The sequence below is a fragment of the Hirundo rustica genome, chromosome 5, assembly GCF_015227805.2.
Source record: "Hirundo rustica isolate bHirRus1 chromosome 5, bHirRus1.pri.v3, whole genome shotgun sequence".
In the NCBI taxonomy this organism is placed as follows: domain Eukaryota; kingdom Metazoa; phylum Chordata; class Aves; order Passeriformes; family Hirundinidae; genus Hirundo; species Hirundo rustica.
In genome coordinates this window covers 56,774,211-56,918,389 of record NC_053454.1, presented here as the reverse complement: position 1 = coordinate 56,918,389, position 144,179 = coordinate 56,774,211, and the positions used below count along the sequence as shown (strand labels likewise).

Sequence of the window (144,179 nt, the reverse complement as noted above, 5' to 3'; positions counted from 1 at the left end):
AATGGGATGAGTCTGTAATTTCTTTCTTTACAGTATATAGATTTGTTGGGTTTTCTTTTAAAGGGATGACATGCACATCACACGTCATTTCAGGTGCATTTTAGAGCGTTTGCTTACTTTGTGCCACATTTTGTGCGATAGAACACAATCAGGTTTGAGGTCCCCTAAAATAACTGGCTGCTTGGTATTTGGAATAATTTTTTTAAGTACCTTGAGGTAAAAAAACAAAGCAAATAGTGCTGGTTTGCCACAGTGAACAGATACGGTATGTGATCAGTTAGCTGCAGCCCTCAGATAAACACAGACAGACAAGCTAGCAAGCATCAACAGAAACCACATTATTGTCCCACTTAGACTTCTGGCCTCATGTTTGTTAAGTGATCTCTAGAGTCTGAAAAGCAAAACAAAAATTTTCAAGTACGGAGGGCTGAATTTGACATCATTTGATATCAGGCGTCTATGGTTCTTTTAATCTTCAGCATCACTCATTTTTTTAGTTGTCTTTCTCTCCACTTCGTTAATAAATACATGGGCTGTATAATGGATGGTATTTATCAGTGCAACCTCATTTAATTTTTTAAGAGCTGCGTAAAGCATAAACATAATATCTCTGGCTTGGGCAAATTACTTGACATCCTTAGTAACATAAGAATAGCTAATAGCAATTTCAGAGAGAGTTTGTTGAAGCCTCCAGATGTCAGGGGCTATGGAAGTGTAAAGTATTATTACAGATGTTTCTCATAATAATAATACATCTGATAGCAGGGCAGAAAAAGGAATTAAGGGCCAAGTACTTCAGTCATTAACTGAGCTGAACTCCCACTAAGGTCTATGTGAGTTTTGTTCAAATAAGGATTACAGAATTCAAATGTAAGTAATTATTTCCAACACGGAATGATTTATACTGCTTTTTCAGCCTTGTCTTTCTAGAATCTTGAAAACAGAGTCGGAGTATATTGACTCACTGTACACAGAAGGAAAGCTTGCCAGCACAGGGCTTGGTAGCAATGAGGAAAGTTTGACTCAGCCATAGATACACAAAATCAAGCGGGGTGACTTATGTCTGCAGAGCAACCAGAAGTGTGCCTGCGGCAGAAGGAGTCATACCCACAGCCCCACGGGGTTACAGAGAAACGCTGTGCTGGACTGCTGCCTGCTGCATTCACCGTGCTGCTCACGAGGTAGGGGCTCCAGCTCAGCAGTGCCTGGAGGCACCGCTGCCGCACCTCCGGCCGCAGCACGGGCTCGGCTGTCCTTAAAGACACCCCGAAGAACCCATGGGGAGGGAAGCTGCCGTGCCGCTCCATGGAGGGATTTTCGCTGAGAGCTCTAGGTTGTTTGTTTGGGTATTTTAAAAGCTGTTTATGAAATGAGTAGCTTTAAATAGCCTGTGTGCTTGTGGGAAACCACCGCCAATAACTGCTTTGTTGCAAGGAGCAGGTACTGTGGCAGTGGTCCTACAGTATGGACAGCTCTGACCTTGTTCAGCGATGTCCCTGAAATTCTGATAAAATGCAGATGTTTAGAATTGGTCTGAAACTCTTAAAATACGACTAGGTATATACTCACTGTAGAACTTGTAGTTGTGCCATCTTTCTTGAGCAATCAAATCCTGCAAAATCGTGGTTTTTCTTCTACTACACAAGTAGAAAGTTGCTGTGTATGTGGTACACAAGTCTTCTGAAACACTGGTGTGCGAGATGATAGGTGGAACAGTATTTTTGGCAACCCTGAACTTTTTGAAAGCCTCCATATTGCTCCACATCTGTGTCTGGGACACAAAATTGTAGTTGTTTAGCGCTGGTATATCTGTTTATACACATGGAGAACAAAAAGAGGACTGGCATAAACAAAATGTCATATACATTCAAATTTTGATTACAATAAAATAATCATTCTGACATCATCACAAAAACCGAGTGCCAAAAATAGTAATCTGCCAGCTCATGAAGGGCAAGCCTCAGATTTCTGTGGTTTGGTTCATTTAAGCACTAAGAAATTTAAGCATGTTCACAAAACTTCTCAGAGCGAGGCTCTGTTCCTACTTCTTTGCCAAGTGCTAGAGGCTTAAATCATTGTGTTCTTTTCTGTCCCCCTGTGGCTACAGCTCAGGTATCCCATGCAGGATTCACCTTGGTTAACTGGACATCAGCAGTATGAGACCACTATAAGAACTAGTCATTAAACTCCCTAAAATCAGTTAAAAAAAAAAAAAAAAAAAAAAAAAAAAGGGGCATTTCATAACCCTGAATCATCAAGCCTGTGTAGCCTTGTAATGGGATGTCTCTTGCCTTAATAGTACAGATTTTTCTCCCCAGGCTTAGGAGGGATTCTTGGGCTGTCTCCATGTGACAGTCTAGGTCCCACTCATCTGCTGTCTGTCTTTCAATACTCTCAGATTCAGCAGCCCAATAGCTGAGTTTCTCTCAGTTTTGCCTTGAAATTATTACTGTTATTGTGGTGATGATCAGCAACAGTCAAGCAATTTGAATTTTAACATTTCTGCTGGGATATTTTTTTTTCCTAATGTTCTAATAAATATGTAATGGCATTTTGAATTTTTATTCTTTTCCACTCTAACTACTCCATGCCCTATGTCATTCAGTGTAAAAAATAAATTGCCTAGCATTGTGCTATTGTGGGTTTTGACAGATATATAAATAAATATATTAGTTTGTATATTCAGATATTTATTATATCAGATATTGATATGCTTTACTAGTTAAATAGATGAAGATTTTTGCCTGATCAGCTAGAAGGCATTTTGGCCCAAATAGTAAGATTTGCACTGTTTCTTTTTGGAGGTAATGTGTTCAAAAGCAAGCCAGCAGAGACTCGAAAAATTTACTGGAATGGTGATGCAAGTTGGGGAGGTTCTTAATGATCAAAACTTCGAAGTACTTTGAAGCAAGATTCAATTCCCCAATAATGTTATGATATGAATCAGATGACAATACCAAAGAGATATACTTGGTTGTTCCATGAGCAGTGCTGAAAGAAGCTGTCATTAGTTCAGGAATGGCATAATTACCCAGAACACACAATCCGAGCAGAACTTGCCGTGTCTGAATTACTTCATGGGCTTTGTAAAATTAGCTCAAAAAGTTAAATGAGAAATGTGAAGCTAGAGTATTTATAGCTGTGATGTTTGATAATATTTGTGAAAAGAGAGTGGTGGTATTTAGGAAAGATTTGATATGGGAGAGCAGAACTTGCACTCTTCACTGAAGAAACATCTGGAAATTTCAGCTACTTTCATGAGAAATTCTGGCAACCCTAAAGAAAACACCAATCATAGGTATAATAGAAAAGTCAGTGGAAATTTTGGTTCCTCAGCTTCCAGCAGCTGAAGTATCATAAATCGTCAAAGAGCTATATGGAGTCAAGAATTAAGATTTCTAATTGTAGATCATGAGTGATCTAACATATTTGTAGCATATTTTCATTTTACTCATTTTCAGATGATTTCATGTTTCAGATGCTCGTGCTGAAAGGTAGCTTGTGTCTTATTAAAAAAAAAGTTTACTCACAGAATGGAAATAGCCAGGAAAATGAAATTTTCTTGAAGGATGATGGTAGATCACGTGTAGAAATTTGGATGACAAAGTCATTTACAATCATTAAAAGAAAGAAATTATCTTTTTTCAAAACATTTTAAAACAGGTTTGGTTAAAAACCGCTCAACACATTAATGTCATTTAGGTTTCCAAATGTAGTATCTGTAAGGTAGGTAGTTTAGCTAGGTGCTAAAGTTTCTTAAATGAGAGAAATGGCCTCAGAATGCTTATAATATTCAAGAATAAGTGAATTTTTTTAGAATTGTTATTTTCTAAAGTAAAAAATGGGTTTTCAGTGAAATATGAAGAGTCTTACAAAGAGCTTTTTGAAGGCTATGTTTCAGTTTTTAATATTTTTCCAATAATTTCAGGAGAACAGCTTATTCAGAAAATCTGAAGTCTTCTGTGAGACCTGCCCTAGAACAGTGCTGATTTTAACCTGGATAGGTATTTTTTCTGTTTGTAAATGTCTGTTGACACTTTCTCTTCCTTTTTGACTTCCAAATGCAGAACCTTGGGTAACTGTGTCATCTCTCAGATGGCCCGTATTTTCTTTCCCACTGTAAATAACCTTTGTTACAAGAACATGCCACTCTTAGAGAGATGTTTCTGCATATCAGAAAATGTTCTCAGAGCAGATTTCACTGAGTCTTTGGGAAAGTCTGTAAGCACTTTTTTTTAAACTAATCAAATGAAGTCCTTTTTCTTCTTGTGCTCCCTGGCAAAGGAAGGGACCACCCCTCAGTAAGTTGTAACTGTTTTTTATATTTGGTGCAATGAAATTAAGATTAGATTCCAGACAAAACTGTTTTACTCAACAGAAATAAAACTGTGATCATTATATACAGAAAAGTCTGTATTTGTAACTTGACTGGAAAACAGACTAAAGCTTTGAGTCTTCTTCAACTGGCACTTGAAAGACTGTGTATAGCTGAAATTAAATAAGAAAATGAAAGTATTTTTATTATATTTTCATGTTTTATTGTACCTCTATTGCTCACAGCACTCAGAATTTGGTTGCATTCCCTAATGCTATGGATGCTGGAAACCCAGGGCCTTTTATATCTGTTTAAAAACAGTGCTCCAGTTAATCTCCTTCTCCAAAACAGGCAAGACCAGGTGGGAACTTGGTGGTCCATGGCAGCCTTTTCTAACTGTTGCAGGCTGCAGCGGCACTAACTCAGCTGTCACTGTGCCCTTCCACAGCTGTCACAGCCCTGTCAGTCCAAGCAGAAGGCACTGTGAGCAGAGTTTGTGCCCTCCATTGGTCCTCTGGGGGTCTGATGCTGTAAGGAAAATAAAGAAAATGATTGCTCTTCTTTCACAGGAAATAAGATTATGAAACTGTAAAAATCCCACTGTAAATAGGTAAAGATCCTCAGTCTGGAGATAAAAATGAGAAAGAAGTGGTACTTTCATTTATCATCAAACTTAACATGTTTAAGTACGTTAAAATACTGCTTTTGCCTTGACTGGCTTCCTGAGTGTAGTTGCCCTGTATAATTGGAGTCCTGAAAAATTATATGGGTGCTCAGGGAGAGCATCTTTGATAGAATTGCTCCTGTTTATGAATTACTGTTTATTAATATATTATGGTAACCATAATATATTTCTCTTAGGCTAGACTTGGTAATTTCCTGTTTCTTCTTGTACTATTATTTCCTCTGAGATGTAAAGAAATTGAAAACCTACTTTTCATATATTACAGTGCACAGGTAAAATGTTTCATGAAAAATCACAGCTTTAGAATGTCGGTATATTTGTAATTTTGTCTCTCCAAATAAACTTCTCATGACTTTACATTTTTCTGCTCTTAAGAAAATACTTCCAATGGGGAGAATCAGCAGAATGTGAATCTCACTCTAACATTCATGTTATATGGTTTCATTTTACTTTTGGGCAAGAGACTGACACCTTCCTTGAGGACAAACTTTTTAAACTGTCATTTTCACAGAATCATGGAATCATTTAGGCTGGAAAAGACCTCCAAGATCACAGAGTCAAACCTTCAACCAAACACCACCATGGCAACTAAACCGTAGCAGTAAGTGCCATGCCCAGTCATTTCTTGAACACCTCCAGGGATGGTGACTCCTTCCTGGGCAGCCTGTTCCTGTGCTTCCTTTCAGTGAAAATATTCTTTCTGATGTCCAACCTGAATCTCCCTTGGCTCAGCTTGAGTCCATTTCCACTTGTTCTGTTCCTGGTTGCCTGAAAAAAGGGACTGACCTCCACCTTGTCACTACCTGCTTTCTGGTAGTTTTAGGGAATGATGAAGGCTCCCCTGAGCCTCCTTTTCTCCAGACTAAAGACCCCCAGCTCCCTTAGCTGCTCCTAAAAGGACTTACTCTCTAGACCCCTCACCAGCTCCACTGCCCTTCTGTACACTCTCTGAAGCACCTCAATGCTGGAGTTTTTCTTGAAGTAAGGGGCCCAGAACTTTTCTATTCCCCTATTTAAGCTTTGAGGAAAGTTTCAGAAAACCCGTGTAAAGGGGATAAGAGTTAAAAATACAAGTGATTTTTAATTCCTCATAATTGAAGATGGGACTTGAACATAATTCTAGTTGCATAAGAATCAGAGCCAGACCTTGAAATCATTCTTAAGGCAGAGCTGTAATGTGAACTCTGCATTATTTGTTCTATGTAGGAGCAGAATTTGCTAGTAAATAACTACTAAAGATTTCCTTCTAGAATGCTGTAACTGACATTTGTGATGAATGTCACTTTACAGATACAGAAATATATGCCCACACATATAACTTTCCTTGACCATGGGGAATTTATCAGGATCCCATTTCCATACTTTCACTAGATCTTTTAAAGCTAGACAAGGAAACATACAGAAACATGCCAAGGCATAGCCGGCTTCGTGTTCTTCAAGAGGAATAATATGTTAGCAATATAATACAGAGAAACTCTGCCACGTGAACCAAGAATTCAGAACACAAACCATCAGGCCCACAGGAGAGGTTTGTTTTATCTGAACTTGGAAGAAATGGGGCTATGGAAACAAACCAATCCCAATGATCAGCTGAAGGGATTCTTCAGCAAAAGACCAGAACCAGATGTTGATGCCTTTTCTCAACAACTTCAGTTTCCAGTTCTCTCCCTTTATGATAAAGCTTCAGGTTCTCATGCAGGTCAGGCAAAGGGGAGCCTTGAAGTATTTTGACACCCCTTTGGCTTTGGGTTTTGTCCTTCCTGAAGATGCCAAAGGAGTTACCAGTCACCTTTATGTGGCATGAATTTACAGTATTTCCAGTAAAATCTCTCATTAGGAAATATTTTCTTCCTCTGTAAAAAGAACCTTTCCCCACAGAGATTTGAGAATTGCATTCCATGGAGGGTAACCGTCTCTGGAACAAATGTGTCTTACAGAGTGATCTTAACCTGTATGGCATGCAATATATTACTTGGGTTTACAATGGAAGACTTTAACTTCTAGACTTCAAACCTCTCGGTCTGTATTGCTGTGTTAATGCACTGGCTTTTCACCTTTTAAAATTTTGGTTAAAACTTATTTCACTGAAAAGTGAAAATGAGTTTAGCAGGCTGGACTGACTGTTTTCTCTATTACACCATGTAGCACACTGAGCACAACTGGCAAGGCACCAGTGAAGAAAAAATTTTGGAGACTAGAGCAACGTCTTCCCTTCAGAAGAAGTGCCAAAAACCACTCTCAGTATTTAAAAGTGAGCAACAAAGGGAAGAGATACGTGATGCAATTTCAACTGCATGAAGAGCTGAAGTGTCAGTTCATTGTCTCAATCCTCAGTTCTACAAGTGTATCCTTGTTAGGGAACACAGATTTCAAACAACAAAATGGCCACGGCTCTTCAAAAATGCATCACAACTCTGGTTCTTGATGTTTTCCTTAGGAATAAGCTTTCTATTTTACAAATCTGTAGGGTAAAAAGACATTCCTTAAATCTTTTACTTGTTGTAATAACTAAGCTATAGTTTAATGTGCTTCCAGTGAGTATTTTTAAAGCATTGGTGTCCAAAATAAATTTCAAGAAAGAAACTTTTATCCCTGAGAGATACCAGAGAACACATCAAATTAATAGGAAATACTGGCATTTTATTCAGTGATCCGATACACATGTACTTCTTGTGATTCTAATCCTACAGAGAACGGCAGTGGAACAACAAAAAATGTTTGTGTTATAATAGTCAGATTTTAATATTGGCAGAGAAGGAAATGCAGATTTTTATTAGTGTACAAAAATCTACCAAATTCTAGAACTTGTTGCATAAAATGGATGTACCATGAAATACATGGAAAGAAGAATACATTTTCATGTGAAGGTCACTAAATACTCAGAAAAAGCTGGAAGGTATTTTTGCAAACTCTTCCTATAAGGCACAAAGTGGGGTAGTTTTCTAAGATCGTAGATGACCATTAGGGCATCCAGCAACAGAATCACCCCAGGTCCAGTCCAGTACTCAGCGAATTTCAGGGAATTTCATTGTAGTGAACAGGCTGTATTACATTAGCAGGATGCTGCACTGATCTTTATTTCATCAAATATGTGCAAAAGTTGCCATAGTCTAGGAAGAAATATTTTTACTTGCTCTACTTTTTAGTCTGTGGGTGGGCTACTGAGGATCCACAATTACTTTCAGGTTTTGGGCACATTTCTACAGGAGACATATCTGGTTTCCTGTCTTGATTTTGGTCAAAGAACAGTACAATATCTGTGACAACTTGTAACCTCTTTAGAATAGTCTTGAAGTGGCAAATGATGGAAATGTTTTCTGCAAGGTTTTTCAGAGATAAAAAAAAATTTCCCAAGTGGTTCTTATTTTGTCCTTAAGGCTTCAAACAACCTCCTTCAGTTTTCTGTGTTCTCTTTTTAGCAGAAACATGCTTACTATTTTGATAGACTCAGAAGGAAAATAATAGTCTTTCAACACCTTTGGTTTTATCTTCCTCTGTAGTCATTGTTCTAAGTTCAATGGCTTCACTGTCACTCTTTAAGTCTTAATTGCTGCAGATTTTGTCTGAAACAAATGCTTCATCTAGTGTATCATTGTATTTTCAGGAGTCCTTGATGCCATATGCACGGCAAATCAAATATGTATTAATGTCCAAGTATGACATTATCATATAAATGAAGGAGGAAGGCAACAATGAAAATCTAGAAACTTTAGTTTCCTGTGGAAATGAACAGAAGTCCCCTAAGGCTTTAATTCTTGGAGAAATGCTCTGGAGAAGGCAAAGGTAACCAAGCATCTCTGTGTACGGTTGGATTCCTCTGGAGTAAGTCATAAATGATAGACAGACAGCCTGTAGCTGCATCCCCTGAGCCCGAGAGGAGCACAGAGACACAGACACGGAGAGCTCTGGCGGAACTGTTTTGTCTGGTGGGCTAAAATCCAGCCTAGGAGGGAATGAAGAAACTCAACACTGAAAGGAAATTAAGGAAAAGCTGTTATTTCCCGGAACTCATCTGCAAATAGGTCTTCTCCAGGTCCCAGCTAGGGACTCCCCCAGAGGGCTTTTGCCAGATGGCACAGGGAATGCAATGACTGGTGGTTTTTTCTCTCTCTGTTCCCATGTCCTCCCCCAGATATGCCTGGATTGTTTCTCCTTTGCTATCCTCTCTGTCCTAATCACTGGGTCGTCTGAGAAAGAGCTGAAAGAAGGCCTGGGATGTTATTTAGTGTGGAGCCTGTCGTGTGAAATGTCTTCAGCAGGGAGTTGGGGTGTTTATTTAGGAAAAGTTAGAGAAGTGAAGGGATGTAGGAGAGCACAAGACTAGGATAAACAGCACTTCTCTGTCTCTACCCAAGTAAATCTCTGGTTTGTCAAGAATTTTGTGCCCAAAGACAGAAATTAAAATAGGTATAATGTGTTTCCAAAGAAATCCATCCTCCCCTGCTTATGGCCATTGTTGTTTAGTGGAGATCTAAAATAAGCTGGCTGATGGATTTGTCATCAGCTTAGATTTCCTGTGCTAATAAAAGAAAAAAAAATAGTGAAAATATTTCTCAGGTGCTGTGTTGCTCTGCTTTTATGCTTTTACTCAGCTCAAGTTTCACAAACGTGGGTCTTGCTCAGCAAATGGGGTTTGCAATTTTATACCTTAGAAATACGCTTCGTGATGAAAACTTTCAATTTTGGATGTTGATATAATACAGTAAACTACCTAACCACTTCAGACCTGACACTGGCCATCTTCAGAACTGAGAATGTCATGCTTATTTTCTGTTCCAATATATCTTATGGATCAGGATGGTACTTTCAGAGAAACTGTTGGTGCCCCATCACTGGGAGTGCTCAAGGCCAGGTTGGATGGGGCTCTGAGCAGCCTGGTCTAGTGAGAGGTGTCCCTGCCCGTGGCAGGAAGGTTGGTACTGGAGGATCTTGAAGTTTCCTTCAAACCCAAGCCTTTCCATGATTCTGTGATTGTATAACTTAAATCACCTATTTAAAGAGTTGAACCATGTGTACAATTACCTTATCAGAATTTACCAGCTGAGAAATATAAATTTCTGGATACATTCATGAAAAATATGGAATTCATGGTATCTTTGCTGTCATGACTTCTCTTCTGGAAATCCCAAGGGCTGTGTAGTGCCAGCACAGGGAGGTGGGGTTCTGGCTAGCTTTAAAGTAATGCAGTAATTTATCTAACTATAAACTAACTGTCATGTTCTGAAACTTATTTTCCAGTGCAATAGTAAATGGAGATGATAAAAAAATCTGAATTTTTCAATTTTATGAATAGAAGATTAATTATTTGGGGAAAAAAGTCAGCTTTCCATAATTCATTCAGGGGAAGAAAAAAGAAGTAATATTAAAAGTGAATCAATGGAAATCTTTTGGGTAAGTATATTTCCCATTTCGTTGTTTACAATTAGTGATCATGATCAGTTCTTACAATTTTTGTGCTCAGCTTGCTTTAATTAGGATCGAAATGGAAAAAATATTTCATATAAGAATTCTGCCTTCCTTTCTGATTAATTAATACCACACAGTTTCAGAAAATATGAATAATAGCAGCTGCAATGGTACTGGTTTTATGTTTTCTCACAGACTGTAGTAGTGAGCCAGCAAATGAAATATTGCATGTCATGTCACTTGATGGGTTATAATTCTGTTGTGGAGCTGAGTTTAAATTCAGCTTGGCAGATCCATTGCTCACGCTGTCACAAACCAATCTATTTTTATTCTGTCATTGTGTGAACTAAAAAAAAAAATGTTAAGTTTGAATCTGTGTGTGCTCTACCTCCCGATTAACTCACTGTCTCTAGAATAGTGACCTGCCTTTCGGTATTTTCTAGCAGGCTATACTCTTATTTCTGTATAAAAAGTGGGATGTTTCTAGCAAAAGAGGAGGTTTTAGTTCTTTCCCAATGTTATTGCTTACAAAAAGCCCTTGAAAGGTGCCTGCTCTGTGCCAACTGGTTTTGCCTTGGCCCTCTCAAATGAGGAGCTGACATTTTCATCCCAGTAGGAGGGAACGAGGGAGGGGGAGAGAGAAAACTTAAACACTGATGATAATTCCTAACAAGCAATTTTAATGCTGTCTGTGAGAGGGATGTCCAGGCTGGCCCTGCTGGCTCCTGCTGTGATGCTTCCTGCCATAGCCAGGGAAGTCAATAACCAGCTGCCCAGGATTATCCAGTTGTGGCTGGTCAGTCGACACAGTCTGGCATGGAAGATGTGCATGAGCTGTTGAACAGAATCTTCTACTGTACCTTTTTTGGTTTTAGCATTTTTCTCTCTATTTTTTTTTCTGAATTTATTTCTTTGCCATGCATCTCCACGTCCTCTCTCCCCACAGTTTTGTTTTGTTTTGTTTTGTTTTTCTTTTTTCTTTTTTTTTTTTTTCCGTGAGTGCTCAGCTTCTCCTTCCTGGGTGTACTGAATAGTGCACAGGGCCGGTCACATTGCTGCCTGGGTTTTATTTCCTGTGAAATCTCTGGCCTTTTCACTACAAACAAAATCCTTTGGGATAGAGATTGTCTTTTCTATCCCTTGCCTTCAGTAGTTCCTATTGCCTTGCCCTTCTGTAGTTTCTATTCTGTTGTAAGTTGCGAGACAAAACTCTGGAAAACTGCTTGCATCTTTGCAAAATTAGGATGGATGAAGGATCTGGAAGATGGCAGATGCAGCAGAACAAAGAGGAGAAAAGATGAGTAACGTGGCCGCAGTCACATGGCAAAGTGCTGACAGAGAGAGGAATAGAAACCAGGAATGCTGGTTCTCAAGCCCATGCTCAAAACAGTAAACCATGCAATTTTTCCACAGTGTTATCTAGAAATTTCAAAGACAGAATGACATGCTGTTGTAAAACTGATAATAGAAGACTACCATCAGCGAAGCACTATTTATAAATGGGAGGGTGGGAAGGAGCTCTCTATGCTGAATGCCATAAACAAAGAGCACCAAGGGACTAAGGCGAATATTTTTATTTTGGTGTGCTGTGGTTAGCTTTATTTAAACACAAACATTGTTAAGAAACATGGATTTATGTATTTTCTTTGATCAATTAAGTCTGATATGTTTTAAGCATCCTGAATATCTCATTTCTGTGCGTCCAAAAGGAGAGGAAGAAAGACTTGGAAGCACGTGCTTAAATCTGTTGCAGTCCCATTTTTGTGCAAGTTTATGCTGGTATCAAATAGACAGATTTTTCAAAGACAGTGTGGAACTGCCTTTCCAAACAAAGGGGACCTAAGTTGCTCCAATTAAAATGTGCCTAAGTAAAATGTGCCTACATTTCACATTCCAAAAAGAGATAAATAAACAGGTACAGAATGAATTTCTGGTTTTACAACTTGATTCAAAGCCCACTTATAAGGTCCCAACATAGGTGCTATATGAAAAAAAATCCATCTTGAAGCTATATTTGATAATGTGCTAAAATCAAAGTACATAACTAAAACTAAGTTTTTCCCCTACAGTATGTTCTTCTCTCAGTTTATCCACAGAAGCAAAACACAGATGTATTTTATTTTAATTAGTCCCTTAACTTTCTGTTGTATATATTTTTAATGACTCCAGAGCAGTGGATATTATATCCCAGGGATGCTGTTACTATTTATTCTCTGACTCTCGCTCACAGACCTTTTATTCTTTTGCTTAGTATGCTGCAAATTGCCTGCTCATCGGTGTCCTTCACTGCCTGGATTACTTCATGGTGTTTACATAGCAGAGCAAACTATACAACATCCCAGGGGCCCAATGCTGCTGCCCCGGAATACCGGTGAGTCTAATTGACAACAGGATGTGCCTGTGCTTTATGAGAGGGGAACCAAGCCCTCATCACAGCCAGCCAAGCTGGAGCAATAAAACCCAGACTTTATATTCTCTCACTTCTTGGTCCTTGAGAGGCAGAAATCCCTGGCTAGCGATATGTCAGATTACCTTTCGCATGATTCTTATTGTATAATAATGCAAATTAGTATCAGCATTTATACGTGTTCGTTTAAGTCACTGATCCCATTGGAACTATTTTCAATGAGTTTAAGGTTACTTATTAATTTCTAAGGTTTGATGAGAGGGTGTCACCTTATTTTGAAATCAGCCATGCTGTGAGTGATTTAAAAGTGCCTTGAATGAAATCCTTGCTTAAGTCTAGTGTTTAAAGCAATTCATAGCTGGATTATTTTCTATTGTTTTTGCAATATCTCCTCTTCTCTGTGGAAGGTGGGGGAGCCTTGTTTGCCACTCTGCTGTTAATGAGGGAACCAGAAGATAATGCAACACTAAGCAGGCAAAAGCAGTTTAGCTCTTTCCTTGAAGTTCTATTTGGAGAAGAATTTTTCTCTTCTTGGGAAGAATGATTCTCAGGAGCAGAATCCAAAGAGAATGTCTAGTTTAAGCCTGTGGCTATTACCAAGCCACAAAGAGGAGCACTAACAACTGGCTTTCTAGTTTGGGTCAGTTCTGCAGAGGAAGCAGCATTTTATCCCCCCATGAACAGAAAAGGGTAAGAGCAAGAGTGGGTGCACAGTAGATACCAGGCTGCAGGAAGCATGCAGGAAAATCTGCATTAGTTGTTTGGAGGAAATCTACACCATCCCTTATGGGCCTTTAGAAGGCAGCATCACAGCCTGACACATAATCCTGCCTGACTGCACCAGCGCTGTTTCATTCCCTCCAGTCCTTCCTATTCTAGCTTTCTGTTCCCTCCCACCCATAAATTTTCTCCTCTGCCCAAGAAAGCTGCAAAGTTCTGAGATGTGAGATCTGTCTCCCAGAGGGAGGTCAATAATAAATTATAAAAAGTGACCAAGTAAACCCAGTTGAGCATGCTGTACACCACATACAGGGAGAACAGGGCAGCATGGAAATATCACTGACTCAGCTGTGACAGATTGCTCTGCCATGAACTCTGACCTTTTGCATGGAAGAAATCTCCTTTCAGCATTCACAGCTTGTTTCTTTGAAATGAAACAGTGAATTCCGCGGACACTGGCTGTTTACTGCAACAAAATTGTCATTCACATGTAGGTGATGCAACAATTGCTTGGAAAAACCTCAAAACAGCAATATTAATACTGATCTTTCCTTTTAGTGTGTTTGATATGAAAAAAAGGCATGAGAAAATGATGATAGTGGAGCGCTGAATGTGCTCAGTATAAAATACTGCTTTTCTGCTTCCCACTAAGGACCGTCCCTGAAAGTCAAGTATTTCACTTCATCCTCTCTTTGCAGCACTCGAGGCCAAACATGTAATGATAGCATTTTTGCTGTGCAGAATGCCATGATGGGCTGTGTAAGACAAATATTCCAAACCTTTTTGAGCTCAAGAGCAGGTTTACCTTGAGAGTAACATGTGTGTGTTACTGTTTACTGGCTATAATGGCACTGTTAGGTGTAATGATAATCCAGGTGGGTGAACTGCCCATAACTTGGGGCCATTTTATCAGAGCGAGGCTAAAAACTTGCATTTTTCTATTTTGGCAGCAGCACTGACAGAACCCCCTGCTTCCTCTTTCTGCCCTCCAGCCTGGCAAATGACACCATAGCAGCATATATAAACTGTCCCGGGAAAGACTGAAGTAGGGAGGGCTGCTTCATAGCCTGAAGAACACAGCTACTGAATGTGTAACTGAATCCCATGCCTGAATATTGTAGGTCCAATTTAGGGGCCCTGACAGTTGTGATGACAACCTTGGTATGAATTGTTTCATTAGAGATGTGCTGGATATGTGTTTCATCCGCTCCTTGTGGAAGCAGAAAAGGCGCGGTGAAATTGTGTAATGCTTCCCATCCTGGTTTTTGGCCATTGCTGTTTCTTCTGCAGAGTATGAACTTCCAGTGCCTAGGAATGAGCAAGCCCATCTGTTCCACCCTGCTGCTTAATACCAGTCTAGCTTAGCGAGCCTTGTTTCCAGCAGCTGGCAATTAAACTGTACCAGTCTGCAGTGGTTTTGAGGGATGGTGTCGTGATCTCATGCCACATGCATGTTGACATGTTCCTTTTTCCCCCCAGTCATCTGTTCTCCTCTTAAGTTATGTCAGTGATGACAGAGGTGTGGGTCCACGATGGAAAGGGAGCAATAAGAGTTGGAGGGCAGCACTTTTTAAAATTTCAGTCCCTCCTGTTCACAGAAACAGACCTTGTGAATCAAGGTAATGCATCACTCGGTGGCTGGCCAGAGAAACGTCCCATTGGGCTATGACTGAATGGAGAGACTATTGCAATAGTTTTATGTCCTTACTTCAAAAAATAAAAAATACAAGTGTACTCTTCGTGCCCTCTTTATTTTGCCTGTTGAGAAAAGCATGGTCTGTCAATCAAGAATAAAGCTTCCAATTGTGTAGCCTGTTAGAATCATTGCATTAATAACATGTGTTTACTACTGGGAGAAGCAGGCTCAGTGTGCTAAGATTTTGTTTGTCAGTCAGTCATTGGAACCCCACTGTTAATCGCATACAATGGTTTGTGGTTATGCCACAATTTAACCCAGGTTTAAAAATACAAACTAGAGCCTTGGTGGTCTGCTGAGAGCAGTGAGTGGAGCAAAGGTATTGGTTGGACCTGCCTTGTGGGCTGCTGGCTTGGAGCACTGCACGAGCTAATCAAATTTATTAACTCGAGCCATGACCAGAATGCTCACACGGGTGACTGTGGGTGGGTGCACCCAGGTTAGGCTACATTTTGGCTGCATTCTGCAGGGAGGAGGCAAAGCAAGGCTTTGGCTTCCCTTCCACAAAGACAAATTGGAACCAGATATCAACTGGATTTTGGGATCTCTGGCAGTCTAATAAGGAGAAGGTATTTCTTTTTGTTGTTGTGGGTTTTATTTATTGATGTAAGGAGCGGCTTAGGAAAAAAACCGAGGGAGTTTCAAAACGGGATGCCGGTGGCATTTGATGTGTGTGTGTATCATTGCTAAATTGCCCCCTGCGTGCCGCTTTAAAGGCAATATTACAGGCACAATCTCTGACTACACAATAACGACGTCTGCTTGTGGTTGCCAGAAAAGGGAGAGGCGTTTGGCTACTGAGACAAAGAATACTGGAGAGGCAGTTGTGTATCTTTATATGAATCTTGACCTTCTGGCAGAGGTAGGAAGAGGCCAAGTGACTAAACCATCTTTCTTAATTACAGCTAGAACAGGGTAAGTGAAAATTCCTGCTTGCCACAGCGCTGTAGAAAGTATCATTCATAAACTACAGGACTTTTAATACTCTGGGAAGAATATATTCCTCTCCAGAGATAATTATATCCATTTCTCCACATTACCCTACAGCCCAAGACTTTTTGTAGGAACCTCTTCCAGATTTAGAGCAATGTAAGTGATATTTTTAAACAGCAGTGTTAGGATAAAGTCAGTTCCATATATTCTTATTCAAATAAAACAGCTTAGCCTCAATTCTTTTATTCTAAATAAAGATTTCATAGTTTCAGTTATCCTAATCACTGAAATTATAACTGGCAAAATTACTGTAATTTTGAAATGCCTGAGCACATTCATTCATGAAGGCAGTGAAAAATGTATACTTGTTTTAAATTTATATAGCTTTGTTTTTTCACATTTCTGATTAATATGCATCAACTCCCCACTGCTTAGTTTTCTTACTGTGAAATTAAATTAAATGGATTGAGATTGTCTGAAGGTACTTATACTAGTAAAAGCATTAAGCTTGAAAATGTGTGTAATATTCAGGGCAACACTGGGTTTTACTAACTAGCAGTGAGTTGAGACCATCCTTTGCTCATTGGGTCCATATTCTACAGAGAATCCTTCCCCTTTGCCCTCCTGCCTCACAATGTACTCCCTACCACTCACAAGGTACTCCACAAGATCCTATTTTTCTGGTTTTATGGGAGCTAGAGGGGAGCTTTGGAACTGCACAGCATCTGGGACTGCTTAAACTGTGGCAAGGAAGCAGAAGACAAGTGCTAATAAGAGGTGAAGAGGTGAAGACTGAAACATCCTTATGCCCAACCATAAATCTGCACCTCCTATAACTATTAAAGTCAGTGGGAATATTGTATGTAGTGGCCTTTGGGATAAGACAACCGTAAACATCTCCTCCCTCCCCATAACAGTGAATTATCATTTTAAAAATCTGGCTCTTGGAGCTTACTTTCGTTTTGTCTGCATTGCATCTATCTAAATGTCCTTTCCATGGTTATTTAACTGATTTTTCTGTGCTGTGATGATGATGTTTCCAGTTCAATGGTAATATGCAGGTTAATTTCACAGTTTTAAGTATTTCTGAAGGGAAGTTTTTAGTCAAGTGGAGAAGAAATTTCTGCAGGCTAATTTCTTTGAGAGATGTAATGCTACTTGTATGCTGCACTCTAACTTCAGTGTTTAAATGATGGCCTAGCCTGGCTTGATGACTGGAATGTGGTAGTGGCAACTCCAAGTTAGAAGTCAATCAAGCATTTGCACATCCTGAATGCACAGTGTGGTTTGCTAACAGCGTGGCTTGGGCAACATCACTAGTGCAGGGTGGTAGGGGTGATATGCTGAAAAATTCTGTCACCAGAGTTAGCAGTGGTACTTAGATATCAGGAGCCTTTATTCATCAGTTCTTGAATAAAAACCCCATAGCTGAACACAGATGTCTTGCCAGGGAGCAATGTACAGGATCTCTGGTACCCATTCCACCAGGGTCACTCATTCTTTCTGTAACATATGCTGGCCATTCCTTTCCTTTTCTTGTAAACACTATTAGACCAGAAGTGAGGCAGTGGCTTGTAAGCAACTGCAGCTAATGTCAAATATAGGAATTTTTGTATTTTAGACCCCGTGTGTCTCTGTCCAGTCATGGAATTCCCTTTTTCAGGATCTAACTTGTGGGTTAGAGCGTGTTCTAAGTGAAGAGAGGAGAGAGGTTAACAGAAAGAAAGAAAATAAGGATCATATAGCCTTTGCCAGACTTGGAAAAATATGGATGTATTAATCACCACTACCTTTGACATTTGAGCTGTATCCATGCTGCAGAAAAACACAGTCTTAACTTGGGCTGTCTGACGGAGCTGAAGAAAACTGTGAAAATAACAAAAACACAACCAACAAGGACCAAACAAAGCAGGGAAATATTTCAACCAAATGAACATCTCAAGTTCAGCCCTGGTCACTTTATGGGCTCTGAGTTTTTGGCAGTGTGTCTTATGGTCCAGACTCTGAAGTCTATGAGTTTGCATTTTTCAGCAATTTAGATTTTTCTTTTTTTATCACATTTTTTTAGAAAAATTCAAAATAATGCTTTGTGACTGTAAATGTCATTAGTTTGCACATTGTTAGCACTTTGAAAATCACACGTTGTTGACAATGTGTACCTCTGAAAGATGCAAATGAGTGGCTCCTTAGCCTCAGTTGAGTTGTAGCTGCAGACAAGGCTAAAACACATTCACTTACATAACAGAATGTGTGTTATGTTGGTACTCTGTGCATATTGTCTTACTCTGCACATGTAGAGCACAGGCTCTACTTCACATTTTTGTCCCCTTTGATAGGTTTTATTCTAGTCTGCACAGATTCATCCTTTAGAATGTTTGATAGCAAGGAATCAAGATTGTTAATTAGAAGATATTAAGTGGCTCTGTTGCAGATACACTTCTGGGGGTTTATGTTTGAGAAGCCGAACACATCTCCACTGTCTGCCATCACACAAAATTAATTCTCTTAGTTGTGTGTCATAACTTGCCTTTTGATAGTGCTAGATGAAAAAACACAAAGTATGAGCAGGGAGAGACTGTGTTGCCCAGAAATCCAAGGAGGGTGAATGTCCACTCAGACATACGTGCATCTCTTCGAGAGGTAACACAGTTCTGACAATCCTTTCTTCCCTGAGAGGTGAAAAAAAGTAAAAGTGGCATGGGGCTCTGGGTACATGGCAAGGAGAAGGTTCAAGTCATTGCTTTAGCACCCTCCTCTGCGTGAGAAGTTGCCCAAGAAATTTTGGCAAGGAAAAGTTGACACTATAGATTTACCACTTGTTCAAGTTGCCTTTTGGCCTTATATCTATCAGCTGCTGTAGCAAATGCTCCAGAAGAATTATCTGGAAGCTGACCTTGTATACTTATATATGCTGTATGTGTGCTTATATATATATATATATATATATATATTTATTTATTTTTTAAATACACACACACGTATATATGTATATAGAAATCTAAAGGGAGAACTTTTGCATAAATTCCATGTAGTTAGCAGCTGTCACACACTCTCATTCTAATGTGACTGTGAATAACATAAACTTTTCTAATCTTTCTAATATCTTTTGCCAAACACAAAACAAACAACATATTTCAGGTTGCCATGTGAAAGAAAAGAGAGCTGAAGTCCTTTGGCTGAAAGACATATCAAAGCAAATATATTTAGTTGGTTCTTAAATGAAATTTAGGTTGGGGGACGGCAAGTATAGTTCTCTGTGGTGTTACACTCAGTGTTAATGTAAACAGGAGTTTGGTTTTGGTTTCTCCACCCCCCATTTGATCTTTCGGTTTGTTTTGCACATTGTATTAATTTTGTAATTAGAGTTCCTATGAAAAGAGCAGAATGTACAGAATCTGGAATCTATCACTATAAAAGCTATGGGTCAAGGAAGCCATTCTCCCAAAACTGTGAATTTCGATTTATGTGGATAAGACAAAAAAAAAAAAAAAAAAAAAAAAAGGAAGTTTATCAGAACCAGTCTCATACAAAATATAGTTACCAATTTCAGGGCATCAGGAGCATCTAACAGGGTCTTTTTCTTTCACATTTGATGGCATTGCCCATTCTGAGTTTCAAACTTTGAATTTTGGAGGTAGAGAGGAACACTGGCTAAAAAATTCCCCCCCTTTTTTTTAAATTAATCTATATTGGGTTTGCATTATTTATCCATTCTTCATTTCCCCAGAAACATTCTTACATGAGAAGGTGCACTCAGAGGTGCACTCAGGGCAAAGGGGCTCTGAAACTCAGCCAGGTGTGGGATGACAAAAAATACAGGGTTGTTACTATTTGAGCCATTTTTGCTGTTTTGAATGTTCTGCCTTTCAAGACTCAGATCTACATCTGTCATAGGATTTAGCACTACATATATTTTTATGTCATTTTACTCATGCTAATTGGATGAACAAGGAATTTGGAATACAAAGGGAGTGAGGGAATCTGGCAGTGCGACATCTGAGTCGGGTTAGCGCAGCAGCACATGGACGTACATAAGTGCCTGCCAGCTTTCATTTTCTGATTATTTCAGTCTATTGTCAGTAACAGAACTTTCCTGACTTAAAATCCTGACGGGATTTATGGCCACGCACCCGTGAAGGGTTCTTCACCTCTGGGTGGGCATCCTGAATGTCTGGGAAGGGCAGGCTGAAGCACTACTGAAGGACTTGTGCTTTCATTAAAGAGAACCAGCACGCTCACCTAATTTTACCTCTTTAACCTTTAAATTGCTAATGTGTCCCTGCTCTGTTTAACACAGGGAGAAAACACGAGTCATTTGCCACAGAGATATGGCACATTTAAATGGAACTTGCCAAAGCCTTGGGATGTAAGAAGTTCACTTTTATTGGAGATTTGTAAATGTTCTGTGGACAACACAGCGACTAAGATATGTTAGAGTACGTGTCGGGGGTAAATTGCTTACATACCCTTCTGGTTTTGCTCTGACTACCTCTCCCTTCTGTCAAAACAACTTGCCATAATTAGAAAGGTGGTTCCATGCTGGCCCTATAGCCCAGTCTGTAGGAGTTTGCACACACAGAGTGATGTTTGACTAATAATTCTAATTTATAAACCATCAACAATCCTAAAAACAGATTAGCCAGCGAGGACTTTTTGTGACAAATACCATGGCACTTTTCCATACCGAACCACATAAAAGGACTCTGGGTCAGAAAAATGCATTCATTTAGGATCAAGTCTAGCAAAAGTCCCACGATTGCCAATGGAACAAGAATAACACCCCTGTTGCCAGACTTTTCCTAGGCAGTGGGTGGCCGTGGATCGAGTACTGTCCCTTCCCCCGCCAACGTGGGCTGCGTGTTACAAGTTGATTTCTGTTGAAGTCCGGCAGCTCCGCAGTCTCGGGGTAGCTGGCTACCAGCCTGTGCTTGCATTCCTGCCGGGACTGCAGGGGCTCTGACAGCAAAGGTAACCGTGATGGTTAACTTCACTCCTGGTATGGCACAGGCCCGGTGGGAAACCCTGACAGCTTTGGAATTGCACGCTGAGGGTCAGGAACAAAGCACCCAGGGAGTTTTAAGCCGCCTCTGCCACCTCGCTGGCACCGCCGCGCGCTCACATCTCAAGATTAAGCAATCTGTTTGTGCCAGGATGTAGCCCGAGTTACGCAGCAGGTCAGAGCTCTTGAGAAACACGAGCAGCCAGGTTCCTGTGAGCCAGCGTGGCAATGGGTGCAGCCTCTTCTCCTTGAGCACAGACCCGGACCCGGGTGAGGGGAGACACTTGCAGCTACAGCGAGACCCCCAAGTGCCCAAGTGAACTACCTTGTCCTTCAGAGTCACCCCAAAGCAGGCAGAGCAAGGCTGTAAGGACCTGAGAAACACATTGATCCTGTCAAACCAGTGAGGGTTTCAGCTGCTTAGAGAAAAGGATCAGGAAACTGATGCTCTTGGCCCATCTGTTGGGTTCACCAACCTGAATGTATATTCTGCTGATCAGAATGCTGTTTACCAGCTGAGCAGAGCTTTCTCACCAGGAAGACATTTTTAGGGAGAAGAAACAAAAGTGCAAAACAACAAAACAACTGAATAATTGAAACAGAAACATAATTTTGGAAGATGATGAAAGTCAAGAAAATGGGAAGGGACCAGAGGGATAAAGTATTTGCCAGATGCAATATTTATTTCCTCTAGTTACAGAACTCTATGATGGGTGGATGAAGGTAAATGAGACTTGTTTATAGTAGATTTATGTAAATACAGGAGAGCTTTTCCAGGACCTACATATACCCACCAAATATGAAAACTGTGGTAAATTATTACAGTAAAAATGTCAGAAGCTTCCCTGAGATCAGCAAGAAAAACTCCTTGGTTCTTCAAACCCAGCTACACAGCCAGTCTCGTGTGCTACTACCCTTACCCACATAGGCATGAGATGAGCTTAGCAGTATACCCTGAATATCAACACCTCTAGATGTTTTACATTAAAGGGGAAATTTAAGGCCCACTCTCATGCCAACTTCTGTTTTTTATGTGCATATTCATAAAATACACACTGCAGTCGGTGGTAGACTTTTCAGTCAAGCTGGTTCAGATTTTTGCCAAAAGATTTGGTCCCACCTGTCCGTTCCTGTGTTTGCTGTCTTTTGCCAGCACCGGCATTTTTGTCTGTAGAACACACACTTCCCCAAATACAGGGCACAGGCAAAAGAGAACTGAGCCAGGAGAAAGCTACAACTCTGCAAAGCTGTATCTCATAATCCGGTATCTAAATCTCTTCACTTGTACCAGCCTTTTCATGAGTGCACAAAGTAAATAAACAAACTATTGTTTAGGTAAGTCCAGTTCAGAGCTACTGGATAAATCCTATGGGCAGTAAAGACCATATCTGACACGTATTGATGCTGTGCTGCACGGATGCGTTGCCCAAAGGAAGCCAAAGCAATTCCCTGTGGTGAATTCCCCCACTCAAGCCCAGTTCTCAGCTATTGCTGGTGCTTCGTTCTTCCCGTGTGTGTTGGTCCTGGTGTAAGGGATACTTGGGCTGGGCACAGGCATGGCAGTACTGTAGGTGTGCCACGTTATGCTCTGCTGACACTCAGCTCACGTTTGCTGTGGGCTCCTGAGAGAAGGGGGAGGAGGAAAGAAGGGGGAAAAAAGCCCACGAGCAGAAGCTGCAGGAGCTCTCAAGAAAAGACCCTCCGCAAAGTTCTGTGTCCCAGATCTGATGCCTGACTCACAAAGCTTCACAAAACCCCTTGATACTCCTCCCTGCTGAGCTGAGCTGTCTTCTCTGCTTACCTTTGATCATAAGTAGTGTGTTAACTTATATACTGCAGTTTTCTGGGCTTGTGTCTTGCTCATACAAGACTCTATAAGATGTGGGCTAGATTCACATGTGCTCTCACATTCCTTCCAGAAGAATGTAGAAAAATCAGAATGTAGCCAGAAGTCTCCATCTAGTTTGATTTTTCTTTTCTTTAACACTATCTAGGACTATGTAGGGTATTGTAGGCCAGAGTTTATAACACTACGCCTTTCAGACAGCTCGCAAAGCAGATTTCCAGTAGCTGTAATTTTAAATTTCTCTCTTTGGATGCAGTGGAAAATGTGACTTTCTTGCTTTTCTGTATATTTACAGCAGCATAAATGGTACGCAGATCTAAAGTGTTTTAAGTACATCGATATGCTGTTTTAAACAAAGTAGTGAAAATATGTAGTATATAGTGTCTAGTTGTTTTTAGTTCTTTCAAGGCTAAGATTCCTCCTGCCTGCATAATTTTTAACTTTGCATGGCTCAAGACTTCTTTATGTGCTGCACCTCAAAGTAAACAGAATCTAAAGTCAAATGAAACTTGGGTGAAGAAAGCAAGCGTGCAAAAAGCCTGTGTGTTATTGCTGCTTACTGTAGATTTTAGGATTTATAGAGTTCTAATAGACTTCTCAACAAAATTTCACTCTGTGATAGGTTTAATATCCAAGTCTTACAAAATCTTTTTGACAAAACAATCCTTGAGTTGATATTTGACACAGTAATAACTTTCAATGAACCAAGAAGTCTTTCTGTTGGTAGAATTGCTTGATTATAATCAGTCTCCATAACTGCAGCAGTACCTTTATTACACATTATATGTTTATTGCACTATACCAATCCCCCAACACTTTTATAAAGTGAATCATTGCTAAAAAACCCCTGCTTCTTATTTAGGATTATATTAGTATCATTCATTATATAAATAACTTGTAGAGTATATAAATTTGGTTGTTAAATTTAACTACTGATCTGATAGAAACATTTGCAGCAAATTTTCATCTTTCAGAGTTTAAAATTTGGATGTGTTTTCTCTAAAGGAATGGCTGTGCTCAAGCACAGATTTCTAAGCATTTCTGACCCTCTTCACATGCAAGAGGACTTTGGGTTTGTTGTTTTTTGGGGTTTTTTTGTCGTGAGTGTCATTCATAGAAGTGGAAAGCCCTGAATGTATTAAAAGATGGTGTGGTCTCTTGGTCAAAAAATGCAACTGATGTTCTTGAACGTTCTGCTTCAGTGATCCCCTCACACACCACACATGGAACCAGTAAAGGAGCACTGTTTCTTCCTTGAAATGGGCCATGCTATTTCGTTTGAAACAACATGTGTTTCTGCTGGGTGTTCTGTGGTTCTATCTCAACAACATTACTCAGAGCTCAAATACAGCAGGTATCAGCCAAGGAACTCTCAAGTATCAGAGGGATGCATAAATCATATTTTCAAGAAACACCCATCCCTTTCAAATAGATACACAGCTATACATCTGAGACATAGCTTGCTTGAAAGAAATAGTTTAATCTCACTCTTCCAAAATTCGAGTTGCCAAAGAACTTCCAGTAACAACTTTAATGAAAGTCACAGGAGAGGGATTGAGGCCTCAGTACTAGTGGGGACTATAAAAACCAATCCCTTTGCTCGTGTCTGTTCCACTGGTGACCTCTAGTGCCCAAGGACAAGAACAGGTATTCAAAGTTTCTCCAAAGCATTGCTTTGATAGAACGGGCAATAAAGCAGCGACCTTTTTTTCAGTGTGAAGAATTCTGGCCCGGGCTTTCATTTCACAGTATTTTAATAATATAGAAACTTAGTGTATTAGGGGGAACAAAATATTTATTACTTATTTGTGAGACTAGAAAACTTCTTATTTGTAAACTTTAGTACTGTTCAAGATTATTCGCGTTTGGACCATCTGTATCAGGCATTTGTCTTTTCATCAGTCTGTGAAAAGGAACCAAACCTCCATTGCAAATGTTGTGCTTCAGCCAGCACATACTACTGAGCAGATGACCTTCAAGCATGAGGCCTAAATGGGTAACACTGTTGTCAACTAACTGGAATTAGTAGCTGAGAAAATGGGAGAGCTAAGTACCCACTCTAAGACCACAATGGTTCAGAGCTTGATTTTTAGTTAATATATTACTTTTAATGTTGCATGCTCTGACATGACAGCTGTTTTCTATAGGAAGGCATAAATTTAGGAAAATATATCTTAGGTATTTCCTCCACAACAATATTGTTGAATGGAGATTGAACAGAAAAGCAGCTCTGAACTTCGCTGCCATCCTGTCAGCTGTGGAAGCGATGGGCAGTCACAAAGATCCAGGCATTCCACGTTTCTTAGCCTAAGTGCTTTGGCCGTGAAATCCATCTCTGCCTTTGATTCAGATTTAGGCAATGAGAAATTTTCTTTGGCTGTTGTAAACTCAGTGATGTGCAAATAACAACTCATGTTTAACAGTGTTAACAGGAGTAGATTAAATTGTGCTCTGAGAGAAGCATGCTAGAGAGAAGTGCTAGAAAACTGTCTATGAAGGAGCTAATAACTGAATGCACGCATTAATACTTTGCAGGTATATATTTTAATAGAAACAAGATAAAGTACAGAAATCATGCTTACAGCAAGGCTGGAGTCTCAGAGCTCTCCTTCCAAGACTGTACCCTAACCAATGGCAGGAATCCCAGAACCACAGAATATGCTGAGTTGGAAGGGACCATCAAGTCCAACTCCTGGCCCTGCCCAGCAAACTCCAAGAGTCCCACCATGTGCCTGAGAGCATTGTCCAAATGCTTCTTGAGCCCTGTCAGGCTTGGTGCTGTGACCACTGCCCTGGGGAGCCTGTGCCAGAGCCCAGCCACCCTCCGGGGAAAGAACCTTTTTCTAATGTCCAATTCACCTTCCCCTGAGGAGTTTTGCTCTTGCATCCTGCCCACCACTCCTAAGCATTTTGCTGCGCTGTAATTGAGTTTTAAAAGACTCCCAGTAGTCTCCTATCAGTCAGTGATAAAGGACACTGGGAATGTGAGCTTGAGCCACTCTGGCAGTCACACTTGCACTTCCTTTAGCTTGGGCGGAGGCCCCTTCACAGCTCCTCTCCCCACGCTCACACAGACATGCTCCCTCACCAACCCCAGGTTTCCCATAGCAGAGTCTCATCTGGATCCTCAAAACAATTTAATCTTGGTGCCACCACAAAATAACAGCTCAAGCTGGCGCTTCCGAGGAGGCACCCCAAACAAAGGAATCCATCCCTGGGCTTTTATATTCCTCAACATCATACTGATGAAGGAACTGTATCCCCGAGTGCTCTGAGATGTAATCCCTTACAGGAGAGATGGGCAGTTGCCCTCTTCTCTGATTATGTTGTCGAACAGAAGGATGCTGCGACGGGTTCGGAATTGAAAGTCCGGGATGAATGAAGGCATTGTCCTGCAGCTCTGTGCCAGGAGTCTGTGTCACAGGGAGCTCGGCGTTGTCGTGCCATTGCTGCTGCAGAACAAACCTTTGCTGCCATGTGGTAGCACACAGCTCAGCCTGCAGGCTCCGTAGGTTGCCACTCTGACCTGCCTTCATCTCACTCATCACTGCACGGACATCTTCTGCAGAGTTCTGATGCTTCCTCCGGAGATGAAATGCTTGAAGCTCTTTGCTGTTTCAGTTGTTTATTGGGTCTGTCCTGAGAGGGCTAATGGCCTTGGGTTGAAGAATTCAGCCTGGTAGTTATTGTACATCTCTTCAGTAAAAGCACACGTATGGATGTGTAAGAGACAGAGGAGAGTGTGGGAATGGGAAGGAGAGGAGGTGTGTACAGAAGGTGGTCTTCCCTGTAATACAAGCCATGACAAATCCACTTACACATAGAGAGATGTGAGTGCAGTCTTAAAATCTGTGTGTTGGGTGGCAAAGCCGATTACATGACTTCATTCCTGATGTCATTTGATGGCTGTGGGCTGTGAACACAAGCCACCTAGCTACAACCTTTTAAGCTTTCTGCAGCTTATATAAGAACTTAACAGGACAGTGAATTGCAGTAGCTGGCTGCATACAAAGTACAGCAAAGTTTCAGAATGGGGAGACTTTTTGTATTTTAATAGAGGCATAGGAAACAGCTGACATCTTAATTCAAATGTGAGCAGAATACTCTTAAGGTAAACATTTTTACCTTATCACACTGGCTGTCCAGCAGCAGTCCTCTGGCCAGAATCTGTGAGGTGGTAGTGATCCAAAGTGCTGCACACACTGCCTGAGGAATGCAAGCAGCATTAGTACTCAGGTAGTAGCAAGGTACTGCTGCTTTTTAAAAGAAAGCCAAAGCACTGCTCTGCTGGAAGCATCACTGCTCAAGCACCTGGAGGCTCTGGGTACCTTTCTGACAACAGCAGTCTCTTCAGAGGATTCAGAGCAGGTATTTCCTGCTTTTAAGATAGTTTTCGTGGCTGAATCATCCATATCAGAGCCAGAAAGAGAGTAAAAATCATAAGATGACTCATTAGGAGTGTTCAGAATATAAGATCTACTAGTCCTAGAACTTTTATATGTTTTCAGCTGGAGTCCAATTTTCTTTCAAGTGCAGTTTGACAAAAGAAAAAAGCAAGTAAAAAAGAACAACTTTAGGTGGCATAGAAAATGGGTCAGTCAACATTTTCAACTAGCATAAAAACTTTTAAAGTATTTTCCAACTATATTTACTTACATTAAAATGTATAACTGTCCTTCTGCTTGACCAGAAAGTTGGAGGTATTCAGTTATATCGATTAACAAGGTAAGATGAACATTTCAGATAAAATTTCCTTCTTTAAAATTTTAATCATAATTAAAATTTGTAATTTAAATCAGGGTATAGTTCCTGCTCTCCTCCTCTATGGCACAGACCAATACAGACCTCTGAGCACTGGTGTGAGCACATATGAGCAGCATCCTTTCAGGGGGTCTCTGTCATGTTTTATTCATCTGAATAATAAGGGTACCAAATAATTTGAAACAACAACTTTCAGGTCATCGGGAACTATGTAGATTTGATAAACTTTGGTTTTATTATTCTATTCCACTGATACAATTGGGAAAAAAAAAATAAAAAGGCACAACCCTCCAATTGTGAATAGGTTAAATTTAAGAATGTTGCACCCATCAGAAAAATGAAATGCTTTACTCTCTAAACATTCCTACTAAACATCTGGGAAATCTTAGCTTAAAAACAGTGCAGCAGGCACAATGGAAAATCCTTGAGAGTGATGACAGCTCTGATTTCACATGTATTTATAATCGTGTACTGCCTTTATTTTCTTGGGATTTCTGAACTTGACAGAGACAGATATCTGAAAATAACTGACATGCTAGCTGTCAGCCTGTCCTTAAAATGTGTGGTCAGTGGATCAAGGGAACTAAACACAGGGGGCACAATGTTACTCTCCATTACAAAATGTAGAGAGGGTGAAGCATTTTATAGTTCCTGAGTGAAATGCTCATATATGAAAAAATAAATAGCTGACAGTCTCTCACTTCAGCAACTTGTATGTGGTGATAAAGGCAAACTACTACCTGCAGTCTGTGAAGGAAGGACTTTGCCACTGCATGGAAACATGGAAGCGCGAAAACGAGAGCTGTTGCTACAGGGGGGGCAAACTTTCACCTGGTTTGGGGGTAAGATTTTCACCAGGCCCATGAAAGGTCCTTCCTCAAGAAATGGGATCATTTTGTGCAGTCACTCTGAGATAATTGAATTCAACGTGCAGCTCAATCTCCTTTGTTCCTCTAGGCATTGCGGGTAATGCATAGTTTTGGCAAGTAGGAAGAGCAGGAGAGACCTAAATGAAACTAAAGCTGCTTTGACAGGAGTTTTGTGTTATACACGTCTGCAGCTCCCAGTACAAAAGAGGACAGTTTCTTCAAATTAAACGGCGTCCCATAGAGACTGCTGTGACAATGAGTTAACATAAAAGGCCGACTTTTATGTTAACTTTCCTTATGTTACATAACGTTACTTTTACTTCAAAAGGCAAAGATAGTAAGATTAATTTTGAAATTCTCCAAATATGAGCTGGAAGACAGCCGCGATTGCTTGCTGTTCACAATGCCGAAACTTCTTGTGTGGTGTCAGTAGCTCTGCCAAGGTAAGCAGGAAGAGGAATGAACTACTTACCTCCACTTCCTAGATCTGCTAGGCGCTGCATAAATTTTTGCGAGAGAACCTACCAGTGAGTGGCTGCAGATCAGACTAGACAAAATTTCTTCCACATGTTGCAACCACGTTGCTCATTAACCACAGAGATTCAAGAAATCTGCCCCTTTCAGTTATCTGGGTTGTGGGTGATGGCTCTGTGTAACGAGAGCAGTGCACAGAAGGCGGCTAGGGCTGGGAAAACCTGCCAGAGAGGGATCCTGGCGGCTCGTTCCTCAGAGGGACAAGCCCTGCTTTTCCAAGGAAAATTCAGCAGGGATATTCCTGGAGCACCTCCTTGCCTAGAGAAAGAACTGTGTACATTTATATATGTATGAGGACCAAAAAACAAATGGTAGGCTACGGTGTGTCGGACTGAATCTGCAGGAGCAATGATTTTGAGTCACTTGGAGTAAATATCTCGTTACAAAGACCTTTTGGTTTAGGAGACATGCCACTTACTCTTTCATAAGTAAATAGAATCTCTCTTGCAAGGCGATCATGAAACATAATAGAGTTTTAATGTAATTATTATTATTTTTTCAGGCACAGTTCTCTGTTCATACCACAGCTCCTGACCACATACAATAGTGTAGATATGAAAATTTGTGTGTCTGTGACTGTCACGTCCCACTCCTAAAAGGAAGGGAACACCCAACATTCCTAGATGCCAGTGGTGGAAAAGGAACAACAAATTTCAGGGGGTCTGAAAAAACTTATCAAGTGTTATTAGTAAATTATACAGTATATTTGCTGTCACTTTAGGAAACCTGAGGTGCCTCTATTTGGATCTGTGAGGACAAGAATAGGACTGCAAATGAGAATACAAAGTTGAGAGAGGTTGTAAAAGGGTTCCAGATATTTGGACAACTTCCTGAGGAAGAACCAGGCTGACAAAATCCTTCTGAAACTTACAGTTTCAGCAAGCTTATTTACAGGTGTCTTTCTAAATTTTCTCTCCTACTTCCACTTTTTATATAAATCATTTTTGTTCATCGTACAGTGCACCTATTGCTGCTGTGGCGCTTTGTAAAATTAGAAGACTGGATTCACTGTGGCATTCTTGCTAGCAATGGCAATGACAGCAGATTTCAGAAATGCAGAATATGGCAACCAGGGCAGGGAATTCCAGAGTATTCCACTGAGAATATGGGCTCTTCAAACTTGTCTCTTGCGTGAATACTCTTTTCTGTGTACACAGGAGATGCATGAAAATAATAATTTCTCACTCCAGTGAAAATGTTTGTAAGTAAGCAGAGAAAACATAATTGTTACTGGAGATAGTCTTCAAACAAAGACTTTCTGAGATAGAAATGTCTGTTACACATGCAGTATTTGGGAGAAAGCTTTTGAAAGAAAAAGGATGCATAATTAAAGTGGTTCCCTTTGCTGGTTGGCAATGGACTTGGAAGGCAGAAGACATTGTCCCAGTGTTTCTGACTGCAAAAGTCTGCTGTAGCCTGATAAATGTTCTTAATAAAAGATAAGGGTGTGCACTGAAAAAAAGCTGTTAATGGCACATTGATGCAAGCATTATGCACTCCTGTGGAATGGAGATATTTGTCCAAATGCTTGTTATTCCTGCTTGCTTGTCACTCCCAAAAGTCCAGCTGGTATATTTTTCATGGATCCAGGGGGACACAAGCATCCCCTGTTGTACTGCTGTGTACCTCAAAAGAAATCATCTCAGCAGAGAAAGAGGGTGAAATTTTGACAGCAGGGTGATAGTTTGCCTAGAAAATTCCTTCTTCTTGACAAATTTATTTCTTTTAAATTCAAATTATCAGTAGTCAACTCAACATATTCTATGGTATACCCTCTGATGAAGTTCATACTTCTGTCAACCCATCTGGAACACTGACCATCAATTTTGAGATGGACTTGGGAAGCAGCTATGGAACGTGTAATACTGTTTCTTTAAATGATCCTAAATATCTAGGTATGTGAATAGTCATTTCACTTTACAGGCTGGCACTGGTTTTGCTTTGAATACTTAATTTTATGGTGTACTAAGTATTTGTGAATATATCATGATCCGTGGCCACTGCCAAAGAAGAAAAAGCCCGGCTTTTGCAGGCATTCACTGCAATGAGTCACTTCACTTCCATGAGTCCAGGGTTTTCATCTGGATGCATTTTCCACACTTACCAGGAGCTTTGAGATCTACAGAGTCTCTTTGTAGGTGCGACATACAAGAATATCCTCATCAAAACTGGAGTGTTTTAGGAAATGAGCAGTTCAGAATTTGTCTTACAAACGAATAGGACTTGATGTTCACCTGTAGGTCTTGTCATTTCTGTGCTCGCTGCACACTTGGGGAAGTGTGAAAATTCTTTTCAGCGGATCCAAAACTGCTGGAGTCACAGCGGCCATTGGCATGCCAGCGCTTGCAGCCGCTGTTTCGGGAGGCAGTCTGATTCAGCCAATACGCAGCACAGCAGAATGATAAGAGCAGCAGGGGCAGGCTTTGGAGGTCTGTGGCTTTTGGTGGCACTTCTTTGTTGTGGGGACAGTGACCCGGGATTTTTCCCTGGTGCTTTTGCCCTGTTCCAGGCACAAAAAGGAAAAAAAATGGAGATGTTGAAGACAATACCTGTGTTCATTCTGTTGTTTATAGGTGAGTGAACATTTTTTAATATTTTTTCCTCAGCTAATACTCGCTTTTCAATACTTGGAGTTACTTATTGAAAATATTCCTAAGTACATTCTGAATGTTAATTCATATGCCTTGATGTATAAATGCAATCACTGAAAGTGTTTTGTCTGTGCATTATATTGTACCACATGAATGATTATTCCAGTTATATTTCTGTCAGTAAATTAAACTTAATCAGTAGACTAATGCTTAAAATGCACGTAATTATTTTGCCATGCAAGTATCCGTGGCACTCCAAATAATAAAACTTCAAGAATAATTTAGGTTATACTTTAAAGAATTTGTCTGCAGGTACAGAAAGACGCATGTGCCAGTATAAAAGGTAAGACTTGTTGCAACATTAGTCATCTTAGACTCATTAATGAATGACAAAAATAAATGTTAATATCAGTTATGATCAATATTCTAAAAATCAACAATAAAATTAGAGAAATGACAACACCTACAGCTCATCCCTTTTTATTTGTCTGCACTGCTGGTTACAGGCAGTATCTATCTCAGTGATGCTCCAATTACTGTAATTTTCCCACCTAGCCCCTAAAGACTGTAAATTTACTGAATAGAAGTGAGGATGACTGAGATCTTCCTCTGCAAGTTTCATGAACTTCCCAACTGCACCATTTGCACAATTAGGACTGTCAGGACCCCCGGTATCAGTTCTGTCTAATGAAAACCTTTATGTTTGATACTCAGAATTTGTGACTGAATGTTGTATTAGAGAGACCTTACATAATCTGAGTATAATGTTAAACAGTAATGAAAGGGATTTATGTTTGACCACTAGAATTTGTGACTAGTTGTATCAGTTTCATAAATCTCCACCAGAACATTGTTTCTGTGTGAAAAAGAATGAAAAAAAATAGGCTTAGTCTGGGGAGAAGACATAAAGCGTTTTCTTCTTTGCACCTCTAAAGGCAGCAATAGAGGGAGAATTTAAGAAGATGCAAAGAGGTGGAGGGGGTTGGCTAATGGACCTTCTTATCACGAAGGCACATGTGTTCTGAAACAAGCCTGGCTGAGAATTTATGTTGTTCCTCTTCTAAGGAGTCCATGGAAATACGTGTATCACCCCCTCTGCTGAGCTGTGCCCTGCTTGGCAGAGTCGTAGGAAAGCTTCAGAGTGACCAAGCATCTTCCCTTAAGTGCTGTTGGGTGTTTGCTCTCTTCCAGAGAAACTGTGGATGGATGTTATGTCTGGAGGGGATGCTGTAATTCTAGGAAGAACTTTGGAGATAGCAAATCTCAGGGAAGAGCAGAATCAAATAAGATGTTTGATTGGTTGTTTTGGTTTTTTTTAAACTTGTGTGTCCAAGAATTTCATAGGGCAGAGCTTTGTCCCCCTGTGCTACTTCAGAGTCCATGTGGAATCTCCTGGAACTTCTGCTTCAATAGAAGAGGTTTTGTTTTGGTTTGCTTTTTATGTCACAACTGTGGCTGTGAAAAGCATCTCCTTAATGCTCCAATAATGTATAAAAGGGTATCGTTTTCCTCTTTTCCTGTCATGAACAAAAAGTTCAGGAAAAGTGTCTTTCACCTCTCCCCGATTCTTTTTCATTAATTTGCAATTGAAGGGGAGAAGTAATGTGAAAGGAGGGGTGTTAATTATATTTGTAAATTAAAGCAAGCAAATGAATGCCATCATCCCCATCAAGGTGGTTGCTTCCCATTTGAGAAGCATATAAGGAAAGAGGAAAAGTGAGAATGAGGATGGATATATCAATAAACATCCCAGGTGAACTGAGCTGCCATATCCTATCGACCCTCATCAAAGCAAATGAAAATGGGTTTGCTAATTTTCACAGAGTGCCCAAATCTAGTAAAGCCTCTGCTATTCTTCCCTTATGGATTTCATTTTCTTACTCCAGAGCAAGAAAATAATAGCTGAAAAGAATACCTGTGATGTGTTTTAAAGCTGAGTAAACGGCAGCAACGGGAGTTTTTCCAATCTTTTTCTGAGAAATATCTTAACAATTTCAACTGAAATGTCCACACACACACACACACACACACACACACACACACAAAAAAAAAAAAAAAAAAAAAAAAAAAAAAAAAAAAAAAAAAGAAAGATGGAGGGAAACATTCCAAATGTTGGCAAGATTGTCCAAGTTATGAGCATTTGAATCTTATATCTGAAATTATCAAACAACCTAATAATACATGGTACGGCATACTCCAGCAATAATTTATTGAAATGTTTTTAATTTTAGGATATCTCTGTAATGCTCAGGATGGAGAGACTACTACTGAGGAAAAATATGTTTACTATGGTAAACATATCCACAATTCTTCAGTGAGTCCTGCAACGGAAACACGGGGGAGCGATCACGTTCCAGGTCGGTTGTTTAAGTTGTTGCTTCCTTCAAATCCTGAGTCAGTTCTTCCCCCAGGTGTGCATATCTGAGCCTTGTTTCACTTTTCCGCTGTTGTTTTCCACCCTATGACTGTCCTTAGAAACCACAAACCAATTTAGCAGCAGTATGACCCTGTGATGGATTTAAACAGCTTTCCACCTGTTTCTACAGGGATGGAAGCTGAAGCACAAAGAATATTTCTGACATCTTGAATAACACAGCCTAAATAATTGTCTGTCGAGGGGCAGGAAATGTATCATTTAATATAAAAAGTCAGGCATTTTCCATCCTCTGTGGCTAGCTTCATATTCTGGGCCAAGAAAAGAACACTAATGAGGAAGATAACAGCAGAGGAGGTCCCCCAGACCTGTGAAGTGTTTCTGTGGCACCTCTCTGTGCACCACCTGCCTCTGGGTGTGTCTCAAATGCCACGCTGCTCCCACTGGGCTTTCGGGAGGCTTTCTGGAGTGACTGCTTTCTCAAGCCCACCTCTGCTCTTGACACCACAGCTACAGGCTGCGTGAAACCTCCTAGGTGCGGGCTCAGAACACGAATGCTTTCTCAGATCCTTCTTTTTCGGGGCTTTGGGTGGTGGTGGTGGAGATGATGGTGGTGGTGATCTACACAGCAGCCGCCAAAGTGCCAGGGATTTCACCTGCCCTCCCTATTTCCCCCTCTTGTAGTCTCTCTGCTCCTTATACTGAGGTAGGAAAGTCAGCTTTAGCTTCATTACATGTGGCTGTGCAGTTTTGTCAAGTTGCTAATTTTTCTTATTTCCCTTTTGGCAGGAAGAAGTTTGCCAACTCTAGTGGGTAAGTTGACAACTTCAACATATTGTGCTTAAATAACTTTTTCTTTACCTAAGTTTTGAATTCTTAACTTCTTGTACTGCAATTGGTTATAGAATACAAAAGCTATGTATGGACTTGTCGTTAGCCTGAAAAACTCTGTTTTCATATAATAGTATTTAAGTCACTCCTTAATTACAAGTCGTGGTATTCCTCTGGTGATTTGAGTAATGAGGGTGTCACTCGACTAGACTAAACCATAATCATTTGCTTTTTTATCACTATTACTTTGGGCCTTTTTCTTTTAATAAAATCTGTAACACAAATATTAATTTTGTGATCAGCAGTAACTGTTGCTCGCAAAAAAAAAAAAAAAAAAAGATATTAATTATAGCACATATTTGCTGTGCCAAAAAAAAAAAGTACTCTAATGATCTGTGATGTGATTGGCTTATTTCTGTACAGACCCAGACCTGAATGAGATTTTTGTTTGTAGGAAAAATCGAGACCTATATTTTAGTGTCACATATAACTATTTTATGCTGCACAATTACCCACCACAAATGTAGGTATTAATTTTTTCCTTGTCTTAGTGACTTAGAGTCATGATTACCTTTCTTTTTGCTCTTCTAGTGGCAGGAGTCAGCATTGCCCTTGTGTTGCTTTGTATTCTTATAGTTGCTGTTTTTTGGTATGCATGGAAAAAATCACAGGTAAGTCCTTTTTTTTTTTTTTTTTTTTTTTCCCTTTGGCTATTTGTTACTGCGTGTATAATATGAGTGTATTATAGAACGTGAAATTTCGGCTTTCCACTCGTCACTCAGATTTCTGATGTTCACTGTAGCTGCTTTTCCACTGAGAGGGGTTTTTTCTGGTCACCATTGGATGGTATTCTTAAAATTATGCAGCTTACAATCACAGTTTAATTTACCTCAGCTGACCTCCCTTCCTGGGTAGGATCTGCTCACATTTTTATAGGAATAGTTTCTGGTTTGCAGGTCTTTTTCATAGAAGGTCCTGCATCAGCAATGATAATTGAAGTGTTCAGGGTGAGCTTTATCTGCCTGAATTATTTTCGATCCTATAATTACTTAACAACATTTATGCTGTAATAAGTTATCACAGACAGTCTTACCTCTGAAGAGTTAATATTGATAAAAATTAAAAGACTACGTAACTTATAACAAGAAAGTTATAAATGCAATGTTAAATGCAATAACAATATAGAAACAGATATGCAAAAAACAGCCTATTACTGAAACAATTTAATAATAAGGAAAAATACGAGGAGAACTAACATTACATTGACATTATTGGTTTTCCATTTGCGTAGCTGAGGTGCAGGGTGATACCACATCTGTGTTTCTTCCACAGGAAGGTTCAATGGAGCTCAATCCCATCCCCTACGGTGAGGCTGGAGTGTCCTTACGAAGCCTTTCGGTGCCGGAGAACCAGCAGGAGTGGCCTTTTGAGAGAGCAGCGCAGTGACAGCGGGAGAGCCGCTGCATGGCCTTGGCAGGAAAGAAGACCCTCTCCCTTGTAGATAGTAAAACAGCACTCTCAAAAGAGCTGTGTCTGCAAAAAAGTAACATTCTGGGAGCTATAAATGTCCTTGTTAGGGAAAATGCCACACTTAGACTATTTTCTACTAAATTAAACCTGCACAGGAACACCACCTGTGCTGTTGAGATTAGCTGGAATGGCCACTGTTTGCGCTATGAATTTCCTATCGGAAACGGCTCCTGGAAGGTTTTAGCTTCCAAAGTCTGGCTTGAGCCACAACTAGTTTTCCAGGATAAACAGTGCTATTCCAGTGCCTGGGAGTTTCCTGGGCATTGGTTCGTTTGCTAGCCTAGCTGTTGTTATCATTCACAGTTTATTTTAAATTACAGTTGATGCACCCACCCACTTATGGTCAGGGATCATTCAAACATGACCACTGCAAGCCTTTGCTTGCTCATTGTGCTGCTCAGGGGAAGGAGCAGTCGAAGAGTGACAGTATTATCCAGTAAAATTCCGCTTTCCAGGCTTAACTGATTCTTAAATTTAAAATCAATTCAGTAATAATCAAGAGTCACTCTTGCAGTGTTTCCTCCCCTGACTGAGTAGCACAACTGGTGCCAGGTCCCCTCAGCAGCCAGTGAGTGCTGTGGGGCTCTGGCTGAGCAGGAGCTGTAACCTGGAGCCCAGAGGACACACACCCAAAGGGCTGCCCTGCAGTAGCCCGGTACAGGAGCAAAAAAAACGAGGAGCAGAGAGGTAAGGGGATTGTTTGAGATGGTTCCATCAGAATATTCCTGTGTGAGCTTTGGCAAGTGACCCTTATTGCTGAGACTGAGCTCCTGGTCTGGAGGACGAGACCAGTAGCATGTCCTTAGCTTATATTGATCTGTGAAGATAAATACATTTAGAAGCGTGCGGTGTGCGAGCCCCACAGCAGTGAAGCTACCCTGAGAGCTGTCAGCTGGCAGGAAGGCTCAGATTCTGGTTTTATGTAAATCTTCTCAAACCAGTATTATTTTTCCCAGTAATAGTAAAGAACTCTATGTCAGCTTTCAAATTCAGGCACCAGCTGATATTTTCTACAAATAAAGGCAATTTCTTCATGAAACTAAAAATGAGATTTTTCAGATGACTTCTGTGAAATAAAATGTGAAGGAATGTTTCAAAGCTCATCCCTTTTTCCATCAGCTCCATAGATAATAATATATTTTTCATTTCTGTACATTTTACTCTGAGTTTAAGAATGAGGTAATTGTATTAATTTTATGTATAGCAGTATTATTTAGGGTGGGAGAGTTAGGCTAAATCTGCTTCCCATATGGTGTTTTTTTAATGTGCATCTTCTGTTTTTCTTTCATTTAATAGAAATTTTTTAAGTGCTTAAATGCTTTTTCAGCTATTAGATCAAGAGTGCCCTGGGGAACAAACAGCATTAGTTGAATGCGGGGGAAATCAGAACAACAAATATTTGCGAGGAATAATTCATATAAACTATGTTTACAGTGCTTTTTAATTGATGTTTGCAAGCCTCTTCGTGAATAACTTTGCTTTTGAAAATGCTTTCAGAGTGGTTGTATTTTTTTTTTTTCTGAGCTTTCACAGAACTGGTGCGCTAGAAATAATATTTTCTATTTGTTATTTGGTGTTCGTGTTGGTCATTGCACTGTTGAGGACGTTTGTGATTGCTGAAAAAGTTTTCCTCTGCCTTGGGTGGCCGCTCCCAGAGGAGTGGATGCTGAGTTCTTAGCAGATACCTGTGGGCTTGAAATCACTCGTGTCAATGAAGCCTGAGCAGCGCCTGTGCTGACACAGGCGCTCAGGGATAGGGGATTTTTGGCCCACAGCCCTGCAGCTCCCTGCCTGCCAAGCAGGGGAGCAGCTCATGGGAATGATGGAGCTGTGGGGGAGAGAGCAGTGCCAGCTTTCTGGGAAACGGGGGAGATGGTATTGCAAAACTGGAGAGACCTGCTCTGTGGCTCTGGTTTGGAAATGAGACAGGAAATAAATGGAAAGGGAGGACGCTGGAAATCAGGAAAGCCCTGATGAGCAGAAGCTGTGGATATGGAAGTCAGAGCAGCAGCACATCCTGCCTGTGATTTGATGGTCCTTACACTCAATTGAAAGCTAAGCACGTTTTTAGTTTATTCACACTTTTCCACTGTGAGAAAGATGAGTAGGAATTGCCTCAATTTGAAAGAAATGAGTTATATATCATTTAGAGATGAGTCTTTTTGGGTACAAGAAGAGAAAAGCAAACTACCTGAAGTGGTGTTGGATTGGGTGGGGATTACTTTTAATAGCAGATAACTCAAATTACCCAGTGTGAAGAAGGTTGCATTAACAGTCTCTGCAGGTCCCTTCAAGCTCTGAATTTCCAGTTTCCAACAACCAGCACAGCTATATAGTTGTGTTTGTAAAGCAGCTTGTTTCATTTGTGGGTAACTTGCAAAAAGTTGAAAAGCCCTCTTCACTGCAGCCAGCAGCACTAGGAACAGGTGCCTTAGCAAAAAAATAAGCGTAGGGCAGATGTGTGTGATCTTCCTCACTTTGCATTCGAACCTTTTCAAATTCACTGCCTTTCCAGCAGTGCGGACTTGACCAGTACCATATGCTAAAGACATGAGTTCCACAGCTCAAGATCTCTTTTCCCTCCCTTTAAAAAATCTAATAGAGTTGTTCATTGTCCTCTTTATCCTTTTACTATGAGCAAAACCTTTGTTCAGTTCTCTTTCCCTTTCCCTTGTCATTCATATTACAGAACCTCTAGCGCAACTGCTTTGTCTTCCAAACTAACGGCGTGACTTATCCTGCATTGATTTAAAGTCTAGCACTTTAAAAATGTGAGAGCACATCTGCTTTTAATAACTGGAGGCTAAAAATAGAAAGCTTACTGTACTTTCTGGGGTAATAATGGCAATTTCTACAGTTTCTACAAAATTTTTAAAAGTTGGTGCTGCACTTATGGTGTCAAACACGAGTTTGAAGCAAAAAGGGTGCGTTTGGCTAAAGAACATGGACAGTATTTTACACAGCCACTTGTATTAGTTATGTACATCCCTGGATTTATACAAGCTAGCCATCTTGGTCAAAGCAGAAGATTTGCTCTTGCTTACCATAAGGATGAACATAAATTGAAAGGTTCACCACAAATTGCATTTACCTCTGTCTCATAAACAGAAGAAGAAGAAGAAACAGGAGAAAAAGTTTTCAATATTATTAATATTGAAAACCAGGCTGTAAAAACTTAGACATCTTTAACCCTTAAAACCTTTCTTATGCAAAGTCATCCTTCAGGCCTTTAAAATTTTATTTGTATCTATCTGTTCTCCATTCCTCCTTTGTGTATACTAGAAACAAGCCCAGCAGCAGCCAGCATGTTTTCCTGTCTATAAAGGTTTAATTTAAAAATGAAACTAGATAGAATATGGTAAATATGATAGGGGGTGAGAAAGGACTGCAGGGCCCGGGTTGTTATTAACAATATGTGTTTTTATTTAGACAGAGAGGAGGTGCAGCCACTCCTGCCAGGCCATTTCACACCACCTCAAACACGAATGTGCAAGCACCTTGCAGTGAATTGTCAAAACTCTGTAGGATTGCTCTGTTCTTCAGCAAGTCCTTGCCAAGAAGCAAAGCATCCAACGGGCACACAGACAAACACATTGCAACACCTCTCTGTCTCACAAGCCTTCCTGGTTTTAATAGTATTCAAATAATTGGCCATGGCTTTCTGCTCCCTCCTGTGTGTGCCCAAGCACAGTATGGACATGTGACAGAGTAGGACATCTGTGCTGTGTGATTTGGGGACTCCAGTCTGCATGAAAGAGCGGGAATGGGGTGTATTTTAATGTGTGCCAGTGATAAGGCTTGTGTGCAATGTCCCTGCAGAGATAGGTTCTCCCGTGCCCCTCCCTGGCAACGCCCTCTTTTTCACTTCGTGCTGCATGTAACTTTGTTTCTTTGGGGTTTGGGGTTTTTTTGCATAAAAAGGATGTTTTGAACAAGAAGCAACAGAATTTCTTCTGCCATGTTTGTGCCATCAAAAGTGTCACCAGCCAAGGAGAACCTTTTCCTGCAGTTAGTGAGAGATCATTTTCTGTAGCTGTAGCGTAGCCTTAGCAAGTGGAATGCCTGGGCAGATCTTAGTGGAAATACTTTGTGCATATTTCAGGTATACCCGCCTCCATTTAAACAAAAATGAAAAAGAAATTTCTGGAGGACTATTTACTTAATTTTTTAATCAGACTAACTCATATTTTGTAGCAACCTCCAGCAAAAATTCTGAAAATTTAATAGTACAGACTGGACAGGTAAACATAAAGTTGTAAAAGTAATGTCGAAAAAACTGTGTTTCACATACTCTGGTTAACATAGTTTTTGAGTATGTAGAATCATAGACTGGTTTTAGATGGAAGGAACCTTGAAGATTATCTATTTCAAACCCCCTGCCATGGGTAGGGACAACTTCTACTAAGCTGGGCTGTTCACAGTCCAGTCCTACCTTGTGCAAACATTTTGTTTTTTCATTATTAAAGACAGCAAAATCAACTCTGTGAAACAAAGCAAAGTCCAGCTCACCATCTTCTCCACAGAATGCAGAAGAATTGCTGCTGTTAGGAGAGAGTAAAAATATTCAGAGGAATCAAACCTGTTCAGTCAGTGACTGTAACAGGCTTTCAGTTACGACTAAGGGGGATGTTTTTTCTAGGGGAACAAAAAACCATTTTTATGTTGTTTATTCCATCAGCTTTAATAGCTGGTTAAAGTCTGATCTTTGCACAAGAAGCCCTTCTTCATTTTGTAATGCTCTGTAGTACTAGTGTCCACACAGTGTTGTTAAGCAACTTTGTGACATTTTGAGAAATTGGCCATGATGCTTTTTGCTTCTTGGGGCTCAAGCCCAGACCTCTCAGGAGGTTTCAGAAGTGTTGCTGATCACTTCTAAGTCAAATTAATTTTTGTTGGAAGTGTGAGCCAAACTGTGCAAAATTTTCTCATTCCCGTCATTGACTGGAGTCATCAAAGCCACTCACAGGAGCAATTTACTGAGCTTCATTCCACTTGCTCTGTGCTACACTTATTGTGCTGCCATTCTCCTCTGTCATGCAATTTCTTTATAATTAAAACTCTATATTTATATCCCTTTTGCATTAAGAAAGGGATTCCTTTTACAATTTACATATTTTTAAGGGCTCTAACTCCACCAGTGCATGTTATTCTGAGCTTGCAAAGTGCCTTCTCATGGTAAAAAGTTGCTCTGGCATCCTAACAGAACAAATGAGCATAGACCTAGTGCCTGCAAGTCATGTCTGAAGAGAAGTGCTGTCTGAATAACAGAAGAGGGAAATAATCTGGCATTCTTCAGTCCAGATCTGCAGTTTCAGCAGCAGATGGCTCAGATGCTGCAGGGTCTGGGTATATGAATAGGGACATTGTTGTTCCTCCCTCAGCCTCATTACACCTAGGCAGCCTGTCTGTGCCCTCTCACAGGCGCCCCATTGTCACCCCAGAACGAGCCTTAATAAACACCCCAGAGCAAGTCTTAAATCCTAGCATTAAATAAGTGCATTTTTAAATGGGGTTGTGGTGAGGATGATTAACAAGTTCTGATTAACAAATCCCAAATTCTGATCTTACTGCAATTAGAAGAATTTATTTATCACCTCTGCATTTTGAATCTTAGCATCTTGAGACATTCTAGTGACTCAGGAGGCTGGAATTTCTTTCTTAAGTGTGTATTGAATTCCAAGACCAGTGATAGAACCTGATGATAGAAAAGTACTCTGTAATTATCAGGAAGATTCTCATCATTAAAATAATGACATTGCAAAAAATTATTTAAAGGCAAAAAAAAAAAAAAAAAAAAAAAAAGGGAGTATCAACTTCTTGGAAGTGCATAGATTCGGTACTAGAGGGAAGAGGTTACAGAATCATGGAATGGGCTGAGTAAGTAAAAAATTAGGAAAAAGAGAGACTGAGGGATGTGTTGCCATGCCATAAAAGAGAAGGTGGCCCCCAGCTGCAGTAAAACAGGACTCTGCAGAGTGTTTGTATCTGCTGTATTTGATAGGAGCCATCACAGAAGGCTAGTTTCCCCTAGAACGCCTAAACTGATTCTTTCTTTGCAGTAAGCTCCTGATCAGCTTGTGCTGGTGGAACTGAGATGAAGAGACTTTGTTCTACACATTTTAGGCTAGCCAAGCAAAAGAGAAATGCGACTCCTTGGCCACAGGCTACTTATTTATCAGGAAAATTACACTGATTCTAGAATTGTTGACAGGAATCGAAGCATCTTTGGAAAACTGGATGCTATTTCACACATTTTACTAACAAGCATTTTTGTTAGTGCCAATAAAGGCCATGGTTTTTCCCACTGTGCAGGTATTTGCTAGGAAGCCAACTGAGAAAATGAAGCAGGTGTGCGTGTGCTCATTACAAATATGATTGGCACCAAAACTGGGTTATGTGTTATTGGGGAAAATAGCTGAAAATTTAACTTCAGGTGAATGTTATCCAGAACACTGGTAGATGGTTTGGCACCTTTTTATGGCCCCCTGATTCAGCCCCTCAGTTTGTTTCCATACCAATGCCAGCTAAGGCCACTGGTTTCTCTCTGATGATGAATTCATGGCAAACCTGCAGCTTGTGAGCCATGCTGAGCTGTCTGCTCTTCTCTTGTGAGCAGGGCTGTGAAATGCACAAAAATCCTCTCTTGTGGTGCAGCTCTCACTTCATGGGCACAGAAAGGGCGTTCACCAAGAGTGCAGGAGGTGGGATGGAAGCATGAGTGGAGCCTAGCAGGAAGGTCTTGGAAGGAAGTCACGAGCTTAATGACAATATTGTAATCCTTGTCTCCATTCTTCTGCAAAATATTGGATTCAGGGATTCTGATAACTGAACAGATAATGTCTGATCCCAACCTTCATGGACTTCATTAATGTTACAATTAATGAGTTCTGATTATTGCTCTGTTCTGGGCAAAACCAGTCAATTAAGAAAAAATAAAACTCACATGAGGGAATTCATCCTTATTCGTCAAGGAACACGCTTTCTATCTTCCCCTACTAAGGCACTTCATTCTCTTCCCGCTGGTGCAAATGGGAGGAGAGCATCAGGAAGCAGCCCAGGCTCCTCATAAGGCACCGTCTGGTGGCAGGATCTGTCTCTCTGGGAGCATCTCTGCCATTCACAGAATCCTCAGCTTCCTGTCTGTAGGATATATTAGGTAGGTTTTAATGACAACCCCAGACTAGTGGAGGCTGGTGCTCAGCATTTTGCAGCCACGTAGGTTATGCCAAATTCAAAGAAACCACAAGTCTGGGGCTGAATGGCAGGTTAGAGGTAGATGTGGCTGGGCTGAGTATTAGCCAAAGAAAGTGGATATAGCAGCACCCCTTTGAATACTAGGGTTAGGTTGGCTTTTAGTAAAAAGAAGAAAAAAAAAAAAAGTTTGGATTGACAGCTAAAAATGTCACTGTTGTGCGCGCTCACTTCAGCTCAGAATGAGCTGTCAGTGGAAAACACGATCTAAAAAAATTCCCTTGTGCTTTTTCGCTGCACAGAATCCTGGAACCCCCAGAGGTGGTGCAGAGGCACAAGAACAATGCGATTTTTATGTAGTCACACAACGTGCATGACCAAAATGTCTTCTGCATATAAATAATGCAGATACAGATGCCCCCTTTGCGAAGATGTAAGAAATAAAGAAGCGCAGTTCTGAAATGCTATGGCAAAAAGCTGTGTTTTCAATTTGGAATGAGAGCTGGGAACATGTGAAGAATAAATGAAATGGAAAGATTAAGCAAGAGTATAAGGCTTTAGTGACAATGTCAGATGCCCAGGGGACAAGAATGAAGCAAGGACAGAGATCAGGGATAGAAATAGTTTACATAAATGGAAGTAATAGTCTAAGAAGTCCAGAAGATTATAAAAGCTAAAATAGCAAAAAGAGTATTGAAAAAGCAATGACTGGAAGAGCAGATGCAGAATTGAGATTTGGGGACTGAAAGCAGCCAAGATAATAAGCAACCAACAATGATGAACTCTCTGAAGTGAGGGAAGACAATTGGAGGTGGTGGCTTGGAAGGTTGAAGCTGTCAGATAAAAGGCAGTGGAAAGGAAATGGTGAGATTTAGAGAATGAAATCAAGACCTTGTGAAACTAAAGGTGAGTACAGACCAAAGTCACAAGTATTGATTTGAAGTGTCAAAATGTTAGAAAGGACCAGCATGTTTCAGAGTAAGAGCTTAGGTGTGACTTGAGTACTGTAACCAAGGTCTGCCCTTATAGTGGGAAAAACAAAACTGAAGCTTGAAGTAGTCCTGAACTCAGAGTGTTTTGGCCCAAGCATTGATGATGTAAGCATTCTTCTTTAAAAAAAAAAAAAAAAAAAAATATATATATATATATATATATATATATATATAGTACCTTCAGCAGCTTTGCAAACACAGCTGTTGGGCACAGGCTTTAATTATATTTAAATCAGTGTACTGGTACCAGTTTGATGGTTAGAAGATACCTACCAATTTTTTAATTATTTTTTTCTTGAAGGCCTTTTAGTTAACAGAAAAGTCCATATGAACTGGTTTTCCAGGTCAGACCGAAATCAGCTCAGTAAAGCTGTATCCTTTCAGATGTTTCTTCAAAGATAGAATAGAATATCTCGCAGTCTCTGAATGTTACATAATAATAAGGAAAGAGAAGATTTTTCTGAAGGACTGGATGGTTCTAAATATGAGGGGGTTTTTTTCCTGGTGGTAAAAGCCTTTCCTATGTTAATTCCTGCACAAGGGCCCGGTTGCTGTCTGGTTGTGTGAACACATATATGGTTTTCAATAACCAAATGCAATGCAAGTTAATGATGCACACTGTAACACTAAGGGAACACTTAGTAATTATCTTCTGTTTCGTCTCTTCAGGAGAATTCTTGCTAAAACTTTGTATTTGGGGTGTTGATGGGGGAGGTTTTGTTGCTGTTAGTTTTTTGTAGGTTTTATTCACCAGGAGCCAGCTTCTGCTTCATCGCTTATTTCTATGGTAACCTAACAAAAAACCCTCCCAATGAAAAAAGTTGAACTCTAGAATGGGTTCAAATTTTGGGAAGCAGTGTCCAAAATAATTCCAATATGCACGGGGCTTCAAAATACTGATAAATTCTCTAAAAATTGGAAAACTATCTTTTAATAGAGATTTGCATTTCACCTGCTGAGAATTCCGTAACAGAAGCACCCAAAGAAAAATGGGCTTGAATACTATCACAGTGCATTTTCATCAGCAGTGAAAGCGCCATGGTCTCTTCAGGTGACAGGCAGGAAAATGAGCATCTCACTTCAGAAAACCACAGTGAAACCAATGGACAGCTGGAAATTTCATGGAAAATCTAATTTTGTACTCCAGTGTATGAAATATAGTTATTTACAAGGTGTGTGATGGCAGTGGTGAGAATGACATCAAGGTGACAGGCTGCTGAGGAGGAATTCAGAAAAACCTGACTAGATGTTGGGGCAAAACACTCTTTCTTTGTTTTTTGTAATTCTTCCCATCAGCCTGGTGTGGACTTCTCTGAAAATTTTCAGAGGCTTTCAGTGATGAAGATTTTTTTTTTTTTTTTTTTTTCCTTGCAATGGGATTAAAAAACCTACCCTTTTAAAAAGGAAATAAATATCAAAATTATTTCTAGGGTTTTTTTCATGGGAAATAGTCTTCCTCTTGCCCTTACCCTCCTGTAATTCTAGAACATAACTCTAGAGTGTATTCTACCTCATGTGTGATATTTAATTAATGGGTGAGAATGAAAAATGGGACTCGGTTGTGGAGGAACTTCTTCCTAGACATGTCCAGTTTCTGCTTCAGTAAAATGAAAGAAGTTCTCTCAGTGTTCCAGTCAGCTATTGGAATTGTTTCTAACTGTTCCCCTCTTGGTTTTAGGAGGTGTGAGGAGTAAAGCAGTTTATTCATAATAGCCCTCCATTTCAGTGTTTGCCCACTGCCTGCAGATGAAGTCTCTTATTTCCAAAAGAACTGTAGGCCTGCTGCTAAGGACTCTGACTCCTTTTAGGGATGCTTTGACATACAAGTGGAAAACGTTAAAAACAACTAGATAATACTGGGTTTGTGTATAAGAATCTTTCCCTCAAAAATAACCCACTTTATGTGCTCTGAGACAGCATCTCCTGATCTTCTATACCACTCCATCGCCTTTGACAATGTTAGACAAGATTTCATTATTAACTGATCATTTCCACTTCCACTCTGGAAAAGGAGAGTGGATAATAAGAGTAAACTAACTACTAATAAGACTAAATTAACTAACTACTAATAAAAAGAAGTTTTAAAATCATGGAAAATAATATCTGAATAAATTTGGTTTGCTCCATCTTAACCAATTCTTAATTAAATTTTATTAATTCAGGTTATTTCACTTTCTGGTGTGAAAAATGTCTTGCTTTCTTCTGCTGCTTCCAGCATTTTAACATCACTGTGAGACTTTTTGGTTGTACATTAGGGTAATGGAAATACTTGCTGACATGCAAAACCATGCTCTATATGTGCTCTGGAGGATGTCTGCTTTAGAAGATGCAGTGAGGATGAGACAATGATACATATAATTGCAGCTCTTTTTTTTTTTTTTTTTTTTTGGTTGTCAAGTTTTAGTGTCTCCTTTTAGGCCTATTGTTAGGGTTTTGATAGATTTCATTGGAAGATTACAGACTGGTGCAACAGCTTTTTGATCAAAAATTGTCTTTACTTGGTTGGAATGGAATTCAGGGCTTAAACAGGCTAAAGAAAAACTCCAACTCAAATTCCAAGACAAGTTCACAAAATCATGCAATTCTGCAGCTATCACACTTTAAGAGTTTGAAATGATAAAGACCACACATATCGTTTCATGAAAGCTTAATTTTTTTCCCTTTGGAGAACTGGAATTTCTTCATCTTAATGAAATCCTTGTCTATGGCACTGGTCTTTTTCATTTCCTCCCATAAAACAAAAAAATCCCCTTTTTTTTTTTCTCTTTTTTGTGTTTTTCTTTTCTTTTCTTTTCTTTTCTTTTCCTTTTTCTTTTTCTTTTTCTTTTTCTTTTTCTTTTTCTTTTTCTTTTTCTTTTTTTCTTTTTTTCTTTTTCTTTTTCTTTTTCATTTTCGTTTTTTCTTTTTCTTTTTTTTTTTACCAGCTGTAACCTTTTCTGCAAATACAAACCAATGCACTTGCTTAATAAACTCCTACCAAAGTTAAAAACCCATCTTTGAGCTGTTGCAGCACTGGAATCTGAAGTGGATGCAGGAAGGGAAGACTTTGCATCCAAGGAGGCTGCTTGCAGCTGTGCTGGAATTGTCCAGCAAAACAGGGAAAAGGATCTTTGGTTAGTACAAAATATGAAGTCACTTCTTTAGTTCAATGTCTGGTTCAGTCAGAACTGCTCTAACAGTTGTACAAAATGAGGTTTCTATACATACACCAAAAATTCAGATGTGAGCTTGGAGCAACTTAGGGGTTTTTTTTCTATCTGACCTCAGTGATTAACAGGTGGACAACATCTGACTTTCGTGTACTTTTAAAAATCTAGAAATGTTTAGTCTATTTGTGTAGGGTCTTAAGAAAAAAATCCCCTCATTTTCAAAAAATGTTTCTGCATGAAATTTTGATGCTTCTGTATATGTGTTGTTTTGGGGTTAGGCAGAGCAATTTAGCTCAGGGCTGCCAATTGAAACATGAAGTGTTTAGCAAAAAATGTGCATCTCTAGTCTGACATGGTTTTCAGAGAAGCTTCTGCAGTTTGTTTTGTTGCGGTATTTAGGAACATATTCAACTTCTTTCTTCAGCAAGTCCAATTTCTCTTTCACAGTTAAAACTGGCACCTGAGTTTACAATATACCTTCTGGCCTGGACAAGAAGCACTAGGGATTCATTTGGACTGGAGCTGGCTGGATCTGAAGAGATGATCATAGAAATATGCAGGTAAAACCCCTGACCATGGGTAGGATACATATTTTCATTTGATGGAAAAAGCTGAATGTTTCTAAATGTTTTATAAATATTTGGGACTTCTGCTGTATTTTGCAAAAGTGTTTGTAGAAACTCTCCACAACAGACACACCCAGATCACCAACCCTGTCTGCTGGACCCAGAGCCAGGAATCCTATGCTTTTCCTGCCTGTGTCCTAGTTTCTGATTAGTTTTAACTCCCTTTTTATTTTACTTGTAAATCTCCCCAAACCTTTGTATCCCGTGTCTTAACTCATTGATACTTTAGGACATGCCTGCCTCACAAACAAATTCCAGCAAATGGGGTTATTTTTAAGTAGTTTCTTGGTACTCAGAACTGGTGGCTGCACAACTACCACCCAAGTGTGCCCACTTAGCTTTGCTTAGCGCGGGAGGAAATGTACCGAGCAGCGTGGCACTGCCCACGGGGATGTTGTTGGCTCCACCGCTGCTGCTGCAGCAGGAATCCTCTGTTGGCCCTTTTGGTGTAGGACTGGAGGCTGCTGGTCCTGCTGAGGGGGCAAACACGGAAAGCTCACAGCAGGGCGTGGCTGTGGAGAAGGGGTGAGGGCACCAGGGAGCCTGGAGAGCTGCCGGGAAAAGGGATGGGGCAGCTTCGGAGCGGTGTGGTGATGTCCCCTACGGCACAGAGCAGCAGGAAAGGAGCGGTGGAGCGGGGGAAGGAGAAGCCTGCAAATCTTTCATGGAAAAATACCCTGTTCCTTCCAACTAGATCAATGGCTTCCCTTCATTGACTTGGACAATTTGTTTCATCCCATGTGATTTTGAAGATGAAGTGCCATACCTGGACTCTATCTCAGTAAATCTCAAACTTATCTCAGTTAGACTCGTGGAACAAAATCACTTCTATATAAAGCAGCATTTTATGTGCTAACACAAATACGGAAAGCTGGGGAAGGAAAATATGAGTTCTGATACTTGATCTCCTTGAAATCCTACAAGTAGAAGAGCTGTGGCGTATTTCAAATAACTGCCTTACTGAGAAAAAAATGTCTTCTATTATTCAAACCCTTGCTACCTGATTTGAATTTATGACTGTCTAAATATGCTATGTGGCTGAATTACAAGGCATGTGTATATTAAACCTGGTGACTGTGAGAAGCAAGTAACAGCATAAGTAACAAGGTAAAAGAATGATCAAAACCAGGAGCTGGTGTCACCAGTGGACTGTAACAGATCTAAGTACTTTGAGTGCTTGTCATCTGTCCACATGATCCCTAATGCTGGCAGCCTGTGGAAAGTGATGCATGGAAAACTAGTGCAGTGTGCTGATTTATTTTATGCTAATGGGGAAAAGTCCATATTGTTCAAATTAAATCCTAAAGCAGAAACAAATCATCCAGCCAAAGCCCATCCTATGGAGTTTCATTGAAACAGTTAGTGGTCTTTGTCATGACCTCAAAGTAAAAATTAAACAATGTTAGGGGCTGCTGTTTTCAAGTGCTTCTGGCTGCTGAAAGCAGATGAGATTCTCCCACAGATGGCTATTTAAGTTAAAAGCCAAATGGGGGATCACAGCAATTAGTGTGCGTTGGCTTCTAACTGCACCAGAGTGAATAATGTGGGAGAAGGGAGCCAGGACTCTGCCTCGGCCTGTGCTTTTTCCCACCGGGGGCTGAGTACCAGCAGTTCTTCTCAATTAAAAAAAATAGCAGAGGGAATTTCTTGCTGCTGCTTCACTTGAACAAAATAAAAGAGATTTTGAACTAAATAAAAGAGATTATGCAGAGATGGACTAAAGTGGGAGTGGGAGGAAAGGAAAAAAAAAAAAAATTTCAAAGAGAAGAACAGCCTACTTCAGGGCTCTCCAACTGGATCTGTAGTACAATGTTTCTCCTACTTTTGCCATAAACTGCCTCCCCAGAGGCTCACTGCAGGCTTGATGCTCTCCCAGGCTTTTTTTTTTCCCTCTGTAGCCTGAGGCCTAGAAAAGTGTAATAGGACTTCAGCATTTTTATTTAAAAAGAACTGAAGGGAGAAGTGATTTATCAGCTTGGAGATTTAGAATTTTCTGAGGAAAAACAGAGGGGCAGAAGGCTTATGAATTTATTTATTTATTTTTTTTTTTCTCATTTGTGCAAGAGACACAAAACTATGTAATAGTATAACTCTCATTTTACTAAAATCCTTATAGCATTGTCCTGTGAGGGACTTTTATCCTCACTCCTGAATGTTCATTTTTCTAGTAGTTTCTAGCTGTCCACTGGCATGAATTGGGGCAGTGAGATGACGCTGGAAGATACTGAGCAGAGAACTGGTCTCAGATTTCAAGTCAGAAGATGTCTCTGGAGAATGGTCAAGAACAAAACCAGCATTTTTTCCTTCAGGTCTTTTTCTCAGGGTGAATGGAAAACAATGGCAACATGCTTGTGTGTTGTGGCCTTTGTAGACGCAGACACTCAGCTTTTGCCTCTCCCAGATGGAGTGATATAAATATGATTGCCTTATGCTCTTTCATTACCACCTTGGGACTTGTAATCTATAAATTAGAATTGATTCTGTTGGTGCTCCAGTGAAAAGGTTGATTGGTGAAAAATTAAAAATGGGGATTGCTTTCTACACTGCTATTATAGCCTCCTTAAAAATGAGGAATGAGGAGCCCACAGCTAATAAATCCAGAAGAGGAATGCTCCTATTTATTGTAATAAGCTAGCCAAGATTCCATTTTCTTCATGTGGGAAGAGCCAATTCTTTATTCCCATCACTTATTTTATACAGCTTTCACAGACCTCATGTGCAGTACCAACTGGCTGGCAGTTTTCTTACTACTTCATTTTTTGGTCAGAAGGTGATTTGTGTGTACGGGCTAAGGTTCAGGTTGTTTACATTTTTCCTCTATGGGTTCTCCTGGAACAGATTTCATTGTTTACACAGATGCACTTGTTTTTCAACCCAAGTATAGGTGGTTGTGCTAAGGAACCTTTCACACCACGATTATTCTTGCATGGGACCTTGCAAATTGCTTAACTACACTTAGAAGAGATGCCAGGCCAGTTATTAATTTAATGGAGCAGGCCTTTTATAATTCCTTTCTTTTATAATTCCTCTACCTGTCACAACATCCTCCCCCTTTTTATTAATTTAAAAAAGCTCTTATGTTCTGATGTTAAACCAATCTGCATCTTATTAAGGCCATTACCGGTTATCTATTAAATATGGGACAAGATACAAAAAAAAAACTAATTACAATCAACAAAACTTATTAAATCAAATCATGTCACTGACACAGGGTCTCACAGCATGAGAAAAACGGAATTAAAGTCCAGTGTCTCTAGAGGAAATTGAGATAAATGACCATTGCTTTAAAGTCCAAATAGTTGAGGCTCAGGAGAAAATCCATTAGCTGGAAATGTTGATCTTTGACATCACTGAATGTCTTTTTGGGAGCCTGGAACAGGGAACAGCTGAAGAAGGTTGGTAGGAACACTCTACCACGATGATGACAAAAGGCTTTTGTTGACAAGTCTCCTCTGTAAGTCTGCAGACACAGCCGTGCTCTGGCACTCCCACTTTTGCTCTGTTCTGATTACAGAGGCTGGGTGGTGGTGAACTCATTTCTCCTCTCACTGGGCCTCATTTCTCAGAGGCAACTGATGCCTGATCAAAAGATTAGATGACTACTTTTAACCTGTTGGTGATAAAAACACATGCTTATCTTCTCTTTAAGTTAATGAATCAATTAAAAAAGCAGGGAGGGGGGTGCGGGAAGGAAGAGAAGGAAACCTCGGGCGCTGCCCCTGGCAGCTGCCGCGGGCCAAGGGAACAGCAGACGCCGCCGTGCCGTGCTCACAGCCGCAGGGATGAGATCCTGCACCCGGCACTGCCCGGGCAGCGGGGGCGGTGGGGCCGGGCGGGCCCGGGGCTGCCGCATCCCCGTCCGCCCCAAAAACACCGCGGGAGAAAAACGGGGGAAAAGCAGCACAAAAACCCTCTAAAGGGCGCATATAGCGAAAGGGGGAAAACCCCTTAAACAAGTACAGACAAGGTTAAAAAGGCACAAAGCGCTTGCGGCTCCCCCCCGCCGGCCCGGAGCCCGCGGTCCCTGTGGTGTCCCCGTGTCCCGTGTCCCCCCGGAACCATTGTGCAGCGGCCCGCACACGGGTTCCGCCTCCCGGCTCTCTGCGCGGACGGCGTCTTCACGTGGCTTAGACTGAAAGCAGTTTCAAAGGGGATGTAACATTTTTAAGTAGCCTTTTCAACGTGAAAAACGGAATTAAAAGGCGACTTTTCCATCGTTCATGGGTAGAGGGAACAGAAATGGACCTGCAGACAGGAGATACTGACCCAGAGGTCTCTGGAGCCCGCGGGGGGCGGCTGCCGCAGCAGCTGCGGTCCCTTCAGCAGATTGTAATTTTTTAAAAGAATTTCTAATAAAATACCATGTAGGTAACGATTTTGTGGCTACCATATTTGCCCTATGGCCGCTGACAACAAAATCTTAACTCGTCCGACCTTTCGAAAGAAAAGGTATTTTGTACATCTACTCTCATGTAGTAATAAAGTTCGCGATTTCCTTTTATCCTGTTTTATCCCGTTTGCGCAATGTAAGTGCCCACACACGTACTACCGCTGTTTCGTCAGCTGAAATTGGTGACCTGAGGTTTCCCGTGTTTTACCCCTTTTTTTAAGCTCAGTCTGGACGCTGCCCCGCCGCCTCCTCACCCGAGCGTTCTTCCACAGCGCATTTTCCCCGACTCTTTTTGGCCGCTCTCTCCCCGGCTCAAGGCCCTGGATCTCCCACGATTCTCGATCGAGTCTCCGCGGCTCGCTTCGTCCTATTTCCACGCTTCTTCAGACCGTGCCCCGCCTCTCCTCGGACACAAACAGATTTCCCTGCTCCCGGCGTTCCCACGGCTCAGGGCCGTGCTCTCCCACCGTTCGAGATCGTGTCTCTCACACCTCCGCCCCGTGACCGTGCACCCACCGCGGTGCTTGGGACCGCGGTCTCCCCACGTCTCAGTGGCCGCGATGCCGTTTCGGTCCATGCTCCCTCCCCCCGGCGGCTCTTCCCGGGAGCTGCGTTTGTTTGTTGCTGTGTCTGTTTCTGCGTTCGTTTCTCTGTTTGTCTCTGTGCGTGGTTCCGCGGCCCCGTGCGCTCCCCGCTCGGTCCCGCTCCGCCGGCCGCTTCTCGTCTTCGTGCCTTTGGTGCCGTCCCGCGGCTGGAGCCGGAGCCGGAGCCTTTGGCTCCTCTGTGCATTCGCCGCTGGAGTTTCCCTTCGCTGCGGGCTCTGGGATCGCGGCTCTGGGTTCCGTCTCTCAGTCCCGGCTCGGCCGGGCCCGGGTCCTTTTCCGCCATCGCCTCGGGGCATCAGTTAGTGATAAATCAGCCGAGGCTCCATTCTCTTCATGCGGGAAAAGCCAATTCTTTATTCCCGTCACTTATTTTATACAGTTTTCACACACCTCCTGTGCAGCGCTCATTGGCTGGCGGTTTTCTTACTACTTCATTTTTTGGTCAGAAGGTGATTTGTGTGTACGGGCTAAGGTTCAGGTTGTTTACATTTTTCCTCTATGGGTTCTCCTGGAACAGATTTCATTGTTTACACAGATGCACTTGTTTTTCAACCCAAGTATAGGTGGTTGTGCTAAGGAACCTTTCACACCAGGGTTGTTTTTGCATGGGACCTTGCAAATTGCTTAACTACACTTAGAAGAGCTGCCAGGCCAGCTATTAATTTAATGGGGCAGGCCTGATTTTATGAGGCCTTTCTTTTATTATTCTTCTACCTGTCACAACACCTAATATTGGGTGAAGGGTGGCTAGGGGACAGTGCCCAGTGATATTTGAATAGTCAGGGTGATGGCGTAGATTCCTGAGGACGGGTAGCCAGCAAGGATTTATGACAAGCCAACCTTCCCCAGCCCATCAGCCTTTTCCAATGTAATGTCTGCCTTGGTGGAGGAGAGCAGAGAAGTGGATGTCATTTACCTTAACCGTAACAAGGCTCTTCACTCTGTCTCCCAAAACATCCTCATGGATGAGCTGATGAAATACAAAGTGGGTTGGGAACTCGCTGAGGTGCAGCAGCCTCGGGAGGTTGGGATCAGCAGGTCCCTGTTCAGCTGGAAGCCAAGAGGTCAGTTCTGGGGCTGTGTTGGTGCAGAATTGGAAATGTGAAATGTGTCCTGCCCCTTGATGGCACCTGACAACTCTGTGTCCCTACACAAGGGTGCTGCAGGGGGACAGCCACACTAGCTGAGGATTTAACAGCACAGATCATTTCACGTAAAGGTTGCTGGGGGTCACAGGGGACCTGTGCGGCAGAAAGTCTCAAGCTGATTGTAAACCGAGAGAATGGAGTAGAATAAATGGATGCCAGCCATGGTGACAAAGACAAGAGGCTGTGGAGCTGACCCTTGACACTGGCAGCTGCAGTTGCCTGGCACAAAACCTCCCCTCTTCCTGCAAGAGAAAGGCTGGGAACAACTGCTGGTGCCAGCAGGGGTTTGGGGAGAAGCTAAGCCGAGCTGCATTTCCATTAGAATTTATTTACTCACAGATCAGATGAGATGATTCAAGCCAGGGAGCTCAGCGTGGCAGTGGGCACTGGAACTGAGGGGTTTACACCACTTCATGCAGCAGAGGAGGCTGCACAAACCAGCTTCTTGCAGTGCTTGGAACCAAGGGGATCATTCATTGTCCACAGGACAATTGAAGGTGCAATCTCAGCCTCCCTGCTATTCCTCTTGATTGGGATGTTGGTGAAATTAAGGTCCAGCCACCTCCTCTAGTATGTTTTGAGAAAGAACTCCAGCACCCTGACCTAACCATTTCTCTGAATAATTCTGAGTGTCTTAATTAAGGATATTATATGCTTTTTTGTATTAAAAGAACATCCCGTATGACACAGTGTTCACACAGCAGTGTCGTGAAGTGCTCGCCCAAATTCTGCAAAACGCAGTCCCTGAGGTGGACAGTTTTGAGCAGGAATTGTACACACACAATTTGGACTAGAAATTATTCTCTACAGTGCAAAACACAGGCAGACACATAGATAAATCCTCCAGCCCCCCACCCCTTCTTTTTCCTATGGAATGCAAACTCCAGTACCTGTTCAATATGTTAATAAACATACAGAGAATATGGGGTTAAATAAACCATTCTGCAACTTGGTTGGGAGTATTGGGCATCCTAACTCTGTTAGCTTTAATGCCCTCTGTTCAGGCAATTTGGGATTGACATTCACATGAATGATACAAAAAAGATAATTCAGGGATAAATTAAAATCGGCTGTGCCTGTAACACCAGTTGTTTCTAAATGAGATTGAGGTGTTTGTGTATATATGAGCAGTGTGTTGTCTGTGAGATGAGTTGTAGGGATTAACAGTTCCTTATGCTTTGGGTGTGTTGGAGGGAATTTTTGATTTGAAATGTAGATCCTGTTTTTATATATGTATATATACCATATGGACTATCAGAAATCTGCAGGGAGAGTAGTGAAATCATATTGACTTCCTTTATGTCTGTTTTATATAGAAATATAACTGCAGAAAGCAAATCCACAGCACGTTACACATCATCTGTGAGGGTGATCCAGTGGGTCTGTAGAATTTTCAAAAAATACTAAATACAACATAAAGCAAATATAAGTGACAAATCCAGTACTAATGTATTTACACATTCCTTTGTATTTTTTCAGTAGTTCACAGAAAGGAGAGTAACAGCTGAGAAACGATAGCTTTTAAAATTCTTTTCGTAAAATAAAATAAATATCTTCCTCAAGGAGGAAGCCATTGCAGAAGGAAGTTAACACAACCCACACTGGAGGGCAGTGTCGGCTGCCAGAATTACTGTCAATTCCTGTTAACCCAGAGGGCTTTGGAAAGGCTGCGTGTCCCATTAGCGCCTTCTGTGTTTTGGAAAGTTAAATCTACAGGCATCTGCCTCACGTGCTTAGATATCATATGTGAAAATTGGGGCTTTTTTTCCCTTTCAGGAGGAACTTCGGTGTGAGTATTGTGTTTATCCATGGCAGTATCTGAAAGAGTTCTGTGAAAGGCGGCACAAGTCGCTATCTTGTAGCTTCAGTCATGGACTTCAACCTATGTTTAACACAACTGATGCATGGAATAAATAGCTTCCAGGTGCAAATTATTTGGAGGAGCATTTTGATACGTGTGAGGAACTAGACAGATTGTTGTAACACGATCCCAGGTAGAAGGGAAATCCCTTATTTGTTCCAGCTGAAACAACTTGTCCTGTTAAACCTCAAATGTCTGCAAAACAGCTGAAAAAAAAAATTATGGAAGATTAATATTAATGAGCACGTTATTAGCTCAGCGTTCCTGCTTCTCCTGTTTCCTTCTGAAACCAAATTGCAACATGTAGAATGATCACACTTAACTGCCTTAATGTCTTCTTGTATCATTGTGTGCCCAAGGCAAAGAACTTTCAGCCTAGTAACAATGTTTTAACAATTCCAGCCTTCCATGAAAGCTAGAAGGGTACAGACCGATATATAATAATTTAGTAAGGTAAATATTGTGATCCATAAGCTGTTTAAAGGGGAATGTCAGCATTTAGAAGAGGAATTTAAAATTCAAGAACATAAATGTCTTTTTAGAGAAAAATGTTCAGCTAAGAAGCAAAACAAGTTATTTAGCAAAGATTATTGTTACGAAAGTAGTAACTCATACAAAAAAAAAAAAAAAAAAAAGCCAGAAACCAAAATGGGAGTAAACATCTTGTTCTGTGGCTTTATCAGATGATGACTGATGGTCGATTTCCTCCTCCCTAGGCATGTCACACGTGATTTGTGCTTCTCAGCCTGCAAGTCAGAGGCAGGTGAAAATCTCTGCTGAAAATGTTGTACTTGGATATTTATCAGAAGCTCTCTTGCCTACCCCTACCAACAAACAAAGTGGCATTTCCAGGAAAAGGGCCGGCGTAGCTTTTGCAGTATTTTTATTACTTGTGTGAAGAGGTTGAGAAGGATATTCTCAGCAGCAATAACATTTTTTCCTTCAGACACTTTGCATCACTGTGAGCGGCTATGATACAGGAATACACACATTTACATATCAACCTGGCAGCCAGCGCTACTTACACCTTCCCAGAGCTGCGATGTTGATGGTTCATTTTCACCCTTGGTAGCATTTTGTGAAGGTGTCAGTGCCAATTTCAATTTCCCTCAGCACCAGGATTCTCTGTAAAGAGAATCAAACAGAATCTGTCATAAATCAGGGGAGTTTTTGGGTTTGTTTAGAAACAGTTTGTGAGATTGTGACTTTTCTATCCTTTCCCCAGTCAGGCTATTTCAAGACCTACCAAATGAGCAGTGGAAAACTACAGTGAAGGTTTTCTAGGTAGCACTTCACATTCTGTTAATACACAGGATTTTGGTAGCAGTTATCACCATAAGAGGCTTTTTAAATACCTTGGTTTTTTTAATAGAGCTCAAGAGATTGCCTTCCACGTTTCCATTCTCCTGTTGCTTTTGGTGGGCATTTCAGTGTAAGACCTTAAAGATCTGTGTCCATCGGGAATGGATGGAGTACACTGGCAGGTTATTCACTGGTTTAGATGGAGATTCTCTCTTCCCCAAATTCAGAAGAGGTGTTCTCTGTCCTCCATGCATAAATCTGCCTTTCAGGTGGCTGCTCAGGCTCATTTGGAAATCCTTTCTATCACCTTCACACAGGCCTTGGTTCTAGCCTTGGACTGGATCTCCAATTTCTCTCCTCTCTGATCTTAATTCTTCAAATGCTTTTGCCATTGGAAAGCTCACTTTCAATTGTGAATGAAGATGACTTTCCTTACCAAAAGAAACTTGTGCTCACAGCAGGACCCCACGTGTGAATCTCCTTACCAGGTTCCCCCTTAGCTCAGCAGGAGCTCTGCCCCCTTCCCTGGGGCAGAAGGGACAGGTTCTCTTGGTCTTGGTGTAACCTCAACTCTGCTGACATCTTGCTTATCTCTTTCCCAAGGCCACTGACTCCAGTATAACACACCCCTGATTCTGGGGACTGCTGAGGAAATATAAGCTTCTCTCACTGAATTAGACCCAAAATATATCTGAATTCCTTTAAACAGGTTAATTATCTGTCAAGTGCCTTTAACCTTGTCCTTGATTCAGTCTTGGCTTTAAGTTCATCTGAGTAGATACTCATCCATCAGAAACAGGAGTCGCCATTTCAAGTCTGCCACAGTCTCTTGTGTTCTTCCATGTGGGATCCAAATGCCCTTTTCTCAGCAGTGGACATTCTGGGCTTAGCTGCCTGTGTATCCTGCTGCTTTGTGCTGATGTGCCTTTGAAAATAACAGAATATAGTAAGGAATGTTAGACGACTCTTTAGGGGAATTCTTCTCCATTTCTATACACTAAAACACTCACCTCAGATCCCAAGAGCAGGGAAAATTCATTCCAATGGAGTTAATTCAAATAGAGAACTAAGCTGAAAATGTTTTTAATCTCTTTTACTCTGTTGTGTCTTAGTGCTCCCATCTGGGTAATTAGGGACAGCTTCCTGAAGGAAATCAGGTGCAGCCATTAATGGCACTCTGGGTGCCTGCTGATTTCCAGAACAGGTGTAAAGGAGTAAGAATAAACTGAAATTTCCAGTAAAGAGAGAACTTTGTTTTAAAGTGAATTCCAGCTTTCTGGCTTGTACATATAGGAGTTGTTTCCATATTGAAAGAGGTCTCCACTCCCTGTCCCTGTTGCATGAAACAATCTGTAGTTTGCTTTAATTACTGTGTCATTGACTCCTAAAGATAATACCTTCTTTGTGGTCCCTGCCTGTGCTACGAGTCAGAAAGAAGCCTTTACTCTAAGCTAGTCCTGCAAAAATCTTTTTGATGCTTTTCAAGTCTAGCTGGAAACAATGAAAGAATCAACTATTCTCAGACTTCAAATGGTCCAGGACAACCTTCCTTTCCTTCGTTGTCTGGAGACAGGGCTTTCATTTTGTAGCCAAATAATCATCAAAGGATCACAAACTTGGAAACAGCAAGTTACGGAGGATTATGTGGAACGATTGCAATGAAGCCTTTTATTATTATTATGATGAGAGTCACTGCTTTGGCAGTTCCCAGTTCAGCATTTGTAACAGACAGAGACACTGGTAAGTGAAACATTGTGGGATTCATTAAGTGTAATTTTATAGGTTGTAACTAAAACCATTGACACTCAATAGAAATTTTCAATACAATGCCTTTTGTTGCACATTATATTGAAAATCATATGTATATCCAAGAGAGTTTGGTTATGGTTATGTTTCTGTTAACAATGATTAAGGGCAAAATAACATTTCTTTTACCACATACTTCAACAAATTAACTGCACAGAGAGACCGAATTCTAATCCAAGAACTATTTCCACGTAAGCAAGGAACAATTGCTAAATATTGCTGAGCCAGCCAAGAGAGAACATGCATGTGCCAGAAAAGCAACAAATGAAAGCCTGCCCTGTACACTGCTGCGTGAACCAGTGGGAACATCACGACTCTGGGTGCCAGAAATCTTTCTTCTTGCCCAGTGGTCAGGGGAAGATGCAGAGTGCTGCTTTGTCAGTTTGTACAACTGAAAGAAAATGCAATTTTTCTCCTTTAGGTAAACTAGAGAACACATGTTTTGCAGGGGCAAGAAGAGGAGGAAGAAAATCAGCATGGGAGCAGACAGAATCTTGATTTGTGTAACTCCCTTTTGAAGAACAGGAACCCCTAAGGTTCATTCAGGGCCTTGAAGTAATTTCTTATGCAAACCAACCTAAGCTCAAAGCCAATAGAAAATATTTCTTTTAAAAAGCCCTCTAGCTTTTTCAGTAAGATCATGACATTTGCAGGGACAGGTGAGCTGGTGTGAGGAGAAAACAGTTTGGTATCACTGCTTGGGGCTTGTCTCTCTTGTCTCTAGGCCACTGTAATGTGGCCTAGAACCTGGAAAAAGCACCCTGGAATCTGCAGGGAGAACATTTCATTCCTCTCTAGAAATTTGTGATATTTTAGCAAAACACAATGCGAAACTGAGGAACCTGTATACTGTAGCCTGAGACCATTGGTGAGGATGATTTGGATTAAAACCTTCCTCTCCCTGTTAAGCCAAGCAGAATCTAATCAGAAGGGCAGCTGAGCCTTTGCCCTACCATACTGATTCTTATCTGCATTTGTTGGACCTGGACTGAAATGGTTTGGCTGCTAAAGAGGTAGCAGATGACAATTTCTGTAATTGCTAAGCTCTTAAAATAATGATCACAGCATCAAATTCCATTGAAATGCTCAAGACTGCATCTCAAAAAAGAAAGAGGAAAGATTAGCACTACACAGCAGAGCATTTGCAGAAATACCACAAATAAACCCCTGATGGCACCTGGAGGATGAAACAAAGTCAGCCTTCCTGGAGGAGACAGTGCATCCCCTCCTGATCATGAGCTGCTGCTGCTAATCGACATGCACTGTACCCTGGTGAGCCAGGCTCTGTTTCACACACTTGGGCACAGATGAATCAAGAGATTCCCTAAAGGAAGTGGACACCTGGCAGTACAAGGAACTGTCCACACCTGCTCCTAACCCCAGGTGAGACAACAGTGCCTCCTGATCCATGGGGTAGTATTTACTCAAATGCCAACCCTAAGGTGCAGGCTTCAGGAAAACAGACATGGCAAACACCAGCAGCTTCTCTTCCGAAGACTCTCCCCTGTTTTTTTACAGTTCTGTATATAGCCAAAGTGATTTCTGCATCATTTCACTGGACTTAACTTGATTCCTCTTCTTTCTGCCTTTCTTCTCCAAGCCCCTGTCAAACAGCTGCTCTAATAGAACATGGAAGCTGCTTGGAAAAGTTAAACCTTATGCATCCTCTCAAGCGCTTCCCTTCCTTTCAATGCTGTTGTCCCTAATGACATCAAATTGCTAAGGGCAGAATTTGATGTCTTTGCATACATTGAATTATTTTAAGAGACACCTCGATGTACAGTTACAGAAGACATTAGATTATTAAAACTGAAAATAATAATGAAAATAATAAGAAGAAATCAATAGCTTTGGCTTCACTTCTGCAATCTGGGATTTTCCATCTTTCCCTGGAGTCCCTGGCTGCCACAGCTCAGCTGTAGGAGCAGCTGATTCTGGGCTCAGGAGTTACCTCACTCAGGGTAAGCTCCCATCCCAGCAGCTCTCACCTCACACCCTCTGCAGACAAGGCTCTCCTCAGCTCAGCCTCTCCCAGCAGCTCCAGCCTTACCTGCAGTCTCCCTGGAGAGACAGCTTCTTACTCGCAACTTGCAGAGGCGGTAGTAAGAATTGGGATTTGAAGCTGTTCCTGTTGATCTACAGGGATGGAAGGGAGAGGAGACATCAGTGCCTGCCCTTTCCCTGCCTTTCAGACAAGCAGGGAACTGCCTTGCACAGACAGCCTTTCTGACAAGGAATGTCACCGAGGCCCGTTCCCTGCCCAGCAGCTGAGAAGGAGCCATTCCAGGAGCCCTCAGCTACCAGGGCCGGACTGTGCAGTTGTGCAGCTTTGTCCGAAGGCTGCAGGCTCAGGCATTCAATGAAATAAAGGTGGCAAGAAATTAAATTGCACGTTTTGAACAGTGATGGAAACTCAGGGAGGCTCTTTGCCCATCCAGACAGGAGAACTCCTGGAGCGGGGCCTCTGCAACAAGAATTTCACATGTAAATTATCAGTTAATGGGATTAATGGGATGAGAAAAACAAACTGACATTGGAGTGTTGTAGCCAGCAAAACGACACAGCAGGCCAGCTCATCTCTATGATTCACAGATTCTTTACATTTCTTTCAAAGTACAGCTGATTCCTGAAAGAATTAATGCGAGAAGACTTCTGCCCATCGGATGGTGAATGAATGTGGTATTAAATCATCTCAAAGAGACACAATCTAAAAAAAAAAAAAAAAAATCAACACATCATTGAAAAGATACAAATCATAAATTCTAAGAACTCCTGATTTGATGAATGAATCAGTGAGATTTGTTCACCTCCATGAAAAATAATTACCAGATGATTTTTGTCATGAGAGCAGATTGCTGCAGCGCTGCTGCTCTAACTACCTATCAGCTGCACAATATTCTTTCACATTTGATTGCTACACTGCAACTCTATGTCCTAAAATTTTCTGTGAAAAGAGGGAATCCCTTCCTAAATTCCTGTTTAGGAAAGTTTTCAATCACAACAGTAACAGCACATTTTGCTGCCTGCCCTCATCCAAGACAAGAGCTACTGTCCAGCCTCCTTCCACCTTACCCAGTTTCCCAAGCCTGAACTTCTACAGTCACTGTAGAAATAAATTCAGAGGTTTAATTTAATTTCACTTTTTTTTTAGTTTTATTATAGAATTTTCTACTTCCTCATCTTTAAACATACATTTGTGTTTTAAAGGATATAAGCTCTTGTGTCCCATTTTCCCATGCGTACTGCTGAATTTGTTAGAACCAATTTGCCCTTGGAGCACTTAAAAAAAAGATATAAAAAATTGTACATTTATTTCTTTACCAATGTTCATGCAAACAAGTTTGCCATTTTCCAGTTGCCACCAGTCATTGCGCAGTTGTGGTGCATGTTCTGTCCCACTCAGTGCCAAGGAATCACTGCAGAGGAACAGGGATGCACCAGGACCGAGTCTGAACTGTGCTGTGTCAGCTACCAAATTGCGGTGTGGGATCTTCTGTTTTCCAGGGAAAATCTTGCCCTTATACAGAATATCAGCAGGGGGAAGTAATGCCTCTGGAGTGATTCTTCTCCTCCACCAGCTACAGAAATACAATGAACTGTTTGCCTCTCGTTTAGTAATCATCACAGAAAACCCACTGGCTGTCAAGAGACAGGTTTAGTGTGCTAAAATAAACGCTGTGCCCATGATCTGCAGGTTTCTCTTCCCCTTTCACCTCAGACAGACTGTTTAGTCTAATCTACTACCTGCCCTCAGCTTCCTATTCCACTTAGCACTGAATATAATCAAAGTGAAAGGCTCATTTCTCCCAGCTGTGTGGGAGAAAAATCTTAGAAAAGATTTTGTGCATTGACTGCAAGATTTACTCCCCTAATGCCCCCCAAGGTCTGATCTGCCTGCACAGTATTTCATGTCCTGGGCTGGAGACCAGCTACCTTTTGCCCACAACCTCCCTGGTCCAAAAGATTCCAATGACTGCCAAGGCACAACATTGTCTAAGTAAGTACTCCTTCACAGTTGTTAAGCTGACAGCGTTTTCTGATTCTTTCAAATGAAAATTTAAACAAAGACTTGAATTTACCACAGCTGTAGCTTTCCCCAGCAGGCATCTGGGGAAAACCCCACATGGAACAAGTGAAAACCAGATGCATTTTATTACTTGGAAACTGGAGGGGTAAAAAAAAAAAAAAAAAAGAAAAAGAAAAAGAAAAAAAAAAAAAAAAGTGGAACTATTTTTTCCATTTACAGGTATTACTTCATACGCCACTGGCCAGCAGTAAAACTAAGATCTCACTAAACAATCTACAAGTTTTGCAAATACATCTGACAGCGTAAAACGTGGCCTCAATGCTGCAACTTGAAGGGCTAGACCCAAAAAACCCCTTAACCTCAGCAATACTGAGCAGGAGAGGAGGAAAACCCAGCGGGAACTCTGGGAACCCCAAACCTTGACAAAATACATCACAAAGCAGCACTGAGTGCTCACTGCTCTTTTAATGTGCACAATTTTCAGGACACAAAGGTTATGGAAACACATTCAGAAAGGTTGATGATAGCCCAGGAACAGTGTTGGTTTTCTGGGACAGGGGTTGCTGAAACTGCCATTAATGTAAGGAAAGCACAGGCTGCCAAGGGCCTATGTTAGCGTTTGGAGAGCGGCACAGGGCTGAGAAAGTGCAATCGACTTTAACTCAGCTGTTTTGCCAAAAATGACATTTGTCTTTGAAAAGGATAAGCCAAGCCAAAGACAGAATGCAAGCTCATCTATAATCAGTAACAAATCTCAAAATAAATTAAACAGGGTTGCAAAATTAAGTTTGGGTAATAAACACTCAATAATTAAAGAAACTACAACAAAGTATTATTGGAAAATATTTTTGGCTGTGTTAGCCCAGGGGGGCCACTGCCCTGGGCAGAAAGCCAAGCAGGGCAGCCAAGACTTGCCACAGCCCCACATCCTCCCTGCTGGCATGTACACCCCCATTTCCATCCCAACCCCAAAATGAACCCTCCTCCCTGCTCTGCCCCTGCCCTGCCCACAATGCAGGAGTGCACAGTGCACAGCACCTGTAACAGCAGCATTTCCAGAGGGTGTTAAACCGGGTGTCAGCATCCTCTACAATTTACACAGTGCATGAGAAAACCACATCCATCATTAGCAAACATCCCGGGGGCAACTCTTGTTGCAGAATAGACCTGAATCACGCACACAAATCATATCCCAACAGAGATGCCAAAGCCATTCTTCCAAGGAACAGCTGCGTTGCCTGACAGAAAACAAAAAGTGGGAAAAGTCTCCAACAAAAAGTGCAAGGCTGAAGCAGAGATCCCCTTGCACAACCACTGCTGCCACATGGTGTGACATCCTGAGGGAAATCCTCCTCACAGCCCTTCAGAAACCAATCCACAAACCCTACAACACCTTGGTGGCAAACACGGAGCGGGACCCTTCAGCCGCCACTTCTGGGCCTCGTCTCCTGGTTTTCTAATTTACCCTGGACTGCCTGAAACAGACCTGTGGGATGTTCCTGTCAGGGGGTGCTCAGAGCCAGGCTCTGCTGGCTTCAGCAGCTGGCCCAGAACAGCCTTCCCTGCATCGGATTTGGGAGGGTAGGAGGAGCGTGTCCCAAGTCGTGACGCTCCTGCCACTCTGAGCCTCTACATTTGCACCACTTCTGGTCATTAAGGAAAGGGGGAACAAACAGGGCAGCAAAGGGAACAAGAGACTTCTTGTACAGAAATTCATACCTAAACCTCATTCAGAAGGGAAACACTAAGGCCATTCAGAGAAAAGCTACGCCAGAATCTCTCTGCAAGAAGCTGAGAACACAAGGACTCTTGAAACACCTCATAACAAACATTCATTTATTGTTTATTTCCCCCATATGAATCAACCATCTCAGAAATTCCATCACACACAGGGCAGAAAAAGGTTATATACAAGAGGGACATACATCCCCAAAATAAGATGTACAGATTTATCGTGGAAACCAAGAGGGAGGGGAGGGGACAAAACCAAAAACAAGGGCATCGCCGTCAGACTTTGACTTTCAGTTACAGAAGAGATATCTATCTCCGTGTAAGCGGGGTTTTCAACTATTAAATAAATGGCATCTTAAAAATAGAACATTTGACAATTTCAACACATGTATTATTATTTCTTTTAAATAAATATTGCGTGGAAATGATGCTGCTTTGCCACCATAGCTGCCTCCTTTCTTTCTGGGATTAAACAATCACCCCTGGTTTTCCTTGGACTAATGGTTTGCTTCGTAATGGCAAATGCTATTTCCTCCACTGCTACATTTCAATTTCTGCTGTTATTTATTTATTTTTTGTTTGTTTGTTTTAAAGGCCTGAATAGGCCCAGGTGAAAATGATGAGCTTCCTTCCTAACCCTCTGCAGGCCTCTGACCTGGCTCAAGGTTGAAAAAATACGATGGCTTTTCTTAAAATGTCCTATTATTTGAACAGTCTTTCTCTGTGTCCTGAAACAAAACCTAGCTTCCTGCTGCAGAGCTTGGGAGCGATGCTTCCACAGATTGCTTTCCAACTGAGAGCCCCCAAAGAGCCGCCACACGCCTGTGACACAAACTGCTGGCCGTGCTCTTCCCGGCACAGGGGGACTCCCAGGGGAGTTTGTCCTGGGAATGGGAGCAGCCCTCACACAACCACTTCTGCACAGCAGCCAGCACCTCTCCTGGCAGCAGGGAGGGACATGGATGCACACAGAAGGAAAAGTACCAGCACACCCCTGTCCCTGCTGCCTGCCCCTTAGGCTTTCCCCTAGCACTCTGCCACAGGTCCTGCAGGCTGCCACAGTGGTTTCCAGGTTCAGTAAAGATTTTGTCTTTCCTCCTCCTCCTCCTCAGCTGGTGATGCTAGAAATAGCTTTGTCTGAGGACAAAGTCCAAAGGTGGCATCGATCCACCAGTCTGGGATCCAGTTCCAAAGTGCACATCAGCCTCCAGGCTGGCCGCCCATCCCCACACTTCCTGAGAACAAACCAGTTAATGCTGAGCCCTTCTCTGTCCCTGCTGCTCCAGGGGGAGGAGTGCAAGCAAAGCTTGATAGGTAAAATGGGGAGGGGGGACATGGGTCTTCCTTCAGCTCATCCCTGAAATGTTCTTAGGCTTTTAACAAAGTGAACATAAAAGGCCAATCCCTTCAAGGTACAGAAAGGCCCAGCCATGATCCTGGTGGTCCTGCACGGCCAGGGAGGGTGACAGGAGAACTCCCTTGTGCTCGGGACCAGCGCGCTCCCATCACCTCCTCCCAGAACCAAGAAAAGCCCAGGCTTCCCCGTGGCAGGGGCCATTTCTACAGAAACTACTTTTGGAAATGCAAACCTTTTGCTGATATTTATTTGCCTATTTTCATGAGCCTAAAACCCATGAGCAGGTATTTTACAAGGGGAAGTACTTCTGCACATCTGCAGACCTGTTCCTCCCTAATGGTGAAATTATGTGGAAAAGGGAGATAATTCTTTCTTGTAAACATGATTATTTTGGGATACCATCCTTCTCTTCACCAGTCCCATGGGTCTGTCAGGGAGAGGGCCAGGGATGTGAGGGGGGACTGGCAGGCTAAGGCACACTATTACGGATGGGGACGGCAGGATGCTGCTGTCACACCACAGGGAATCTTTGGGTAGAGAAGGGTGTCATCTCACTGAATTCACAAATGCCATGGGTGCTGCCTTCACTGACACTGTGACGAGGAAAATAATGCTTGGAAACAGCTCGTTTTTCCCTTTCTTGTTCCCTTGACAGGTTTCTAAGTCACTAGGTCCATCCTATAGAGCATGGCTGAGGGAGCACATGAGTTGTCTCCCACATGAAGACCCTACTTTGGTTCAAATCCTGCTCTTAGATATTCACCAAGACCCTCAATGGCTGCAGGCAAATATCCAAATGCAATTTATCTTATGTTCCCCTTTCATCCACTTAATCCCTCCTTAACCAGAAGCAATTCCATCCCATGGAAGCTCTTAGAACAATGTCCAAGCAATCACAGTGAACCAGTGCAGCCTTCCACCCCCAGCCACCAAAATGACAAAAATCAGCCCAACAAAGATTCCTCATGGTGACATCTCTCATCAGAGAGGCAGAGCTGCTCCAAACACACCACGTCACTTCACCACCCCAACTCTGTTTTGCTCACAAGGCTAAAGCTGAGCCAGCCCCTCAGAAACACAGCTGGAGTGCCTGGAGCATGGACTGCACAGCAAGGAGGACCAAAGCAGTGATGACTTGAAAAGGAAACTTGCAGCACTGAAGGCAGTGGCTTCCTCAGTTATGTCAGCTGGCTGACAAAGGCAGGGGGATGAGGTTGGAAAGCAGGCAGAGCAGATCCCTTTGCTGTTTCTTCTGTAACATAATGCTGTTTGGTGCTTGATGAGGTTGCTACTTGCTCTCTGAGGAACGAAGACACCAAAGATTGCATCTGTGCTTGCAAAAACAACTTCTCTGGCATGTTGTCTGGGCACACAGCTGCTGCAGACTGTGGGATGTTGCATAACCACCTCTGGAGGCAGATTTCCTTCTTGTCAGCATCATGTGCAATTATTGTCCTGCTGGTTATTTGTGACAGAAATGTTTATAGACCATCAATACATCGGGCTATTCAGACAATTCATTGCACTTCATCGTTTTAAAGGAAGGTGCCATCCTCTGTCTCTTCTTTTTCAAGGTAGCAAAGTGCTACTCTAGAAAAACACAGTTCAAGGGTTTTCCAGTGTAACCAGATAACTTCCAACTTTATTTAAAATACTCTCCCTTGCAGGTGCTTTGTATTGAACAATTAAAAAAAAAAAAATTAAACTGTTTCTGAGGCTTCAAAAGTGCAAAAAAACTTCAAGGTATTTAACCACCTGGAGAACCAGTTAAGGCATATTTGCTTCCAGTCTGAGCCACTGTAATCCCTGTCTGATGTAGTGTACCAGGTCTGTCAGGCTACTGGTCAGTGCCAGAGTGCTCGTCGCTCTGCTGAGTTCTGCAAAAAACTCTAGGGAAAAAGAGAGAGAGAGAGAAAATTTAATTGGTTTCATACACCAGGCACACCTGACAGGCAAGGAGTGACATCAGCAGCACACAGCTGGCCAGTCCTGATAAAACAGTGCAGACAGCTCAGCAGTGTCACAGGGCTGGGAAGGGTGACAAGCACAGCAGGCAATGCAGGGGACAAGAAAACACATTTCCACACACTGAGCCACCTCCTCATGTCCTGACTTTAAAGGGCACAAAGACTCTGCGATAGGGGGGCAAAAGTTTGGGTGTTGGTACCACAGTCCCTGCTTCAAGCTTCCACCAAATTCTAAACAGGACAAATTTGAGTGTCTTCCTGAGCAGCACCCAGAAGCACACACAGCTGTGGTCCCTTTCCTTCATGCATTCTCAAACCTTGGAGACATCAGGATTTCCCTATGTGTGTAGTTTGCCAGGCTATACAGCTCTGGTTTGGATTGCTTATAGCTGAGCGTGTCAGGCAGATTTCCCATTCCCCCCATCCCACCACCAACTACTCCAGGCATCCTGCTCCTCCTCCCACACAGGGGGTGGCTCTTGCAGCACACCCGACCCTGCTGTGAGGGGCTGGCAGGCTGCAAGCCCTGCTCTGTGCTGGCAATCATCTGTGCAGGTGACCATGTGGGAAATTCTCACACCTATTCCTTTGCAGTCACCTTTCCAAGACATTCCTTCATCACCTGCCTCACACTGACATGGGCCCAGTCCCCCCCTCCTCAGCTCGAACGTGTTGCTAAATACCTTTTCAGAAACTGGTCATTCTCAGCTCTCCTTTTTGACACCCAAAGATTGAAGCTAGAGGCAGAAAACTTCTGCTTGGCTTTGCAAGGAGCTCTTCAGAAGCAGAGTGCACAACACTTCCCTTCTAATACTCGCCAGTGCAGAAGCCAAGAACACATTCCATCTGATTTTCCTGCTTTTGTTTACAGAATCCATACCCTCCATGGGGAATAGAAGGAATTCAAAGCCCCTGTCTGAGCAAACAGAAGATAACCTGATCTGTCAGCACAGCATCATGTGAAAGGAGAAGGACTTCACATCCATGCCTACAACCTCAGCTTGTCCTTGCAGGGGGAGATCAGAGGCTGAAGACAACCTGTTACAGCCTGGAGATCCACAGTTCTGCTCTGAACTACAGTGAGGAGCTGGGACCTGTCAGTGGCCCCTCCAGAAGACACTTCAGCTCTGCACCAGTGTCTTGGACATCAGTTACAGCTCACTGCTTTCCTTTAGCTTAGGACTGCCCTGCTTATAAGATCTTGATAGCTAAAGGCTATCAAGATCTCCTTCTTCCTCTTCCTATGCCCTATAAATTGCATAAAAGGATGTGGCCTTTTTTATTCATTTTGTGTTTTCACTCTCTGTACCTCTTCGTATGTTACACTGATCATCAGTAAGTTCCAGTTCTGAAATGCCTCCAACTGTCCTGAGCAGTGACACCACCACCAAGCCTACCTGAGTATTTGCTGGTCTCCTGCACAGATCCACTCCCTAGAGAGTATTCAGTACCCCAGTCACCATCCCCCCACATCAGGACCAGCCATACAGAGCACGTCTTGACTGATGCAAGGTTGTGCTCAGGCTGCCCTGCCACACATTTTCCTCCATGACTCACTCTTCTGGCTTATTAGCAGCATCCACTGCTTCTATGTGACAGCCTTTTGAGGACAGAATCAAAAATGCCACACATGAACTGCTGCTGCGAGTGCAGTTGCTCAGAGGACAGCCAACAACCAGTTTTTTATTCAAAGGTGACTTGGAAAGCCTTTTGATTTTCAGCAACCGCCTCATTAGTGTGAGGATCTTTACAGCCTTCCAACAATCCAGCCAGGCACATTGTGCTTATTTTCTTTTGCAAGTTTGCCAACAAGTCATGACAATGCATCTCTTCACCCACACCGGCTCACAGAACTTTGTGTTGTATGGAAAACAGCACTGCTGAGGCCACGTGGGATGGCAGGTCACAGGCTGGACTGCACCCACCCTGTGGCTTTTGTGTTTTCACCACTGCTTGCACCAAAGGACAATACGACAGTTTTAACAACAAAACTGTAAAATAGAAAAAAAAAAAAAAAGTTGCAGCAATTCTAGGAATTACTGCTGCAAATACTGGGCACGTGCCCAGCAAGGACTCAAATTCAAGTGCTGCTCAGCTTCTCTGTTAGGCAGAGAAGCCAGCTTCACCATTTTCAAGACAAAATGACCTGGAGATTTGACAGAAACTAAAACACAAGGCTACAGGCCAGAATTATATATTTAAACAAAGTGAACCAACTCAGAAAAGCTCAGTATCCCAAAGGGGAATACAGAAAACCCCAAAGCCCTTACAGTTCTTGTGTTACCACGAAGCAAGTTGGCTGGTTTCCTGCACTCCACACCCTCATCCCTTAGCTCTTGGACATTTAAGGATGCCAAGAAAACCTTTTCATGGGAACACTCGTCCATATATCACCATTAAGTTTCTCTGCCAATACGGCCTGGCAGAGATATTCAACATATTTCGTGGTTTGACCTTTAGGTATGGTGCTTGCTGCACTGAGTGTCAGGATTGAAGCAAATACACACATAACCATGAGACACGAGACAGAGAAGACAAAAGGCAAAAACTTACCTTTATTTTTTCTGGCCAGTGCATCAGCCTTTTCCCAAATTTCATATGCATGGAGGATATAGGAGGTGATGTTGACATAGGAAGAGGTGACACTGGAGATATGACAAGGGACAGTGACAGTAGAGCCAGTGCTGTTGCCAATGCTGTTGTGGCCAACGCCGTTGCTATCATTTGATCCCGGCTGAGAACTCACAGATCCAGCAGGAGAGGGTATTGGAGAAAGAGGAGAAGGCAAGCCTGTGCTTCTGCAGCAGAAAAGAAACACCATCATCAACATTCAACTTCAGAGCTAAACATCTTTCCCCAAGGCTGCCTCATGCCAGGAGCTATCCGGTGTCACCCAAGCCTGCAGCATGGAGTGGAGCGCTGAAAAGTGACATGTGTTCAGCTACAGCACAAGCAATTGTACTTGGAGGGCAAGGCCAAAGTTTTGGAAGTGATTGTTAAGGACTCTCCTCAACAACAGAAAATGTGGGACCGGGCATCAAAAAGGGCCACCCATCCATCTTCCAAAATCTACACCTACTTGTGAAAGTCTTCACCAGGTCACCCAAGTGTTTTCCCTAATGCCTTCCAAATCAGGCGCACTGAAACTCCCCTCCTGTGGAGGCTGGAGCTTCTGGCAGCTCCTCAGAGCACCAGGTCAGCCTACACACACTTATTTATAGACCCAGGGCAGCTAAATGTGGCCAGCCGGCCACCTTCCAGACACAGCCTGGCCCATCACACCCCTACCACTTCAACCAACCTCATTTTAGTCACTGGTATGACAGGGCTTCCACCACTGCTCTCAAGAGTCCATTTACTTCTCAATGAACTATCCTGTGCAAGGTGGCCAAAAAATGTAACAGAATCAGCACCGCTGGCAAAATCCAAACAACCTTCGCTTGGCCGTGGATTTTGAAAGATGGCCTGGTAGCCATCTGCCACATGAAATGACCACAGAACACAGAAAAGCTCTTACTCATTGTCACTGAAACACAGACAACACCTCACAACAAATTTTTAAATCTTACCTTGCAACACCCGGAGAAGGTGCTTGTATTACTCTGAAGTTACTCTGCAGCAAGGAACAAAAGTCTCGTTAGTTCTGGACTGTTCAGCTGACATTGGTAACTACCACAGCCATCCAGCTGGCGGCTCAGTGATACCTGTGCCCTACCTTGAAGTGGTCATTCAGGAGTCTGGAATACCTCATGGCAGTGTCCTTTTTGTAACCAAACATTGCCATGTGCAGAATGGACTGGCAGCGCATGCTGTGGACAGAAACACACCCGAGTGTCAGGGTTTGTGCCCAGCCCTCATCAGCCTTGTGGGATGGAGGCTGGCACACCTCAACTCTACTGGAAAGTCAAGAAAGCTCAAAATTTCTCCTCCTCCTGATCATGATAAAAAAAGACTTTGTGGGGGAAAAACAAAACAAAACAAAACAAAACAAAACAAAACAACCTCACAAGGGAGAGCAAGAAACAAGGAAACGCCTGCTCTGGTCTTTCATTCAAACAGGTGCCCAGGTTCTCAGAGGTGCCAAAGGCTGAGTAAGCCCCCATCCAGAAGTGCCTCATCCACGTTCAGCTACAACTTCAGTTACACAGCTCAAACATGGGCAGCCAAATCACATTCTTTCACCTCAGGTGAAAGCCCTTATGTGCTCTCAAGTTACCAGTAGATCAAATTTTAAAGCCTGAGCCTTCTACATGTGGTCCCTTGTGATCTCCCAGCTCACTTTAGAGATGCTTCAACTCATTTTGGTTTTTATATTGTGGTTTTTTCTGCTCCTTTAAGTATTTTTTTTCTTGCAGAACTCTAACTCCCATTTAACTCATTCCTTCACCCCTGGAAGCAATGGATCTTTCCCTCTATCAAGTTTCAAAGCAATGCACAAAGGAACAGAAGCACAGTTACTCACCGTAACACAGCAAAGATTTTTCCGTGTGAAGAGACTGAGGAGTCTGCAAATGGTTTCAAAGTCATAATGAATCTAGGGAAACAAAATAAACAGGACCTTGTCAGCCACCAGAGCACTCTGAAGCCCCACAGTTTATTAAAAAACAGTGCATGCCTTTATCTTAAAAACACTTGGAAAAGTCAGGAAACCTGCCCTGAGTCCTTAGTCCTGGCAGAAAGAGCTTCGTAAGATCTCGAGCAGAGGACTGTGTGCCAAAATGCCCTCCCCTCCAAACATGCCAACCCATCACCCTCTGAAAGCCACTTACTTGATGAGAACTATGGTGTCACTGAGTATGCTGTAAGCTGATTTTGGTTCCAGCACATCTGATTCCAAGGCAATCCCGTATTCAATAAATAAAAGGGCAGCCTCCAGGTACTGAAAGGCCTTTCCAGTCTTGTCAGTCTATTGGGAAAAAAAAATCTCATTTTTTAACGAAGACCAAACACACTTCTCACAAGCATACTTGCATTCTCTTTTCTTCCTAGTTAGGCAGGATTTGAAGAAAGAAAAATATTTCAGTCTGGCCTCTGGGTGAAAATTAGAGGGTTCTCAGCAGAACCCTTAATGTGATCCCAGCCATCAGCTTTGTGTGCTCCATTTGGCTCCCCTTGCTCAATGGTTTCCTTGAGTAATTTATTATCTTCAATTTTTTTTTAGATACTGCTGTCTGGTGTTGGAGGCTTGCATTCTGTGAGGCACAGGGGCATTTCCCACAGCAGTATTCCCTCCCTTCATTTTCACGGTTAAACAGACAGCAGCAAATGGACATTACCTGAGCTAATTATCTGCCATAATTAGCAAAGCAATATGTCCCCTTGTGCACACTGTTAAACTGCATGGAACAGAGAAAATCAGACCTGCCAAGGCCACTTCCAAGTCTCGGTCACCAGCAACTCAGTAACTGCCAGGCTCCTGCCTTTTCTGACTTTTTAAATTGTCTTAAAGCTAACTGTTCCATCTGTTTTCCAAGGATGCTTTTATAGCTCTGCAAAGCTAACCCCCGACAACGCCAGCTCTGGATCCCATTCTCTAGATGTGTTTGCATCAAAGAGAAACATCTGAACATCTGGCAAATGAAGACAGCCTCCCAATACATGACTGAACACACTCCATGCACAGAGTATGGAAATCATAGTAGCCAGTGAACCTCATTCCCACACACAGGTAGCAGGGCTGAGTGCAGGAGCTGGCCAACATTTCCAGGTCCATTCAAGACCTACCATTGCATCAGCTTTGTGCTTCAGCCTCTGGGCCTGTTCAATGTAGTATTCCTTTGAATGCTGCCTGATTTGGGGACAGAGAAGAAAAACAGATGAAAAAGGGTAGGATAATTATCTGTTTTACTTTCTTATCTAGAGGATGCTATGGATTGATTGATTGATTTAGTAAAAAATGTATGTTGGAATAATATTGAAACTTACACTTAGAAATAAAAAACCACCGGAGGTTGGGCTTCTATGGAAGCAAGTTCATTTTCTCATTCCCATGGAAAAATAGTTACAACATCTATCACTCCTCAGTTACAGACCCATAAATACATTTTAATTGCAAGCAAATTTGGCAGCAACCACACCCCTATCTGAGACCAAAACCTGCATTCAAGTTACCTGCTTACAGGAGAGAGCTCCTTACATATTGAAGTCCCTAATTTCCAGATTAACTTCCCTCAAACCAAAACTGTTGTAAAACTCTGCTTTCTTGTAAACCTTTACTTTGTAGTGGGTAGGCATGAGAAGGCAGTACAGTGCAGATCTCCCACATCTTTCCCCCTCTCTTTCCTCCCAGAGAAGTGCTCATGAAAAAGCAAAAGCCAGGATGGCTTCATGTCTTCAGAAAGTAAGGATGAGGGGTATCAAACAAAAACTTACTTTTCAAACTTGAGCAGAGGTCTCCTTGGCTTAGAGGTACCATTTGGCAAAGAAGGCACTGGGAAAGGCTTTGTGACATCACCTGCAGATCCCTGGAAAAGGACAGAGATAAAGCTGGTTAGAGAGATATGCCTGAACAAATTCCAAAGCCTGGCTTTCCTACATTTCAAGTGAAAATATTTATCTGTCCCAAGCATAGTCTATTCTCCAGGCTCTCTTCCCCAGCAACGCCTGCTTGCTTCTCACCTGACTGCTTGTCATGCCTAACACCATTCAAACTTCTCCCAGGCTCAGAGAAATTCAGCAGCAGGTTTCCTTGCACAATGACTATGAGAGCAGTGTGGCTGCAAGCAGCAGTTTTCATGTGCTCTAGCCAAGGCAGAATGGTGAGGTCTAGTCACACTTATTTCCACCTTAGCCACACAACAATTGCTGATTCCCCATTACTAACTACAGGGAAAAGGAAAAAGCAAGCAGGTAGAGCCAGCTAATACAGTGTCCACAGTCTGTCTTAACACACAGAGCAACATCCCAGACCACACACCCGAGCCTCCAGTAAACAGCCACGCATTCGAATTTTGTAACCCAGAAATGCAAAGAACCAGCTGCAAGGATCGTGAACCATTTTGTAAACAAACTATAAAAGCTTATAGCTGGGTTGTAGTCAATGCCACAGGTTGCTTGTTTTCTTACTCTTAAGCAATCCACTCTTTCTTTTTATAAGCACACTTATTTTGACACCAATACACGAGTACTGTACTTGCAGTTGCCTACAATCTGAAATGGTGATTAGCATAAACATGATTGTCATGCCTTTGGTGTTTACAAAGTATGTTTCTGAAGAGAATCACATAGCACCCATGTTGGAAGAAACATCCCACCAGTTATCCTGGATACCTACTTTGATGCCCTTCGACAGTTCTGTGTGATTTCCCTCCACTTTCCTGTGCTTGGCAAACAAAGGATCCTTGTTGTTGCTCTTGTTCCTGACAGGGTTATCCATGGCAGGCAGCTCATCAGTCTCATTTTTGGGTCTCTTTTGGGTCATCTTGGCTGACTTTGGTGCAGGTTGTGCAGCAGACATGGCTGGCAGTGGCAGGAGCACATCTTTCTTCTGGGTTTCAGATGAAGCTTTTGATGCTCTGGAGATGGGAAGCAAATTCATGAATATGGTGTACAAAGAATGTAGGGATTTTTTACAAACTTAGTTACATCATGTGCCAATTCTGTTTAAACTCCTCTGGAAGTGTAAGATGACTTGTTAATAATACAAAGAATTCAACAAAAGCAAAACGAAACTTCAAGGGCTTCATTGTGCTTTAGACAGCAAACCTTCACCTACCATCAACATACAACCAAGCCGCTTTTCGAGGAGGAATAAGACTCAGAACTTGTCCTTAGAGCAAACACTTGTAACCAGAACATCAGGACATTGCCAAAAAAGCATGTCTCCAATACAGCCTTTTTTTCACTCAGTAAGGGAGGTGATTACAGTGACTAAAATCCCTGGGAACTATCAATTTCCCAACAAGGGAAACAGACTGCAGCACTGCCTGCCTCTTCCCCTTTCGGTAGATGGTATTTTCTGTGGTCAGAGATACTCACACTTGATCCAGTATGTGCTTTGACAGAATTAAACTGAGTTCCACTTTTAAGACTTGTCAGATCAACTAGACAACACTCACATAATTGAGAGAGACTTAAATTGTTATGCTTTTAAATGGCAGAGATTATCACATTTAATAACATTAGATTACTGATCATCTGAAGTTAGGATGAGCAAGGAACTCTGACAGCTCTAAATAGCACCAAATAGTTCTAAACTTTGTTTCACCACTGCTCGTTTACATATTTTTATTCAGTTTCTCAAAGTTTCCAAGAAAACACTGAGCAGGGAATCCCAGCTCATGGACTGCTACATCAGAAGAGGAGAAAATGAAGTTTAACCCATTGAGGAGACTGAGGTGTGAGTGTGCACATCCTGCCTCATTCTCCTGTGCATGGGACAATCCTCTCCCCTCTTCCACCATGCACTTTTCCCATGGTTTGGTCCCTACTCACATCACACACATGCTCCCAAGCTTCTCCATCTTGGCATAGCTGATGCTCCACAGAGCACAGAATCATCACCAAGTGGACCCTCTCCCCAAAAATGCATCCCATCCTTCCAGCTCCAAAAGCCAGAACATGAGTAAAACAGGTGCTCACTTTCCCTGGGAAAAACAGAGGAATAAGCCCCAGAATTAAAGCTCTTGCCTTACTAGCACAGTTCAAATATCCCTTCACCCAACTAAATGTTAGTCCCAATTCCTCAGTGCTTCCAGAGTGCATCAGTGTTTTCTCTTCAGAAAAGCAGTTTACTCCTATTGTCAGGACACAAACGTCAACACTACATACCAATCCAGGCCACACCTCAAATCCAAGCCACAAGCAAGCAGGAACAAAATGCAGTAGCCCATGACTGAGGCATGAGTCTCCCCTCCCGGGAGCACTGCCCAGTTGGAAGCACTCACTGGAGCAAAGGCCTAGCCGGAGTGCTGGCAGCGCTCTGGTATGCAAATTACAGGGGAAGCTCCAGCAGAGCTACCAGAAGCACTGCAAATGCTGTGCTGGGAAAAAGAAGGAATCCCTGGTCACAAATGCCACCTGAAATTCCAGACGGTCAGGACTCAAAAGGCACATTCGTTTTGTGTCCATTGGGCCACTTAGGAAAAAAAGACAAAGACAACAGGATGACTTTAGTGGGGAAGGGAAATGATCCCTGCCCTTACCCACCCACACTTACAGAGCTGCTTTCTGGACTGGTTGCTTCAAGGAGGTAAGGGAAAATCTGCTGTAGATTAGATTTCAGAAGGACCGTTATGTTAGAAGCAAACTCATGAGTATAAGGACAGGAGATACACTTCCTTGATCTAAGCTGTTTAGGAGAGACTTGGATTTATACATCCTTCACTGCTGTATACTCACTTCAATTTACTGGAGTCTTTGTTAGCTGAAGTTTGCAATGATTTTGTTTCCTTTTCTGATTTTATTTTCTTCCGATCAGTCTCCTCTTTCTCTCCCCTCTAATAGGAAGAAAAAAAAAAAGGAAAAATAAAATCACTTAGGTTTTCAAAGTACACATAAATACAGACCAACACAGCTAAGTTTGAATGATTCTGGTTAAAAACAAAAACAAAAACAAAAAAAACCACAAACAAAACTTTATACACATTGCAAGCTCATTTACAAGTAACGTAAAATGACATTTCATCTAATTTTGCTTGGATAGATTCATTGCTTTGTAGTGGCAGGGATGGAACTGCTATACCTGTTGCTGCTAACAGTAATCAAAAGCAAGACACTTGCATATGAGTTAGATCACACAGATACTCCACATGTGGGGGGGGGGCGTTGGTTTTTATCACAAAAATGCTGATGTAGGAGACATTTTTAAAGCACCGGTAATCCAGGGAGCCCAGAGCTGGATGCAGCACTGCAGGAGGGGTCTCATCAGAGTGGAGTAGAGTGGCAGAATCCCTTCCCTCAGCCTCCTGACAATGCATGTTTGGAGGCAGCCCAGGACACATTTGGCTTTCTGGGCTCCAAGCACACACTCTTGGGTCACGTCCAGCCCCTCATCCAGCAGAACCTCCAGGTCCTTCTCCGCCGGCATGCTCTCAGGGAGTTCTTCTCCCAGTCTGTACTCATGCCTGGGACACAGCCAGCTTTGTGTCACTCTGTGACACAGAGTCTGCCTCTGGCAAGGTGCTCAGGACAAGGCTCCAGCACTGAGATCACATCCTTGCAGTGTTTTTCAGATTCCGCTCTGCCACAAAAGATTTCTGACAGCTGTACCTGACCCAGCTGGCTGCCGTGAGGCCTGGGGCCCCAGGGGCACTGACAGAACTGACAGCCAGGCTCTGGGGGGGCTTCCCTGCAGTCAGGCACTGAGATTGCAAGGGGAGACATGTCTAACATTAAATAGCTCCTCTCCCGTGTCTCAGACAACAGGAAAAATTGTGTCAGATTGGCTGCCTGTTTCCCTTTCTCCCACTGCTCTGCAAGAGCAAGAATTTCTGGGGTCTCTCAAGTTCCTTCACCATTTCTCCGCTCTTCTCAATTCTCCTTCACAACTACAGGTAATTAATAAAATGGCAAAACTAAATTAAACCCAAACCAAGGTTATTCACCCACCCGTGCTGAGCCACCTGCTCTGTGGGGGACCAAAACGGGAGTCAGGGACTGAAATATCCAGAGGGAATACCCATTCCCCACAAGGCCTGCAGCCAGCTCTTTGTGCAGCTGACCCAGCTGGCTGGAGGTATATTCATAGTCCCCTTTGGGAGTCAGCTTTTCAAAAAGAACACTTGTGAGCAACCATCACCTCAGTTAAATAAAGAGCTGTCTTGTAACTCAAGGGAAAGCGACTTCTACAACTGGTTTTATTGTCTGAGAAAACCGGGACTTCAAGAAAACAGAGCAAAAATACATTCTGAAATACCAAAGCATGTTAGACAGCTTACAGGGCTTTTCATTTGCTCAGGAGGGGATTTGTGACCAACAAGAAACATCTGCAGACAGTTTTGATTCACATTCTCCTTGATAACAGCTTTGTAGAAGGATAATGGCTCTACTCCCAACCTATAAAGTGGGAAGTCCACACAGGCTTTTCAATCACCACCTTGGTCCTTGTGCAAACCCACCTCCCACTCCACCTCTCACCTTCTTCTTTGCAAGGGGCTCCTCAGGAGTGTCCGTGGCTTTCCTCTTCAAGTCCTGCTTCCTCGCACCAGGAAGGCCCTTGCTCTCTGCTTTCCCCGGGTGCCCATTTTTCCGGGGGGGCTGCGGGACCTTTTCCAGGTGACAGAGTTCTATTTTCACCACGAGGCGCTCACGGGCCGGGGGATCCCTCACCGGTGAGAGCAACTTCTCCCCGAGAGGCAAGGGCAATTTCTCCTTGTGCAAATCCTGAGGCCTGTGGCTGCTGGTCCTGATGGGAGTTGTGCCCTGGCCCTGAGGAAGGGGACTGAGAGCATCACGTGCCTGGGCATCCCCCATGGGCCTGGGGTCCAAGAAGGGTTTGGCGTTGGCCTGGTGGGAGCCCTTGCCCTTTTTTTTCTCAGGGGGCTCTTGAGGTCCTGGTTTCAGATCTTTGCTGTCACTGGATTTTGTCTTCACTGTTTTTTTGACTTTTGGCTTGTCCCTGAAAGATGGGTCTGTGACCTCCAAAGGACCAGGCTCACTCTCCACCTTCAGGCCTCTCCTGGGCCCCTCGTGCACCAGGGGCTTGCTGGGCCTTTTGATCCCCACGGTCTGCCTGGGCGAGGGCTCCTCGGCGTGTGCTGGAGGCTTCTGGCAGCTGCGTTTGGTCGGGACAGGAACCTCCTGAGGAGCCCTGGCCACCTGGCTCTTGTGAGGAGGCTCCCTCAGCTCGGCCTGCTGCTGGGAGGAATTGCTGCTGACGCCCCGCTCCTGCTTCTTGCCCTCCTCACGTCCATCCCCACGGACAGTGTCACTGAGGCTCTCTGTTGGCACTGCTGGTGGGTTCACCTTGGTCAGCCAGTTGTCGAGCTGCCACTTATTAGAAGTTGGTGGCTCGGGCTGCAGACAAAAAGAGAATGGGAGGATTCAAAACCGAGGCCTTTATGGGCTCTTTCCATCCTAGCACAGCTTACCAGAGCCCAGGGACTGTTGCCTAGAGGTCTCAAAGTGTTTGCTTTTGCATGTGAAGTACTGACTACAAACAAACAGGCCATGTGCACTAACTTGCTCCAGAGCATCGTGGATGAACAGTTGGCTGAATGAAAGGACAAAAAGATCAATGGCAGGTAGCTAGGGCTTCATTAGAATTTTCAGGTCAAACCAGGCAGAATAGAGGTATAACATCTTCCTTCCAAGACACCATATTGCAGTGGGAAAAATCTGTAATTGAACTGCTGGAGGGCAAAGAATATTAGAGTGGGATGGAAAGATAGGCTGCCTCAAAGCTTGTTTTTGGCTTCTCCCTGTTCATGCACTTCTAAGGTGCAAAGGAAGAGAACTAGAACTGAGGCAGGGGAAGAAAAATAAATTACAAGGGGCTTTGTAAGAATACCTTGAAACTGCCAGTGGATTGTTTTGCATTGGCTGTGGTCTGCAGACACAGCCATGTACTTCCCAGTGGCCTGAAAATGTTTTGCAAGCTGGAAGAACTGTTTGAAAGCATGGGACACGTCCATGCACTTCTGCAGATTTTTTTTAAAATGCATTGTCTCACAATTATGAAAGTTTAAGGCACCAAGTTCCGTTTGTCTGCTTTCCCCAGTAAGAGCCTCAGAAACGCCAGTGAAGCAGTATCCAAGCCAAATTCAACAGCAGCAAGACTAAGCATATTCCAGCCCTTCCTGCAGGTCTGATCCCTTCAGCTGCAACCTGGGAGAACCTGAATCTGGCACTCAGGCACAACAGCTGCAGGGAGGCAGCAGCTCCCTTTAAATGACCAGGAAACTGGTCTCACCCTGACTCTGCCCATAAAGGCACTCAGAAATCCTGCACAGGCAGAGGTGGGCCCCACACAGCCCAGCTGTGCATTCCATCTGTGCCTTCTCTCGTCTCCCCAGTGAAGGCACTGATTCCTCCAGGAGAGCCAGACAGCTATGCCAAAGGACACAGGAGAACAATTCCAGGTCGAGCATCTGAAAGTCTAATTATGTCGGTACTAAGGGTAAATAAGGCTGACAAAGTCTAGAAGGGAAGCAAAGGGCAAGAAAAATCGAGTGATGCAGCAAAGATGTCAAGGGGACACCTGAACAATGACAGTGTTTCAGGTCTCCTGCACTGAGACAGCAGAGTGTGAGGCAAGGGGCCGTGTAAGCAGCCTCTGCCTTCTATTTGCATTCACCTCAGGTGCTGGTGCTCTTGCAGGATCGTTCACTTCGCTGTCACTCGAGTGGCTCTCTGTCTCCGAGTCTGAGGAACTGTCTGACTCACTGGTGCTCCCTGACTCCGAGCTGCTGGAATGTGCTGATGCCACACACTTGGGCTGGGACTGGAAGGAACTGCAAGGCCACCATGAGATAAAATTAGAAAGCAGTGTAGCTGAAGGTTACTTACTTATTATATTGTCAGGGCAGTATTCAAAAATAAAACTGAAACCCCATGTTTTGGCACTGAGATGAGAGGGGAGAAGGCCAGAAAAATACATTGGCATACTTAAAAAATAAAACACCAGAATACAAAATTGCTGGAAATAATAAAACCTTCAACTCCAACCCAGTCAAATACGTAGGCAGGATGCCACTGCTACAATGCGGAGCTGCGTTTCGCCAACCAAAGTTTAAGAAGCACTGAAACTGCCCAGTGCTTTTCTGAAAAACCCAACTCTCAAAATGAAAAACTTACAATCAAAGTGAACAAGGCAGGAACATATATTTCAGGGTGATTTCTGCTCTATCTGTTCTTCCCCTTAAGTTTTCACTTAATCTGTGTTATTTGGTCATGCTGCTGTAAGCGCTTTATAAACAGCCACTCAGGCAGCAGCATTTCTTACAACACCCTGCTCTGACAAAAAGCTTTTTCTCCACACTGACAATGGATTGGTTGGAATTGAGGAAGAGTTGTCCCTTTTATGCGGTGTTTCTCTTTTGAAATGGGCTTACAAAATTAAAATGTAGATATTTTAATTTATTTTTTCTACTTTGGTTTCCCCACATCAGTATCAACACATTTGTAAAAGTTGGAGGCAAGCTCCTTGCTGATCTGAGACTGATATCATGAGAACACTCCTATTTTAAGAGTTTGCAGAGACACAGATCATGCCAAGTACTGGTGTGCTCCTCTGCAAGTCTGACTTTGTAGACCACTCTTGTGCTACATATCAAGCAAAAAAAAAAAAAAACAAAAAAAAAAAACAAACTGTCAGTGGTCTCCTATAGGAAAAAATGTTGAGGTTTTCCATCTTTCTTCCTCAAATGCTGGCATGTGGCTGCCCAGCCTACCTTGCATATTGCTTCTGACTAACAATACATGGCAGGAACTGCTTACAATCAGCTTCCTTATCAAGAGGTTCTGAAACAGCCTCAATGAGTCTTCCTAACTGTTTCCTGTTCTTTACCCACTTGGCTGTTTTGGGCTTCCTTCTGAGCTAAAACTGGACTCACATCTCACCCATCACCACTACACTGAAAATCCCATTAGCTGAAGTGTGGTATACAGGCACACTGGTGGAGGGGAGGAGGAGAAGAGAAAGGGGCAGTTGAGGAAATACAGTTCTGGTTCATAGGCAAAATCCAGCATGCCTGGATTATTCATTTCTAATTGGAGCTTTCCTGAAAACCCCACACAACTAAAGCTGACTTTCAAGAGCAGCCAGAAACCAAAGTCTGTAGCTACAAGAGAAATCAGGAACCCTTACCCTCCTACCCCACATATAAAAAGCAGTTATGTTTTTCTCCTTATGTGGTCTAGCTAGTCGTTTGGGAACAAACCTGTACCTTGGAGGAGCAAGTGAAGAAGGTGACTTTTCAACAACCTGTTTTGTTCACAAAAACAAAGAGGAGAGGGGGAGGAAAGGTTAGCTCAGAACTCAGAACAATGCAACAAGTGGTGATGTTTAAAGGGAAGTCTGTGTGCCTAGTGTAAAAAACAGCTAAAACCGACTTGGTCGTCACCACTCTCTTCACTATCACTGAGCTGCAGGTCGTCCTGGAGCATTCTGAAAGACAACCAGAAGATAAATATCAGCCAAGGCAGACACATTTTGAAGCAGCAGGCACTGAAAAAGATTTGGTTTGTGCTTGCCAAAACAAACCAACCTCCCCCATCCTTTCTGAACATTTGGCATGCTCAATCTACTAAACCCTGTCATTACCTGAAATGAATGGTTAAAATGTTTTGCCTTTTTTTTTTTTTTTTTTTTTTTTTTTTTTTTTTTTTTTTTTTTTTTTTTTTTTTTTTACTGGTTTAGTAAGAGACTCTCATGCTATCAGCCTGCGCTGGCTCCCCAAGAGACAGAAAGCATCAGGAGCACCAGGAGCTGTGCATGCTCACACACTCTGCTCTCAGGGACTGCGAATATTTCTTCTGTCCCAGGGGTTCTCGTTTTGCTGCTCAAGTCTCCTATCACACATGTGTAAGTCAATGCCAAGGTCAAGCTTGTCTCCCATCTCTTCTCTACTCAATGAACTTCATGCTCCTGCACATCTCAGCAGCATTGTCCAGCAGTTTAGGTACTCAGAGCAGTTTACAAGTCGGGAGGCATGAGCTCTGTTTCACTATTGCTAGAGAAGAGAGCAGGCTGCCCAAAATCATTTCCAAAGCATCATTTAGTCCTGTGCCTGCAAGTGGTAACAACTGTTTGCAATCTCAATGTATTACCAAGGTTCTTTAGAGGCTGGAAGGGAAGGAGAGGGACCCAAAGCTCCCCCAGATTGTTATCCCCCTCTCCAGCAATCGTGCAGGCATCCCAAAGGAGTTGAAAAACAGTCAGGTAAAACTTGGCTATTCAAAAAGTTACTCAAATCTTGAAACTAGCTGGCAATTGACTCCTCAAGCCAGAGGATTATTCAAGTGTCCTCCCAAAAATGGGATCAAAAGCTTGGGAGCTGAGGAAAGTATTTTAATCAATCAGGTCAAAACTATCTCAACCTCATTTCAAACCAAGGGCTTTTTCTTATGGCCAAAAAAGAAAATAGGACTCTGACCCCTCATGACAACTTGTTTTATAGCAAGAAAACAACTATCAATGGAACCAGATCACCCTGGGGAAAAAGGGAGAAAGTTGGAAAAAGTCGGTGCTTTCTTTGTTCAGGCATTTTGACTGCCATTCCCCTGTGATCTACCCTCCACTGCCTCATTTCCTCACACACCTTCTCGCTGGAAATCACCTCTTGCCTCTTCATTTAGAGTAAACACTGAAGGGAAGCACTATGAGACACCACCTTGGAAAAGGAGAGCCCCAAATTTCCTACAGAAGGCAAACAGCCTGCAGTAATCCTGTATGAGCCAGCTCTGCTCGTGGGCCAGAGCCCAAGCTCACTGCCAGAGAGATGAGGCACAGAAATGAAAAAAGAACAGTCTCAGTACAGGAATTCTCCACACTTAGCAGTTTGGCTAAGCATCTAATGGTATATCGATGCATCCTTTTTATTTTCTTTTGCACCTCCTAAGGGAAAGGAGTCCTTCAAAGCTGGTACAGAGAAAACTTTCAGGGATGCTAAAACAGGATGCTGAAAGGTTTTAAGTTTGGTTTTGGAGTGGGTTTTTTTTGTTTTGTTCTGTTTTGTTCTGCTTTAAGAATTGTGGACTAAAGACTTATTTCCTTTAGAGCTAAGAGGATAATCACAGAATCATAGAACGGTTTGGGTTGGAAGAGACCTTAGAGATATTTAGTTTCAAACCCCTGCTGTAGACAGGGACATGCAAAGACACTACCTAAAACTCTTTAAATCTGATTTAACTGTTTCTAATAAAAAGGACTACCTTTTTCACTTGAGCTGCTGGTAAATAAAATGCATCAGCATAAAAGAACACTGCAACTAATTATGCTTTATTTCAGATCAAGGAAGAACACTAAAACTCAAGTCGTGCTTCTGCAAGGGTAGACAAAGCCAGTTTCCCCAAAACAAGGTTTTGACAAATTGTCAAATAGCCTAGTTAAAGCAAATAAATCTGCCTTAATAATTTAAATGCTCCAGTTAGCTCAGGAATTAATAGATGCCAAGGTTTCATTTGCAGCTTATATACACACCATTAATCTCCCTCAAGCTATTTAAAAAGAGTTCTTTCAGTGAGAAAAGCAGCACTAAAATTATTATCACTCTCCAAACAACCTCACTGAAAGCACAGGCTGGTCCCTCTCTGCTAGCCAGGTTAAAGATGCATCACCAAGAATGAGCTGGCATGTCCCCTTTTAAAAGAAGGGCTGCTTCCATTCCAGCACTGCCAGGTGCAAACTTCGCGGCTGCATTCAAGAATGAAATCCATCTGGGAAATCCCTGCACGCTCTGAAAAGCTGAATGCTTAATTTGGGCACACAGATGCCCTGGGATTTCATCTTCTAATTAACCAGCACAATCACTGTTTGTTTTCAGCCAGCTACACTTTGCAACACAAGCTACTCCAGGCAGCTGAATTTTCAGACAGTCACGTGTGCTTTGAACAGCACAAAAAGCCAGTCCTGCTGTGCCAGAGAAAACAAACACAGAAAAGAAGGGATGCAGCGCTTCAAGGGAAAGATGTAGAGGAAGTCCTTGAGCAAACTTCACTTGGACACAAACCCAGGCCACCCTGTTCCTCCTGCTTTTGCCTACCATGGGCTCACCCATCCCTTGCAGATGAGCACTGGGTCTGAAGTTCTCAGCAAGGATGCTGAGCAGAGAGGGGATCATGGCTAAGGGCAGAGCTCCATACCATGCCAAATGTACAATTCTGGCCCTGTGAGCTAAGGAAGGAGTCTTTTCCAATCCTTGTCTGCAAGAAAAGTCTCTTCTCTCTCTGCTGCCTGGAAAACTGACTAAAGGGATTTTTACAAGCAGCTGAGAAATGAAATAATGATGATGGTCATAGGGTAGCTGGGGTGGGAGGCACAGCCTGGAGCAGTTGGAACTACTAGCTTCAGTAGTGCAATGAAAATTTCCAGACATCACTGAAGAGGAGCAAACTGCGTGGATGAAAGTGAAGCAGAATAAGGAAGAGATTAAGGGAGTAGCTGACTGCTCAGCAAGACGCTATCCCATTCTCCCAGTGAGTGAGGGCTACTCTGCATGGTGCTGGAACAGCAGGAAAAGGGATGTTTAACAGAGCTTGAGTGAAAAATTCTACAATCTCAACCAAGATGGAGATACGCTTTTGCTCGTCCTTGTGACTAGCCCAGTTTTGTTTGGTTTCTAATGAAATGATTTGTGATAAGGAAAAGGCAAACAAGTGGAGTAAGCTTTGTGGTCTGTAGTTTGCAGCCTTCCATGGAAGAACATACCATGGAGTAACGAGATCTTTATGTATCATATGAACTGACAGACATTAAGATTTAATGGTTCAGCAAGTGCCTTGCACATGGACCCCTGAGCCTTCCAGACATGGAAAGATTTCTGTTACTCAGGGCTCAGAACCTAGCAATGCTGCATGTGGCCAAGTTAATCCTGAAAGATTAATGTCAGCACCCACAAAACTGCTTTCAAGCAACTTCTGTAATTAACCTAATTAACAGATAACCACTTTCACCTCTACGGACAGCGCTAAATTATTTTATCTACCAAATTTTTTTTTTCTTTAAAATTTCAGCCCTGTTTTTTTTTTTTTTTTACAGTGCTTATAGGTGTAACTTTACCACCCCTCCCAGGCTTCAAAACAATATCCAGGATCAATCAGATTCGGTTTGGATCCTTTGTAATTTGTGTCAGTTGGATGCATTATTGTAGGCTGAAGAGCACAAAATTATGATGGTAAATAGACAGATTAAAAGAACAAAATAATTTTAATCTGGTGCATTAATAGTTGGGGTTTTTCTGCAGTTTTGTTTTGGTTTTAACACAGTCATCATAATCATGACAAGGTTTAGTGGACTTGGCATTGTCAGGTTAAGAATTGGACTGGATGATCTCAAAGGTCTTTTCCAGCCTAAACTATTCTGCGATTCCATCATGAAACAATAATGTTTCTGTTGGTGAATATTCCCTGCATCGGAAGTTTTCAAAGAAAAATCAGACTGATAAAATCTTAATCTTCAGAAACATTGAGTAACCCAAGATTTAGCTCTTTTCAGGTTCTTTTCATTAAGTGCACAGTAGAGATGTGAACAGGGTCTGGTTACTTACGATGTTCTTGGCTGAGAACTTGGCAACATTTCTGAAGGTGTTCCATACTGCTCTGGAAATCAAAAATGAATAGGTTGGGTTTATTTGCCTCCTTTGTAGCCTATTTTACCCTATGGTCTCTGAGCACCAGATTAAACACATCACTTTTTTCTAGGACATAATTGTCATTCAGATTATTCGTCGTTCCAAATGGGGTTTCTTAATTAAATACTGTTTTTCCTCTGATGAACAGCTGCCTTAATGTCTAGGTAATGAATATACACAATCTCTTAAGCCATTTCTAAATTCATCACTGTTCAACAAAGCAGAGGAAACCACACCTCTTAATCAATGTAAACATTTGACATGTCATGTATAACACACAACCTACAAAGCTATCTGTCAATACACATATTGTGTGTTCCCTTTGGGTATCTACTTACTCTGATCCTTCGCTACAGATCCTTCAGGTTGCAATTCCTAGAAAAGAAGGACAAAGTGCAAATTGAGAATAAAATAAATGAGCTCTCTCATAACAGCAGCATATTGATGATTTGTTTTTCATGTGTTATTTTACTGTAATAAACATTTCAATTAGCTTGTCAAAGTGTCCAATAGTCTAAGCTGGCCCGATGCAGTTTAGAATGGACAGAAATGATAACGTGCTACTTTCACCAAAAATATTAGGGTTGTTAGCACATCAGGGGTATGTGCATTCTTGAAAAAATATTTTAAAAATTTTATAAGAGCTACCAGACAATTCTGTTTAACACAGTCTGCAAATATTTCTGTTGACAAAACGTTAAAATGTATTTTGTGCTTCAGCAGAGATACTTAAAATGTCTCAGAAAAGTAGTTGTATTTCAAGACCACAATTACAACAAATGCCTCACTTGCTGAAGCACTTTTTATTCATCCCCATTGTGCTTTAATTTATCTGACTCCTTCTGACGGCAATACCTCCTAACAGCCCATATTTATAGAAGGGGGACAAAATCAGACAGAAACACGTGCAAGAGCCAGAAAGCTCTCTTCTAGTTTATCGAAAGCCCTGGCAGAAAGAGGGTGTTTTACCTTTGTTGGGAATGGAAATTTGGAAGGCTCTGCTTTAGTAGGCGTATTAAGAGCTGTCAGGGGAGGTGGCCAAGAGCGGGTCATTTCCTGGAAAGAGATTGAGAGGAGCAGCTATCAGGATTTTGGCTGATTGGCACAGAGGTTCATTTGGATCTACCTCTTCATGCATTTGGGCATGTTTCCCCACGACTGCTGCAAAAATAGTGATAGGCATTACTAACAGGCAAGAAGACAGGATATGCCTGGTGAAACAGAAAAGGATGCCAGACTTCCAGGAGGAGTCCTTGTGCTGCAACCCCAGACAGCACAGGACAGCCAGTGGGCACCTGTGCACAGCCCCCCTCCAGCTAAAACACTGCCCCAAAAGAAGCTTCTGGAGTGCAGTTGAGGCATCAGGATTTTGCCTCGAGCAACAGCAAGGGAAGTGAATTGCAGAAGCCAAACTGTTCCACCAGGACTTCAGTATCTCAGAATAGCATTTGACATCAAGAAACCGTCTCCTCAAGATCAGCACCACTGGCTTGGGAATCTCAGGGCATTTTCACACTGTGCACAGGGAAGGGATAACACGGACTCAGCCACAGCCACTTGGAGCCTGTGCACTGCTCACAGAGTCAGTTCTGGCACAAGGTTACAGCATCACATGTGGCTTTGCTCTGCATGAGTGGACTGGAATTACAATGAGGGAGCAGCAGCAGTGCCATGCACAGGCAGGTGGGAGGGACACAGGTGTACTCCTGCTCAGGGCCACGCTGCTGGAGCTGGTGACGCGAGGCAGCATATCCAGAGCCTTTGGAGGAAGGACACATGGGAATGGCAACCCCATGACTTGATGTAGCTCTGGCTGTCTCAGATGACTCTTCAGTCTTGAATTGCACCAGGCTGTATTACACTTATGTACTGATAGAAAGACTGATTTTACAACTCCAGCTGTATTTGAGGCTGACTCTTATCTTTACTTCTCCTCAGCACACCCCAAAACCAGTGACAGCTACATCTGCTGAGAGAGCAGAAGCAGAGGTATTTTTTCCCCAACCATTGCCTTAAGGTATGCAAAATCTAAGCAAACACAGAGATCTATTATTCAAGAGTACCTACCCTCAAAATTTCTTCAATGGACTGCACATCAATGTGGTTGGTTTGCTGTAACAAGAAAGAGGGAAGCAGCATGAGTTTGTTTGGATTTTTTACCAACTGATGTGAGAAAGGCACACACTCAGTGAACATTTGCTTACCAACAGCTCAGTAAATTTCATGGAAGTCCATTAGTAATAAAATGCTAGTAAGGATTAAAATCCTTATTAGAGGGGCAGTTAATAATGCACTTCTAAAAGGCCTCTTGTTTTCAAGTCCTTGGCAGAAGTGACTGGAGATTCTGCCAGGACGCTCTGCCTGGAATGGGGTAAAACTACTCAAACAATGCCACCAATGACAAAAGGTATTTGCAAAGCTACTGGTAGTAAATGGAAAAGGGGGTATCACAGTGCTTCTGGTGCTGAATAAAGCTGAAGCCAGTCTACTCATCAATCCCAAAGTTAAACATCCTGTAGTGAGATGAAGATGTGGTAGACCTGGTAAAGTACCTGATAAAGGAACAAACATTCTACTGGTACTGCCAATAACTTATCTAAAGCTGCTGAGCTGACACAGCTGGCCTGAAGAGATCTGACAGGCAGTCACCTGATATTATAAAAGCCCAGTCCCGAATTTTAACGGCAGGGTCTCCTAACATACCTCTTCTCAGAGTATATGTGTGTTTCTACATACTGATGGGCCCCAGCTGTGGGAAACACCCCTTCCACAGATCAGCTTCTCATCTACTAACAAGGCATGTGTTTTAAAAGTATCTTTCATTTGCATGTCCTTTCCTCAGTGATATCATTAAAGGAGGCTGAAACAGAAAACAACCAAAGAGCTGAGTAGTTGTAACCAGCAAAATGCATGCCAGATCCGTTTCTTGTCTATAAATAAGAAATTCTATGGAAACGTCCAGTCATCAGAGTGATTGCTGACAGGGAAAAGCCAGGAAGACTTTATTCACATTCAAGGAAGAAGATAGTGAGTTACATCTTCCCCAGAAAAAAGTAGAGCAATGCAAGCAAACATTTCAATAAAGTCCAGAATTGTCATCCTATCACCCTTTCACAGGAAGTCCACTCATCTGCTTCCCACATGCTGCACTATTTACATTGGAAGGAGGAGTGCATTTACCTTGTAGCATCATTTGTCTGAGTCTACATAAAGCTCTCATTGAAGCAGTGCTCGTTTGACAAAGCCTGGAATTTCTTCAGAAAATCACATATGGAGAGCTGCTTCTGACCGTACTCACCCAAACAAACGAAAGCTGAGGCACGGCCAGATTAGTCACACGAATGAAAGCAAGGCCTGCAGATGTGTCCCACAGCAGGCAGGAGGAGGGGACAGAGAGGGCAAGCAGCAAGGAAATACCACATGGCAAGAGACTGGAATGCTTCACAACTCACGGTGCCAAAAACGGCACCCTTTTTCCTCTCAGAAGGCTTAACCTTGTAGCTCAACTTAATTTACTTCTTAATACAGTAAGTGGTGAACAGCAGACACATTCACTTGCATGTTCCTGTGCAAAATGCTTCAGAAACTCCTGAGATATCCCATGATAGCTCCACAGAAAAAAACTTCCCATGAAACTGGTAAGAAATGAAGATCCTGCCTGGACAAAGCATTTCAAAACTCCCTCTATAATGGATTGATTGCAACAAAACAAAATCTGTTTACTTCACTCATTTCAGAAACTTAAGTATTATGAGGTGATAGGTGATGACAAAAGTGGAATGCAACTGACCTGAGAACAAGAGAATATCTGTAACAGCCAGTCTGGACCTCTCTTATCCTTGCCAAACAGCCTACATCCCCCTTTCTGGAGTTCTTTCTGATGAGCCTGAAAAGACTTTGACATTGATACAGGTTCACATACGCAGAGTATTTATAGTTCAGTTGTCAGGAGGATTTATTGTAACCCCCAAGGGTTCAGTGACTGGTTCTTCACAGGTCCGGGGGCTCAGCAGGAACCACTTTCTTTCTCATGACACAAAATTTAAAGGAAAACAAACACGTGACACTGAACAAGCACCAACCACACAAGTCTGCGTCGGCAGCATAAGGACCTCTGGTTTTGTTGGGTTTTTTAGGACACCATTATTATGGTGAAATGATTGCTCTAGAGATTACAATCACAGCTTGCTTGGGACATGCACTGGGTCAAAACCACACCAAAACTGGTCGGAGTCAGCTGACTTCATGGGGGTTCTGCTCTCAGGTAGGACTGTGGCTGTCCCTGTGCCTCAAACCTGTGGGGCACACCCCCTTTCCCTCCATCCCAGCTCCAGTGACTGAGGACACTGCATCTTTTACAAAGCTATGAATCCAGTCCCTGAAGGAGCTGGGCTTTTCTGCAACCTGAGTATGTTCTTCCCTTTTTGGTTTTTTGGGTTTTTTGGTTTTTTTTTTTTTTTTCCTTCAAGTCACATCTTGGCTCTGTTTCAACTTGTTAAACCACTAAATCACCATTAAACCACAATTACCACCCAGCAGCAAGGGATGTCCTTGCCAGCTTTAAGAGAAGAATTCAGGGGAAAGGAGAAATATGATGCTGCTGCAGGAAGAGTTACAAAGCCATAAAGCCAAAGAAATCCCTGAAAGGAGCTCAGCTCTACTGAGGACTGTGGGTGTGGTAGATCAAATATTCCGCATTGCTGTCTATCCCTGCTAGCACTTTTACAGCCTTTCCTGGGAATGCTGTAACATGCTCCCCATAGACAACTCCAGTTAAGCCTGGTGCATATTTGCTGTCTGACACTGACATCTGTACCATCCCCAGCTTGGATTTCCTTATGCCACATCCACAGTCTTTCAGTTTGGGAATGACACAGGCACCTCCACACATTGCTTACTAAATGTTTTGATGGTCAAGGTCAAGCAGAATCATGGAACATCCTCAATTTTTGGCTTGCTGGGTTTGGTTTGCCTTTTTAGAGCCAATGTTCGCATCCAAACTGATGCCGTGCTTCAATAACAGCTAGTTCCTGCAGCAATAACAGTAATTTAACTACTAATAATGTTAATAAGAATACTGATTTAAAAGTAAAAAAAGGAAAACAGACACTGAAGTATTCATTGCTACTTTGATCATGAACTGAAAAGGACTTCAGGCCAAAATAATTTCAGGCATCTACACAAACATAAGAAGCCCTGGAAGCTACTTGAGGAATTAGTCTGTCTTTACTACAACAGGCATGCAGAAATGCACAGGTGCACATACCCACAAAAGAAGAGAGGCAGCTCTTAATTTAGAAAACAATCTAAAATCTGCACTCAATTCACACTGCATAGCAAGTGTGTGACGAAACTCTCAGAAATACATCCATGTCCTCTCCTCATGAGCAATTCCAAAACCCACGCACTTTCATGACCATAGAGCTCTGCTCACACCGCTTATACTGCTGTGTTAGGGAATAAATGAGGAAATCAGGATAATAAACCAAAAACCAAACCAAAACTAAACTGTCTAAGAAGCCACCAGGCACAAAAAAGAGATGCCCCACTGGCCGTGATAATATGTGGGCCACAGATACTACAAAGAATAAGCAGTGGTTGTTTTGAGGGAATTTTCTCGTAATGAAGATGGGGTTAGAGAGCTTCTAAGGTTATCTAATTTTAAAAAGATATTCCATTAAAAATTAAAAATTACAGCACACGTTTTCATCCCACTCTATGACACGTGCCAAGTGGAGCTGAAGGACCGTATGGCTCTCATGTGTGGAAGCAGGGGGCTGAAGCTTTCTCCCCGGTCTTTAAATAGCTTGCCTCGTCAGGAGGCTGTGGCAGAGTAGTTACAAGCAAGATGTCAAAAAAAATCGCCTCCCAGAGAGAGTTGGCCGTGCATTATTTGAGAAGCCACCATGTGACACCGCTGAGATGCTTGGCCTCAGACAAGGCCAGCGGCAGTGAGAGCACACAGAGCGTGCAGACGAGGACACGAGGTCTGGAAGCAGACATTAACTGGAACGGATACAGGCTGCCTCTCAGGCAAGCGTTAAGGCATCGCAGACCTTTCTGTTCCTTCTCATCTCAGTAATTTCCACTCTACTGCTTATCCCTGCTATTTGCAAGCCTCTGCTGTCACAGCCCACTTGGAGCTGCCCCTGACATCCCGTGCACAAACAAGCCCCTTGTTTTTCCATCTCCATCTTAAGTGAAACTGGTGCTGCAGGTACCTAGGCAGCGTGGGAGAGGAACAGCTACAGCATGAGTGCATTGCCTGGTATCTCCTCCTAATTAAAACTGAAATGTGTGTGTGTACAGCTCAAGTATGCCAGCTATTGCTCTTTGCCTGATCTCAGACTGAGTTATTAGCACCAACAAAACCCAAGCAAATGCGGCAGCAACAATGAGAAAAGCCAATTATGAGTTCCATGCCCTTCATTCTGCTGACAGGTTTTCTTTGTTTCCTAATGAGAACTTTGCCCCTGCAACTATCAGCAGAGAAGGTCCCAGCTCTCATGCTAAAAAACCCCAAACAAACAAAACAATCACATTTTCAGCTGCTTGCCATTTAATACTATGCTTCACTATACTTGAATATCTAGTGTCAAATTTATTTTTTTCATGTCAACTGCAGTCATTGCCACTTGAATGCAATGAAGATCACAAAACTGCATACTTCACTGCATGATGGCTTAGTTTGAAAACAACAGGCAGGCCAAAAATCATACTGAAAACTACCATCCTGTCCTCACTTCACCTGTCTGTGCTCAGCCAGGCAGAGCAGGAGGAGATCTTGCATGTTAGATTCCCTCTCCTCCTTGCACACAAGTCACGCTAGCAGTAGCAACCTAACTTACTCTCCAAAGCAACTTCCCACCTGTATTTTTGTGCAGTTAAAAATCCATCCTCCCTGTGCCATAGAGAGATGCAAGATGGACACACACAGAGCATGTTTTAAAAATGACCCAGCCAAGAGGAGAAAAGGCATATTTTAACCAAGCCTCTACTAATCCTGATGATGGATGCAATAATGTTCTACCATGTATTGAAAGAGGCTGCCAAAGCTAGAAGCTCAAACCGTATTGTTGATTGACACAAATACATAACCATGAAAATTCATAAAGGCTTTCACACACTATCTTGAGGAGCACCAGACACCAAGCAGATTCTCTGCCAAGGCTATTTAAATGTTCCATATCACAGAACATAAGTTCTACAATTATTTTCATTTTACAAATCTGTAGTGCCACTTATATTGTACCAAATATTTGCACAAATTGAAAATAATAATTTAAAAGCATTTATGAAGTGAGTATTTTAGATTTTGGGAAAAACACAAAGATAACCTGCCATGCAATTAATGTATGCTTTGCTACCAGCAAATTTTCTTTTCCCTAGAAAGCACACAAAGTCCATATACAATGCTGTATTTTCCCATGTGCACTAACCTACTCCATGGCCTTGTATTCCCTGAACTATGGATCAGGTATATTTTAATTGCTTGTAGCTAAATGGATTGGAAACAATAGAAAATTACTTGGTTTTGAAGCACACACTGGTGAAACTTAGAAACCACAACAGCTCTGTGGGGCATAAACCACACTTTCGTTTCCAGCCCAAAGGTTCCATCAGCACCCAACTCTTCTAACAAAACACAAATTTCACCACTCTGGCATCGACAGCCACTTGGGTGAACCTGGGAAAACATCGTTGTTGCAGCTGCTGCAATAAAAAAGACCCCTGCAAATCACTGGAGAAGAGACTACACAGGGGAAACAGGGATGGAAAGCAAACAAAATTGTGTCAAGTGAGAAAGATGCAGGCAGGTAGTCAACATAAGATTTTCTTCTGATCTCTTTCATGTTAAGAAATTATAAGTATTTGGGGGTTTGTTTGTTTCATTTTTAAAGTTCACACAAAAAGTATTACTGTTTTTAAAAGGAAAATGGAGGAGTATGAGTTAAAGCTTACAAGTGTAAGTCTTTGCACTGTTGCCTGTGAGCTTTGGATTAAGTCAATTAACAAATCAGGCTAAAGTGTGTGCAAACACTCCAAAGCAAACAGTATTTTAAGGATGAGACCATCCCTTCCTCGACTTCACACTCCTCTCATATGCAAGTGTGGGAATACTTACTTATATTTAGGTTTTCCTTGCTGCTATTTTTCTATTAAGCTCAAAAACATTACAGAAATATACAACAAAAAGGGACTTTCATTACTATCACGAAACCTTTATAAACATCATTTGTTTAAAATCTCAAATCATACGGAGCTCAGTATGTCCTTAATGACTATAAACTATGGCTACAGTTTTTAAAGGCCATTTTATTACAGGGAATATTGTCTAAGGTTTCATTACTACTGTAAAATAGCACAGAGGTACTATTTGGCAACAGAGTCCTTCTAACAGCAGCTTGAGCTGTTTCAGGAAATTCAGGAAGCTGCTGTCACAGAACAACAAATCCATGAGAAGGGAAGGTAATTTTCTCGGTGGGTTGCCCAAGGCTAGGATTAATTTTCACAGGAGGAATTACTGCAAGACACATCATTTTTTGGCACAGAAGAAGAAAGCTCACTCCATTTCAACAGAAACACGAAGACCACAAAAAAACCCCCAAACAAAACCACAACCAAAAACCAAACCAAAACAAACAACAACAACAAACATAAGGTAGAATGCAAAAGGACAAAAACACAAAGAAAACTGGAGGAGCTGAAATTTTATAAAAACCTTATATGGGATTCTCTTTGTGGAAAGCAGTAAGAAGTTAGCAGTGCAGCAGCTGTAAGAAAGACATGTTTGGGGATGTACTTGCTTGAGTTTGGTGCCAGCATCAGGTAGCCAGATGGCTGGGTTAAGCTATGGAGCATGAACAGAAACACATCCTGGGTCTCCCCTCTCACCAACCTAGTTCTTCAGCCTAATGGAGTGAGACTGGACTAATTCCAGCAAATCAAAGCAAAACTAAAGTAGATCTGCTTTACATTGCTTCCAGTGTTAAGTTTCGCTTCTGCAGTTCATGTAAAACAAAACCTATTTATGCTTTTTGTTGTATGCACACTAAGACAGTGCAGGGGAACCACAGAAATGTACAGAAGGGTTCTGTCTTATCCAGCCAAAGTCTTCAAAATTACACTATAAATGCATTTATTTTTCTCATTTGTGTTTATGCTGCTTGCTTGAAGTCACAAGACTTTATTGTAGACTACAAATACAACCTACAATTCTCAGAGTCCACAGGAGCCTTCTAAAATAATTTCTCTGGGTGTTATTTCAGGTCCTCTGTGGGCACCAGGATTTCACCACCAGTTCACCTGTAGCCAAGTTCCCTGTGGACAGTTGCACAAGCACACTTAACTCATTTGAGTACACTCCTCTCTTTTCCAAGGCAACACCAAAGTTATTGCACTAAAAAAAATGCCACACCACCTTCTCTTCTGCTTCTGCCCACACCTCAACTCAGCAGCCCAGCTCCATGTGAAGACAGCAGCTCCAGCCTGTCACCACCATCGTCGCAGGTTTGAAAACAAATCAAACCATTCCCATGAGCTTTCTTCAGCTGACATTGAATGATCCTGGCAATTTAAGCATTTTACATCAAAATACTCAGCAAACAATGGTTGCACTGTCCTGTTCCTGCATGGGTGCCTGCAGGAAATAAAACATTCTTTAAAGATTTTACACGCTTTTCTAACCCTGAGATGGATTATTTTGCTCAATCTAAAAATAAATACACGGGCCTCCTTGTGTTCAAACGGAGTAAGAAAAACAAATTGCTGTTTTGTCTTTCTTTGCCTGAAGTAGCCAAGGGGGTTGTGTCCTGGGGGAACAGACTGTTGATATGTTTTAATGAAGGATTCATTACAAAACCTGAGCTGCTGACAAAAATTTGTGCATCTCTTGTTAAACTCCATCTAGTAATAATAAAACTGAAATCCAAACCAAGTAAGCACTAAAGTTAAGTGCACCGTCACCTGTACACTGCCATGCAGACCAGGATTCCAGCCAAGGCTGGTTATCTCTCCAGTAAATGGCTCTGCATAAAGAACCTCCACACAAGAGCACTTTTCCACTGCAATGACCAGCAGCTCTCAAAAATCTAGTTCCAAACCCTTGATTCCACAGAACTTTCTAACCTACTGTCCCCTTAAAGTCTCTTCAGTAAATAATTTTTAATACTGCTTAATGTGAATCTGTAAGTATTGTGTCCATAAAAAGCTGAGGTTGTGTCCCCTTGTTCCTTGCAGAACAAACTGTCTTTTGATGCAAGAATTTGAGTGAGAGGAGCAAGCCAGTTTCAGGTATTTTCTCATTTCCAGAACCAGTTTGTTGCAATTTATGCTCATAGATATATTTTACAGTATTTTGAGTAGCCCGACTCTAGCCTACTCCAGAAAAAAGCTGGTCACTGCAGCTGAAACAACAAAAGATAAGAAAATAATAACTGTGCTTGTTAAGACCATCAAGGAAATTGGGGCTTTTGGTGGTGAGAGGCATCCTGTGGTTCTGGGGATCCCCTCAGATAATTAACTGCTGTTATCTCTCAGAAATGCTTTCTCTTTCCAAAGACCACTTTTCCCCTTGGAAAACAAGCCGAGTTAGATTTATGATGGCAGTGGTGGCACTTGGTGCACCCCCCGTTAATGACTCAGTAAACAAGACTTGGACACGCAGGCTCTCCCAGCTGCTTGAAAGCACCCTCGGCACCTCCCTGCATTACCAACGCTGCCCATAAAAGTTTGGGAAATAAAACAAATTGAAGAGGCAGGCTGGAGCCTGGAGCAACATCACCAGTCCCACACCAGCACAGCTCTGTGCTGGTGCTGCTGTTTGGACAGACCACACACCCTGGAGGGAACCTAAAAGGCATCAGTCCCCACAGCCCCCAGGACCAGTGCATCAAAGGAGAAGGCAAGTGGGAGGGACATGAATAAAGGGATGCTTGTTAGTACATCTAAGGATAGTATTCCCAAAGGAAAAAAAGAGAAGAAAACACATGTGTTGAAAGGGTAGGAATTGTATCTCTCTCCCTAAGAAAATGAAGTTCTTAACTCAGAAAGAGCCTACATGCTATTTTTAAATCTTAATGGAAATGGAAGAAATATCTCTAAATGCTTCCAAACCAAGGAACTTAACCTATGGGGAAAAAAATAGCAGGATATCCTTTTGCTTGCAAATGCAGTATCACTATTGTTTTATGCCTGAACTAAATGCAAAAAAAAAAAAAAAAAAAAAAAAAAAAAAAAAAAAAAAAAAAAAAAAAAAAAATCTAGATTTTATGTTTTGTGGCTGGAACAGCAAGGTGCCTTATTATTATCACCATTATCATGTCTACACAGATGGAAGTTATCCTCCTCAAGACAAATATTGGACAAGTCTCTTGGAAGCTCCCTATCTTGCTAAAGACGATGGGAAACTGGAGCAAGTCCTGTCCACCAGTTACTTGGTCACTCTTCAATTTTGTACGCTAAGCAGTGACCAGGTTACTGAAAGTAGCCTAACTTATACTTTCAGCTGTAAAAGCAGTGTCCGAGGTTGACACGGTCTGCTCCCTGGAGATGTTTGTTATTACTCAGCTGAGCACACACAGACACTTTCATCCTCTCCTCAGCAAACAGCTTCGTGCACTCAGCAAAGAGCTCACAGCACCCTGAGCTTGTTTGTCAGGGGGGAACAGAGGCCAGGGCTGGACAGAGCCTTCTAGAACCTTCTTTGCTTATGCTGTGCCTAGAACCAGTCCACAACATTTGAAATATGTATATAGAAGACATTTGTCTTTGTCATGACTCAAAATGTAAGGTTCTTAAAAGACATTTTTATCATTCCCTAAACTCTGCATTAAAGACTCCAGACAATATTCCCTAGAATTTCTTTATGGCCACGCTTACACACTGCAGAGCTGTCACATGCAATTTTTATCCGCAGCCAAGCAAAGCAGGAGGTGCTGAGCTAACATACCTGGCTGGCATTTGAGGAGTGATCCTTGTCAGTCAGGTGTAATTGGCAGGCTACAGGCCATGAGCCTCCCAGGCTCAAAAAGCTATCAGAAAACAAAGCAATGCCGAGAGGATAGGAGAGGGTCAGTTCACTGTTTCTTTCCTCGTCTGTATAATTTGGAAGGAAGAAATGGCTTTTTTGATCATTTAACATACTGTCTGAACAGCTTGTAATTGAAATCCACACAAGGAGAGATGACCACAAGAAGCACCAAGGCACCAACCAACCTCTGCTTAAGTAAAAGCTTTCTCCATCTTTTCCTGATGCACCCTAGGGGCAGCAAACTAGGCAAGACTACAGACAATTCCAGATTTTCTGTATCACTGTTTCCCTGCCTATAATTCCCTTCATACATAATTGCTCAAATGATGCCGATGTTTGTGCAAAAAGTTCCCAAGAACCAATGGCAAAATACTCAAATCATTTAAAATGCTTCAGGGATTTGAGCAGGCAGGTTCATAATTTGTAGCCATGATGGATCGGGCTCAACACCTTTGTGTACTGTGACTTTTATGTCCTCTCAAGCAACTGTGTCTACACATTGTGATAGTTTCACACGCAATCCTTAGACTCCTGAAAGCTGGACAAGCATTTCCCTACATGTGCCCTACAGAAGGCTCCGAGGAAATGTCTAAGGAAATGTCTAAGGGAAGGGTAGGATATACACAAGGGGCTATAGCTACCACAGCAAACAGAAAAATAAATACCACGCTGCTTCTCCTCTTGCTTTCATTATGGATAAATGTGCAATGTTATTGTGGTAACATCAGTACTGCATTGGCAAAGAGGGGCAGGAATGGAGCTGACCTGCACCAAGGAGGCAAGGGATGTCCTCTGCACCGGTAAAGCACAGATGGCATTCCTTCAGCACACCCAGGCAAGGATTAATACAGCAAAACTGCAAAGAGACAAGCAGTGTGACAGCCCAGGAGCACCTGCAGTAAAATGCCTGCTTCAAGTGAAAACATTCAGGCTGAATATACCACACCTTTCACCTTTAGAGAACAGATGGTGTCCAGCCAAGTCTGAACCACAACTTGGTCTGAACAGCAGTGAGCTGACAGCCTGATAAAAGAAACCAAAGTATTCCTTGTATGAGGAGGAATAGATTGGTAGGATCTGAATCTTACACAGCTTTGTCTCCTGTTACATGAATTCACCCTACATCTTCCCAAACCTTTTAGCATTCTCCATAAGCCACTGCTATTCAAAACACAACACGCATAAGTCATGTTTAAAAAAACTAATGTTCTTAAACCAACTTAAAAAAATATAAGCTTTAGAAGAAATAGATACTACAATGTTAATAAGAAATCATTCCACACACTGTTTATTTTACAACAAACTTGTAAAATATTCAGTCACTCTGCCCGTGTGCTCATTCTACAGACACAGAAACATACTTGTAAACACACACAGCAGTTAACCTTAAAAATCATGGGGAAGTGCTCACTCACTTCTCCCCTTGGGGGTGCTTTCAATTCAATAGTGTATTAAAACAAATACTTGAATTCAAGACAAATTCTCTTAAAATTATCCTACTACAGAAACTGAATCCTGTCATCTCGCAAGAAAAGGGAAAAAAAAAATATTGCTATGTTGTTGCTATTCTTTCTAACTTCAAGCAGTGAAAAAGATCTGAAAACTTTAAGAAGGTTTTTTGGAGTTTTTTTTTTAATGCTCAATTTTTTCTTTTGACTTAGTGAAGCTGAGTAAGCAAGCCAAGATAACATTTCTGACTGTGGCATAACCTAAGTGACATGGTAATCTCTTGAATAGCAAAAGTTACTATCTGTCTTCAAAGGAAAGTGCACATTTGAACAAATCACCAAACTGGAGTTTCTGTAAGTAATGAGACTTCAGGTCAAGTCTCATAACTGGTTAAAAATTAGTCCACAAGCCAAGTACTATTGAGCTCTATTTCCTTCGCAGCCAAAGCAAACATCACCCTTGTTCCTTCCTCCTTTGATTCCAAAAAATCTCCATCTGAAGAATAGGCAGAAAGGCCAAAGTGCTTGAATTCAGTATCCTGGAAAAGAGGGACTCAGAAAAGGCCATAGTGTCTTTTATTAGATGCAGGCAGCTGTGGGGAAGGGAGGGGACAGAGGACATTTTCCAGCATCCAGCCCTTGTTGGGTCTGAAACAAGCACAAAGTGATGCCAGCTGCAGTTTGTCTCCCTGTGGCTGGGTGCATGCAGAGGAAGCTGGGCTGATGGCAGAGCCTCTCTGGGAATGCACCCGGACGTCTTGCTTGGAGCACAATGGACTGCCAAGGTCACATCTCCCACTGTTTGCTACCCCGGATTGCATGCAAAAAGAGCATCTCCATATCTAACAACATGTATGAACCATTTGACCAATGCAACAAATTGGCAAGAAAATGTAACGCTGCTAAAGCAGTTTGGAGGAGAAATTGGCGTGTCAAAAAGCAGGAGATCAAAAAGTTAGGAGTATTAACTTTTCCAACAGGGAATTAAAATATTCTGCTGGCTTAAAGCAATAAAGCACTATTTTATTGTCTAAGTAATAAATGCTCATCACTGTGAAGATAAAAACTGGCATCTAAAGCTTGGATGGGAGAAGGATGTCGAAGATAATTCAGACAGCGACATTGTTAGACATCAGAGAAAATGAAAAAGATGAGACCTGAAACTTCAAAGCACAGAAAAATGACACAAGGAAACAAATAAGAGAGGAATAACTCATATGAAAAGAGACTACACTGAGCAGTGTGCTGGGGCAGGACCACCATTACTTGCTGACTTCATTTCAAAAATTACCATATTGCTGTAGTCAAGCTTTGGTGAGCTCTGGCAATCTCATGCCCTCCCCAGGACCATCAGGAAGCCCTTCTCCATGCAGGACGGTACCAGCTCATACAAACAGCAGGGGAACTCTTCTCCCCTTGATGCTGGTGCTCACTGAAAACCAGAGAGCTGACCAATACCTCAGTGAGGCACCTTCCTGCTGCAGCACCCACATGGGGCAAGAGCACTGCGATCAGTGCCCAAGAAGCAAAAGCAGTACCACCAGACTTGTCATAACCCACACCACTGTGCTGATCCATATTCCTATGGAGCATCCTTAAGCTGCAAAATGCCACTTCCAATGAGGCTTACTGCTAGCCAGTAAAAAAAAAAAATCCTATGAAGTAAGAAATACAACACAAAGCACATGCTAAACATAGCCCTGCTCTCAAACAAAGCAAAGAATGTGATCAAAGTCCAGGAGGTGCTCAAAGTAGCGTTAGGAGAGTTTAAATGTGATGACACACGTAGAAAGACAAATCTTGTGTTTCATTCCTGAAAACATATCTCTTGAGCAAGACACCAGGAGCGTATGGCCAAAATAATTCAGAGGCTTGAAACAGGCAGATTCACTCTCTGAGGAAACATCTCCAGTGGCATTTGGGACCACCAAAGCAAAGACCTCCAGGCTGGCACTTTCCTATGAAGTACTGCTTGGCCAGGGAGGAGCACAACCACACAGAGGTGTTTTAAGACTTTCCTCATTTATAAGCTTTTTCATCCTTCAATAACTAGAGAAGTTAACTCCATTTACATGAGGCAGCCTGCAATTATTACAAGACTCACTGAAAACACCCCCCTCTCCCTGCCAGCCCATCCTTCAGCGATCTGCTCCCGGTCAGATGTGAAAGGCAGACCCAGACAGGGCTTCCAGTGGACTGGGTGCCTGCCTGGGTCTCACCTCGTCCCGCTGAAGCCAGCTGCTGACCCCACCCACCCTGGCACCGGCCGTGTGCTGCGCTTACCTCCGTGAACATGTCTTACTGCCTTCCCACATGGCAGGGCAGATTTCCTGTTTTCATACATCGCCTTGTCAGTCCTAATCAGTGTCAATAGGTTATGGTGTCTTTTGTGCTGGCGGCGTCAGCCCTGACAGGAAAGAACTTTTAATCTCTTCCCTCACACCGAGCCATGAGAAGCTGCAGGCGCTCCCAGGCATAACTCCCTTGGCTCCTCTCCGAAAAATTCTCCCAAGCACTCGGTTGCTTAGCAATGTTTGCCTTCCCCCTGTACGGTTCAAATTGGCAACATCTGTCCCTTTGGCACTTTCCACTTGTGCAAGAAACGGTGCGGAGAGTTTCAGAAATCTACAGAGAGCTTGGTGGAGGATGATTCACGTGAGCCAGCAGAGCTGCTTTGGCATTTTATTGCTGGTTTAGTTTCCAGCCTGGATAGAAAGCGTGGCTTCTTCCTAAGGAGATGCACACGAGGGAAAATCCTCTTTTGCATCCGGTGGGACTCACCTATCAAATCAAATACAAGTAGCTTTTTCTGTTTACATAACTACACCCACATGCTCTGGCTTGGTTTAGCTGAAAAAAACCAAACAAAACACAGCACTGGCATATAATTCTTTCCTGTCAACTGGAACTGACTGTGACTTCTCCTAAGATATTGCATGCTCATCAAGTGAGAGAAAACAAGAGAAGCCAAAATGTGTTTATGCATTTAAAAATGCAAAAGCTGTGTGCAGTTCTGACCTCATAACCACTAGTCAAACCCCTAAACTTCCTGTGGTCCATGCAACCATCCCAAGGGGCAGTGATGAAGGTTATTGCCTCTGGATATACCTGCAACCCAGCCAATGAGGGGAACAAGAAATTAAAATAATGTAAGAGCATAAAAAGTACCAACTGCTTTCACTTCTGAGAGGCAAAAGGGAATATGAAGAAGACCCAAGTGAAATGATTTGTCTTTGGGCACTTGGTATTGCAATGAGCAGCAGAGAATCCTATGGTAAACCTTCCCCTGGCTGCAATTCATTTCTGCCCACACCACAATGCCCAAGGGTTGTGAGAAAGGCCTTGGATGGCACAGCTTTGGATATTTTACATGCAAGTTGTTAGGGATGCTTACCAAAAATGAGACAGCTCAGTTTCAGCTCTTAGGGTGAGGTTGAGGTTTACTTGTCTTGCCATTAAATCTTTTCTTACCCAAAACAGTCAGAAAAAAAATGACAGTTCTCATTCATGTTTGATCTGCCTCTTTAGCAGTCACACACCAGCAACAAGCCAAACTGACACAATGCCTGTTGGAAGCATGGAAACCCTTCTCTAATCACCTAAGGCACTTCTGGTTATAAAAAGGGCAGCAGAGGAGACACAGAAATGACACCTTGTTACTTGTCTTAGTGTAAAGCAAGGAAAATACAACAGTCAAAAAAAAAGGAGTACAAGGGGTGAGGGAAAAAAACCACAAAAACAAACAAATAAACAAAAAAAAAATCTCCCTTCTATTTACTAAATGAGAAAGACATAAAAGATTGGTAGAAAGATGACAACAGATTAATGTTAACTACTGTGTACTCATTACATAAGGTAAACAGTGCTACATACATCTTGAAAGATTTTCATTTTGAAAGGATGCAGGATTAAAACAATATATTTATTTCTACTTTACAGGGTTCACCTGTCTGACAACTCCTGCCGGTAGAGAAACACAAGTTCCATGAAGAGAAGTCCGGTGAAAAATTATCTGTCTACAACAGACTTTTTATATTTGCCATTGAAACATTTTCATAAGTATTTAGTAATTACTATTTACCATATAACAACCATGTTTTAATTGGCGACCATTGATAAGTGTTTACTGGGGAAAAGACAGCTCAATGACAGCTATTTGAACACCGAGGTCTTTGTGCTGCTTCAGGGACAATACAGTGTTACCAAAAGACTTAACACATCTGCTCTGCTTCATTGTTGCTTGTTGCTGTTCAGGGGTTCTAAACTGGCTGCTCCCCTGTTTGCTTCCCAGTTCACCGGCAGGAGAGTCCGATGAGGCCTCATTACACGAGGTAAAAGGAGTTATGCCCTAACACACCCAAAATTTTGGGGAAAACAAAGCCAAATCTTCAATGAGCATCAAGGGCCTTACATTCCTCCATACACTGTGCCCTTAATAATGCTTGAGGATTTATAAGCACTCCGCCTCAAAACAGCCTGACTGCTTCTTCCCCTGCTGTCAAGCTGATTCCCTTTCACACATCACAGTCTGTGTCAATGGAGGCAATACAAGGGTCTTTGTTGGTGCTGCAGCTCTCCTAAAGACATGGAGAGAGAATGGCTTTAAAAGCATCTTCGTTTAGGTGCTGGGGAAGAGGTAAAACCTGGCACATGAAGAGAAGGGATACATCCAAGTTTCTTCATGTGTGCTATATTTTTAATCCTTCTCACAACAAATTTGGAAAGATGCCTTAAAGGGACAGTGATGACATTTGAAAGTGAAGGCTTTGATTTGGGGAAGCGTGGAAAGAGCTGTTCCGAGTCTCTGAATGCAAAGTGAGTCACTGCACTGTTATCCGCTGTGGATTCATTCACTCTGCGGTGAAACCGTGTGCCTATTTGGCCTGGAAGGCTGAACTTTTCAGTGGTCCCATGAGCAGAAGCTGTCAATAATGAATTCACAGCTGCAGGTGAAACACGCCTTAGAAATTCAATTAACTAGAACACATGTTGAGGAAATGGCTCTTGTAAGTCACGTCGAGGGAGATCACAGGAAAAACTGTATTTGGCATGTGGCTGTTCAGTAAACTGGGGCCAAACAGTTCAGAAAAGAAGAGGTAAGAGCAGCAGAGTTTCTGCTAGTCTAGACCTATTCACTGTCAGGGTCACTGCAGGGCAGGAGCCTCTCCACAGCCCCAGTTTCACCAAGAACTATAGAGAGGGACGACCTTTCAGCCAGCCGACCCCCAGTCGGCCCCTCTTGTACAGAACATTGGCCAGGGGTGCCACCTCACTGCTTCTTCCTCTTCTCCCTCCAGGCTTCAGCCCCAGAGAGCTCTATTATCAAATAGATGTTCATCACTGAGAGCAAACAGAAGTAAGCAAATGTGACAATGTCAAGACTGAAAAAAAAGCAGAAATCAAAGTAGTGTATTTTTCACTAGAGCTTACAGAGCCATTATCCAAAATGCCTGTATTCCTATCTGCCTATGCATGGAAAACGATCAGGAGCCACAGCCTCTTCACAAAAAAATATCAGCTTTATCAGCTTCAAAATGGACTAAGCATATAATAAAAACCAGGGTCCTGGCTTGTGCAAAAACTTTATTATTATTATTGTTATTGTTGTTGCTATCATCATCTTCAATTCCCTTTTTACTGCTTTTATTGTTTTCTTACTTTGCCACAGATGAAACAGAAGGGGCATGAGCAATGCTACTCCTGCACTGGCAACTGTAGGACTTTTCTGGGCATTTGGACTCAGACTCACGTGCTCAACAGAAAGTGAGAAAAAATGTTTCATTCAGCAAAGAGCATCGTAGCTAATGCTGCCCTATCAAAATTCATATTAAACCACAGTTACATGAGATGAGAGAAGAAGTGTGGGAATGGGAAAAGAGATAAGACAATAATGCAGATGTGACAGTCAGATAATGTAGAAGGTGATGCCCTGCGCTGCTTCATTTCTCTCCCAGGAGTAAAATCTGGTTAAGCAAATAAGGTAATGTGGACCTCAGTGAACTTCCTGTTTTGAGGGGTGATGTACAATACCAAACCTACTTGGTAGCAAATAAAGTCTCTCAGCATGAAAGTATTTTCACAGCTTCTCAACAATGTCATTTTGACAGTTTCCTCTCATTTCCCACAAGATACTGCCTACAGCCATTTGCAGCTGATCCACACCCTTTTCCATGAAAAACAGACTGCACCCACACTCTTCCTTTTCATTACAAAGGTGGCAAAATACAACTTGAAACACTCTCCATAACTCTCCTTACACAGCTGCCTTAGGACCTTGGGATGGTACATCCCCTAGAGCATAACAATAACCTCAGGGCTGAAGGATGAGCACAGTAAATCTCCAAAATGTACCAGGGGACCAAGTGCCCTCGAGCTCACAGGAGGCCAGGAGCTGCATTTGCTGAACAACACATGTACAATGCTGCTGCTGCTACTCCTCTCCAGCTGTTTTACCAGCCAGGGCTTCTGCCTCCGCCCCACATGACAAATCAGAGAGGTGGCTTGGGTCAGCATAAACAGATGGAGTACAACAAGGAAACTTGTGGTATCAAGTCATACTTTCCTGTGAGTCTACAGTGAGATTTTACAGACTCGCAGAGGAGAATCCTGTGTTCACAGTCCCTTATCACAAAGCCCAGGTGACCACAGAATTGACTGCACTGCTGGCTGTCCCAGTATTCCGTGAGGATTTGGGGCCTCCACGCACCACCACTCAGAGTCCTGACACTCTGCATCAACATTTGATCTTCTCATCATATCATTTCCCCCTTTTCAACAAGCCTTAGAGGAAAACAAAAATTATGGGCCCAGAGGCAGGCTCAAACCATAAAACATTCTGCAGCCTCACTGAGAAACAAACAACAACAACAAAACCACAGGAAGTGTCACATTTTCACCATTCAAACAGGTATCTCACACCCCAGTCAACCTCAAAAGGCACCTTCCAAACAGGGTAACACACAGTTATCACTGGTTCTGGCAGTCACTGCTGTTTGATGGCAGGTTCTCCCACAGTCAAACTTATCCTGCTCCAACAGAGACCCCAAAAATTGCACTCACCTCTATGGACTCGGAAAGGGTTTCAAATTTGGATAGTTCTGCTTTGGCTTTTGCCTTCAAATCCGCGAGGTCTTCATCGGTTTCTTCCTTGGACTCAGAAGGGGTTTCCAACTTGGATAGTTCAGCTTTAACTTTTGCCTTCAAACCTGAGACATCTTCATTGGGTCCTTCGTGGTATTCCTCCAGGAGAGGTTTGAGCTCCAGGGATTCAAACGGTGCCTGATCTTGGCCATCCATGGGTCTGACATAGGCAGTTGGTTTCTGCTGCATTGCACTGGCTTTTGATGTCAAAGAAGGGGGAAAAGTCTGAGAGGAAGGTTGAGTGGTGCTGGTCAAGGTAACGGCTGGGCTGTCCCGACTTTCCTTCTCCTGTGATCCTGTCACTAAGTCCTGTAATGATTTGGTTTGACTGTAGGTTGACCCATGACTTTTGCTGCTGTTCTGTGACCTGGAATTGATCTGCTGGCTGGAATGTAGAGGTGACAGGGGTGCCACAGGAGAAGACAACAAACACGGCAGGAACGGGGAAAGCGCCAGAGGGGAGGCCTGCAGGCCATGAGCACGACCTTCCCCGCTCCCAGGCTTGTCATTGTGGCTGAGGGGAAAACCTGCCTGAGTGTCCCGGCCACCACGGCCGCGTTCCTGACCGTGGCTCCGAGCGCTGGGTAAGCCGCGGCTCTTACTGTGCAAACCTGAAGCTGGTTCTGTTCCTGACTGTGCCTTTTGGTAGTGACTGGAGTGGCTTGGAGGACGAGGGGGTACAACCATGGGTCCCACGGGTGGACGGCGGGTGAGCTGCTGGAATGAAGACGGCAATGTACGGATGGCCTTCTCAGGGAAGTACGGGCGATCGGGCTGTCCGGGGGAAAACAGAGGGGCAACACTCTTTGGAATCCCTATAAGATTTTGACAAGATTTGTTGCTCATGAACTCCTTGACCTCCTCATAATTGCCCAGCATGCTCTGAATTCGGCTTGACAACTCATCTTCTTTATTAGTCTGCAACAGAAAAACAAAGAGGTGAACGTTTCAAAAGCCCCCCAAGAGATCCAGCTCAGGAAGAGACATTCTTCAGGATCTTAATCACTGCACATCACCATGAGTGAAGTTAGGCAAGCTCATCTTGATCCTGCAGATCTCTCCAAAGCAGAGAGCACTGCTCAAGCCACTGTCAGCTATTCCAAGCCACGCTTGGCACCCTTGCATCCTCCAGGAGTGCAAACATCAGATTCATTTGTTATACCTCAGGCAGACACACAGCCAAACTGCTCCTGAGCACTCTTCCTCAAACGGCAGGGGCCAGCCCAAATTCCATACTGCTCTTGCACAACCAACAGAGATTCAAGCACATACACCAAGGAATTGAAATTAAGCAGATGGGAAGATGCTGTGTTTGTATTTATTATGCTCGAGTCTGCTACACCCTATGCAGAGCCACAGATCTCCTCTTCCACCCCAACCCAATTCCCTCCTCTCTTCCCCTCCCCACCCCCACCCCCCCGTACCATTACCTTGTAGGGTTCTGCAAAGAGGGGAGTCTTCTCAGAGAACTGTTTCTTGTCTTCCAGAGCCTCCTGACTCCTCCTCTCTTTCTCTCGAATCCGCAGTAAGTTTCTGTCCTCATTGCACAAGCTTTAGGAAGGAGAGAAAGGAAGGATGGTTAACATTGCACACCAGTGTAACCAACAAGTATCTGCTTTGTACAGAAACCCTGTCAGACAATGACATACACCCAGAATGGAAGTGATTTTGAAATCCATGGGATGGTTACAGCTGACATATCAGTTACATCAAGAATTCGCTGCACAACACAGTAATGTGGCACAAAAGGTACATACATCTTTCTCATTGATTTCTACCCCAGACACCATCCTTCAAGAACAGTGGGAAGGAAAAAAGCTATCCGTCCATTTAATTGTGAAACAAATTGAGGAGCAGTCAGTGGGGGTGACAAGCACACCAGCTGGCAAATCCATTTGCAAAAATAAGTGTGAAAAACTACTATTCTTGTTCTTCAGACTTCCACCCCAACTCTCCACGCAGTAGTAAAAGAGAATCCATTATTTTGAAGGTGTTGCTACTTTCAAAGAATGAACTTTGACTACTCGGCAAAAAACAAGGCAACGCTACTTGGCAATAAACAGGCTTGAAAGCTTCTCACCAGGAAACCCATGTAGTTGCATTTAAAGCAATCAAGCAAATGTATTTAGAATCTCTCAGAAACTCAGAAAGCACCAGGTCAAATCCCCCTGTTCCTCCTCAACCACATCTGCATGCACTCAACTCCACCAGCCCCACACCAAAACACCAATAAACCTGTGTCACATGCGCAGCTGAAAGATTTCACTGGAAACCAGATCCTTTCAACTACACCTTGCCTGTGAAATTCTACTGCAGAACAAAGGAGTCTCTTGCTGTAATCTTTATAGACATTGGGTAAGGAAAAGCATGCCGGCATCTCTCTCCTGTCCCATTTCTACTCTACTGCACAGTCTATTGTATACATACAATTCCTATATTCTTCTTCAACTCGCAAATTCTCAAGTGTCCACTTTGCAAGGGCAGAGCCTTGTCCTCCTCACCAGTGACATCTTCCCAAATGCTACAACAGTAGCCACCTACTGAAAGTTTAATCATCCCTAGAGGAGAGGCAGAGTTTGCCTCTCCTCTGCCTTTGCTGTAGCAGTCAACCAAGAGGTCTGACTACTGCAGAGAGGGTTTCCTGACTCAGTGCAAGCTCTGGAAAATGATGCTGACAGATGGCAAATTTCTATATAAGGAACTGCAGTAAGGATGTACTTGTACCACCTAAGGCAGAAAAACATATTCAGGGGTTAGACTGCGCACATTTAACATAGTTTCCAAGTTTGCTAGCGCTGGACTGTTTCCAAATACAGCAAAACACAAGTGTCCAGTAATATCTATGTACCCTACTTCTGCAAACAATTTTAAATGTTCATAAAAGAAAAAAGTAGAAAGCAGGAATCACAGACCTCTGCTTCGGTAAATACATACAATCCTTCTGTAATAAACTGTATAGAATAGAATAGATATAATAGAATAGAAATAATAGAACCATTTCCCCTGTGAGTCTGATGTAATTTTGCATGTCAGCAGTTTCCTATCTGTAAGCAGTTAGTTGGGCAGTTGCATGGTGTGTGCCAGAAAAGCTTTGTGCAGTCAGGTGTGGGAAACACCAACTGCAAAACACAAAAACTTAGGGAAAACTATAAGGCAAACTAGAAGCAATCTTGGCTACATCTACTATCTGAAATTGTATGCTTGCAAAAGATTTAAGTGAATGTGCTTCAGAAAAAGGCAGGCCACATATTACGACCCTGAAAATTGCTTTTTACTAAAACACTGTGCTTACATCCACGTGGATTACGGATGTCCTTCTATTTCTAGGCTGGCAAGCACCCAAACTCAGAGTAATCAAGTTGTTTTGCTCAGAGGTTCTGATCACGTTCAAACAAAAGGAAAACCCTGAACCACTTGAGTTTCTCAAAACAATAATATTTATGATAAGAAGTAGCTATGTTTCCTATATGTACCCTGACACCGAATGTAAAACAACTTACGTGCTGCTTGCAGCAAAGACAGCAGCTGTAATACCTCTAAAGGCCTTTTCTTTCCCTGAACCTTCCTTGACCCCAAGCTCTCTTCCCTGCAATAAATTCTTTCTAAAGAGTGTGGAAGGGGGGCAGAGGGGAAGGGCAGGGACACTGCCTATTTGCCATAGTGCCAGTTTCTGAGGGTTTAAGAGGAGACAAAGGTGCCTGCTCGGGAACATCCCGGCGGACACAGGTGCTCACACACTTACAGGAACACCGGGCAATGCTCAGTGAGGTCAATCTTCATACCCTCCCAGGGTACAATGGCCCGGGCTGCTGGCCATGCACAGCCGACTGCCCCTGCAGTCAGGCCAGGGGTCATTCCCCTCCCCTTTGCTGCTCAGGGTCACCATCCACCCTCTGCCTCCCTCTTTGAATCACATCAGTGTAATTTTCATTCAGAGTTTTCCTCCAACTTCATCGAGCAGAAGGAGCCACAGTTTCAAAAGCAGAAGGATAACAGGTAAAACCGTTAAGTAGATATTCATTTAATAATGCAGTTGAAAGCAGCAGCCTTCCCTTCTCTAAGCTGCAGACAAGACCTTAAACTGCCTGAAGACAAGAGCTAAAATCACTTCCAATTCTATTTTATCATATAGGTCTCATGAAAACCTTTTGAAAACCTGGGCTATGCTGTAACTCACACGGCAACTACTCTAAGGTCAAGTGTCAGGAAGCCAGGCAGAAAGCCTCTGAGAACCACGGCCAGCTCGGGCCCTGTATGGCCCCGTGCCAAGAGGAGAGGAGGTCTCCATGTCCTGCCAGGCGCCAGCAAGGAAACCCATGCGGAGATGCCGTCTGCCAGGCTCCAGCAAGGCGCCCCTCACACACACAGCCCCAACGCCGCCACTGCCAAAGCTGTGGGGAGAACCCCGACTTCTGCTCTTCAGGAACCTCTTCAGACTCGCAGCTTTGATATTCAGATTTTCCTAGAATGAGAACTCAAGAAAAACCTGAAAAACCACCCCCAAACTCTTCCTTGATGGTTTGCAGAAATGCTTCGGAAAACTGAACCTCGAGGCTTGGCACCAAGCACAGGGAAGCCTGGGAGTTGGGGGGATACATGCACAAATCACCCCCACCTCCCCCCCAAAAAAAAGCCCAAATTGTGCCTTGATAGTGACTGAAACAGTAGAATTCTGCTAGGTTCAGAGCAGCCCAAGGTGAAGGCACTGCACTGGCTCCCACAGTAAGGGATTTGATTCAGGAAGTTCAGCAAAGCACACACCCTGACACACATCATCATTGAGACTTGGGTCTGAAACAGAAGCCTTAAAATACCGACGTGCTCTGCAGCTGCTCTCAGTGACATGCCAACCCTTACTACATAGGTTCAAATCCTGATATGTGGCAATGCAAACCATGACAACATTTTCAAAAAATAAACTGGTGCAGGAAGAAATTCTGCCTTTTCTCTCCCATGTGTTCTCCAAATGAAAATTAAATGAAAATAAAAATCTGTTTTAATTGTAATAAGATCTAGTGCTGGCTCCCAAAAGGAATTATCCAGGAGCAAGGAAGGGAGGTGGAGAAAGGCTAAAAAGGAAACACATAGAAAACACTCATTTCCCTTTCTACATGCAGAACCTCTTCCTCTGAAACACTGAGACACAACATTTCATTTTAGTACAACTGCAGGAAAACATACGTGTATTGAAGAGGTTTTGTCATTAAAATTGATTTTTTTTTTTTTAATTTTAATGTGAGAAGCTGCTGATCATGACAGAGATGTGTTTTCATTTAAGACAAGACACATCATCCCGAAAAACAATTAAAGAGAGATCACAAGAATGCATCACAACAGGCTTGCTGCAGTACCCCGGCTCTGTTCCTGTTAAAATATCCACAGAAGAATTGCCACCAATTTATAGAGCCAAGATCCCATCTGCAGAGATTAAATATGCAGCTTCATTCATCAGCCCATCAGCTTGAAAGGAAATGTGGAAGAAGGCATGGCACAGAAAGATCCTGAGCATCACAGCTGTGCTCAGCTCTCACACTGCTATCACCTACGCAGCCTGACATTGACAGCAACACAAGCAGATGAAGGAACAACACTGCAGTTAATACCAAACAGTATCAAAAACTCCTTGTCCCAACCTTTGCTTCCTTTCCTTTACGACAAGTTGTGACTTGCTGAATCTTTTAAAGTTCTGTTTCACATCAAACACTATTTCTCAGAAAACATATAGTTTGAACATACACAAGAGATAAGAAAAAAAACATAGGGCAGAAGTACAACAGATGGTACAGTTAGTCAATAATTTTCTGCATTATCATCAATCAGCTTTGGTACATGCTTCCCAAAAAATGCTTTTCTTCACACTGAAGTGAAATGAATTGGAATTAGCTTTTCAAGATTTTGCTTCCTCTAGCTCCTTCAACTCATCACGTCTACCCAGCCCTGTTTACTGACTGTACAACTGGGGCATGAGACCCACTGAACAAGAGATCAAAGCCTTGCAGCCCATCTGTTTATCTACAATGACTGTAAGAAACCTCCTGTCAAATATTTTTCGACAAAAAAGAAGTTCCAAGAAAATGCAGCACTGCTGCAACCTTTCCTTCAAAGCATGTGAAAAAATGATCCTGAGTACACCTATTTTTATGTTTTAAGTACAGAATCCTCTAGGTTACACCAAAAAAAAAAAAAAAAAAAAAAAAAAAAAAAAAAAAAAATTAAGCAGAGAAGGCTGGGATGTAACAGGCAGAAGAGAACTGCCACCTTGCTTAAGCAGAAGCTAAGCTGGCTTTTAACAGGAAAAAAAAAAAAGCGCAGTTCTACTTTCGTAACATTAATCATCTCACTCAGCCCCTCCTATGGCAATCTTTGGGTTCAAATTTTTACTTATTTGTTTCCTCCCACTGTTGCCAAGTTTAAAATTATATTCATTACTCAGCCATTAAAAGGCTTTTGCTTCCTTTCAGCATCAATAGGTCTTTGATCATCAAGCAGTTCCCAGGAGTAAGCCTCATCTCTTCCTGAGAAGAACTGAGCCCCTGGAGCGCCCAGTGACTTTAGCAGGAACTGGGAACTCTCAGATGTTCTTCAAACATGACAGATCCTTCACAGACTGAGCCTAAACCCCAGTGCAAAAGGCTATGCACCTAAAAACACACCCCAATATTTCTCAGCCTGTGGTCCACAAACCGCTGGGGTCTCAAAAGAGGAAAAAGCAGATTTGTCAAAAGATGCAAATAACTGACAGTAACAACCTCTTTCGTGCCTATTCAAGAAAGGCAAACAAGTGAAAAGTTTATGACTTGGACTTTCCCTCGCACCCTGGAATGCTTGAAATCTAACCATTATTTAGTCATTCACCACCACGCGTAACAGCAGCTTAGGAAATCTGGAAAAACGTGAAAATTACAGAGCACGTAGCTATGGTGCCATAGCTGAAGACCTGAACAAACCAAGAGGCACCATCTGCACTTGTGATGCTGCAGAAATGAAGCCTCTAAAGTAACCTAGGCTTTCAGCCTCTCCCCATGTAGGTGACGTTAATAGAACAGTCAGAAAAGGTGTTAATTATAAGTTAGACGGGGAACACGAAAGCTGTCATTCTCCATCTAAATGCAAATATACTAGAAGGGCTTTTAAGAAGGTGTGATTGTGTGAAGTGTAATTACAAGGAAAGCAGACAAGGAGTTGATGAATTTAAGGCTTTGTTTGTTCTGGATGTGGCAGGCAAAGCAGGAAATGTGAAATACTTAAATCACCGGGTAGGCGCAATGAAAAATCCTGACCACTTCGCCTCTTCAAGGCGTTCTGTACACGGCAGTCTCAGGCACACATCCCAGGATTTCCCCAAGCCACTTGAGTGGTCTGAGCGCCATTCAGCCCTGAAGGCATGCGTGTCTTTGTGGGGAGGTGAGTAAAGATCTACAACTCAAGTGCTGTTTCAGTGACCCGGTATGCGAGAAAGAGTCAAAACTGCTGGCGCCTTGGCTGCAGCTGATGGAGCAGCTCTAGAAGAGCAGCCTAGGATCGGGACCTGAGTCCAGGGCGAGCTCCCCAGATTTTAAGAGCCCTCTCATAGCTGCACACCAGACAGTCTTGACTGAGGTGACCCAACCGTGACAAGACTGGACTTCCATGTGAGCAGCTTTTTCAGGCAAGAGGAGCCCATGTCTCTTCTCACTTCATCAGCAAGGATCAAAAAGTTAGCTTTGTCAGGATACAGATAAGACTGTTGCCCAAATGGGTTTACTTTGCAGAGGTGACAGTGAATAATAAGTTATTCTAAACTTCACTCTCTGTATCAAAACGGGAGGCTTCAGTTTGCCTCTAACTCATCTACACTGCTCTGTTGCACAGCTGAGCAAACATTTTCACACCGCCCCAAGTGCCTCCTCCCACAGAGAGCTCTCAGACCCAGGGCCAATCTGGTCAGGCTCAGCTGGTACACCCAGATCCCTCTGACAGCGTGCTACATCCTGGCTTTGTCTGAGAATCCGCCTCTATGGAGAAGCGGCATTCCCTGCTGAGCAGATCCTGTTCCAACAGAGCGAGGAATTTTGACTCACCCACGATTGTCTCAGAAGTGACCTTTTCCCATTTTTATGGATTTAAAAGTCAGCTGCGGTCACAAAGTCTGTCATCCACAAAATGCAACCTGGCACTGTTCCCCACTTGCCACAGGGCAAGCACAGGGACGCTGGCACAGCAGGGTCACCAGCCCCGTGCCCCAGCCGCTCCTGTCGCAACTGTTCCAGCAGCACCTTCCCTCCCTCTGCAGCACCTGGAGCTTGCTGCAAGCTGGATTTTGCCCCTTGATGGAAACGGAGGCAAAGCACTTGGCAACTGCTGTGAATTCAGCATGTAGACTTGAACTCACACGTGGCCATGTCAGAGCAGCACAGCGGCAACTTGGATTAAGTCAGTGTGCGGGTAGTAGGCAGGTAGCAAGAAAAATTAAGGTGAGTAGACCCATTAGAGACTCAGCTTGACATGTTCTACTCCCCACCAGGATTAACAGCACCTGAACACCACTCACTGCTTGGGAATGGACTGCCCTGCAGCGTTGATCCCTCCCACGGTGTTTCTTCCTCTTGATTATCTACATGTCACTTACAATGAAAACATCATGCATTTCTCCCGATTGTTTAAGTCAGCTTGATGCACATAAACAAATTTAACTCGTTGCCCTACAAACCCCAGCTCAGGAACAAATCAGCAGAAGAGTGCCAAATCTCAAATTTTGTTAAGCCTGGCCAGATCCTCCAGCACTCTGCACTTCAGTGCCCAGCTTGAGCTGTTATCTATAAACCACATCTTTCTGGAAAGGCTCTTTAAATCAGCTGAATGAGCACAGGAGCAGGGTAACCACCACGTGGTGAGCAGCAACCCTTTCAGAGCGGTACATGCGTGCACAACTGCCCAGCTTCGGGAGAAGGTGTTCCCCAGTGATATTTTATTAACTCACCCACCACTAGCAAAATATCAGTGTCTCTGAGGCTGACAAGGCGTACTTGAATAGTCAGAAGTGGTTATCAGCTGCTGCCCAAGCAGTCTGAAGACTTCCTTCAGTGAAGTGGTGCATGAAATCTCCCACTGTACCCATCTGCCTCTGAATTCCTCATCTCAATGGCAGAAATCCAGCACCTGGGATGAACTGTTGTAGGCTTGCCTGGGAAAATGCATAGGGTGCAACCTACATTCTACCTTATATAAAACCTATCCCCTACCTGTTCATTTGCTTTTTGCATTGAAATACATTTTTTCTGTTCTTTTTGTTCAGTAAAATCAATGTTTAAAGGTGGCAAGAGAACTGTGCATTTGCAGTAGTACTGCACAAAAAAGCAGGATGTAAAAATAAAATCAGGTTTCTATTTCTTTGAGGTATGCTTTAAAACAATGTCCTTTACGGAGTAACCATGAGAGATTAGGTAAAAAGACGGTTGCAAACTAGTACTATTTGAAAGGGAGCCAAATAATTAAGAGATCAAGAAAAAGCATTTTTATCTTTAATATTAATTTCCCAGATCTATTTTAATTCACTTTTTCACACAATTGCAACATTTTGATTCACACACTTTTCCACCTTAGTGGTTACAGGAAATTAAACCATGCTTGCTTAGACCTACTGTTTCTTCCCACCCAATATGCAAATATTTTTTTCCTGATGCAGCACAGAAGTGCTCAGTCAAGAAAAGCCCAGTGGTCCCCTCCCACCCAGTTACAGTTTCTCCATCATCTTCATGAAAATGATAAGCCTTTGAAAGAACTCTCAGATTAAATGCCTTAAAATAAAAAGCAAATTACAGCAATGTAAAAAAAGAAAAATAACAATCCAGGTGATATCAGCTGTTAAATTTCAGAAAACTAATATTTAATTTTCCATGAGAAATAATTTTGCAAGTTAAATCAAAGATTCAAGTCTTAACGATCTTTTTTACTACCTTAGTTCTTTGACAGGATACTGAAATGCTTACTTCATGTGCAGGAAGTCAAATGCAGTAAATTTTCTATTTTAGGACTACATTAAAATTATTCCAGTGGACATGCCTTTTGTTCTTTGATTTTATAGAATTTCCTAAATGCCGCTAAAAAAAAGTTACACAGTTACTAGAAGAAAACCTCTGGAGTGAGCAGCAGCTTCATGGGTGTGCATTTTAAATCCCTTCTCACACAACACTTCTCCTCACACAGCTATCATCCCCGCACATCTGGCTAAGTGAATGTCAGTGGATTTTCCCCAGGGGCCCGCTACCAGCTGACCTTGTCCATGCTCTGCCAAGCAGCTCCTGTTCCATCAGTCACTCTGCCACTCGGTCCGCAGGTGCCACAACATACACGTATTGCCACATCCTCACTTCAGACACAGCTCAGCTTGGCTTGGTTCCCTTCAGCCATCCCCAAACCCCCCTTTTTTAAGGACCTGGCTTCATCCAGCTTGTTGTAAATGCTGTCAGACAGCTTGCAAGGGCTGGCAGTGAGATCTCTGCAGAGCCCAAGAGCCTTTCACCTCAGATTTCCTGCACAGCCCCAAGGGTCCTCCCTTCTTCCCTCTGCCATCCCAGCTGAGGGCCAACACAGGAGCTGACAGCTCAATGCAGCTCAAAGCCCAGCTTGTAAAATGTAACATCAGCCTGAGAATTTGCTCCTTTCCTGACTGCAAACCTGAAGCTGTTCAAAGAATTAACTCCACATCAAATGCTATCAGTGGTTTTATTTGCTGTGAAGCATATCAAAAGCAAAACTTGCAAATATGAGCATTTGAAACTGTCTCAGAAAAATGGGTATGTGCAACTCTTCCTCCTGAATCTTTCATTCCTTGCAACCTACTAAACACCAGAGAAACTTTATAACATTTCTTGTGGAACATTCTCACTGGAATTCCTCCCCAAACAACTGAATAAATCAAATCTAACATGCTAAGAACAGGATAGTAACTAAACTGAGATTAAGAAAAATTTAAAAATATGAAAGAGATTAATTCTTTCATACTTTCAATAAGAATTGGCAGCAAACACTTCATGCATGAAAGGTTTCCTATCCTTTTGAGTTTTTTCCACTTACATAACAGCATGTACCAAGTAACAGGTTGGACAAGTCTTATCTGCATAGCAAGGTCTACGCAGAGGCATAACGAGATTAGCAATGTTTGCTGAAAAGATCTGTTTATATGCCGAAAAGCCTGTTTAAAAACCTTTCCTGCATTCTCTGCCAGGATCTAATTATTCCAGAAATATTTTCTAATTGTTTTTATCTATACACAGAAGGGCCTGCTAACTTTCCTATGGTTTGTATCTGTTTTTCAATTTTATTAAGAGGTGCACATGCTCTCTAGCCGACTACCTCTCTGTGCTGGGCTTTCAAACTGCAATCGAATCATCAGCCTGAACAAAGCATCTCATTGTCATTCGAAAGAACTTGGCAAGTGTTCAATCTAAGCAAGAGCAATAATCCATGACAGGGTGCATTAGGCAGGTACTGATGCATGCCTAATGCACTCTGCAAAGCATATACCTCTCCAAAATACACTCTGAAGTACCTTATCTTTCCTTTTTCCTGCTTTTTAAGAATATTTACACAAGCTGTTACTTTTAGCAACTACAAAAAACTATCCCTTTAAAGAATAATAACAAAATGGACACAAATACTTTCTCCCCTTAATTCTGTACACAATTATTCAACAGCTTTCTGATTTTCGAATTAAAAACCAAAAAAAAAAAAAAAAAAAAAAAAAAAAAAAAACAAAACAACAGCAACAAAAAAACCCAAAACAAACACAACATTTTCACCACATTATCAGCATCTCTATTTTCCCTTGGTACTGGAAGCAGGCAAGTGCTCAGCTCCACCATCATTAGCCACACTTGCGTGCCGGCAGTGGGAACATCACCCTCTGGCTCGGACCAAAAGCAACAGCCAGCTCCCGTTCCCACGGGACAGCAGCACGGCTTTGGCAGTGCCGAGGCCACTGCAAACACTGGAAATCTCAATGCGCCTCTGAGCACATCTCCTTGGCTGCTTAAAAATATGAGGTATTTTTTGTGAACCACGTAACGCAGCAAACCCATGATTTTCACAGGGAGGCAGAGGGACAACGCATTTTCTAGCTGAAATAGCAAACGACTACATACCAGGAGTTATCTGCCAATAATTGGGCAATGTGCTGATTAATACTTTTTCTGGGTTGCCTAAGGACACTGCATGCATGAGTATCTTGCCACTATCAATTAATCACTCTTTGTGCTTTTATCCTGGTAGAATTTACATGTTGCACACAGTGAATACCCTGCATGAGGCAATTTCTACCTCCAAAAGCACTTACTATTGTCAGGTTATTTGCCCTGCTTAGCCCGATGCTCAGATTGGCAATAAATCATCATTCTTAGCAGCTGAAGTGTTTAGTGTCTTTCATTCAATATTCTCTCCTCCTCGCTGTTCCCCCTGGAAGTACAGTAATCATGTGCTGAATAGTCATTTACAGCACTGCAATTAAGAGATTATTCCATTAGGCTTTGTATTTCTATCCGGTTTTATGTTTCCATTAAAAGCACTTTGTTAAACAATTGAGCAAACAACTTAATGCAACAGCGGGAGCCTCATGAGCTGATGCCTGTCAGGAAGAGCCCCGGTGAAGCAGCCCAGGATGGGCAGGAGGTGCTCATGGGTCCACATGGGACCCTCCTTTTAGACAGATCCCAAAACCAGGGAGAGGACGGGCAGCGTGACTGCAGATGGGCCAGTGTGGTGTAACAATCAGGGGAGTGACTGCTGCCAGGAGTTTGGGTGAAACTGGGGAAGAGCCACTGGCCAGACACTCATGAGTGGGTGCATTCCGCTGTAAACACAGCATCATTCCTTGTGCCTCTAAGAGCAGAGCAAAAAATGTCAAGGAAGTTCTATTTCCATAAAAACTGACCACCTCTTCAAGGAGCAAAACTTGACAGCCAAAGGAAGTCACAGGCAATGACTGTGGTGATTTTACACCGAGCTTGTGACCAAGGCTGGAAAATCACACCAGAGTGCTGCAGAAATACACACGAGGAGTTTCACCTGGCACATCCAGCATTCTGTGCACTCGGTGGTGACTCAGGGCACTTCCAGGGAAGACATCACCCTCTCTGATAACGCCCTTCCGAGCCTCTGCCCTTACCGAGTATTTTCATGACAACAGCCAATGAGTTCCCGTCCTCAACACCACGGTGGCAACAGACTTGGAAGGAGAATGATTCAGCACTGCCTCTCCCCGGGGTTCCTCATCCCTGCCCTCCCACGCATGTTCCCAACAATACTCACTCCCTGCCCTCAGGATGAGGCAGGAGAGCTGCGCTTTGCTCACCGAGGGACGGAGCAGATGCCCGACAGTAACCACAGCACCGAGCTCCTGGAGAAGGTTTTACATTCTCGCATGCAGGCTGCTGCACTTTTCCTCACTCCCAGAGCTCCAGGCAGTGCCAAGCACAGAAAGCCCCTTGAACAACCTGCATCCAAGCAGACAGCTTCCTGCATCATTACAGGGATGCACTGACTCAGGATTGCTTCATCTCGCTGTACTCTCTCGCTGGCCCCGAAATTCATTAACGAAACATCCACAAACAGGCTGAACAACACCCCCAACAGCACATAACCTGGGTAACATCCAGCCAAGTCACCTGTAGAAAGCTAAGTGTTTTCAAAAAATGCAGGTTGATCACAGTAATCTGGAACCACGGGATAACATTCTCCACACACACTTTTTAACACATTCAGTAACTTTTCCATCTTGCCCAATTGCTAGTTACCGCAGTGACTGCAAAAGAGTAAAATTCTGCAAAGCAAAACTTGCCATAAGTATTTCTGGAAGCCACTTGAAAAAAAGGGAGTAATGAAAGAATCTCACTATTTATGCATTTTTCTATTGAAACTTATATATATCCTCAGAACAGTTCTTAGAATCTTTCCCAACTAGCAAATTGTGCCTTAACTCCCCATTTTCTCACTTAATAGCCCTGCTTAGCAATGTGGTGCTTGTAGTAATTCATACAACAGAGAAAGAACACAGGAAATTGTAAGGTTAATATCCCTCCATTTTCTACATCTCTTTTTCTGTTGTTCCTCAAGCCATGAATCAGGAATCCATTTTGAGCACTTGCTTATACACATGCAAAAACCATTCTCTGTATAAAAGCTCCAGGTCAAGAATCCCTTTTGAGCACAAGCTCAAGCAGTGCCCTTTACTAGGAGCACCCCTTTGAGAAGCAGACTTGAAAATTTAAAAGCCAAAGGAAATTAGAAAATTAGATACCGGTATAAATTCCTCTTTTCACTGAAGTGCAACATTGCCTTATAGTACACAGTTTAAATCTCTCAAAAGGTATGGAAGGGATAGACCAGCTGGAACCCAGTGTACAAGCTGAAGGCTACAATTTGGCCCCAGATGAGGACAGAGTAGAAGAACCCAGAGGAACCAATAAAATTTAGAGCAGCAGCTGTAACAACACCTTGCGTGTTCACCCTGCCGAGCCCTGGCACGTCACTTCTCACCACTGCCTCAGCTTTCAGCACACCCTTTGCCAGCTGAACTCACACAAACCATTTCATTCCTCCTCTGGTTTCCTACTTTCCATTGAGCCTTCACTGTGTGTAAGCAGGATCCTAGATCTGTATCTAGTCAGTGCCTGCACCTCCTCTGCACTCTCATCTTATTTGCACTCACCCAACGTGAAACAGAAGAGGAAGGGGTGAAAGAATAGTTCAAGGGCCTTCTAAGAAAACTGCATGGCTTAATTAAAGACCTTTTAAATGCATCTTATTAACCTCGGCAACTGCTACTGGTTGTTCAGACCTCCCCCTCTCTAGGGGAAAGAAAGCAATATTGAACAAGTAAAACCAAATCATTATTCACTTGGCAGATTACTGTACACAAACAGCCTTTCAAGTTGTTACATTCAAGTAAACACAGCTTATATCAATATCATCTGTACTTTTCCATCATTAGGCTGCGAGGGAGGAGGATGGCCCATTTTCAAGGAAGCAATTTTTACAAATGGAAACTATTAACTTGATATTTAATCGATGCACAAAGGAACAGGGGAGTGAAGAATAAATTGCCCAGAAGATGGAGTTGGGACAAAAAAAAGAAGGGAGTTTTCTTCACAATACCTTCTTTTATATGGCATTTCTATCAGACTTTTTCCAGGGGATGGGGGGGGATATTTTCAAACATGATTTCAATGTTTTCTCCTGCTATAGTTGAAAATAGGACCCTTTCTCCTATTTTCTACTGCTTGGACTAGCACAAATGACTGCCAAATCAAGAACTTACAGGAACAAGCACTGTTAAGGGAGGTGAGTGGAAACAGTACTGAACACAGGACCCTTGGCTGAGATGCCATGAACTCCATATGTCTCTTTACAACTAAGAACAGCACAGATACCAAAGTCAGTTCTAGGTAAGAACTGAAACCACTGTATTTGGCAAATGTTCAGCCTAAAGGACAGAATGTCAACTAAATGTTCATTGGATTTAAAAATTAACCCAGACTGCATCTGGCTTTATAAGCATTACGGGATGGGGGTGTGTACAGCTCTTTCTTTCTTTGATTTGGGGTGGTTTGGAGGGGTTTGTTTAGTACGCACAGTTTCTCAGTTTTCACAATAAATTCTCTCACAAGTTGTTCAAATAGCAAAACAACATCAACACACACCAGTACAGTTGCCAAACCAGATCCCAAGAAGGTTTTGGTTGCAATTACCAGATTATGCAATAATTACAAACGGCTTTCATTTATTCACGAATTACAGAAAGGAGGTTCTGGCTGTGCAACACAGTGCTACACTACATCAGCTGTCTATATTGCAAGAGGAAGGAACAGAAATAGGTTCCCTGCACATAAATTCAACCCTCCAAACATGCAGGAAAAAGGGATGTATAATGAGAGGAAATCTATTTACTATAGGTCAGTTCATCCAGCTTGCTTAACTGACTTGCAAAGAAAACACCCTTTCCAAATCATTAGGAACCAGACTGATCCACATGTTTAAGTAATGGAAGAACCAGCTTGGGAGCCAAGTTTTAATGTTATCAGTTTCTGCAGACTGACAATTTCATCCATCTGTTTTACTCCACTGCGGGCCTACTTGTGCAGAGCTGCGTTGTCAGTGCACCACAGCACCAAACAACAGTACTACTCATCAGAGACATGCTCAGGTAGGTACAGAAACTCTACTTTGGGGCCAAAACCAAGGCTGAAGTCATCCCACCTGCCCACTAAGGGTTTGGAACGAGGAGGGAACAACAGCAAAAAGTCAAAGGCATCTTCAGAGGGAAATTCTAGTCCGAAGCTGCTAATGTTTTTTTCTTCTCCCATCCTAGGCTAAGCTCTTCATTTTTTATTACAAATAAATGGAGAACTGCAAGGGAAAGCTTTGTGCCACTTAATTCACTAAATGACCAAGCCTTTTTTCGTATGTAAAACAGTGAGTTACAGAATTTTTCCAAGTTAGCCAATTTAGGAAGTTATTTAGGTCTATTTTTCTCAATTCCTCATCGTACAAGTCAACTTCTTTTCCTGCAGGATGCAATGGCAAAAGTACCGCACCTCTCCAAATAATAGATCTTGTTATTATGGTGTTTCTAAAAGCAGATTAGACCTCCTCAAAGTACAGCACACTATTTTGCCTATTTTTCTCTCTCCCCAACATGTGTGCTTACAGACAATTTTCTTATACTCTAGACCAGTAGTTTTTTACCCCTGTGGTGCATTACACAGAACCAGGCATTCCCTCAATGGAGGATCACAAACCCAGCTAAGCAAAGAGAGCCTATTATCAGTTTGCTGAAACCAGTCCCCGTAAAATGGATAGGGGTTTGCAAACAGATAAAGATCACCTACAGCGTTCCAAAACCTCAGCAAAGCGATCACATTCCCTTTAAGTATTAAGGCACTTGTTCTTCTTGCTTCCAGAATGAAAGTTAGAGAATGTCATGTGTTAAATCAGAAACCCAAAGTCAAAGCAATGACCAATTAAGTGTTAACTGCTGGATAAAGCTGACCACTCTGCTACAAGGGAGCTGCAGGGTCTCAGCAAAGAGGGGAGACATGGTGGTCCAAAAGAGCTCTTTGGCCAGCTCAGCTCACACCCACCATCCCACAGCCATCCTCCCAGGAGCCATATGCCAGAAAAGGCAGCCTTCTTCACCAGTATCATGAAGTCCACACTTGGGCCAACACAGTTATCTCACCTCTGCAGTGTATTTGTTGCCTTTTAGCTATGCCAGCACTTTTCACAGTAAAAAAGGCCTGCAGTGACAGACAGGCATGGCAGCTTCCAGGCAGTGGCAATTCTAAGGGAGTCCTCTCAAAATCCAAGCAAAGCTCCCAGCCCTGCAGCACAGAGGGATAGATCAGGCTCTCTTTCTGTTAGCACGTGTTATTTTAGTAAAGCTATGAAGAAATAGGTCTCTAGATTGACAGCCTGTTCTCAGCAGAGCCACAGGTTTACTGACATCAGGAAAACAACTTTTCCTAGAACAGCTTGTTCTGCCGAGGGCTGTGGGGACAGGGAAAAGAGAAACATGTCACCAAAGCTCTTCTAAACTGCCAGTATATTCCCTGCCTTCAGATTAGGATGATTTTTCCAAAATAGCCTACAGGGGGGAGAGGATTGCTGAGAAATAGCTGCACACCAGTTATGAGGGAGAGTTTCTGAGCTCTGCTTGGAAAGATGAATTATCCCAGTAATATCTTTTTAAGCAAAACCTTACAAACTGCAGAAGAACAAAAAACCCAAAAGCAATTTCTTATCACGTCTCCAATTCTCCAGAGATGTAAATATCCCTTTACTGCTCCACATTTTAATAATTCCTTTCCATGGCAGATGCCAACAGGCGCCTGTATTTCAAAATGCAGTGCCCACAGCTCAGCTCAGGGAGGAGGGAATGTGCACTGGAGCTCTCTCGCACACCTCACGTGCACACACCACCTGCTAAACACCACTGTGCCACAAAGGAGCTGATCATACACCCCTGAATACATCACTCGCTGCTTACAGCTTGTATGCTACATGGCATTCTAAGAAGTAAAGATGTATGGAATAAAAACACTACCATATGCTGGACAGTTTCCTCTTTTGTTTCTTTTTAAAAAGGGCTACTTCTTACTCATGTTTTGGTTGAACTGGGGTTTTTTTGTTTGTTTGTTTTTGGTGTTTTTGTTGTTTGTTGTTCTTTGAGTTTTGTGGTTGGTTTTTGTTGCCTTTTTTTTTTTTAAATTTACAAGTACAAAAATGAAACTCACAGTTCTTGCAGTTCTGAAAATGAGTTTTACTGTTGTCTCTGAGGTTAAACATTAACAATTTGCTTGTTGAACTTTCTCTAAAAATTACAGCAGGGACATAATTTTCTCTTAACCTGATGGTAACATCGCAAAAACAACAGTAAAGGAAAACTTTAGGTTGCTACTATATAAACACTCAGAGCTGAAAATGACAATTCTATAAACAATACCTAAGCCTAAACTAATCCAGAAGACAAACATCTTCATGAAGCACTTGTGACGAAGGTTGCCTAATCAAGTGTGCCTAGATGCCTCAGCTTGACAATTCTGAAGCATTTGCAGGAGCAGAGCAACTTCTCAAATGCAGTTTTGTGCCCACACACCTGCTCTTCCTCCCCGTTTGCCACCTCCCCATTCCCATACAAGAATAACGCAGCTAAAGAAATGCACTTTTTAAAAACCATGCAGTTCAATAAGGTGATCAACAACTTGTGCACCTCAGCAGCAGCAGCAAAAGAGCTGGGGACTGGCTCTGCACACAGCAGCCACCACAGCTGAGAGGGAAGATAGGCTGCAAGAGTTCTACCCCTCGCCACTTTCCACAGCTCCTTGATTCTGTACTGATCTAGAATTCAACTTCTCTTCCCTGAATTGTCTGTGAATAGGCAACAGTGGAAAATCTTCTCCTAGCACATGCAGCAGCTCTTGTCTGTTCCTCACAAAAGCGTTCTGCTGGAGAGGCAGCTCTGTCTTAATCTGCATGTGGTAACACCGCGTTTGGGAGTGATAATTGCCCCAGGCAGTCCCACACTCTTCTCTTTTTTTATCATGGACACAGATGAACTGCAGCAGCCAAAATTGCAAAACATAAAATAGCCAGTACATTTTCCATCATAATATACCACAGGGAAAAAAAAAAATCTCCACGCTGTGTTCAAGACTGAACAGAAAAAGTAGTACCTTTTTTTTCTTTTTTTGAGGCTCAAGCATCCCTACAGTAACTCTTTTGTCATGCCAGGTAAGCAAATCAGCCTCAGAACTCCCAACCATCCAGCACCAAACCCAGACCCTAGAATGATACCCTGCACTCTGTGGAAAACTCTTCCTCACTTCACTGCTCTCCAGCTCATGGAAAACAATGACATTGAAGGATTCCCACATAACTTTAAGGAGACACCTTTTCTATTATAATTTAAAGACATTTAAAAGCTTCATGCATCGTTCACTATGGCTCCTTTCAGAAGAAAAGTGCTGAGGAGAATTTATGCATCTCATTAAAATCTTGTTTCCTGCTCTTCATGCTGCATCTTGCAGTTGTAGTAGCAAGTGACTTTCTCATAAAAAGCTGTGAGAAGAGGCCTCTCTCTAACACAGATTCAGACACAGGAAAATTACATGACCTAAGGAAACATTCCCTTGTACACCAGCTCAAGTATGCCATGACAATTGTACTTCAAAGTTTTCAATGGCCTATTGCAAATTGGAATACCTGCTGCTAAAAGAACTCCAAACCAACCTGAAAAATCCGCTTCCCTGTGAGCATCTCTTTCTTCTGTGTGGGAGTGTTTCAGCTGCAGGTCTTCCTCAGAGCAACTCCACATTCAGAAAGCCCAGGCAACAAGGAACTGCAAACTGAAAATCCCCAGCAGCCCAAAAAAAACATGCCATGGATCATCCAGGCATCTGGTTCTGGAGAAAACAGATTTGTACTTCTAGGCAGCACTAGTAGCAAGCAAAACCAGTGAGGTTTCATGGGATGTTTTAGTTTTCAATAGAGAAGTAAACTCCAACAAGATATTGTTTCAGCCCTTCTTGACCTTCATCACCTGACTGGAACCCAGCATCACCAACACTGGCGTTTGCCTGTATCAGCAGGACCCATGAAACAAACAAGTTATGAAAAGTGTCTTTACATCTGGCCTGGAAAACTGTGAAATGACACGGAATGAACTAAAGCTGCATCATTCAATGTAGCTTCTCCTCAGGGAAAAGCCTCAAAATTACTCCCTTCAGAATTTACTGTGTTTTAAATATAGATAAGGCCACATTTTATTTCTGCACAGATTCATCTTTTTCTACCAAAATGGGCAGTACAGCCTCCTCTCAAGACTCTTCTGGGTTTAGCTGGTATAACTTGGCTTTAGGGGGTAGAAACAGAGGGTTTCCCAGGCTGCTGTCCATCATTACCCTTCCCTGCAGGGCTGACTCAGGAGAAAAAGCAAGATGAGCCCAGCAGGGATGACAGCACAACACTCAGGTTTCATGTTGTTCTGACTGTGTTCTGTATTCACATATGTACAAAGATTGGGAAATTGCATTCGTTCTGCACACCAGAAACGATGCTAACCATGACTACACTGAAAAGCAAATTTTATAAAAAAGACAACCCAAAAGTCTTAGCATCCAAAACAGCAAAGTATTTTGTTTATCCTCCTATTGTAAATAAATGTAACTGACAGCATCTACAATTTTAAAAAGCCTCAAGCAGCCTGAGAAAAGCAGCCTGCATCTTAAAAAAAAAAAAAAAAGAGGCAGCTATTCATATAAAGATCCCCAACTTGCAATTGCTGCAGTGGAGCGGATATTTTAATGAAGACAGAAGCAGAAATGAGATGGGCTCTATCAGTCTGTCCCACGCTCCTCCCAGGGCTCCTGCTGTATTCCCAGAGCAGCTGAACGGCACATGATGAACATCACACTCGGCAAGGAACTAAATTTGTCCTTATTCAGATCAGCTCTGCCTCTGCTCACAAGTTCTTGAACATACCATAAAAACCTGACACAAGCCCTGTTGCCTGGGGACACCACAGGCGTCAGATCATCCGTGCACTCCAGAAGCGAGCGCATAGAAAGCTACAGCTGCAAACCCACGGCTCAGCGAGCAACTTGAAAAACCCCCACAAGCCTACATTATACACAAAGCAACGCTAACTGGAGGATGGTTTCTCCACCTAATAGCTCCAGATGTAAGCTACTTGCAGCAGCTCATGGGAGAAGCTGATCATTCTCAAACAGCTGAAACCAAACCATGCCCTGCAACCATTTCTTAAGATCACGATTTTAAAGAATGCTGTGGCATCTATTAGCACATCAGTTCCTCAGTTATCACTACTACAGAATAAGGCATCTAAAGAAATGCACTTTTTAAAAACCATGCATTTTTAAAATGCTAAGGAGCAGCAACAGGCAGGTTTCATCACTTTGTTTTCCTTGCCCTTCCACCCTCCAATACTGTGAAGCCCAAATGCTAGGTGAACTGTTGAGGATCACAGCACTGAAGCTGAAGAAAGGATGCTGGATTTTCTTGTTTCCAAACAAGCATCCTCCCCTATGTCACATCACTTCCACTAGCTAAAGCAAGCAGCATGTGAGAAACAGAAAACGTGAGCAGATGGAGGAGTGCCTGAAGGCCTTGTGCAGAGTGATACACAAACCACTACGGCGCTCGGTATCACACCACCTCATCAGTAATTTACTGAACTTGCAAACACTGCCTGTATTTTTTGCAAAGCACAAATAAACACAGAAAGCTCACCCGGTTTCTTTTGTCAGCCACCTTGCAGAGTAAACCCTCTGATATGTTTTGGCAAAATGAATTCTGGAGACATATGGCTTCTATGCAGCGGAGTTCCAATTATTTATTGTGAATATTAATTCATCCTTTAGTGTTGAATGATAACTTCTACACAGTGACAAAGCACTTTTTTGGTTTTTTTTTTTTTTTTTTTTAATGGGATGGATACCCCTGCAGGTCTATGCCACTGGAACAGCAATACCACAGGCACTCTAGCAGATGCAAGCCCTCTACTATAAACTCATTTCTGCTGCTCATCTGCACACCTACTCTCTTTAAATATCTTAAAACCAGCAATAATCAGAGACCTTAGCACTGATCTTCAGGCATACAGAGTAACCACTGCGCTGAAATGCTCTGATGCAGTTTTACAGCTTGAGCACCTCACAGCAGCCTGACAAAAGCAACAGCCAATGCACAGAATGGAGAAGGAAGGGGGAAACAGAACGGCAGATTCATGTCTTGCCCCCATGTCTGTCTCAAACGGCAGATGTGGGGCACGGTCCTTCCACCTGCCCTGCAGAATTCAGCCCCACGGTCGCAGCCCTCAGACTGAAGGCATTTTCCTCCCTTCAGTCTGAGCCACTCAGGGTGTAACACTTGTTTCTCTGCGCCGTTCACCTCAGGGATGTGGCGCACTGGCCCCAGCGCCAGCTCTGCCCTTTCTCGGCCAGCTGGCTGAAGCTGGGGGCTCCTGCTGGGACCCGGCTCCTACGTGTCCTCCTGCCACCCAGCAGAATGGTGGCGCGACCTCTGAGACACCAGGCATGTCCCTGGCCTTGGAGTCAAGCCAAACTCCAGGGCCAGCCAGCATCCCTAGGATTTATGCTGCATCCAGCATGCGGTCCTATTACAGCAACGCTGATAATGCAGGCCAGTAAATCATGCAAAGGGATCATACAAAGGAAAAAAAAAAAAAAAAAAAAAAAGAAGCAAGAAATTCAATCTTTAGCTTTTTGTTAAGTACTCTGTATGTAAAACACTCCCAGTATGGGGAGAGTAGGCCGTGGAAGCTGGAGAAGAGCTCAGCTGTTTACCAAGCTACCAATCTTCCCCTGCTTCTTGCCCAAATCTCAGGGCTCTGTCCTCTAGTTTGTAATTTAAAGCCAGCTCTTGGCTTCAAACCTGCAGAAAAGCACCACTGCGAAAATGCACCGTGAGTGCCAAACTTTTTTATGTAGGATACACAATAATTTTTTATTTTATTTTTTTTCCCCCTGCCTGCAGGAAAGGGGAGCAGAGTAGCTGCTTGGTGTGGGACTAAAGAGCAAAAAGGAATTTCTGGTTTTGGCATTTCTGAAATGTCCATTAAGGCATCGTAAACGCTAAAAGGCATTTAACAGGTACTTTAAATAGCACTGCTCCATCAACTACTACTGCTTAAGAAAAGCTGCCTCCCCCATGCTGAGTGTGAAATTTACTTCAGGCAGGACACTCCCCCACTTCCCCGAGAGCAGGCAAAATGCTGCTTCTTTAAAACCGCAGCTGAAAAGTACTTAACCGTGATCGGCGTTTTCGCTTGAATTTTGCTCCCTGACAGCAACTAAGTAACTCATTCCCGCACTCTTCCCGGCTGTAACCATTTTCTGTAGCCGCAGCTCCCCAGCAGCGAGAGCCCGCTTCCCCTGCGCGCAGCCGGCTCTGCGCCCGGCCGAGCGGACACCATTCCCCGGCTCTTAGAGCGCTGCTGTGAGCAATGACACAAACCTGCTCGCAGGCGGACAGAAACAAACAAACGCGAGACAGCTCCGGAGGGGAGAAGAAAATCAGTTTCAAAGAGCTTTTAAACAGACGGAGTCCACGAGGGAGAAGAAAGTCAGTTTCAGGGGGCTTTAACTTGTTGGACTGGGTGAGGTTTGACGGGGAGCAATTAAGACTTCGTTTTTCCTGCTGGAAGAAAGTTTACGCTGGGAAGAGGGAGCGGGCACTTGGGCGAACAAAACGCACGGACAAAACCTGCCCGAGGCTCGGGGGTGAAACCCCACAGCCGATTGAGCCCGAGCAGGAGCCAGGGCATCACAAACCCAGCTCTCAGCGAGATGCACCGAGGGCGACCGAAGTTATTTAGCGCCCTACCTCGACTGGGCAGCCATCGCGGGGTTATCCTGCCAAGCGTCCTCTATCCATGAGCTCCGTCCGCAGCTCTCCAGGCTCTACCCCGCTGTTAAAGCCCGCCGTCCCATGTGCCGGCCGCCTCCCCGCCGGTGCCCGGTGCCGCCGCGCCGCGGCTCCCCCCGCCCGGGCGGCCGGCGCAGGGCTGGAGCTCGCTCATTTTGATCGACATCCGGGCGCCCGGCCCTCCCCCGGCCGCCGGCAGGGAGGGGGGCGCGCCCGGCCCCGGGGGACGGCCCCGCTCCGGCCCTCAGCCGGCGAGGCCGCCGCCGCCGTCCCCCGGGGCCGCGGCCCCGCTCGGCGTCCCCTCGGTGCCCGGGGCGGCGGGACCTGCTGCAGAGCGGGCCCCGCGCCCCGCCCCGCGCCCGCCTCCCCCCGCCCGGCCCGGCGCTGGTGGTACGGCCCGGCCTCGGCCCGCGCGGGCGGCGGGAGCGCCGTGCCCGGCCCCGACCGCGCCTGAGGCGCTGCACGAGCACCGCGGGGCCGGGCCGGGGCTGCTCCGCCAGCCGGCCCCTGCCCTCCAGCACGGCCCCGCGGGGGCTCCTGCGGCCTTTGCCTTATTTACTCTTTCGTTCGTTGTGTTTTTTTTTTTTTTTTTTTTTTTTTTTTTTTTTTTGTTTTTTTTTTTTTTCATTTTTTTCCCTTTTTTATTATGATTTGTGTGGGAGGTTTTGGTTTTCAGAAAACCAGAATAAAACGGCACAAGTATTTCTAAATTTCGGAAGTTTCACGATCTTCGAAACGAACGCCCAACCCATCTGCAGGCACGCATCACCAGTGTCCGCAGCAAAGGGAGCCCTGAGCGCGCTGCCAAAGCCAGAGCTGGAATTGCAGGCTAAGAAACCTTCGGGAAAGGGTTTGTTGTGCGCAGATGAAGCTGGTTATGCAATTTCTGCTGGGCTCCTGTCCTGGCCGCGGTTTGCAGACGCGCTCGGAAAGCAGCAATACCTGTCCTTTGCTCTGGGTGTTTCTTGGCACGATTATAGAAACAAACTACTCCTGCGACTGCTCTCAACTAGGAATTAACCAAGCATTCAGCAGGCAAAAAACATTTAGCCAAGATCCCTTCACTTTTTCTCCGCAACTGTGTATGGCTAAAGTTTCTACCAACACTGCAAAACAACATTATGTTCCTCCTAATTTTCTGGTTTAAAGCACAGCTTGTGTCAAAGTACTTGGCAGATACCAGAGGAATGGTTTATACTTGATTGTTTTCCTATTACAGATAAACCTTTATGGGAATCTCGAGTTGAGCTATCTCCACAAAAATTAAATAGAATTCATATCAGATCTTTCAGGCAGAACAAAAGATAATGGGAAAAAAATATTCTCTAGATTTTCCACAACAGCTGAGTTTTCTCCAGGAAAGAAAGTTTGTTTGCACCTAAAGTTTCTAGCAGTTTTCCACCTGCTCCCCCCTTCAAAAGCACTTCTTTAAATGCATCTGGCAAATCAGTTTCTCCAAAAAAAGCTTTCTGTCAGAATGTCCTGTCACCTGTTGACTCCTTCCAAAACCAGCAGGCTGCAGCTCTTCTCACCTCTTTCTATTCACTGATTTCTCCTTTTCTCCCTTTTTGTAAGATGTATTGTAAAATGAAGGAAACTGTGTCCCCTAAGTAAAATGCAAACAAAACAAATCAATAAAATAAGCTCTTTGTACTCTTCAGCTCATCATATGCTCAGAAATGCAGTACAGATCTGTCTTAAAAACCTAGCAGGAAAAGCTTCCTACAGGTGATCATCATTCCAAATGATATTTTGGCTGTATATAATATATGAAGATCCATTCATATCTCTCTGTGCATTGGATGAGAATGGAGTTCTCCAGAGATGAAGCCTGGGATTTAAGCACTTCACAGAAATGCAAATCCAACCAAAAAACAAACAAAAGTGCACAGGTGGCCTGGATGGCATAGTTACTTAATTCTGAACTCCTGAAAAGGCCCGGCTACCAACCTCAGGCATCAGTGGTAAAGCACAGGCTGTGGGTACATTATGTTTCTTTTAAGTCCTCTCTCACCTGCTTAAAAACCTACCTGTATCTGGGCATGTTGGCCAGAAGGATATTTAAAAAAAAAAAAAAAAATAGACCCAGAAGTTTCAAGCACGAAGCAACATTATTTCCAGATAAGGTGCAGAGGCTGATACATTGCCACAAAAACTATCTACAGCAGGGCCCGTAGAGGGAAGATGGGCATCTCTTTGCCCACCACTAACGCTGCTGGCCATAACCGAGTGTTGGTCCAGGAAGGGGAATGAAGCATCCCTTAACTCCAGAAAAAAATAGAACACGACATTATACTAATAAAGGTATGATAATTCATTAAGCTTGTGGGAGAAATGCCAGAAGCTTGCGGCATTGTGAAACAATTAATCAAGAGTAGAGTACCAATGAAGAAGGAACACATACCAAGCAGCAGTAAAATCATTAGAATAAAGACGTGGTCAGTAAGCTTACCTGAAATACATTTGCTGTAAAGTAAAACATTTATTTGTTTACACACAGAAATAGGTCAAATTCATGCCCTCACCACGCTGTACAAAACATCTCATTGCACTGCAGTGCATCAGGTTTTTAAACAGACACGCCCCCTTACCTTCACTCTGCAGGAGTCGCCGCTCTCCTTTAATTAACATGCTCTCTCCCAGCTCTGCTGACAAGAAATCCATCTTGCGGCTGCCATTTATTGCCTCTGAGGAGTCCTTCGCATTTGGAGGTGAAAAGAGTCCAGGGGATATTGTGTTTCCCGGCCTGAGGGAGCCCTGGGTGGCCTTTCATTTGCAAAGGGCACTTCTGCTCCAGGTCAGAAGGCAAGGACCATGCACCATAAAGGCTCTGCTGCCCCAGCCCGGCAGAACAATCCTTGACCCCTGAGCCCCTCTGGCTGTCAGCGCCCTTCTGCCTTGCATCGCCCTGCTACGTCTACAGAGAGCCAGAGGCTGCACACCTGCACAGCTGCTTGTGTTCTGGCAATCCCAAACCCTGCACAAACCTGCCAAGGGCTTGATTCTCTGGTGTCTTTCCCCACCAGTAGGCAAGGAGCCAGCCACACTACGAATGTGTGCGTTGGCACTATAAAGCAAAGGCTACAGCCATAATGCACAGGCTTTCAAGAGTTCCACAAATCTGGAGGAGTTGGTTAATCTCATCCTCAAACTCCTGTCTCCAAAGTTGAGTTGGAAAGTGATCAAAACTCAGAAACCCATCCAGGCAAGCACACACAAAACCCAGTTCAACAAGGTAAATGAAGCTGTGAGAAATGACGAGTCTGAAGAGAGCTGAGGCAGCAAAACTCTCTATTAACCCTGATTCAGCAAAGCGCTTCCCTGTAGGCTTGTTTTATTGCACCTCCTTAACCTTAGCACTTTCCAGAACCAAAGCTGACAGCCAGGAGCACATCCTCGCTGGGTAAACCCTGGAAAGCAAATCCTTGGATTTCACGGGGTCTAACCCACACAGTGTAGCTACAGTGAGGTTTAAGGAGCTGCAGGGCAAAGGAAAGAAACAGCTGAGTGCAACACTGAAAAAAGGGGCAGGGAAGAGTATAACCAAAAGGATATGTTTACTTTAATAAAGAAGATTAACTTGGGTACAGTCTGTTATGTAAGTAATTGCTCTACAGATGTTAGGAATCAAACTTTCCTGGGAAGAGAGGAAAACAACCCTTCATCTTTCAATATCTAAATGGAAGAAAACAGATTTTAAAAAGACCTTCTCACAGGCACCAGACTGTACTAGAGGCTACACCCTACTAGCTTTTGGCAGCCAACAGGAGCAATTTCCATCAACTTACTTGGCATTACTCATCACCCAGAATGCCTTAAAATGTTCCATAAAGCCTATGAACTTTCACAAGCTAAGGCTCGTTCTTTGCAGATGTATTGCCTATATATATATATATATATATATATATACACACTTTGGGGAGTGATAGCAGGTGGTATGAAGGTAGAGCACACAGGCAGCTGTAAAGATCTAAATGAGAAACAAATGGAAACTGCGTAAAAATGATCCCGGGGAGGGTTGAGCAGGGACAAAATAATAAATTTTGCAAGTTATATGTGTGTAAAACCCTCATTGTGCAAACTTCCAAAGTATTGTTCCTGCAAGCACTGTACCCTAAGCACTACATCTGCATGAGGGTCCCACTGAGATCCAGTGTCCAGCACCGATCATTTCTCAACAGATTCAAGTCACAGAAGGCATCAATTTTTTGGTAAAAACATGTTAGATTTAAACCACCTTCCAGTCAGTGGTTATGATTCTTGCATTGAGGGTGGGATTATTTTGTTTAAACCATCTTGATATTTGTCACAGCACCTGGGAAGCCAAGATTTCAACAAATTAATTCTTAGTTATTGCCACTGCTCTGCATGTCTGTAAATTCCATTATGAAGGCTCCATTTGGGTCAGCTTCTCTAGAAGAGAATAAGCAGATATCCAATGTCTCTTCTACAAAAGAGTGGCACATTGTACATGATAGATGCCACCCAAGCTTTGCTTCACGAATCAAAAAGGCCCAAAACATGCTTCCTTGGAGTCAACAGTGGGGAAAAGGGAAAGTCAAGCAAAAAAACCCATGAAAAATCTTTAGTTTCTAAAGCAGCAAGTCATTCCAGTAATTGGTACAGTGAACAAAAAATAAAATCTAAACATCTATTTCTTCCTTCGCTGTTTGTCTGTGGGTGCACACTCTGCATCTAGGTTTGTGTGTGTCACATCCAAAATCTCCATTTTAAATTAACTCTCCAAACCAATTTTGTACTGCAAAATTAAAATACACAATACTCGCCCCCAATACTCCCACAGAGATTTTCAGAGATCCCTAGATTCTACCTAGCAGTCTAAATCATCATTCAGTTATGATTGTGTTCAGTGAAATACTACACAACAGGAAGGTTAGATGGAACCCAAAGAACAGATTGCCTACCCGAGGCAGCAAATCATTTGAATTTTTGATGTGCACAAGGTTGACAGCTTTTTCCACACACAATTCCCAATTCTGATAGGCTGAGGCACAATCTCTGCATCAAACATACAGTTCAAGAAGCTGACTTCAGGAAAACCTTGTAAATGCTGGGAATTCTCCTGTAAACACTTATTTTGGTATCAGAGAGACCTGCCACACACACTCATTAGTAGATCATAATGCATGTTTGCAGAATTTTCCGTAACTGTCAAGAAACAAGACAATATATTTAGTAATTGCCTGCAAGGCAGTGGAAGCTGCCATGTGATGTTGGCTCTCACGGCAGGTTTTTCAAGGGACGAACAGCTGCCAAAGCCAGCATCTCTGCTGAGCTCTTCAGCATTCCTCGCAGAGAACTCAGCTGCAACTGGATGAGGGACATTGGCTGGAGATCTTCAGGGACATGCTATGCACAGAGCCTGGAATGCCCAACTGGCAGCCACTGACAGTGCTCCTAAACATACAAGCCAAATGTGTGGATCATATGTAGCTAAGAGAGGGAGAACCAAGAGATCAATTTTTCCCATCTCCCAGGAATGACGCTGCATTTCAGGTCAGCTCCTAAAGAGAACCTCAGGCTTGGCCAAGAGCATGACAAACGAGGCTACTGCTACTGGCTCCAGGATATTTTGTTCAACTTTAAGAATAAATGTGCTGTTAGGGCCCTCTAGACAACCAAACAGGCCTCTGATGAAAGTCAACATTCATGAAAAGGGGAGAAGAGAAAAAACAAACATTAAAAAGACAGCTATAGATTAAAAGGTAGCACTGGACAAAAATTCAAAGCAGCAATGTTAAGGAAGCAAGGAGGAAAAAGAAGGGGAAGGATCTTGTAGCAATTAAGCTCCTCATTTCACTCTAAGAGCAGTTCCAACAAGAAGGGCCCTCGGACACACCTAAGTTTCAGCCACTACACAACTGGCACCATTTTGGCTAATCACAGTAAATATATATATATATTAAAAAAATTCCTCCCCTTACTTTGATCCATGGAGAGGGGGTGAACTCACTCCTACAATGCTATTCACTCACAACATCCACCACCTATTTCTCACCATTTTGTCTGGCCCAAACTTGTCTTTGGTTCACAGAAGAGCAGAACTGATGGCATCAAAATCATTTCCATGAGGCCTGGCCTGGCCCACGGGTGTGCTGTGCAGCCCTGTTCTACAAAGACTTTGGAAGAAGCAAATCCTGTCTGGAAACGCGTTAAAGAAACCTTGATTAATTTAAGTCCAAGATCACCTCACCAGAAGCAAAGCCTCCAACAAGAAGAAATAGGACAGAAAATGTTTACATTTCAGTTTGTGACATTCATTTGTAGCAAGTCACTCTTCCAAGAGAGCAAAATGACTTCTGGCAGGGGTCCAGGCTACAGGAGCTTTATGTGGAGCCTGGTGAACCAACCCCCTTAGGGCAACTGATATGAAGGAGGAGCACAAGTGTTTTAATGATTGCAGCTGACCTCTAGGTCTTGGCTTCATCACCAGGTGAGGGACCATCCGATAACCATTCTGCAAGCCACAGAAGGAGGGGTTTCCTCATCTGAAGCACGGACCTCAAATCGTGAGGTGCCCATACCCGGGCAGATGGAGATGCATGCACACACACGTGACTGAACAGGGTGTGGGGGAAGCCTGCTCTGCTGCCAACTCATCTTAACACAGCCAGAAAGCATGTGAGCAGCCAGCAGCAAAATCTGGATTTCACTGAACAATCTAGAAGTTTGGTAAATGCCTTTGACAAGTGTCAGGTTTTCAACCACACTGATGCCCCACAGATTTGCGGTGGCATGGGCATTATTAACCTGACGTATTTCCCCAAGTTTCCCCAAATGCTTTTGCAACCACGTTATGCTTCAGTTCCTGGGAGAGTTACTGAAGAATGCTGAAGAATACTGAGGGCTATCACAAGAAAAATTAGGCAGGGGATTGGGAAAAGCCAGGATGGATTCACCAAGGGAAAGTTGTGGTTGACAGAGCTGATCACCTTCTGTGGCAAAGGAACTGCTCGGTCCAAGTGGGGCAGGCGGCGGACGTTGTTTGCCTGGATTTCTGCAGGGATTTCCACATGGCTTCCCACAGCCTTCTCCTGGACAAACAGACACATTATGGTCTGGACGAGTGATCCTTGCAGTGGGTGGGGAACTGGCTGGCAGGAAGCGCCCAGGAGGTGCTGGTAAACAGCTCCTCTTCAGGCTGTCACGAGTGGGGTCCAGCGGGGATCGATATTGGGCCCAACACTGCCTAATGTCCTCACAGGTGATCTGGATGATGGGACCAAGTCACCCTGATGAGGGTTGCCAAGTGGGGAAACAGGCATTCAGAAGGAAGATTCACCCTGCAGCAAGACCTGGATAGGCTGGAAGAGCAGGTATTATGGGTTACCTGGGCTAATATGAACCTCATGAAATTCAGCAAGGACAATTGTAAGGTCACAGAAGCTGCTTGAAAGACCAAGGCAAGAGCTAGACAGAAGATGTTTTTAAATAAACATTTCACTTTGACTAGACCCTTCATAAGGACTTTGTTAGAATTATGATTGCTCGGCACAATTCCCTTTTGGATTCCTCTCCTGGATGAGCTGATTCATACACAGTGAGTGAGGCAACTTTATGTTCCAGAGGAAGGGGAACATTTTGAAATGCCCTTTGTGGAACTCACCTCTTTCCATTCACCTCTTTCAGCTATGCTGATCTCCTTTGGGCTCAAAGGTGAATTTTTACAAAAACTAACTGGAATTTAACATCACGTACCTCCCCACATACATAATGTGAAAAAATTCTCATGTCAGGTGCTGATTTGTGTTCGTACCTAGGGCCAAGAACACTGGCAAGTCTAAAAAAGTTAGGTGAATGAGACAACTGGACAACATGAAACAATCAGACTGCACAATCAATCATGCAAGGTAAGCCAGCAGGTCTTGAATGATAAGGTACCTATACGTTTCCCTTGGTTGCACTTGCTTTCTGCCCAGTTCCATAACCTTGGAGTGCAAAAGAAGGTTATTCTACCTCTAGGAGCCTCTGATACCACGCTCAAATTCAGAAACAGAATTATTACCATCATTACCATGCCCAAATACAGAAAACAAGTTCTGAAAACTGCATTATCCCTATGTGCTATAAATCACTGAGTCACTGGTCACCCAAGAGACATGTAAATAATGTCTCTCTCACAAGACAGTAATAAAAAGAGAAAGAAAAAAGATAACATGATTTGGGGGTGAAGAAGGTAAGTGTTCTTTAGGTAAATGAGGCAACCCTTCCTAACAGTACACCCATGTGGCTGGACACACAAATCCCACTTAAGCAAATGTTCTTGTGCTGCGAAAATGTTGATTTCTACAGCAACCATCAACATATCAGGGCTACACTAGACAAGGAGTTTATAACCAAAGTCCCGGGACCAAAAGGCCCAAGACAAGTGGGCTGAGCTGCTGGGAGAAAAAGCAGTCATGGTAAGGACTTATCAGAACAGGCAGAATTGCTGAATGCTTACAGTGATACAAGGATTTGAAACAAAACAAATTTTAAGCTCTGCTGGGAAAAGAAATGCAGCTGTGCATGAAAAAGCAGGTTAAAAGGGGATGAATGCAGAATAATTATCATATGAATGGACAACCTTGCAGGTCTCACATAACTCCTGCCTAAACCTAAATCTTGTTTGCTAGTGCTTTATGATTCCCTGAGAAAAACAAAGCAGGTAGCTGTGCTTCAAGGAATTGTTTCCGTTATGGGACTGGGTAACGTGAGCAGACTGTGCCAGTGGGAAGACTGGCAGCGCTCTAGGATCACTACCATTGAGGAAATGCCTCCTGATAACCACTCACTCTCCTGTTATCTGTACAATCAGCATGATAATCTTTTCATAGCAGAACTGGGAATGCTGCCTTTGTGTCATTACACCAAAAGCCAGCTTTAGGAGGAGCCAGGCAGCGTCACCTCTGCTTTGCTTCAGAGCATTCAGGATCTGTTAAAGATGTTGAGGGTATAAATGGACTTGACCTTACTTTATCATTTCATTTAGCATAAATGAACTTTTTCTCCTGGATGCATCAAGATGACCCAGACCAGTTATTTTAATTACCAGGTCAGAGCTCACTGTTCTTTGAGACATTATTATTCCTTATTAGAAAAACTGACTTTAAAAAAAGCCTTGTTACATACTAGGAGCGTACTGAACACTGCAGAATGTAAAAACTTCAAGATTTCAACACAGGACACCCACAGCTACGGAGACCATGCCCTATGGGGTGTCTTCATTCTCTATCCAGCAGCAGGCTGTGCAAAGGAGATACATGGAAATGCAAGGAAAGTTCTGCTGCGTTCCCCAGCACGTTACCACTCAAGGCCAGGGTATTTTTAAACTCACAAGTGTTTCACAAGAGAAGAATTATTTCCTTGACAAGTGCCAAAGGAGCTGTGGAGAAAGTGACCCCATCCTACAGCGCATAGCTAAGAACTCTCTTGCTTTATCCTCTAACCCTGTCCAGCTTCCAAAAGGCTACTGCAGACTTGCTCAGCACATCAAATTTGGCTTACCCACCTCAAGGAGACAGAGAAGTGTTACATGCCAAATGCTCAGCACACTCCAATTTCAGTGGACTTGGCCTGAAAGCTCAACAATGTTAGAGGTGGAACCAAAATCATGTTCCTTTACTGAAGCTTTGAGTCCACCTCTGACAAAACTTCAAAGAACGAACAGTAACTTGAGGGGGTTTTAATGAGATATCCCAGGGTATCTGTTCTTGAGGACAGTGCAGAAATATCCAATCTGGCTTTAAAGAGAGCTGAGAAGGCAAAACAGACCATACAAAGCTCCTTGTTACTGAGTATCAGGCTACATCTGTGACCAAGTTAACTTGTTTAGAGATAATAATTTGTTTGGGAATTTGGCTATTGTACTGAAGTTACAGTCAGAACCCTACCAGAGAAATTTTTTTACTATGGAGGTCATCACAGTACAACAAGGAAGATGGAATTAATTTCCTAAACACACCTGAGGAAATTAGCAATTACATCTGCTCCCAGTCCAATGATTTATCCTTCAAGTCACACGCTCATAGCCAGAAAGATCTTTCCAGCACTTAATTAAAACAAAACCAACCACCCCATTCCTAACATCTAATTAAGAAGCAAAGTTCCCCACAGAGCCCATTGGGCTGGCCAACACAAAACACTAGGAATTAAGCCCAAGAAGTGATGTTCAAATTGAGGTCTGAATGTCAGCCACAGGATCTGTTGTTCTGCCTTTTTGTTTGTTTGGATACCCAAAGCAGCAGTGGAAATTCAGTCATCACGTCCACAGCGATACAAGACTTTCCATGATGGCTGTTATCAATTTTATCAGAAGCTGACATGAACTGGATGGACCAAGATGTTTATCTGCTAGAAATCTATATAAGCCAAAATTTCAGACACAAACAGTCATTTTTTCATCCTTGCTCGCTCCTAGGAGAGGCTGGTGTGAAACATCCCACTCCACTAATTCACCAATGCCCAGAAACCATGATAGATTCACCATTGTCAAATATAACACCTTCATCAGTCAACCATCCACTGGACAGGCCACTTGAAATTGAATTGGAACTCCAGCAGGAATTTTCCAAAATATGGAATCCAGAAGTTTAGTTTACCTCCAGTTGCAGCCCAGTGGCTGTGCTCCAGTGTGCAGCAAACATTACTCAGAACCACGTGCCATGGGAGCTTGTTATCTCATCATGTATGTGTAAGTCGGCTCTTCATTGTCTTTTCAGTATATCCAATAAAGCATTTATTTGTATCAGCCACTTTTTGTCAGCATTTTCTTTCCCCATGTTGAGTTGGCCTTTTCTTCTCTGCTGGCTCGTTCATTCATTTATTGCCACTTTGCTCAGCCAGAAGAATGTCATTCTCTGAATGAATATTTGGTGAATCAACACTGAATATTCAGAGCCCTTGCTACATTGCCCTCTTGAAGCTGCTTAAATGCTGAGTAACATTTCCCTGAGTTTACCCCTGAGATCAACTGCACTAAGAAGGCAGCACAGGACAGATTCTCCATTTCAGCTGTGCAAAGAGCCACAAGGCAGTCGGTGTTTGCTCCAACTTGTGTCCTGACTTGTCTATCAGAGGACGTCACAAATTCAAACTTCCGCCCAGATGATGGTTCTTTTTTTCTCCACACAGGTAGTTTTAGAAGGACTTCAGTTGTAAGGAAAGAGTGCTCAGAAGCATTCAAGTAACAATGTTATCAAATCCTCAAAACAGTTTCCAAGGAGCACCTGGAATCCCTCCTCTGTTGCCCTTCTCTTGCAGGCAAAGACCAGCAAGGAAAACAAAGATATGATAAACTACTAATGGCGCAGGGCTGCTTACGTGGCAAAGTGTTTGTGCTTCTCTCAGCTAATTCTGGCTAGAAAAACAAAAGGATCCTTTCTCTCGGGTTAACACACAGGGTCAGTTCTTTAATTAGAACTATAATGGATTATATATCAGTTTTTTCCCTAGTCTGGTAAAGTTCCTGCTAAAAATCAGATACCTACATAAAGGAAAATCCCTTTCAGCTGGAGCATGTCCTGGATGCTTACTCAGCAAGGCATCCAAGTTCTAAAAAAAAAAAAAAAAAAAAAAAAGCCTCTCACAATTTTTTGCCCCTGCAAATCATATAGTCAGCATAGTAAAAAAGCACAGAGCAATTTTCCTTTCAAGGAACTGGGCTTCTGAATAATTTTACTTCTCCTTTCTTCAAAGGGGGCATAAGGATTTTAAATAATCTAATCCTTTGAAGAAAAAGATGAG

At 42.8% G+C, this 144,179-nt stretch overlaps 1 protein-coding gene across 1 annotated transcript; it reads right to left on the bottom strand.

The window, feature by feature from the left end:
* Positions 1-65,403: 65,403 nt before the first annotated feature.
* Positions 65,404-132,546, bottom strand: AFF1 (ALF transcription elongation factor 1). The gene is made up of 21 exons (XM_040063950.2): positions 132,393-132,546; positions 109,928-110,048; positions 108,417-109,415; positions 89,946-89,990; positions 88,848-88,934; positions 88,217-88,253; positions 87,795-87,846; positions 83,641-83,695; positions 83,475-83,512; positions 81,884-82,040; positions 79,726-80,604; positions 77,989-78,086; positions 75,923-76,163; positions 75,022-75,113; positions 74,374-74,437; positions 73,419-73,555; positions 73,112-73,183; positions 72,365-72,458; positions 72,219-72,262; positions 71,203-71,447; positions 65,404-68,571 (listed from the first exon to the last, which is right to left on the bottom strand). The coding sequence occupies exons 1-21, from the start codon at positions 132,407-132,409 to the stop codon at positions 68,450-68,452; spliced, it is 3,696 nt and encodes a 1,231-aa protein (XP_039919884.1). The 5' UTR covers positions 132,410-132,546; the 3' UTR covers positions 65,404-68,449.
* Between the last annotated feature and the right edge of the window lie 11,633 nt (positions 132,547-144,179).

Excerpts from the sequence above, each read along its gene's own strand:
- AFF1 (XM_040063950.2), bottom strand. Across the intron at positions 74,438-75,021 it reads CCTCTGCTCAAGTTTGAAAA|GCAGCATTCAAAGGAATACT; the intron begins GTAAGTTTTTGT and ends TCCCCAAATCAG. Across the intron at positions 72,459-73,111 it reads AAAATCTTTGCTGTGTTACG|CATGCGCTGCCAGTCCATTC; the intron begins GTGAGTAACTGT and ends TTCTGTCCACAG.